The sequence below is a fragment of the Delphinus delphis genome, chromosome 3, assembly GCF_949987515.2.
Source record: "Delphinus delphis chromosome 3, mDelDel1.2, whole genome shotgun sequence".
NCBI classification, from domain to species: domain Eukaryota; kingdom Metazoa; phylum Chordata; class Mammalia; order Artiodactyla; family Delphinidae; genus Delphinus; species Delphinus delphis.
The window spans coordinates 147651420-147795598 of record NC_082685.1 but is presented as its reverse complement, the minus strand read 5'-3'; the positions used below and the strand labels follow the sequence as shown (position 1 = coordinate 147795598).

Sequence of the window (144179 nt, the reverse complement as noted above, 5' to 3'; positions counted from 1 at the left end):
TCCAAGCCCTGGACTTGGTCCTTACCCTCCAAAAATAAAGGGTAATGATGAGATCACTCAGATGGCTCTCATCAGCTCTACACTAGCAGGGTGCCTGGAAATGCTAAGAGTACTCCTTGCTGGATCCTTTGCTCTGGAGAACTCCAAATAGCTAAAGCAATTGCCAGTACGCAGAGTCCACAATGAAGTCAATTCGAACACGATCCAATGTAGTCAGATGTCCTACATGTCAGGCTACAGTGGATGAGACACTACCCTGGTCAGTCCAAGAACTGTCCCAGGGTTGGATCTTCCTGGGAGCATTACAGACAGGAGCTCATTTCTAGGTCTGCCTTGGAATGCTATCATTCCTCAAGGAACATCTTAGGAGTAAAATCCCTCAGGAATGGTTTGAGGATGTTCCTTTGCCCACTTTTTAGCTAATGAAGACCCAAACTGTTCACTGATATCCATAATATGGCAGTGATTTGCTTTTTCTGAGGAAAGCTTAGTATAGTGAGAAGAGAGAAGACTGTATAGTACTCAGTAATTATTGGGATTTGAAAGCAGAATAATCACCATCTGACCACATTTATGTGTATCAGCTCATTTATCCTTGCAACAAACTCATAATCAGGCATTCTCAGGTCCATGGTTCATACACACAAATGTGCCCATATTCACATACACAAATGTGCATATACACAGAAGAATCTTAGGGAGAATAAATACCCCAAAGTTTAGACATTACATGGAGAGCAAGTATTAAAATTTAAGTCTATCAAACTTTTGAGCTTTCTCTCCTGTGATTCTGTCCCATCTTTACTTACTAAATGTTAGAATTTAGTGGAAGGTAATTCAACTTCTTTAAAACTTAGTTCATTCATAAAAGCAAGAGATAGAATATATTTGCCTATGGAATTACTGTAAAGATTAAATGGGATAACATATACATAAGCCAGTTCTAATCAGTCCTAGGACAAGGTCCTAAATAAATATTAGCTCATTTCTCTTTGCCTGTGATTCCTAGTGCATGTCCATCAAGAGGCTCTTCCAATAATTCTAAAGGCCAAAAGGGTAAGTTATTCATAGAAATTGTCTATACATGTAAGACATATATTTAGGGATTTTATTTGTTTTTTCATTATTTCAAAGGCTCATTGTTTTCACTCAGGCAGTCAGTCTTTAGTCCCACAGACATTCATTGGCTCCAGACTCTTTATAAACGGCCCTGGAACTAAACAGATGAAAACACAGGCCCTCCATCTAAGACATTGCTGAGTCTGAGAAATAGACATTTGCAATACAATGTGAAATCCACTGTAATACAAGTGAGAACTCACAGAAGGAAAACCTACATTAACACTAATGCTGTCTGGAAAGGTTTGGGGAGAAAGAAATGCGTGATCTGAGAGTAGAAGACTGGGTAGGAGTTAGCCAGGCAACAGAGAGAAGAGGTACTGCTGGCACCAAAACACATAAGGCACGGTGGCATCCAGGAGCTCTAAGTACTCATCCCTGAGGGAATAGGCATTAAGTGAAAATCCAGCATCCAAAAGCCTATGTGGCCCCATGTTGATTTAGACTGGCATTCTTACCTAACCAAGTCTACAGCAAGAGTTCAGACAATGAAATGCCTCAAGTTGGGTGAAAAATATTGACACTTGGCTATCAACCCATCGGAAGGAATGTAGTCACTCATGTGAACTGGGTGCTTAGTCACATTAATACTGGGAAGAGATTCCAACCTTTATCTTGGCTGGCAAGGAGAAGTAAAAGAGAAAAAAGACTCAAGGGCGAAAGATCAAGTGCAAGATTACTCTCCTTCAGGGAACTGAAACACCAGAGGTATTTGCAGTAATACTGCAGTGTCTGCAGTAATCTGCAGTGTTACCAGATACTGCAATCAAAAGCCTAAGGACAAGGCTCACTTGCAGAAGAGCAGTGCAAGGCTCTGGTTCCACTAGACCGTGCCAGACTCACCCCAAGCATCCACCATACAGGGTAAACACGTAATTCCTGCCTCAGCTAGCTGGCTGCCCTTGGTCAGCTGTTATGCTGTCTTGAAAAGCAAGGAATACAGTATTTGAAGCAAAAACAAACCAAAAAGTCCTGGGCTTTAGATTCAGACACATATAAATCTCAGTTTAGCCATATTCTCTGTGTGCCCTTGAGCACATTAGTACTACCATCTTCGAGCCTCAGTTTCCTTATCTGTAAAGTAAGCTGCAGAGCCCGGATCACAGAGATGTTGGGATTAGCAAACATAGATAGAAAAGAACTTTTCACACTGAAAAGCACTGTATATTAATATAAAAATATTATTTAAATTTGAGTGCACTCGATATACAGGTATTACAGTTTGCATTATCTTAAATATACAGAATATTTATGGTTTAATTGATTTCTGAATATGGCTGTCTATTCTGAAACAATAGAACCAAAGTAATTCCCATTGTAGTACCTCACTCTAAAGTTAATTCTTCTATTTTCTAAATTTAGTTATTTCTACTGATTCAGATTTCAGCAGTTGTAGTGCTTTTTATTTGCTAACTTTCCTTTTATAATATAACTGGAATCTCTAAGATCAAATCGATATATTCATAACAATGTCTCCACACTGTTTTATAATATCATAAAGGACAAGATAAACTCACAGTTGTTCTTTTTTAATTGATTTTTAAGAGTTAGATTTAGACCTTCAAATTTTCCTACTATTGATTTGATGCTTCTGAATGGAAACAGCAATGTTGATATTTAAAAATTATTCCAACTTTACATATTTCCTCAACACAGGTCAGCTTTGGGCAAATCTAGCCATGTCAGATGCCTGCTTAAATGACTTCAATGGCTCCTTATTGCCTTCAGGGGCAAATCCAAGCTCCTTACCTTGGCAATCAAGGTCCTTCTCGTAATCAGTCCCTTATATACTTTCGGCTCATCCCTGCCACTAAACAACCAGCACCCTGAAACCTCAGCTACTACAAACATTTAAAGTCCCAGATGTGCCTTGCTCCATTTTTCCTCCCTGATTCTTTTCTGGCTGTTCTTTGTCCAATAAAGTCATACATTCCATCACTATATGTATATATTTATACACACACACACACACACACACACACACACACACACACACATATATAGTATCTTCCACGTGTAAAGTTCCAGGAATGTAGTCAATGGCATCAGCTCTCTCAGTGTCCTTTCTTGCTCTCATCCAATGCCACCGGCCTCTGTTTAGCTTTGCTTTTAGCTAGAATCTTTTCCTAGGGCAGCAAGGTAACCACTGCTGGTCCCTATCCTACATGTTGTATGTTTCCTGAGAGCTCCAGCACAAATTGCAAGAAAAACTCTGATCAACTCAACTTAGATCAGACCAGAATCAATGTGGTCATGGGAAGGGAGAACTTTCATTCTTGCTAGTTTGAATGATACACAATCCCAAATTTACAAAATACTATGAAAAAAATAAAGAGTAATTCTGGTCTTCCAAAAGAAGGTATACTGAAATGACGGAACTCATATATAAGATATATATATAGAGAGAGAGAGACGGAACTCATATATAAGATTATATATATATATATATATATAATCACTTCTTTCACAAGCATTATATGCATCAAACCTAAGGAATTAAGTACCTCTTACTAACTGTTACAAATATCTCTCAGGTTCCAGTTGTGTATTAATTCTTTCCACTGAATCAGCTTATTGGACAAAGGAGCCAACGTTTAAAAAAATAATGTAATATCTAAAAATTAGAAATCCAATTATCATGGTAGTGCTTAGTTAAAATTTGAAAGAACTTTAAAATAAAGCATTTTTAATTAATAATTGCACAGTGTGAAAATGAGTAATCCTAATATAAGAGCTACCAAAATCAAAGTTACCACACAGCAAGCACTGGTCCTAAATATTTCTAAAAGAGAAATACAATGCTGGAGAAGGAAAGGCAGAAGGAGAAAGGAAGAGGAGGAAAAGACAAGAGAGAGGAAAGTAGGAGGAAGGGAGAAGGAGGAGAGAAACAATAGGGCTACTATAGTAAAAGAAAAGGAACTCTTTGAGGACTAGATGTTTTTCTCTCCTCACACCACATACCAAACCTAAAACCTCATGGTGCAATAATCATGGATGTTTTAAATATCTAAGACACTAAGGCTGTCTGAATCTGTTCCTGAGAACTGGAAGTAAGAAAAATAAATCCTTCCTCATGTACAAAGATTAATTACATAGTTTAGCAAGGGTTTCTAAGGCAGCAGGTTTTCATTGACATGCAAATGGAAATCTTTCTTTTGCATGAATCACCCTGAAAGTACTAATTAGAACTTAAAATTCTTGTTTGTAAATCATATGAATCTTATGAAATATGCTTCTGCCTTAGAGAACTGTTTCCTAAGGGCTACCATATGACCAGAGTGTGGAGCAGATGTTATCAAACAGACAAAGACAACCTTTTAAAACTCAGAGCAGCTCGGGATAGCTGGGGTAGCAAAGCCCTATTGGATTTCTATAAGTAGGCATGAAGAGGGGAAAAAGCTTTCTGCTAAGTGGTCCACTAGGCTTTTAGTTAGGTGAGCATTTGTACTCCTAGGTCATAGTCTGTGAAAGTAAAGTTAAAATCCCTGATTCAGTTAGGAAGATGCAAAAGTGATCTGCTTATAATTTAGAGGAAACCATTAGAAGCCAGGACTCAGATTCAATTGGAACTCAATCTTTATTGATCTATATGTAAACTATATGCTGAATATGGTCAGCCAAACAGTGTCTGTAAGGATCTCTTCAAATAGAGCTTGTTTTGCTTTACTCTGGGAAGCCATGTGGCAAGATTATAACAATGAAATGGTACCGGGAGAGGCCTTGACTCTGAATATATTTAAGATATTTGCTGAAAACAAAATAAAACAAAAAACTGAATCATTATGCTGTATACCTGAAACTAACCCAATATTGTAAATATTCAATAAAAAGAAAAGAAAAACAAAAGACAAAATGCCTCTAAGAGGAGCTCCGCAGCCTTGTCAAAGATGTCCTTAGCTGATGCTGTCCATTGTCCTGATCTGTAGGTACCATCTTGATATTTTTCATTTGCAGCTGTTATAATCTGGAGCACATCTTGGAATCTGGACCATGAGGGCATTTTTGTTCATGAGGTAAATTATTCATTTTAAATCAAATTAAAAGAGTACTGGAACATAAATGACAAAAGAATATCTTCCAACTTCCATCTACTTTCTCTTTGACCCTGATAAGTCTTCTATACCCCAATATCTTCTTTTTCTTGGTTTTTTCACTCATAACACTGAAATAGATCTGAACCTGAGCCCTGTCCCATGTTCTCTTCCAAGATACAAAAATCATGTGACATCCACTTTGCCTCCAACCAGTGAGCTTCTTAATTTAATACATACTTTGAATAGTAAAGGCCGGAGACATAACCAGGAAGTCACTTTAATAGCATCAATCCTGCCTTCTCTTTTGCTGCTTTCCTAGCACAGCTAAGTTTTAGCTTAGGTGACTGCAGTCCTTCCCTTTCTCACTCACTCCCTTCCCCTTCAGGTGCTCAATGCATATTTCCTGTGGTCCTATCTTAGTATTACTTATTCTCAGCAGAGCAAACTTTGGTTGAAAGGGATTTTAGATATCCAAAAGGTGGTTTGTAAATAATGTAGAAAATTAGGATTGATCTTCACAGGTCTTTAAAAATCATATCACCTGTCCTGCTGTTCAAGGTTCAGAAACCAAAGAAAAAAATCTGAAAATATGCAACTTAATCCTAGCACAGCTTATATTTTCCTATTTGGTTCCCAGATCTATGCAAGACTGTACTTAACTCACCAGCCAAAGCACTGCGTATGTGCTCAGAGTTTCCAATGATACTATCAGTACTCTGTGAAACAATGCACTTCTATTGTCAGAAACACACAGCTGCCAAATTTGTAATTACTTTATTATGTAAGCAGAATTCGTTCTTCATCTCTCAAGGTTACAGGAAAAGAAAAGGAAACACTAGGTTATCTTGTTAGGAAGTATATGTCCCACCATGGCAAAGTGGAAAATGCTATTACCTTAATAATTGTCCATTTGCCCTTTAGAGAGAGAATAGGTCTTTCTTTGGGGAAGAACCTTGATAAGGCACTTGGTATGGTAAGATCCTGAGAATATGGGTCTTGGAAGGAGAAGCCACAACAAAGCTAAAGGATGAACAAGCCTGCCTGAGACAAGGAGATGAGTTTTAATCTCTCTTTGGAAGGAGGAGAGCACAGAGGGACATGCAGAGAGAAGGAAGCAGATGGGTGGGCAAGAAAGAAGCTGAGATGCAGAGGTCCTTAGATTGGGAGGATCAGTGGAAATTTTCTGGAAATGGAGAGACTAATATTTTAAAGTGCCAGGGTTCAATTTGAAGTTATTTCCACTATAAATGACCTTTTACCTTCTCACACTTCTCCGATTCTACAACTCTTGAAGATACTTTGTATGAGGGATGCACATTTGGGGGAAGTTAGGGTAGAGTCTGCTTCATGTCTGCATAAACACCATTACAATGACTATATGTCAGAAAAGAAGGAAATGAGAGGTAGAAGGGACCTGGAAAACACAGGCACCACCCTCCCCTCAAAGTGCAGAAGCTTGAGGACTTCTTTGGCTTCCATTAGGCATGAACAGATGTCCAGGTGAGTCTCAAGGGGTCAGGAAATCCCAGTTGATATCTAGGTTATCTCATTTCCTAATGGGGAACTTTCATCCATCTGTCAGAGTTTCAGGAATACAAAACACTAAGGTGTCTTGCCTGGCTGGGAAGGGCATCCTCTTGCTTCTGCTGCCAGTCTTAATGACATTGATAGCAGAGGCTAGATAAGCAGTGCCCTGAAAGAAACTCACAATGGCTTTATGAACCCTATGAATCAATCCCAACAATATGTGCATAAGCAGTCAGGTCTTTTTTTAAGCAATTGAGAATAGAATAAGAAAACAATCCATTATTAAATGGGTCATTCTTGTCACCATTGTCTATGTCACACTCAGTCTAGATATGCACCACAGAACATTTTATCAAGTAGAGAATTAAACTTAAGGTCAAAGAAAAACTAAGGAAGGTGGTGTTTATTTATTTATTTTTTTTGGTCAAAAATACGAAAGTTTAGTTAATATTCTTTGAATTAATTAAAAAATTAACCACTGGATGATGTATGCAAAAGTTTAGTTAATATTCTTTGAATTAATTAAAAAATTAACCACTGGATGATGTATGATCTCCAGCAACCATGGCATAGTTACTGCAGGCAGAGAAAAGCTACCTGTTAGTAGCTGTATAAAATCCAAAGGATAGAGCTGCAAAGCATTGATTCCCTGGTAAAGGATCCCAGATACAGAAGAGGGAGAAAAAATACCCATCCCGCTGTCACACTTATTCCATTCTTTATAACACAGAGGAGTTATAAGGTTTCTTTGACAAGGGCTGTAAAATACTGAGAGCTCCCCAGAGGAAGGAGTAGCCGAGGAACAAGGTTTTATTAATTGCAGGGTTTATTAAGCATGAATCAATTCCCTATGCCTCCTCATATAACTTGGGCCTACTATTCATTTATAGGAATTTTTAGGTCCAGAATAATTTTTACAAGCCTTTATCGTTCAAGGCAGATGGAGGCTGGGATGCAAAGTAGTTCTTACTATATTTTTTTCTACGAGTGACTATTTTATACTTCATAATATCTTTTCTTTATAGTGAATGTTTTCTTATTTTTGTTTTCCTTAGTCCCTTTTTAATCTGTATGTTTCAGAAAGAGGGAAAACAACCCAGGTTGTTTTTCTACTTGTGAGAATTATGGCCTGTTCATATTTTTAGCCCCAGTGCCTAGCACAATACATAGTATGTAACAGATGTTCAATAAACATTTTCTGAGTGAATGCCTAAATTATCCTTCTGAGCCCATAAGCTGGCTGTGTCCTGTTTCTCTCCCATACCTAATTTCAGTCCTTATTCCTTGAGCTCTGTGTCTTGCAGGTAAAGCTAACTAGTACAAAATGCATCAACAGGGTCCCATGCACTGAGGCTTACTTATGACTTTAGTCAATGGGAAGCACCACAGGGTAGAAAGGAGAATGAAGTTTGGGTATTTATTCTCCATGCTTCCTCCCTGACAGGTTACTACCAAAGACCACAGCCACAGCTCCTGTCAGATGACCCTCTCCATTTCTCTCTATTCTAGGAACCACTCTGTCCTGGTGTCCTTTCAAGTCTTGGGATAAACATGACTTCAAACAGTTGTTAGCCCCAGGGAACTTCACAGTACCTTACTGGTATCTCTAAATCCTGTCCATGACTTTGGAAGTAGTCCCTTTATTAAACTCTCTTCAATTACTCAATTGATTGTGTCATCTGTTTCCTGCTGGGACCCTGACTAATACGGCCTTATGATTTATAAAATACTATCAAAGTTCAAAAGGTAATTAAATGAAAATTTCAGTATCTGAACATTTTTTTAAATGACAGCTGAGTCTGTTGATCATCTGCATACCTCAGGCTGTCCTTTTTTTAACTGAAGGCAGAATTGTTTTTTATTTATTTCCTGAGTAAATGTTTAACCAGTTTTATTGAGCTAGTTATGATCTGGGAGCTCTTTTCTGATGAAGGTGCTCAGAGGTGTTTTGTAGCTAGTAGCTACAATAGTTATGAAAATACCTTTTTATTTAAAATGTGCACTAAATTACACTTCTGTGAAATTTTAGATTTAAGTAAGAAGAGTAATAAAAAAACTACATGAAATATATTGTTAAGAAAAGTTATTTCGATGATTGTACAGTAAAATTTTACTAAATGTTCATTTATACTGCAAATAAGGATACTGAATTAAAACACGGAGCTCAAAATTTCTTTGAATCACTCTATGTTATTATACATGATTGAATCAATGGGGTTGTATTTTTATTTTATGCATCTATAATATAATAAATTATACATGTAATTAATTAAGAGTATAAAATTATTTCCAAAAATATCTAGTGTCCTGAATTTTAAGTAAATCATTATTTGAGTGGAATTTATTTCAATATATAATAAAAACTAAATTAAAATCCATACTGCTTCAATATTAAAGAAAAATTAGTCATTTTAACCTTTTCCAAGATATTTAATTTTTTAAAATATCTTTATTGGAGTATAATTGCTTTACAATGTTGTGTTAGTTTCTGCTGTACAACAAAGTGAATCAGCTATATGTATACATATATCCCCATATCCCCACCCTCTTAAGCCTCCCTCCCACCCTCCCTATCATACCCCTCTAGGTGGTTTCAGAGCATGGAGCTGATCTCCCTGTGTTATGCAGCAGCTTCCCACTAGCTATCTATTTTACGTTTGGTAGTGTATATATGTCCATGCTACTCTCTCACTTCGTCCCAGCTTCCCCTTCCCCTCTGTGTCCTCAAGTCCGTTCTCTACGTCTGCATCTTTATTCCTGCCCTGCCACTAGGTTCATCAGTACCGTTTTTTTTTTATGATATATCAGAACAACAACAAAAAAGGCATGACAGCATTTTTTTCATTCATCTTCATACTAATTTCCCCAACTCAAATATAAAGATAAAGAAAAAGTCACAAGGGAAAAGGTATAAGAAAGAAAACACTAGGGGAAAAAAGCTGTCAAAATATTATTTCCCTTCTTTCCTCCTTGGATATCAACATTGGGGCTCTTTATGCCAAGTGGAAGCTTATAAAATGTAAGATTATAGCTGGATTGGATTAAATTCAAAATGCCCTTTAGCATCACACTCAGTTTTTTTCTTATATGGATGAAAGAATGGATTTATCTTCCTGGATTATCATTTTTTCCCACTTGCCAGTGTGTTTTGGCAGACTGAGAAGTGGAGGTGGTAAGCACAGTGGTACTCATATCTTCATCAATTATAAAATCACTCCCTCAGTCATTTTTTGCTACTGAGCTCCTCTCTTTTTTCACTTTTCTTTGTACACTGGTATATGAACTTCTTGCTCTCATTAAATCACTTAGCCCAGATAGAAATATTTATTAGGGATAACTTGAGAACACCACTCTAGAAGCAATAACCAGAACATTGGTTTCTTATGCTGGTGCATACTATCGTTTAATTACCCACTTGCCTGACTCTGACATTTTTTGTACCAAGCATTTATCACCTCATAAATGTGCATTCTCCAAGTTCTGTCTCTCCTCCTTGAAATGCTGTCTATACATTTGCCCAATTGAGTTTCCTAAGAACCCAATGTTATAATTTCAGAAAACAAAGTTGTTGCTCACTGTTCATTGCTTCCAGTCTAAACTTCTCTGTGTAAATTTTCCCAAAGCTGCTTGAGTTGGTTGCTCTCGTCACGCTCAATCACATGCCCTATTTCTTCCTACCCAGTTCTCTTATGCTAGTCATACCAGACCCAAGAATACTATCTAACTCTTTCTGTCAACCAAAGCTATGCTTATCCCTGCTTACACTGGTCTACTGCCTTTTCTATTGGTTTATATCTGTTCTATTTTTCTTTTTTAATGTTTTTTAAGCAATCTTCCAGGCAGTAGATGTTGGGGATGTTTTGGAAAGATGAAAAAGCAAAGGGATGAAGCATCATCACGTACTGAGTTCTTAAAGTCATTGGCTTTTGACTTCAACGGCAGTGGCACAGGGTCCCAAAGAGCTACACAAAGCCAGAGATCCCTTGAGTTTTGGAAAAGAGAATCTGAAAGAGTCCAAATCTATTGCTTACTTTTAGTTTTATTAAATTTTGGCCAGAGAAGGTTGTCCATGTATTACCAATTCTTTGATATTTCCTAAGACTTCCTTTATGGGATAGGATGGAGTCAAACTCTGTAAATGTTCTACATATGTCTAAAAACTATGATTTTGCTTGGTTTATTGGGTGAAGCTACACACACACACACACACACACACACACACACACATACACACACATAAATGTAATGAAGATGATAGTTTCTTGTGTTGTTCAAATTCTCCAAATCTTCTCATTATTTTTTCCTGCTTAATTTATAGTTATTATAATTCTCAGTGAAGGCAGAATTTTTTCAATTCCTCCTTTTATATCTGTCAGATTTCTATTTAAGTATTTTGAGGGTGTATTTGAATTGGATTAGCCTCTGGATTTATTATCCAATTTGTCAGTGAATCCCATCTCACCAAATGAGAAGCTTGCTGTAGCACTATGACTACAGGACTGTGTCATAAACACCAGACATATTGGATTAGAAACATATTTAAGAACTATTAGTATGGCTGATAGTTCACATATTATTGGAGATGAACACGTGTTATTTGATGGTAGGATGTGTCCACCTACACAAATGTGTCCAGTTGTGTCCACATTGCCCAGTTCACAACCTGGAACTCAGGGTTGTCAATAAATGATTTCCAAGGGCAGCAGAGTTTTTTTCTCAAGTATGGTGATAGTAAAGCAAAGTCAGGACAATGGTTTATAACCATTGTTGAACCCCCTGTCAAAATTCTGATTTCCAATTAAACAGTTCAAAGGAAGGTCTCTTTTTCTCTTCTTTTGGCTGTGCCACATGGCATGCAGGATCTTAGTTCCCTGACCAGGGACAGAACCCGCGCCCCCTTCAGTGGAAGTGCAGAGTCCTAACCACTGGACGGCCACGGGAAATCCCGAAATGAAGGTTTCGTTTGTAGATTTAAAAAATCATATGAGCTACAAATCATAGATCAAACAACTGAGAAGATTATTATGATTGAATTTGGGGAAAATCAGAAAAGGAAGGAAAAGGAGAAAATACTATGAAATGAGAGAAATAGACTTTAGGAAGATGGCTGAAGAGTAAGACATAGAGATCACCTTCCTCCCCCCATAGATACATCAGAAATACATCTACACGTGGAACAACTCCTACAGAACACCTACTGAACGCTGGCAGAAGACCTCAGACCTCCCAAAAGGCAAAAACTCCCTACATACCTGGGTAGGGCAAAAGAAAAAAGAATAAACAGAGACAAAAGAATAAGGACGGGACCTGCACCAGTGGGAGGGAGCTGTGAAGGAGGAAAGGTTTCCACACACTAGAAAGCCCCTTCGCGGGCAGACTGTGGGTGGCAGAGGAGGGGGAGCTTCGGAGACAGAGCAGAGCGCAGCCACAGGGGTGCGGAAGGAAAAGCGGAGAGATTCCCGCACAGAGGATCGGTGCTGACCAGCACTCACCAGCCCGAGAGGCTTGTCTGCTCACCTGCCGGGGCGGGCAGGGGCTGGGAGCTGAGGCTCGGGCTTCGGTCGGAGCGCAGGAAGAGGACCGGGGTTGGCAGCGTGAACACAGCCTGAAGGGGTTAGTGCACCACGGCTAGCCGGGAGGGAGTCCGGGAAAAAGTCTGGACCTGCCGAAGAGGCAAGAGACTTCTTCTTCCCTCTTTGTTTCCTGGTGCGCGAGGAGAGGGGATTAAGAGAGCTGCTTAAAGGAGCTCCAGAGACGGGCTCGAGCCGCGGCTAACAGCGCAGACCACAGAGACGAGCATGAGACACTAAGGCTGCTGCTGCCGCCACCAAGAAGCCTGTGTGCGAGCACAGGTAACTCTCCACACCTCCCCTCCCACGAGCCTGTGCAGCCCGCCACTGCCAGGGACCCGGGATCCAGGGACAACTCCCCCGGGAGAATGCACGGCGCGCCTCAGGCTGGTGCAACGTCACGCTGGCCTCTGCCGCCGCAGGCTCGCCCCGCATCCACACCCCTCCCTCCCCGCGGCCTGAGTGAGCCAGAGCCACCGAATCAGCTGCTCCTTTAACCCCATCCTGTCTGAGCGAAGAACAGGCACCCTCCGGCGACCTACAGACAGAGGCAGGGCCAAATCCAAAGCTGAAGCCCAGGAGCTGTGCGAACAAAGAAGAGAAAGGGAAATCTCTCCCAGCAGCCTCAGGAGCAGTGGATTAAATCTCCACAATCAACTTGATGTACCCTGCATCTGTGGAATACATGAATAGACAGCGAATCATCCCAAATTGAGGTGGTGGACTTTGAGAGCAAGATTTATTATTTTTTCCCCTTTTCCTCTTTTTGTGAGTGTGTATGTGTATGTTTCTCTGTGAGATTTTGTCTGTAGAGCTTTGCTTTCACCATTTGTCCTAGGGTTCTATCCGTCCTTTTTTTTTTTAATTTTTTTCTTAATAATTATTTTTTTATTTCAATAACTTTATTTTATTTTACCTTACTTTATTTTATTTTCTTTTATCCTCTTTCTTTCTTTCTTTCTACTTTTTCTCCCTTTTACTCTGAGCCGTGTGGATGAAAGGCTCTTGGTGCTGCAGCCAGCAGTCAGTGCCGTGTCTCTAAGGTGGGAGAGCCAACTTCAGGACACTGGTCCACAAGAGACCTCCCAGCTCCACATAATATCAAATGGCAAAAATCTCCTAGAGATCTCCATCTCAACACCAACACCCAGCTTCACTTAACGACCAGCAAGCTACAGTGCCAAACAACTAGAAAGACAGGAACACAACCCCACCCATTAGCAGAGAGGCTGCCTAAAATCATAATAAGGCCACAGACACCCCAAAACACACCACCCGACATGGACCTGCCCACCAGAAAGACAAGATCCAGCCTCATCTACCAGAACACAGGCACTAGTCCCCTCCACCAGGAAGCCTACACAACCCAGTGAACCAACCTTAGCCTCTGGGAACAGACACCAAAAACAACGGGAACTATGAACCTACAGCCTGCAAAAAGGAGACCCCAAACATGGTAAGATAAGCAAAATGAGAGGACAGAAAAACACACAGAATATGAAGGAGCAAGATAAAAACCCACCAGACCTAACAAATGAAGAGGAAATAGGCAGTCTACCTGAAAAACAATTCAGAATAATGATAGTAAAGATGATCCAAAATCTTGGAAATAGAATAGACAAAATGCAGAAACATTTAACAAGGACCTAGAAGAACTAAAGATGAAACAAACAACGATGAACAACACAATAAATGAAATTAAAAATACTCTAGAAGGGATCAATAGCAGAATAACTGAGGCAGAAGAACGGATAAGTGACCTGGAAGATAAAATAGTGGAAATAACTACTGCAGAGCAGAATAAAGAAAAAAAAAATGAAAAGAACTGAGGACAGTCTCAGAGACCTCTGGGACAACATTAAACACACCAACATTCGAATTATAGGGGTTTCAGAAGAAGAAGAGAAAACGAAAGAGACGGAGAAAATATTTGAAGAGATTATAGTTGAAAACTTCCCTAATATGGGAAAGGAAATAGTTAATCAAGTCCAGGAAGTGCAGAGAGGCCCACACAGGATAAATCCAAGGAGAAACACGCCAAGACACATATTAATCAAACTATCAAAAATTAAATACAAAGAAAACATATTAAAAGCAGCAAGGGAAAAACAACAAATAACACACAAGGGAATCCCCATAAGGTTAACAGCTGATCTTTCAGCAGAAACTCTGCAAGCCAGAAGGGACTGGCAGGACATATTTAAAGTGATGAAGGAGAAAAACCTACAACCAAGATTACTCTACCCAGCAGAGATCTCATTCAGATTTGATGGAGAAATTAAAACCTTTACAGACAAGCAAAAGCTGAGAGAGTTCAGGACCACCAAACCAGCTTTACAACAAATGCTAAAGGATCTTCTCTAGGCAAGAAACACAAGAGAAGGAAAAGACCTATAATAACAAACCCAAAACAATTAAGAAAATGAGAATAGGAACATACATATCGATAATTACCTTAAATGTAAATGAATTAAATGCTCCCACCAAAAGACGCAGACTGGCTGAATGGATACAAAAACAAGACCCATATATATGCTGTCTACAAGAGACCCACTTCAGACCTAGAGACACATACAGACTGAAAGTGAGGGGATGGAACAAGATATTGCATGCAAATGGAAACCAAAAGAAAGCTGGAGTAGCAATTCTCATATCAGACAAAATAGACTTTAAAATAAAGACTATTAGAAGAGACAAAGAAGCACACTACATAGTGATCAAGGGATCGATCCAAGAAGAAGATATAACAGTTGTAAATATTTATGCACCCAACATAGGAGCACCTCAATGCATAAGGCAAATACTAACAGCCATAAAAGGGGAAATCGACAGTAACACATTCATAGTAGGGGACTTTAACACCCACTTTCACCAATGGACAGATCATCCAAAATGAAAATAAAGAAGGAAACACAAGCTTTAAATGATACATTAAACAAGACGGACTTAATTGATATTTATAGGCCACTCCAACCAAAAACAAGAGAATACACATTTTTCTCAAGTGCTCATGGAACATTCTCCAGGACAGATCATATCTTGGGTCACAAATCAAGCCTTGGTAAATTTAAGAAAATAGAAATTGTATCAAGTATCTTTTCCGGGCACAACGCTATGAGACTAGATATCAATTACAGGAAAAGATCTGTAAAAAATACAAACACATGCAGGCTAAACAATACACTACTTAATAATGAAGTGATCACTGAAGAAATCAAAGAGGAAATCAAAAAATACCTAGAAATAAATGACAATGGAGACACGACGACCCAAAACCTATGGGATGCAACAAAAGCAGTTCTGAGAGGGAAGTTTATAGCAATACAATCCTACCTTAAGAAACAGGAAATATCTCGAATAAACAACCTAACCTTGCACCTCAAGCAATTAGAGAAAGAAGAACAAAAGAACCCCAAAGTTAGAATAAGGAAAGTAATCATAAAGATCAGATCAGAAATAAATAAAAAAGAAATGAAGGAAACGACAGCAAAGATCAATAAAACTAAAAGCTGGTTCTTTGAGAAGATAAACAAAATTGATAAACCATTAGCCAGATTCATCAAGAAAAAAGGGAGAAGACTCAAATCAATAGAATTAGAAATGAAAAAGGAGAAGTAACAACCGACACTGCAGAAATACAAAAGATCGTGAGAGATTGCTGCAAGCAACTCTATGCCAATAAAATCGACAACCTGGAAGAAATGGACAAATTCTTAGAAATGCACAACCTGCCAAGACTGAATCAGGAAAAAATAGAAAATATCAACAGACCAATCACTAGCACTGAAATTGAAACTGTGATTAAAAGTCTCCAAAAACAAAAGCCCAGGACCAGATGGCTTCACAGGCAAATTCTATCAAACATTTAGAGAAGAGCTATCACCTATCCTTCTCAAACTCTTCCAAAATATAGCAGAGGGAGGAACACTCCCAAACTCATTCTATGAGGCCACCATCATCCTGATACCAAAACCAGACAAGGATGTCACAAAGAAAGAAAACTACAGGCCAATATCACTGATGAATATAGATGCAAAAATCCTCAACAAAACACTACCAAACAGAATCCAACAGCACATTAAAAGGATCATACACCATGATCAAGTGGGGTTTATTCCAGGAATGCAAAGATTCTTCAATATATGCAAATCAATCAATGTGATAAACCATATTAACAAATTGAAGGAGCAAAACCATATGATCATCTCAATAGATGCAGAGAAAGCTTCCGACAAAATTCCATACCCATTTATGATAAAAACCCTGCAGAAAGTAGGCATAGAGGGAACTTTCCGCAACATAATAAAGGCCATATATGACAAACCCACAGCCAACATCATCCTCAATGGTGAAAAACTGAAAGCATTTCCACTAAGATCAGGAACAAGACAAGGTTGCCCTCTCTCACCACTCTTATTCAACATAGTTTTGGAAGTTTTAGCCACAGCAATCAGAGAAGAAAAGGAAATGAAAGGAATCCAAATCAGAAAGGAAGTAAAGCTGTCACTGTTTGCAGATGATATGATACTATACGTAGAGAATGCTAAAGATTGTACCAGAAAACTACTAGAGCTAATCAATGAATTTTGTAAGGTAGCAGGATACAAAATTAATGAACAGAAATCTCTGGCATTCCTATACACTAAGGATGAAAAATCTGAAAGTGAAATCAAGAAAATACTCCCATTTACCACTGCAACAAAAATAATAAAATATCTAGGAATAAACCTACCTAAGGAGACAAAAGACCTGTATGCAGATAATTATAAGACACTGATGAACGAAATTAAAGATGATATAAATAGATGGAGAGATATACCATGTTCTTGGATTGGAAGAATCAACCTTGTGAGAATGACTCTTCTACCCAAAGCAATCTACAGATTCAATGCAATCCCTATCAATCTACCACTGACATTTTTCACAGAAATAGAACAAAAAATTTCACAATTTGTATGGAAACACAAAAGACCCCGAATAGCCAAAGCAATCTTGAGGACGAAAAACAGATCTGGAGGAATCAGGCTCCCTGACTTCAGACTATACTACAAAGCTGCAGTAATCAAGACAGTATGGTACTGGCACAAAAACAGAAATAGAGATCAATGGAACAGGATACAAAGCCCAGAGATAAACCCACGCACATATGGTCACCTTATCTTTGATAAGGGAGGCAGGAATGTACAGTGTACAAAGGACAGCCTCTTCAATAAGTGGTGCTGGGAAAACTGGACAGCTACCTGTAAAAGTATGAGATTAGATCACTCCCTAACACCATACACAAAAATAAGCTCAAAATGGATTAAAGACCTAAATATAAGGTCAGAAATTATCAAACTCTTAGAGGAAAACATAGGCAGAACACTCTATGACATAAATCACAGCAAGATCCTTTAAGACCCACCTCCTAGAGAAATGGAAATAAAACCAAAAATAAACAAATGGGACCTAATGAAACTTCAAAGCTTTTGCACAGCAAAGGAACCCATAAACAAGACGAAAAGACAACCCTCAGAATGGGAGAAAATATTTGCAAATGAAGCAACTGATGAAGGATTAATCTCCAAAATTTACAAGCAGCTCATGCAGCTCAATATCAAAGAAACAAACAACCCAATCCAAAAATGGGCAGAAGACCCAAATAAACATTTATCCAAAGAAGATATACAGATTGCCAACAAACACATGAAAGAATGCTCAACATCATTAATTATTAGAGAAATACAAATCAAAACTACAATGAGATATCATCTCACACCAGTCAGAATGGCCATCATCAAAAAATCTAGAAACAATAAATGCTGGAGAGGGTGTGGAGAAAAGGGAACACTCTTGCACTGCTGGTGGGAATGTGAATAGGTAAAGCCGCTATGGAGAACAGTATGGAGGTTCCTTAAAAAACTACAAATAGAACTACCATATGACCCAGCAATCCACTGGGCATATACCCTGAGAAAATCATAATTCAAAAAGAGTCATGTACCAAAATGTTCGTTGCAGCTCTATTTACAGTAGCCAGGAGATGGAAACAACCTAAGTGTCCATCATCGGATGAATGGATAAAGAAGATGTGGCACATACATACAATGGAATATTACTCAGCCATAAAAAGAAACGAAATTGAGCTATTTGTAATGAGGTGGATGGACCTAGAGTCTGTCATACAGAGTGAAGTAAGTCAGAAAGAGAAAGACAAAATGCCGTACGCTAACACATATATATGGAATTTAAGAAAAAAAAATGTCATGAAGAACCTAGGGGTAAGACAGGAATAAAGACACAGACCTACTAGAGAATGGACTTGAGGATATGGGGAGGGGGAAGGGTAAGCTGTGATAAAGTGAGAGAGTGGCATGGACATATATACACTACTAAACGTAAAATAGATAGCTAGTGGTAAGCAGCTGCATAGCACAGAGAGATCAGCTCGGTGCTTTGTGACCACCTAGAGGGGTGGGATAGGGAGGGTGGGAGGGAGGGAGACGCAAGAGGGAAGAGATATGGGAACATATGTATATGTATAACCGATTCACTTTGTTATAAAGCAGAAACTAACACACCACTGTAAAGCAATTATACTCCAATAAAGATGTTTTAAAAAAAAATGAGAGAAATAATAATACTAATTCCTGTGTTACCACACAATTAGGGTACTTTAAATTGCTTATCTCAACAAACACCTTAACAATTTTATGGTAAATATAAACATCTCCATTTTATAGAGAAAAAACAAAGACCAGAGTACCTAAATAATTTGCTCAATTTCAAATAACTAGTAACAAACTGAGACAAAGAGCAAAAATGTGTCAATGTCCTGCAGCCAAAGATCACCAGGAATACAATTCTAGTTGAGACAGGTTTGATTTAATACTTACTGTATTGGGAATCATGGGGTGTCTAAGAGATGGTTAAAAAGAACCTTTCATTGGATTTTGGTTTTGATTGGCTGATTTGGAGCAAGAGGATCTAAGGAAGCAGGGGTTCACACAAGATTGCATGCTGTCAGAAAACAGGGGAACTTCCATGATTGTGTATCTCAACAAACCTAATTGACAAGGAGTGGAGACAAGAATGAAGATAAAACTGTAATTGATAAAGAAGTAGCAGTCATGAATTCTGGATGAGTAAGGGGGTGTTTGATATTTTGTGGGTGGCATAGCGACTTTGTTTTTGTCTGTGCTTAGACAGAATTATGAAGTGGCCTTGCTTTATCTCCTTTTATCATGATCTCAGAGTAACCTTGTCTGAGGTTGGTATTCTGTGAGATAGTTTATGTCTACTTAGAGAATAACATGACCTGCTGTGAGTGCCAGGCGGGCTTCTGAATGTCAGGGGCTGCTCCTTATATCTTTCCCGGCCAGAACTCAGAAGAGATCATGTTCCTTCTAACCTCACCATTTTTCAAAAGTGGAAAGAAACCTGAAGAATGATTTTTGCATGTCCGTTTTCCACCTCTGTAGCATCTATTTAATAGCGACACATTGAGTTAATATCAGAGAACAAAATGTTCTACTCTCATTTCCCAAGAGGGAAAAAAATATTCTGAACCAAACTTAAGAGTTCTATAAGGAACATAGAAGTCTAAACCAAAAGGAGATATTTATAAATTACTCCTTCAGTGAAAGACACTGCCATTTACTACAGAACAAAAAGAACCTTGTAAAACAATGTGGGAGTAACATTTGACAAAGCTGTCTACTTAGGTGTTGAACTTTTCTGCCTTCTTTCCTTTTAAAATTCTAGAACACATGCTAAAAGAATAAAAGTTGACTCAGATGGCTGTAAAATTAAATACTTCAAAGGATGAGGGTGAAAAGCAATGATCTCTTCCTCTGTTGATGGAAAACAGCCTTTGTGCTTCATTAATGCACAGACAGCTGTCACTTATCCCTGATGGAAGCCAGAGGACACAATCCTTGAAACATATATCTAATCTACTTAAATAGAGAGATAAATTTTGAGGGTACAGTTTAGTGAAAAACAAGTTACTGCACAAATTATCACATGAAATACCTACCAAGTTATTTGGCAAAATTTGATGAAATCTTAAGGAATGTATCTTTCTAAAACAGTCAATCTATTAAGAGTATTTATAGACAATACCGTTGGCTGTTAGGGGAAAATGAATGTGATGGTATTTATAGAATGACTCTATGTTCTGTCAGATCCTGGTTCTGCTACCTATTAGTTGTGTGAAGTGATCAAATAACCTTTCTGTGACTCAGTTTCTTTTTAGGTAATAAAAATACCTGCTTAGGACAGAAATAAAGACACAGACATAGAAAATGGACTTGAGGACACGGGGAGGGGGAAGGGTAAGCTGGGACAAAGTGAGAGAGTAACATTGACATATATACACTACCAAATGTAAAATAGATAGCTAGTGGGAAGCAGCTGCATAGCACAGAGAGCTATCAGCTCGGTGCTTTGCACCACCTAGAGGGGTGGGATAAGGAGGGTGGGATGGAGATGAAAGAGGGAGGGGATATGGGGATATACGTATGCATATAGCTGATTCACTTTGTTATACAGCAGAAACTAACACAACATTGTAAAGCAATTATACTCCAATAAAGACGTTAAGGAAAAAAGAGAAAAAAAAAAACAACAAAAACCTGCCTAGCCCTTCCCACAGGGCTTACTGGAGAAGAAAAATGTTTATAGAAGTACTTTGTAAACTAAAAAGTACCATACATGTATAAATTATCATTATCTAAGATACAACATACCCAAAATGTTCTAAAAGTAATCTGTATTCGTTCACAAATAAGGACTCATTTTATACTTTTACTTTATTTCCTTAGTTTGATCTTATACCTTTATTAATTCAACATATTCAATATTGAATTGTACTGAATATGTGTTCACATGCCAAGTATATGAAGCATCATGTTACTGTGAAAATTTAAAAATTTAAATAATCATTTACTTTCTAGAACAAATGAGCATAATAAAAGTGGGCATCTTAAATTTAAAAATTAATAGGATTGATGAAAGATACAATTTATTTCATACTTTGAACTTCTATATATTTTGGATGGTTGAATTAGGTTTCTAAGGGCTGTTTACATCTTCAGAGAGAGAGTTTAAAATGATAAACTCATGGTACAGCTAACTTCCTAAGTAATTGTTACCTTTACAAAATTTTCCCTGGACCCTGAGGATCAGCTGCAGGTCAATTCCACTGTATTTAAATGCTAAGAAAGAAATATAATTGCATAATAAAAACTTGACTTTTCACATTTTATTATTTCTCATTAAAATGATAACACTATTGCAATTAGTTTAATTTGTAGCTATTCTGAAGACAAGAGAAGCACATCAGTAAAGAAAAATAGATTCTGAGATGCCTGCTGATAAATGTACACACACTTGGGAGTAGCAGGAGGTTTTGTCCATAGTGCATCTCTAGTTTCAGCACACTACTTTTGTACAAATTATAAACCATGGGTGATCTCTGTTATGGCAAAAAAAATTAACAATAATATATAAGACCAGTTGGGCACAGACTCATCTTTTCCTTTGACTAGTCAGTTCCTTTCATCAAGTCAGAGCCAAGTTCAGAAATCGAACAAGTAGTTAGAAAAAAATTTCTTACAGAAAGATATCTACAAACTTATTTGTGACATGTTCTCTATATCTACTTAATAAATATCATATTAGATCCCTGGCTTTAAATTTATAGCTACTGGTCCTGCTGATAGTGTTCTTTGCCCTCAAAGTGTTAAGTCACTTAATAACAGACTCCCTATGAGTTATTTTCTAATAGAAACCCTTTAGGGCCATGTCTCCATTTCTGAAATTAACGCTTTAATTTTGGATACAATTCCCTACTCTCTTGAGTTATCTAAATAATTGAAGTCAAGATTACTTAATTAATCTGAGTATTGTATTAGCTATCATTATACTACTCTACTATTTGAGCAGAGAAAATATAGCTGTTGAGTCGACCTACAGGTGTAACCTTGTCCTTTTCTCTCTGATTTATGCAACTGCTGTGCCCTTTAGTTCAACTCCACACAGTTCAAAGGCGACTGTTCTACAGAGTCCGCTCTTGCTGGAGGCCATTACCTAATTGGCTACCCTCTCATCCAGATCCATCAGTTCTCAGACAGCTTCTTCATAGGTGAAGCAAAGTATAGGCATGTCACTATTAACAGAGAGACCTGGGGAAATATTATTGAGGTTGTGATCAAAAGACAAAGAAATATGCACACTGTTTTTCTCTGATGTTATTCTCTGACAGACTAGAGAAGACAGGAACAGTACAAGTGATTTCAAATGATGTATAATGTTGGATTTTTGCTGCTGCTGTTACTGCTATTGGTGGTAATATCAGTGGCTGTAGCAATGCCATTAAGCATCTTAAGTCACATACTAGTAAATGATTTATTTAACCAAGATTAGTTGAATACATTTTATGAGCCAGAATTTGTGCTGGGATTACTACCTGCAATAGAACACAAGGAGTACCACTGGACCTCTCAAACCACAACTACCCTAAAACAATGACCAACTGATAGATTCGGAGTGTGAAACAAAGTCTGTTGTACAATCATGAAGCCCGGCTGTAGATAGAAAGATGACTAATGAGGTAAGGTAATATCTGAAGGCTGGTAAAGGATATTTCCCCATAATATCCTTATCCTGATTATATGAATTTACATGTGTGTGAAATTACTTATCACTGACTTAACTTGATAATTGTGATCTCAGATGGCACTTATAAATAGCATAAATAAAGTGATGGATGATGCAATTTCCTGACTATTAGACAGTCAGTAATTATTGGGTGCTAAAGTAATTGTGGGATTTGAAAATAAGTACACTCTACTTCTAGAGTCAAGGCATAAATTTTTCAAAATATGATCAACAATTCAAAACAGAATATGAGTCCTGAATAAGCGTTACTGAGAATGAAAGCTGTAAGAGTTGAGAGGAGGAAAGGTGAGTGAAGACAAAGGTGGTCAGAGTTTTCAGAGTGCAGAAGAAATACACATTTGACATTAAAGAAAAGTAGAGTTTTAACAGAGGAGGAAATTTACATCTATAACCTTTGCTTTCAGTTTTTTTTTTTAGTTAAAAAATTCCAAGCCAGTACTAGGAGGATTAACTTATTCTAAACAGATACCTAAAATTTAAAGTAAATGACACTAAGTAAAATGTGGTGTCCTATATTAAATCTGTGAAGCCCAGTAACTGTCAGCTGAGTCTTACCACTTATATACAACTAACCAATTATATCTTTTCTATGAAAACACATGTACTCATTTAATGATTCAAATACATTTTAATTAACCAATATCAAATGTCAAGCATTGTGGTTAAAACCAGCACGCTATCATTAGTAAAATATATGACCCTACCTTCATAGATATTTTTCAATACAATGGGAAAAGCACATAATAATAACAATAATCAACAAACAAATAATGCTATTATTTAAAACTTGTGTAAGTGCTAGAAAAGAAATGAGCAGGTTTTCATCATAAAAAGAAAATACTGGGTTGGAAGTGGGAGCCGTACTTCTAAGATACGATAGGAAGAACAATTTTAGAAAGCACTATTTAGTCAGGATATGATGGATGAAAAGGAGACAGCTTCGAAAAGGGAAGGGTAGATTGTGTATGCAAAAGCCCTAAATAGGGGATTGTGCAAAGGCCCTGAAGGAAGAATTGTTTTTGCAAAAGCGCTGAAGCCATGTAGAACTTGACAGGTTTGAAGGAGAGAAGTGAAGTCAGTGCAGTTGAAAGGGGGAAACAGAAGGAGGTGAGGATGTTGAAATTGTCAGGGGCCAACAGTTTCAGTAATCGTAGGACCAGGTGAAATTGGAGGGGCTTTTGAATAAAGGAAAGTGTCATTATCATATGTATGCTATAAAAATATTGCTCTGGTTGTAGAGGAGCAATAAAAGGAAGAATGCAAGTCAGAGGCTGCCACAGTCATATCTAAGCAAAAGGGGATGAGAGCTGGGATGATATCTTTCAAGGTGTGTATTAGAATTAAAATCAACAGAACTGGCACTGGATTGAATGTGGGGGATGAGGAAGAGAAAAGAAACGGGATTGAACAAACGAGAGAACAGTGGTGCCATTTGGTGAGATAAGACATATTTAACAAGGATTCAGTTTGGGATAAATCAAAAGTTAGCTTATACAATATATGTAAGTTGTCATTATGCTGTACACCTTAAACTTATGTTAATTACAAGTCAATAAAACTGAAAGAAGAAAAAAAGAGTTAACTTTTGGCCATATTAATCTTGGCATGCCTATAAGACACATGTGAAGATGTCAGGTAGACATGCCTAAACTCAGAAGAGGAATTTGAGCCAGGGACATATAATTGAAATTTTTTGTAACATAGATAGTACTGACATTTGGGGAACTAGATGACATGTGTAGAGTTTAGATAGAAAATAAAGGTCTTAAAATCAAGAAAGAGAAGTGTTTCAAGGTGAGGAAGTGGTCAACCAAATCAAGTGAAAGGCGATATTCTCCCAATTTTCATTCAGGTGCTTGAGTGCAGGTACTGAGAAGATAAATTATTGAATTCATCATGGTTGGTATTTTATAGAAATATTAAGAAAGAGGTGAGATTTTTAAGTTATGTTTAAGAGAGTGATAAAATAATAGACCATGGACTCAAGAATGGAAGTATAAACTTCCATGAATAGTGAAAAGATAGTGGAAAATGAGCAATTATAATGATGCATTTGAAACACAATCTCTGCCAAAGGAGAGGGAAGAATGAGATATGACTGTAGAATAATGAGCATCACTGGATTTGAGATCAAGATGCTATTGAGAAATTGCTGTAGTAAGATTATTGAGCAAGGACTATGGCAGAGAGAAGATTGGGGTCATTGAGTGTGATACTTGCATTTGAGGTTTTGGGGGTCAGAGTTGAAGATAATAGAGGCTGATGGCAAAAATGAAATTAAGAAAATGGTCATAAGAGAGAAAGAAGTCATGAATTTGGAGGCCAAGATTTATACTAGTGATACACAGGGATTTAGAGGCCAACAAAAATGATGACAGCTGCTGGGCTGAAGTAGAAAGATGTGATCCAGAGCCTAAGGTCTTCAAGAAATAATGGGAATTTCTAGAATGTTTGGAGATGAAAGTAGTGAATAAGGTACAGAACTACTGCAGAAGCCACAGTGATACAGAATTTTTGCAAGAAAGAGAAGACATGGGGAGCTAGGAAGAAATATCTTCCACTTCACAGCTGTGAGGAAAGTGAGATGTAAGAGTAAATACAACCTCCATTAGGGATGGATGCTGGAAACATGGGACTACCTAGTTTCTTTTAAGACTAGCATGTAAAGAGAAACTCCCGAAACAAGATTAAGATTATAGGAGACTGTTTATTAAAGAAAGAGAGACTCAATCAAATATTATAAATAATTTAACTAGAAATTACTAGTTATAAATACATTTAAGAAAAGATAAAATTGAGAGATTTATTTTAAAAAAATATTGGCACTTAGGAGAGAAGATCAAGATGGTGGAGTAGGAGGATGTGGAACTCACCTCCCCCAACGAACACATCAAAAATACATCTACAGGGCTTCCCTCGTGGCGCAGTGGTTGAGAGTCCGCCTGCCGATGCAGGGCACACGGGTTCGTGCACCGGTCCGGGAAGATCCCACATACCGCGGAGCGGCTGGGCCCGTGAGCCATGGCCGCTGAGCCTGCGTGTCCCGAGCCTGTGTTCCGCAACGGGAGAGGCCACAACAGTGAGAGGCCCACGTACCGCAAAACAAACAAACAAACAAAAAACACATCTACAGCGGAGTCCACTGGCCAATCAGGCGGCTCTCGTGCAGGCAGCTAGCGCCAGGCTGTGGAGTGCTGAGCCGCGTGTCGTGCCCTGCGCTGCCCAGACTAGCAAACAATACAGTCAAGATGGCTAAAGGTGATCCCAAGAAACCAAAGGGCAAGATGTCTGCTTATGCTTTCTTTGTGAAGACGTGCAGAGAGGAACATAAGAAGAAAAACCCCGAGGTCCCTGTCAATTTTGCAGAATTTTCCAAGAAATGCTCTGAGGGGTGGAAGACAACGTCTGGGAAAGAGAAGTCTAAATTTGATGAAATGGTAAAGGCAGATAAAGTGCACTATGATCGGGAAATGAAGGATTACGGACCAGCTAAGGGAGGCAAGAAGAAGGACCCAAATGCCCCCAAGAGGCCACCGTCTGGACTTTGCCTGTTCTGTTCTGAATTCCGCCCCAAGATCAAATCTACAAACCCTGGCATCTCTACTGGAGATGTGGCAAAGAAGCTGGGTGAGATGTGGAATAACTTAAGTGACAGCGAGAAGCAGCCATGCATCAACAAGGCAGCAAAGTTGAAGGAGAAATACGAGAAGGATGCCGCAGACTGTAAGTCTAAAGGGAACTTTGATGGCGCCAAGGGTCCTGCTGAAGTTGCCCGGAAAAAGGTGGAAGAGGAAGATGAAGAAGACGAGGACGAAGAAGAGGAGGAGGAAGAGGATGAATAAAAAAAATACTGTTGACCTGTCTCCTTGTGAATACCTTAGAGTAGGGAGCGCTGTGATTGACACACCTCTCGCCCGGGACGTGTCTCTTGCCCCCATTAGGTAGAATTACCCTGTTGGATCATGATCATATCGTAGTCTCTCAAAGTGCTCTAGCAATTGTCAGTGGTTTACATGAAGTGGCCATGGGTGTCTGGAGCACCCGGAAATTGTATCAAAGTCGTACATATTTCCAAACATTTTTAAAATGAAAAGGCTCTCGTGTTCTCACTCTGTGCACTTTGCTGTTGGTGTGACAAGGCATTTAAAGATGTTTCTGGCATATTCTTTTTTTTGGTTGTTTTTTATTTGTGAGGTGGTGTGTTAACTCTATGGTCATTGGCTAGGAATCCTGAGTTCTCAACTGTACATATCTATAGTTTGTAAAAAGAACAAAGCAACCGAGACACACTCTTGACGCTCCTTGCTTGGCGTGGAGGCTGTAGGAGCAATGCCTTCCGGAGGGGCCGTAGCTCAGGGTGTGCACTGTGGGGCTGGACCTGTGGACACTGCAGTGGGCATCGATTTAGCTTCAGGTTGTCTTGTTTCTGTATATAGAGACATAGCATCCCGCTGCCATTCTTAGCTGTGGAAAAGGTGGGGGTCAGCTGGCATGAGACGTGTTTTGGATCCTTTTAAGTTGAAGTGCGGTCGTTTTAAACTGTTTGTTTTTTAAACAAACCACAGAACTCTTCATTGTCAGCAAAGCCAAGAGCCACTGCATTGATGAAAGTTCAAGAACCTTCTGTACTAAACACTATCTGCAATGTTCTGGTTTTTGTGTGTGTGTGTTTAGAATGCTGAAATGTTTTTGAAGTGAAATAAATAGTATTACATTAAAAAAAAAAAACCTCTACATGTGGAACAATTCTGACTGAAAACTAACTGAAGATTAGCAGAAAGACTTCTCTACAACCAAGGCTATAAGAAAGACCCACGCTGAACTGAGTAGGAAGGGAAGAGAACCAATCAGGTTGGTTGTCCTGGAAGAGGACTCAGAAGAGGAGGGGGATTACACAGATAGAGATCCTCCCTGGGGAGTGATTGGTTTGAGCTACATATTGGGCACCCCAGACCTGGGGCCCAAAACCAGGAAGACGAGTTCCCTTGGCTGGAGGGCTGGCAGGACTAACATGAGGGCTGTAGGAAGCCTGAACCCCACTAGTGAGGAGTGCACACATACTTGGTTACTCCTGAGACAGGGAAGAGAGGGAGGATTGAAACTGCACAGGACGCTGCCTGATTTTTCTCAACCAGCCCAACACATACCACAGCCTGAACCAATAGCCCACTGTGGCTGCTTGCTTCTCAGTGCAGCTCTACACTGGGGCAAGGACTGCCGTGGCCGAGGGAAACCTCAGCTGTGAGGGACAAAGGTAGCTTAGACTAGGAGCAGCATCTGAGCAGGGTGGGGACAGCCATCACTGGTGCTCACACAGGTGGCACATCAGAATCAGCCCAGGTTCCTGACTGCAGCCAGCACAGCCACAGCCCCTGCCCAGATCCATGCTGAGCCACCTGCACTAGTCCCTCTTGCTCAACACTGCTCCCCTCTGGGGTAAGGGTGCTAGTGCAGAGAGAGGGGAGAGCACATGCTTAAAGAGAAAAGAACCAGCTTGAACCAAACCCTCAGGGCTTCTGACCAGCAACGTGGGACCTGCCCCCGTCCCCCATAGGGTGGTCTGACCAGTAAGCAGAAAAGAAGCCCCTGCTCACAGCTGGCTCTGGCTGTAGCCCCTCCATCTTCAGTCCCACCTACTACCGAGGTGATACTTGCCAGCATATCCTGGGGAAAGACATGACTTGTGTTCATATCAGATCCAGCTCTCCTACCAATGTCACTGGGCACAGAGACAGTATAGGGACACTCCCACACATGGACACCTCTTCAAGACCACAACAGGTAATGGTTTCACTTACTTTCATACAGACAGAGAAAGCTGAGCAAAAGTAGAAGACAGAGGAATATGTTTCAATCGAAAGAACAAGAGAAAAACCCTGGGGGGAAAAAGAAAAAAACTGCTAAGAAAAAGAAAGAAAGAATTTACCAGCTAAATAGGTAAAAGCATTAGTAATAAGAATGCTAACCAAGGATCCGAGCTTCAAGATGGCAGAATAGTAAGAAGTGGAGATCACCTTCCTCCCCACAGATACATCAGAAATACATCTACACGTGGAACAACTCATACAGAACACCTACTGAACGCTGGCAGAAGACCTCAGACCTCCCAAAAGGCAAGAAACTCCCCACGTACCTGGGTAGGGCAAAAGAAAAAACAGAGACAAAAGAATAGGGACGGGACCTGTACCAGCGCGAGGGAGCTGTGAAGGAGGAAAGGTTTCCACACGCTAGGAAGCCCCTTCGCAGGCGGAGACTGCGGGTGGCGGAGGGGGGAAGCTTCAGAGCCTCGGAGGAGAGCGCAGCCACAGGAGTGTGGAGGGCAAAGCGGAGAGATTCCCGCACAGAGGATGGATGCTGACCAGCACTCACCAGCCCGAGAGGCTTGTCTGCTCACCTGCCGGGGCGGGCGGGGGCTGGGAGCTGAGGCTCGGGCTTCGGTCGGAGCGCAGGAAGAGGACCGGGGTTGGCAGCGTGAACACAGCCTGAAGGGGTTAGTGCACCACGGCTAGCCGGGAGGGAGTCCGGGAAAAAGTCTGGACCTGCGAAGAGGCAAGAGACTTCTTCTTCCCTCTTTGTTTCCTGGTGCGCGAGGAGAGGGGATTAAGAGCGCTGCGTAAAGGAGCTCCAGAGATAGGCATGAGCCGCGGCTAAAAGCGCGGACCCCAGAGACGGGCATGAGACGCTAAGGCTGCTGCTGCCGCCACCAAGAAGCCCGTGTGCGAGCACAGGTCACTATCCACACCCCTCTTCCGGGGAGCCTGTGCAGCCCGACACTGCCAGGGTCCCGGGATCCAGGGACAAGTCTCCCGGGAGAACGCATGGCGCGCCTCATGCTGGTGCAACGTCACGCTGGCTTCTGCCACCACACGCTCACCCTGCATTCCATACCCCTCCCTTCCCCCGGCTTGAGTGAGCCAGAGCCCCCGAATCAGCTGCTGCTTTAACCCCATCCTAGCTGAGCGAAGAACAGATGCCCTCCAGCGACCTACAGGCAGAGGCAGGACCAAATCCAAAGCTGAACCCCAGGAGCTGTGCGAACAAAGAAGAGAAAGGGAAATCTCTCCCAGCAGCCTCAGGAGCAGTGCATTAGATCTCCACAATCAACTTGATAAACCCTGCATCTGTGGAATACCTGAATAGACAATGAATCATCCCAAATTGAGGTGGTGGACTTTGGGAGCAATGATATATATATATATATTTTTTTTTTTTTTCCTTTTTCTCTTTTTGTGAGTGTGTATGTGTACGCTTCTGTATGTGACATTGTCTGTATAGCTTTGCTTTTACTATTTCTCCTTGGGTTCTGTCTGTCCATTTTTTGTTTTGTTTTGTTTTGTGTTTTAGTATAGTTTTTAGCGCATGTTATCATTGGTGGATTTGTTTTCTGGTTTGGTTGCTCTCTTCTTTCATTCATTCTTTCTTTTTTTTATTATTTTAAAATTTTTTAATAATTATTTTTTATTTTAATAACTTTATTTTAATTTATTTTTTCTTTCTTTCTTTCTTTTTTCCTCCCTTTTTTTCTGAGCTGTGTGGATGACAGGGTCTTGGTGCTCCAGCTGGGCATCAGGCCTGTGCCTCTGAGGTGGGAGAGCTGAGTTCAGGACATTGGTCCACCAGAGACCTCCCAGCTCCACATAATATCAAATGGCGAAAATCTCACAGAGATCTCCATCTCAACGCCAAGACCCAGCTCCACTCAATGACCAGCAAGCTACAGTGTTGGACACCGCACGCCAAACAACTAGCAAGACAGGAACATATCCCAACCATTAGCAGAGAGGCTGCCTAAAATCATAATAAGGTCACAGACACCCCAAAGCACACCATCGGAGGCTGACCTGCCAATCAGAAAGAAAAGATCCAGCCTCAGCCACCAGAACACAGGCACTAGTCCCCTCCACCAGGAAGCCTACACAACCCACTGAACCAACCTTAGCCACTGGGGGCAGACACCAAAAACAACAGGAACTACGAACCTGTAGCCTGTGAAAAGGAGACCCCAAACACAGTAAGTTAAGCAAAATGAGAACACAGAGCAACACACTGCAGATTAAGGAGCAAAGTAAAAACCCACCAGACCAAACAAATGACAAGCAAATAGGCAGTCTACCTGAAAAAGAATTCAAAATAATGATAGTAAAGATGATCCAAAATCTTGGAAGTAGAACGGAGAAAATACAAGAAACGTTTAACAAGGACCTAGAAGAACTAAACAGCAAACAAACAATGATGAACAACAAAAAAAATGAAATTAAAAATTCTCTAGAAGGAATCAATAGCAGAATAGCTGAGGCAGAAGAATGGATAAGTGACCTGGAAGATAAATAGTGGAAATAACTACTGCAGAGCAGAATAAAGAAAAAACAATGAAAAGAATAGAGAACAGTCTCAGAGAACTCTGGGACAACATTATACACACCAATATTCGAATTATAGGGGTCCCAGAAGAAGAAGAGAGAAAGAAAGGGACTGAGAAAATATTTGACGAGATTATAGTTGAAAACTTCGTAATATGGGAAAGGAGATAGTCAATCAACTCCAGGAAGCACAGAGTCCCATACAGGAAAAATCCAAGGAGCAAAACACCAAGACACATATTAATCAAACTATCAAAAATTAAATACAAAGAAAAAATATTAAAAGCAGCAAGGGAAAAGCAACAAATAACATACAAAGGAATCCCCATAAGGTTAATAGCTGATCTTTCAGCAGAAGCTCTGCAAGCCAGAAGGGAGTGGCAGGACATATTTAAAGTGATGAAACGGAAAAAACTACAACCAAGATTACTCTACCCAGAAAGGATTTCATTCAGATTTGATGGAGAAATTAAAACATTTAGAGACAAACAAAGCTAACAGAATATATCACCACCAAACCAATTTTACAGCAAATGGTAAAGGTACTTCTCTAGGCAGGAAACACAAGAAAAGGAAAAGAGCTACAATAACAAACCCAAATTAATTAAGAAAATGGTAATAGGAACACACATATCAATAATTACCTTAAATGTAAATGGATTAAATGCTCCCACCAAAAGACACACACTGGCTGAATGGATACAAAAACAAGACCCATATATATGCTGTCTACAAGAGACCCACTTCAGGCCTAGAGACACATACAGACTGAAAGTGAGGGGATGAAAAAGGTATTCCATGCAAATGGAAATCAAAAGAAAGCTGGAGTAGCACTTCTCATAACAGACAAAAAAGACTTTAAAACAAAGACTATTACAAGAGACAAAGGGATCAATCCAAAAAGAAGATATAACAATTGTAAATATTTATGCACCCAACATAGGAGCACCTCAATGCATAAGGCAAATACTAACAGCCATGAAAGAGGAAATCGACAGTAACACAGTCATAGTAGGGGACTTTAACACCCCATGTTCACCAACGGACAGATAATCCAAAATGAAAATAAGTAACAAAACACAAGCTTTAAATGAAACATTAAACAAGATGGACTTAATTGATATTTATAGGGCAGTCCATCCAAAAACAAGAGAATACACTTTCTTCTCAGGTGCTCATGGAACATTCTACAGGATAGATCATACCTTGGGTCAAAAATCAAGCCTTGGTAAATTTAAGATAATTGAAATCATATCAAGTAACTTTTCCAACCACAACGCTACGAGACTAGATATCAATTACAGGAAAAAATCTGTAAAAATTACAAATACGTGGAGGCTAAACAAAACACTACTTAATAACCAGGAGATCACTGAAGAAATCAAAGAGGAAAACAAAAAATACCTAGAAACAAATGACAATGAAAACACGACGACCCAAAACCTATGGGATGCAACAAAAGCAGTTCAAAGAGGGAAGTTTATAACAATATAATCCTACCTTAAGAAACAAGAAACATCTGAAATATACAACCTAACCTTATTACACCTAAAGTAATTAGAGAAAGAACAAAAAAACCCTAAAGTTAGCAGAGGAAAGAAATCATAAAGATCAGATCAGAAATAAAAAAAGAAATGAAGGAGGGTTCCCCTGGTGGCGCAGTGGTTGAGAGTCCGCTTGCCGATGCAGGGGACATGGGTTCGTGCCCCAGTCCGGGAAGATCCCACATGCCACGGAGCGGCTGGGCCTGTCAGCCATGGCTGCTGAGCCTGCGCGTCCGGAGCCTGTGCTCCGCAATGGGAGAGGCCATAACAGTGAGAGGCCTGCGTACCACCAAAAAAACAAAAAAAAAAAGGAAATGAAGTAAACAATACAAAAGATCAATAAAACTAAAAGCTGGTTCTTTGAGAAGATAAACAAAATTGATAAACCATTAGCCAAACTCATCAAGAAAAAAAGGGAGAAGACTCAAATCAATAGAATTAGAAATGAAAAAGAAGTAACAACTGACATTGAAGAAATACAAAGTATCGTGAGAGATTACTACAAGCAATTCTATGTCAATAAAATGGACAACCTGGAAGAAATGGACAAATTCTTAGGAAAGCACAACCTTCCCAGACTGCACCAGGAAGAAATAGCAAACATAAACAGACCGATCACAAGCACTGAAATTGAAACTGTGATTAAAAATCTTTCAACAAACAAAAGCCCAGGACCAGATGGCTTCACAGGCAAATTCTATCAACATTTAGAGAAGAGCTAACACCTAACCTTCTCAAAGTCTTCCAAAATATAGTAGAGGGAGGAACACTCCCAAACTCATTCTACAATGCCACCATCATGCTAATATCAAAACCAGACAAAGATGTCACAAAGAAAGAAAACTACCGGCCAATATCACTGATGAACATAGATGCAAAAACCCTCAACAAAATACTAGCAAACAGAATCCAACAGCACATTAAAAGGATCATACACCATGATCAAGTGGGTTTTATCCCAGGATTGCAAGGATTCTTCAATATAAGCAAATCAATCAATGTGATACACCATATTAACCAATTGAAGGAGCAAAACCATATGATCATCTCAATCGATGCAGAGAAAGCTTTTGACAAAATTCAACCCCCATTTACGATAAAAAAAAAACCTCCAGAAAGTAGGCATAGAGGGAACTTACCTCAAGATAATAAAGGCCATATATTTGACAAACCCACAGCCAACATCATCCTCAATGGTGAAAAACTGAAACCATTCCCACTAAGATCAGGAACAAGACAAGGTTGCCCACTCTCACCACTCTTATTCAACATAGTTTTGGAAGTTGTAGCCACAGCAGTCAGACAAGAAAAAGAAATCAGAAAAGAAGAATGAAGGCTGTCACTGTTTGCAGATGACATGACAGTACACATAGAAAATCCTAAATATGGTACCAGAAACCTACTAGAGCTAATCAATGAATATGGTAAGGTAGCAGGACACAAAATTAATGCACAGAATTCTCTTGCATTCCTATATACTAATGATGAAAAATCTGAAAATGAAATTAAGGAAACACTCCCATTTACCACTGCAACAAAAAGAATAAAATACCTGGGAATAAAGCTACCTAAGGTGACAAAATACCTGTATGCAAAAATGTATAAGGCACTGATGAAAGAAATTAAAGATGATACAAACAGATGGAGAAATATAACATGTTCTTGGATCAGAAGAGTCAGTATTGTGAAAATGACCCAAAGCAATGTACAGACTCAATGCAATCCCTATCAAACTATGAATGGCATATTTCACAGAACTAGAACAAGAAATTTCACATTTGTATGGAAACACAAAAGACCCCGAATAGACAAAACAATCTTGAGAAAGAAAAATGGAGCTAGAGGAATCAGGCTCCCTAACTTCAGACTATACTACAAAGCTACAGTAATCAAGACAGTATGGTACTGGCACAAAAAGAGAAATATAGATCAGTGGAACAGGATAGAAAGCCCAGAGATAAACTCATGCACATATGTTCACCTTATCTTTGATAAAGGAGGCAAGAATATACAATGGAGAAAAGACAGCCTCTTCAATAAGTGCTGCTGGAAAAATTGAACAGCTACCTGTAAAAGAATGAAATTAGAACACTTCCTAACACCATAAACAAAAATAAACTCAAAATGGATTAAAGACCTAAATGTAAGGTCAGCCACTATAAAACTCTTACAGGAAAACATAGGCAGAACACTCTATGACATAAATCACAGCAAGATCCTTTATGACCCACCTCCTAGAGAAATGGAAATAAAAACAAAAATAAACAAATGGGACCTAATGAAACTTAAAAGCTTTTGCACAGCAAAGGAAACCATAAACAAGATGAAAAGACAACCCTCAGAATGGGAGAAAATATTTGCTAATGAAGCAACTGACAAAGGATTAATCTCCAAAATTTACAAGCAGCTCATGCAGCATGAGCATCAACAAACAAACAACCCAATCCAAAAATGGGCTAAAGACCCAAATAAACATTTCTCCAAAGAAGATATACAGATTGCCAACAAACACATGAAAGAATGCTCAACATCATTAATTATTAGAGAAATGCAAATCAAAACTACAATGAGATATCATCTCACACCATTCAGAATGGCCATCATCAAAATATCTACAAACAATAAACGCTGGAGAGGGTGTGGAAAAAGGGAACCCTCTTGCACTGTTGGTGGGAATGTAAATTGATACAGCCACTATGTAGAACAGTATGGAGGTGCCTTAAAAAACTAAAAATAGAACTACCATATGACCCAGCAATCCCACTACTGGGCCTATACCCTGAGAAAACCATAATTCAAAAAGAGTCATGTACCACAATGTTCACTGCAGCTCTATTTACAATAGCCAGGACATGGAAGCAACCTAAGTGTCCATCAGCAGACTAATGGATAAAGAAGATGTGGCACATATATACAATGGAATATTGTTCAGTCATAAAAAGAAACGAGATTGAGTTATTTGTAGTGAGGTGGATGGACCTAGAGTCTGTCATACAGAGTGAAGTAAGTCAGAAAGAGAAAAACAAATGCTGTATGCTAACACATATATATGGAATTTAAGGGAAAAAAATGGTCATGAAGAACCTAGGGGCAGGACGGGAATAAAGATGCAGACCTAGTAGAGAATGGATTTGAGAACACGGGGAGGGAGAAGGGTGAGCTGGGACAAAGTGAGAGAGTAGCATGGACATATATACACTACCAAATTTGAAAAAGATAGCTAGTGGGAAGCAGCTGCTTAGCACAGGGAGATCAGCTCGGTGCTTTGTGACCACCTAGAGGGGTGGGATGAGGAGGGTGGGAGGGAGGGAGACACAAGAGGGAAGAGATATGGGGATATATGTGTATGTATAGCTGATTCACTTTGTTTAAAGCAGAGACTAACACACCATTGTAAAGCAATTATACTCCAAAAAGATGTTAAAAAATAAAAATTAATAAAAAATTTTTAAAAAAGAATACTTAGGGAAAAGAATGGATGAACCCATTGAGAATTTTTACAAGGACCTAGAAAATATAAAATAGAACCAGTCACCACTGAAGAATACAATAAATGCAGGAATTTACACTAGAAGGAATTAACAGCAGACTATGTGCTACAGAAGTACATGTACGTGATCTGGTAGACAGAATAATGGACGTCACTCAGTCAGAAAAACAACAACAAAAATTTAACAAATGAGAACAGTTTAAGGGACCTTCAAGATAACATCAAGTATTCCGGCATTCACAGTATAGGGGTCCTAGAAGGGGAAGAGAGAGAAAAAGGGGATGAAAATATTTTCACTAAAACCAGGAACAAGACAGAGATGCCAACTTTTGCCACTTCTATTTAACATAGTGTTGGAAGTCCTAAACACAGCAATCATAGAAGAAAAAGAAATATAAGGAATCCAAATTTAAAGGGAAGTAAAACTCACTACTTGCTGATGACATGACACTATACATAGAAATCCCTAAAGTCTCCAATCAAAATCTATTAGAATTCATAAATAAATTCAGTTAAGTTGCAGAATACAAGATCAATATTCATGCTGGTGTGATGAATTGGGAGATTGGGATTGACATGTATACAGTGATGTGTATAAAATGGATGAGTAATAAGAACCTGCTGTATAAAAAAATAAATAAGATAAAATTCAAAAGAAAAGAGAAGAATAAGAGAAAATATTTGCAAATGATATATCTGGTTAGGGATTAATATTCAGAATGTGTAAAGAACTCCTACAACTCAACAACAAAGAACCAACTTTTACAGAAAGAACCAACTTGAACAGACATTTCTCCAAAGAAGATATACAGATGGCTAATAAGCACATGAAAAGATGTTCAACATCATTAATCATTAGGGAAATGCAAATCAAAACTACAATGATACTGCTTCACACCCATTAGGATGGCCATTATCAAAGAAAGCAGAAAATAACAAAGTGTTGGTGAGGATGTGGAGAAATTGGAACCCTTCTGCATTGCTGATGGGAATGTAAACAGGTACAGCTGCTGTGGAAAACAGTTTGATGGTTCATCAAAAAGTTAAACATAGAATATGATCCAAAATCCCACTTCTAGGGCTCTACCCAAAAGAATGGAAAGCAGGGACTCAAACAGACACTGCAACACCATTGTTCATAGCAACATTATTAACAATAGCCAAAAGGTGAAAACAGCCTAAATGTCCATTGGTGGATGAAGGATAAACAAAATGTGGTAAATCCATACAATGAAAGATTATTCACCCTTAAACAGGAATGAAATTCTAATACATGCTGCAACATGGATGAACATTGAAAACATTATGCTAAGTGAAAGAAGCCAGACACAAAAGGACTAGTATTGTGTGATTCCACTTAATATGAGGTGCCTAGACTAGGCAAATTCATAGACACAGGAGGTAGAATGGTGGCTGCCAGGGGCTGGAGGAAAGGCAGGGAATGAGGAGTTACTAATAGGTACAGACTTTCACTTTGGGGTGGTGCAAAGCTCTAGAGATGGATTGTGGTAGTGGTTGCATAACAATGTGAATATACCTAATTGTACAATTGAAAATGGTTAAAGTGGTAAAAAAAAAAAAAAAAGGAAAGAAAGAAAAAGAATAATATTCAGAAATCTGTTGCTTTTCTATGCATGAATAATGAACTATCAGAAAGAGAAAGCAAGAAAACAATCCCATTTACAATTGCATCAAAAAGAAAAAAAAATACCTAGGAATAAACTTAACTGGAGGTGAAAGATCTATACTGTAAAAACTATAAGACACTGATGAAGGAAATTGAGGATGCTAAAGAGAAATGGAAAAATACCCGGTGTTCATTGATGAGAAGAATTAATATTGTTAAAATGTCCATTGCAATCATAGCAATCTGCAGATTTAATGTAATCCCTATCAAATTACCCATGACGTTTTTCACAGAACTAGAACAAATAATTTTAAAATTTGTATAGAAACACAAAAGACCCTGAATAACCAAAACAACCTTGAGAAAGAAGAACAGAGCTGGAGGAATCACACTCCCTGACTTCAGACTATATTACAAAGCTACAGTCATCAAAACAGTACGGTACTGGCACAAAAACAGACATATAGATCAACAGAACAGGATAGAAAGCCCAGAAATAAACCCACGCACTTATGGTCAATTAATCTATGACAAAAGAGGAAAATATACACTGGAGAAAAGACAGTCTCTTCAATAAGTGGTGCTGGGAAAACTGCACAGTTACACATAAAAGAGTGAAATTAGAACACTCTCTAATACCATACACAAAAGTAAACTCAAAATGGATTAAACACCTACATGTAAGACTTGAAACCATAAAGCTCCTAGAGGAAAACAGAGGCAGAACATCCTTTGACATAAATTACAGCAATAGTTTTCTGGATCTGTCTCCTAAAGTAAAAGATTAAAAAAAGCAAAAATAAGCAAATGAGACCTAATTAAACTAAAAGCTTTTTCACATCAAAAGAAACCATCAACAAAATGAAAAGACAACCTACTGAATGGGAGAAAATATATGCAAATGATATGACTAATAAGGGATTAATATCCAACATATATAAACAGCTCATACAACTCAATATCAAAAAAGCAAACAATCTGATTCAATAACAGGCAGAAAAACTAAATAGATAGTTTTCCAAAGAGGAAATGCAGATGGCCAACAGGCACATGAAAAGATGCTGAACATCACTAATCATCACAGAAATGCAAATCAAAACCACACTGAGATATCACCTCACACCTGTCAGAAAGGTTACCATCAAAAAGACCACAAATAGCAAATGTTGGCAAGGATATGGAGAAAAGGGAACCCTCGTACGCTGTTAGTGGGAATGAAAATTGGTGCATCCGCTGTGGAAGACTGTATGGGGGTTTCTCAAAAAACTAAAAATAGAATGACCAAATGACCCAGCAATTCCACTCCTGGGTGTATATCCAAAAAAACTCCAAAACACTAATTTGAAAAGATACATGCACCCCGGTTTTCATAGAAGCATTACTTACAATTGCCAAGATGTAGAAACAACCTGTGTCCATCAACAGATGAATGAATAAAGAGGATGTGGTATACATACCACACACACACACACACACACACACACACACACACAGGAATACTACTCAGTCATTAAAAAGGACGAAATTTTGCCATTTGCAGCAACATGCGTGGACTTGGAGGGCATTAAGCTAAGTGAAATAAGTCAGAAAAAGATAAATACTGTATGATATCACTTATATGTGGAATCTAAAAGATATGTGGAATCTAAAAATACAACAAAGTAGTGAACATGATATTAAAGAACCAGAATCACAGATATAGAGAACAGACTAGTGCTTACCAGTGGGGAGAGGAAGGGGGCAATATAGGGGTGGCAGAGGGAGAGGTACAAACTATTGGGTATAAGATAGGCTCAAGGATGTATTGTACAACACAGGTAATATAGCCAATATTTTGTAATAACTGTAAATGAAAAGTAACCTTTAAAGTTGTATATAAAAAAACTAAAAATCGAGCTACCATATGATCCTGCAATCCCACTGCTGGGCATATATCCAGAGAAAAACATTGTCTGAAAGGATACATGCATCCCAGTGTTCATTGCAGCACTGTTTACAATAGGCAAGACATGGAAGCAACCTAAATATCCATCGACAGAGGAATGGCTAAAGAAGATGTGGTACATATATACAATGGAATATTATTCAGCCATTAAAAAGAATAATGAGGAACTTCCCTGATGGCGCAGTGGTTAAGACTCATTCTCCCAATGCAGAGGGCCCAGGTTCAATCCCTTGTTGGGGAACTGGATCCCACATGCAGGCTCCCACAGCTAGGGAGTCTGCGAGCCACACCTAAAGGAGTCCACCTGCCACAACTAAGGAGCCCACAAGCTGCAACTAAGACCTGGTGCAACCAAATAAATAAATAAATACATTTTTTTTAAAAAAAGAATAATGCCATTTGCAGCAACATGGATGGACCTAGAAATTGTCATACTGAGTGAAGTAAGTCGGACAGAGAAAGAGAAATGCCATATGATATCACTTATACACGGAATTGAAAAAGAAATGATATGAATGAACTTATTTACAAAACAGAAACAGACTCACAGACTTAGAGAACAAACTTATGGTTACCAGGGGGGAAGGGTGGAGGGAAGGGATAGTTAGGGAATTTGGGATTGACATGTACACACTGCTATATTTAAAACGGATAACCAACAAGGACATACTGTATAGCACAGGGAACTCTGCTCAGTATTATATAACAACCTAAATGGGAAAAGAATTTGAAAAAGAATATATACATGTGTATGTATAACTGAACCACTTTGCTGTACACCTGAAACTACCACAACATTGTTAATCAACTATACTCCAATATAAAATAAAAAGTTAAAAATGAAAAAAATAACGTTGTAGAAAAAAAAAAATCTAGTGCTGTACCAGGTCTTAGCACTCAATAAAAACTCTTTCCACTTCCATTTTTATTGGAATAAATAAATAGTAAAAAGGGGGGAAAGTGTCAGATTGGTTGGTTGGCTTGTCCTTTGTTCCTACAGCTAGCAAATGACAGAACTAAAATGAGAGCCTCTGAATCTCATCCAAGTGCTTTATCCACATCACCAAAATGGCCTGGTTTCCTCGTGTTGGAATGGAATTTTACAAGTATTAACCACGTGCTTGCCTAGAAAAACCGCTATGTTCATCTCAATCTGCCATTTCCTTATCAGGACATAAAGAGAAGAGACAATAGAAAGAGTAATGATTTCTTTTCCTCTCCAATACATAGTGCATCTGGAGGTGGATGTGCCATGAAGCTAACAGAGCTGACGCTTTCAGTTCTCTCACTTTCCAAGGCCCTGGCAGTGTTCACTTGGTCATATGTTTTATAAAATTTATAAAATTGAATACTTGTGCATATGTCTTCTTATATGTCTTCCAAAACTACATAAGCTCTGGGTTCCACAAAACCCTGATCTAGATACACAAAAGCCCCCATGTGTAGCCAATTCTATGAAAATTCTGTTCCAATTTCAAAGAAAACATGATCTTAGCCAAACAACAAAGTCACTCTTTGATCCTTTTTTATCAATTATTTTGTAAAGTTTAAAAAGATTGTGATCCCTAATAGATATCATGATCTCCTTAAGAACAGAGGATTCAACTTAGTTCAACAGTTACTTACTCTTCATCTGGAATGTCTTCCCCCAGGTACCCAAATATCTAACCATATTGCTCCATCATTTCATGCTATTCTCTGTCTAAATGTCATTTCATGGAAATTCCACCCTAAACACTGTATCTAAAGTAGCATACTCCCACCCTCTGCTCTCACACTGTTTTAGTTTTTGTCATAGCACTTGTGACCATGGACATATTTCATATTATTTGTTACATGTGTATTATTTTTGTCCCACCCCTCTCCTATGGAAACTTTGTGAGGAGAGTCATCATGTTTTATTTTATTGATGTCCCATCAATGTCTAAAATAGTGGCTTTTACACTGTAGGCAATCAATAGAAAATTGTGGAGTGAATAAATATTTACAGCACCCATGCCATGTCAGGACTGAGCAAAGCCCTGGGAATTCAGTAGTGAATGAGGCAGATAACTTATTATAGATGTTAATAAGTAATTACCCGTGCAATGAGTACTTCCAACTCAGAGTTACAGGTGCTAATGGAGTGTACTACAAGAGCACTGGCATAGCCTATCGGGTTAAGGAAGACCTCTCTGAGGCAGCAATGTTTATTTTATATGACTTCAGAGGCCTTTGTGCGGTCATTACATGCAAGGGAAAGAAGACAAGGATGTTTTACTCCTTTTTCAACTCATTATAAGCAGAAACCTTCCTAGTATTGGAAAATGTCACCACACCAAACGAAATGTGCTACTTCTGTATAAACTGATTTTTCATATGACAAGAAATAGTCAGACAAGCTGTCAGATCAGTTAATACAACAAATAAAGGGTTAGATTAGTTGAACTTGAATTTATCTACTAACTCAAGGAGACTATAATTAATTACTTTATTCTTTCATTACATAAATATTTATTAAGTACCTACTTAATGTCAGGCATTGAAAAGCTGAAACTCAGAGTGTTGTCTCTGAGAATTTAGAGTATCCTAATTGGGCTCATCTCTTGCTTTCCTGCTATATTTCAGTTCACAGACAACTGTCAGCTAATCTTCACAAATGTCAGTGCTCAAAATATTCACTAATTCTCCAGTCCAAAAAGCAATCCAAACTCCATACCTGCCATTAAAGGCCTGCTATTCCTGGCCCTAAACTTACTTCCTAGTGCTAGTCAACTCTAGCTTATGCTGTGATTCTCTGTTTATTGCTCAGAAGTACATGGACAGGAATATGCCCCCTCATTTTTGCTTGTAAACCCTCAGCCTCTGCTTCTCCCAGGCCTTTTCAGCTGTACGGAAAAGTGTCTCCATCTGGGAGCTCACCCCTTCCTAATGCCTGAACTAAAGATGGATAATCACCTTATATGATGCAGATGTTGGAAGTGGACTGGAAATAAAATTCCTCCTTGTAAAATGAGAATCTACTGCTGGCTCCTAACGTGCAACCGTCCTGGGCCATTTGTCATGATGACCCAGAGCTACCACTTCAATTTTTTATTTGAATTTAACGGCCTTGTTAATCCTGGAGTTCTGCTCTGAGCTCTGGCTGTCTTGGCTGGGGCTCTGATCCCCTGCCTGGCTCTTGTCAGGTTCCATCCAAAATAGGTGGGGCTCCTGGGTCCAGATTCTCCTGCCCACAGTGGCTGCATCTGGACTCAGTCCAAAGGGTGGCCTGTGTGGTGGAGACGTAAAGGCCAGAGCTCAGCTGGGCAGAGTTGTCACCTAGAATGAGTAAACGTAAGTCATGCCCAGTAGAGTGGTAAGGACAGAGAGGGAAGCCAGGAAGGTGGTAATAAATGGAGCCAAAAACTGCGAGCAAAATGGAGGCCTCCAGGAGCTACTTAGGTACCAGGAAATGAGCTGAGAGATAAAGTCTTGGGGGAAAAGAGCAAGAGGGAACAGCACCTTTGCCATAATAGGGGCTGGCATGCCCAGTTTGTCTGTTGGTGGGTGCCAGCTTCACGGCTCATTGGTAATGCAGGAGAGGGTGTGCAGCAAACAGCTGCTAGAGGTCTTGTTCCAAGATGGATTGATCATCCGGAAACAAAAAACTGACATCTGCAATCAGCGAACATCACAACTGCCTGGAAAACCCAATTACCTTTCCCTTTAGATATCAAAACACTAAATATGCCCCTGTTCACCATGTCACGCCCTTTAGCCATTTGAGTTGAATGGCGGTTATTCCACTCAAAACACTAATCTCGTTGCTGGGCCAGTTTGTGCAGTTTCAATCCCATCATCCTCACTTTCCTTATATGTTTGTTGCTGAAAACTCATTTGCCTTGGGACCAAGCCTGAACCTGCAGGACAACATGTTTCACCCTATCCACCTGAAAAGTCCTCTTCTCTCTTTTTGCTACTCTTCTGCCTTGGAGATCTAACTCAAGTTTTGTCTCCTTTGTATATCATATATCACTGGAACCATCTCCACGTGGTCTCTGCAGCTACTGAAAACTATAATCCTATTTAAAGATACTTGTTAAGCATTTTATTCATTTAACATTTATATAGTACTTACTCTGTGCTGGCATTAAGTGTATTACAAATATTAACTCGTTTAATCTTCTTAGCAGCACTATGAAGTAAGCATTATTACAGTCTTCATTTTACAGATAAAGGAACTGAGTCATAGAAAGCTTAAATAATTTGCCCAAAGACCCTCAGCTGGTAAGAGCCTGAGCTGAGATTAGAACTGAAGCAATCTAGCTCCAGAGTCTGTGCCCTGAACTACTTACCTTTCTAGGCTGCTTCTCAGATTATGCTGAACTTGCTTTGTAGGCTATACTATAAGTAAATACATAAAAAAGCTAATCCTAGATCCACGGCTTCTTGAAGGTAGAGATTGTGCATGTAGTTTTTCAGTGCCAAGGTTTTGTATATATTATACATATGTCTATCTGTACACACATATGCTCTTTATATACATATACACATGTTTTGCATATATAAGACATCAAGAAATGTTTATTGACTATGATACTGAAAATATCAATAAAATTAAAGATCGTTTAGCTATTACCAATGAATTAGCTCTTATCACTGTATGCAATCAAAAGTAGGATGTACATGAATAATTCAGCTAACCTATTTATTTTTTCCTTGAAACATACAAATGATTTGCACAAATCACGTATTTGTATAGGATCTTATAATTCAATTTACTAAAACTTTGAGGTGACTTATCCTTGAAAAGCACTATAGAGAATAAAATTCAATATCGTTCCCACTTGACAGGTAAACTTATAAATAAACCATGATTCTTTCTAAAGGACAAAAGGTCTATCTTTTGTCACCCCATGAATTACGGGATATGTATTTTACTTCCTCTGTCAGCTGCCACTCTTGTGATTTCCAGAAGCTCTTCCATTCCTCTGGATAGCAAGGTTATTCTAAAGCAAATGGTGAAAAAGTCAAAAATGTAAAATAACTTGACACTAAAGGGTAAAATCTCTCCTAGCAAAGTGCCAAAGAATAGATTAGCAGCTTTTCTTCTCGAAAATTTTAAGATGAAATTATAAGCAATAGGCAATTTTCAGGTTGTCAAATATCTATAATCACTATGATTTCTGAATTTAATACACTGTAGCTATGATTATTGTACATTTTGCTAAAATATACATTTTACATTTATGAAAACCCACTAAAAATGATGCAGTCAAATTTCAAAATTAAGGGGTTTTTCTTAACTTCTAATATGTGATTTCCATTCCATTCAACAAAGCTACTATAAAGCTATTAAAAGGATTTTTTTCCTATTACCAATGCTGAAATATTTAAACATCTGAAAGAAATACCCAAGTGTTTCTATGTAAAAAGAAACAGCGTTCTTTCGAAAACATGAATTATATAAACTATAATTAGAGCTTCAAATTGAAAGTGTTTAAACTAAGATTACAAATTTCTGTGTTAAAAAGATACTGAGACATTCAGGGGAAAAAAGTAAATGCCGACTAACTAAATTAATTCTCCCACATTCCAAGCTGTTCTATCTCCTTCTTGACTTTCCCTCTACCATTATTTGATGATACATGAACATTAGTTCTGCTACAATGAATTCAGGTGAATTTTGCTTCTCTTACCATGAGAGTTGGCAGTTTCTTTACTTGAAAGTATAAATTTTTATTAATCTTCAACTAAACATGGTCTGTTGAATAAAGTAAACTGATATAGGTAAAAATACAAATTAAATGCTACATTTTCGAACTAAACTGGAAATAATTTGTTAATTTTTTAAATAAAATGAGTTTTGTGCAGTTTTTAGGAACACACAGTAGAGATCTAGAAATTAAATGAATAACAGATCAAGGCACCACAAGGTAAAATGTGGGAGAACTGGACAGGAACCAGTGAGTGTTGAACTGACTGAGAATAAGAAGCACTAGAGTAAAAGAAGTTGTTTTAATAAGCTGTTTATGAAATTTAGAAAGATGACTCCAAATCACACATGCTAAAATTTTTAATGTCACTATTTTTGTAATCAGGGTAGCTCTTTATCCATCACAATTCTAAGTTCATAAAGGAGAGGACGCATATGCTTCTTTACACTCTCCTGAGCATCTACTATAGTTCAGCTATAGCACATAATCAATTAGAAATGCTCTCTCTCTGGTATTATTTGCCAAAGGGGAATGGTAGGGTTCTTCCATTTCTAAATCATTTTGTTGTGTTTCCTATGAACATAAAACTGGGTATTGTAAAATACTAACAACAGGATAATAGGAAGAGAGTAGATTGATACCCATATTAATAAAATTTGGCTTGTTTCTGAAGACATAAAATAAGAAAAACTCATTAAAGCAAAAAAATTCTTGCAAATAATACCTTTATTAAAGTAAAACATATATACCCTAGCACATTAAATACCCTGATGATTTGTAATACTAATATTTGTTTAAAGGGTACTCTTCCTTCAGCATTGCAGCAAAGATTTACAAGATTTTTCTGTGAAGTATTACTATCTCAAACCAATCAAAGTTAAATAGCACCAGTCAGGAATCAATTTTCCAGGCTTAACAAATGTCCAAAATGTTTACTGTCATTGAATTTATATTCACTGTTTGGAAGTGTTAGCAAAAGAATCTAATACTTTGAGCACTGCACCAAAATATAACAGGGTGGTCAGATGACAATTTTATGAAATTCCATTTACTAAATCAGATTTATTAAAAGTGCACATGCAGAAAAAAGGTTATAATGATTAAAGAAAAATCTTAATCCATTTGTGTTAATAATTAGTTTTAGATAGCATTTCAGCAATCTGGTGAGGTGAACTATTTTAATAAAATATTTTGAAAGTCTACATTTAAAGATAACTGAGAATATTCTATAGTAAATGTAATTTGTTTCAAGATAGAGAGGGGAAAGTATGTGGAGACATGCCTCTTGCTTCATTTCATCATCAATTGATCTTTGACATTCATTTTTTCACTTAAATCTCTCTGGGCTAAAAGATAATCTGAGTTCTTTTCCCACTTTCCCTCCAAGGTGTGCAGAAACTCACAGCCTTCATAGCACATTATCGAATTTGCTTTCCCCTTCACCTAAATAGTCCTTGTGCCTATTTTTGTGAACATCCAGAGAATTGCTACCATCTAGTGTGCATGATCTGGTTAGATCTAGCTTTCAAGATACTTTTTTTTTCTTTTTAATGTCTATATTCTTGAGGGAATGACTTTTAAAATTTATTTTCTAGCCTTTCTTCCAAGTCTTAATCTTATCATATCAAAGAAAAGGGATGAGAATGTCTTTTTTTTTTCCCCACTGGAGGCTTTCTTAATAGATGCCCAGAAGTGTATGATTCCTTAATCAATTAATCAGGCTCAACTGCATAGTGCCAACAGCTAATAAAATAATGGTACCTAAATTTATATAGTGTTTGATAATTTGCGAAGTATCTTCACAAACTTTATTTGATCATCACAAAAAACTTTGAGGTGGGCAGGTCAGATATAATCACCATTTTATAAATGAGTAGAGTAAAATCACTGTGTTAGCACAGCTGATGCAATAGCAGAGTTGGAACTAGAAGCCAGTTCTCTAATCCTGTCTCCAGTCCGCTCTTCCCTAACACACATAGTTCCTGTGATATGTGAAGAACTCTGTAAATATCTCTCATCTTACTTTTATATGTTTATATATTCTAGTACCAAGATAGAAAGATTCTGTTACTCAAATAAATTGGTAAATAAAGATTTTATGTCCTCTGAAGTTAAGTGATATATAAGGAATGAAAACTAATTTATCTTTCCCCAATATAATTAATGTTTCAAACAGCAAAACTAATGAGAATATTTATTTTCAAACTATAAATATTTAGTGTAAGGTCTTGTTCTCTAAGTCCCAGTTTTGCATTTACTTTCAATACAATAAATCATTGTTATAAAAGCTTCACATTATTGAAGAAATATATTCAGTGAGTAATTTCAGTGAAGGAAGATTTCCACACAACTTTTTAGTTTTTGACACTTTAAATATTTAAACATTATACACAAGTATATTACATATGTTACTCATCCCTGATACCTTATCATGAAAGTTGGGTATTAATATTATAGGAAAAAATGATGCTTGACTATAAATATTGTTGGAAAATTGAAGACTGAGCACAAATGGGCAATCACTACTGCAACACCGTACAAGTTTTTCAAATAAGGAGCAGTCAGAAATCATGCATAATGCAGTGGTGCACCAGCTAACAACAGACCAATGAAGATCATTTCAACCAGAGTTGGACAAGACTCAGAAAAATCCACCTGGTGAACAAAACCCAATAGTTTCCAGTCATCCTTTAAGTCCAGACAGGTGTTAGTCGAAGTCAAGGATTCATATTTAAATCTGAGACCAAGGAACAAACAGCCACCAGAAAAAAGAAAAAAAAAAAAACAAAACAGCAACAACGTGTAATTTGGCCCTTCCTCTCCTAACTCAATGGGAGTTTATCAGGCCAAAAGGATGGAGAAGTGAACAGTTATCCAGCGAATTGGTCTTCATCAAGAGAGTCAATCTGGATAACTGAGGCTCTGTGATCCACTTCTACTTGAATTGTCCTGAGCTCATTCAGTATAATATGTAATTATGCAACTCACTGCTTTAATTCTTAGTCATGAATTCATTGCTAAACGTGCATTAGGGATGCAGGATTATAGTAATATAAGATGATTATAGAGATCCTGAAAGCTAACTTCTTTTGTGATCTTTTTTCTTTCCCAGTTTATGGTTTCACACTGTGGCTTGTCTGTCTCTATATTAAGGAAGAAACTCATATGTTAACCAAGGACTTAAAATTGAATTAAACCAGTTTTCTCCCTACCAAATATATCCAGATTGATTTTACATTGCTTTGAAGCATCTAATTAGCCATATTTTAAATATGGAAATGAAAAGATATTTTAGTCCAATAGACATCACAGACCCCGCAAATATTGAGTTCAGAAATGACTTATTGATCTTGTATATATCTGGCCTTTATCACATTCACTTGGTATGTTCTTAAAAATAATCCCCAAAATAGCTTAGCATTTTTCCTCAGGAAAAGAAGAAGCAGAGCAAAGGAGGAATAAAAGTCTACTCTATTCATTTTGGGTGAGTCACAAGTCAGCATTCCACTACAAAGACTACTTTACGTTATTTCTCACGGCATAGAAAGAAGTGTTCAGAAGCTATCCCAATGAGAATCTGTCTTTGTAGGTTTCATGACAATGCTCTGTAAATTTTATTATTTCTTCAGGCTTTCTTCTATACATAAGTATTAAATATCTCAAAACTTGGACTTGAACCATTTAATTATTAAGGTCAGAAAATGTTAGTTTTTATTATTACCGAAATAGATTCTTCAAGGCTGCAATAAATTTTTTGGAGCAGAATTTTAATTAATTTAATTGAATAAATTACTTGTTTATAATTCATTTTCTTGTTCTGGTTCAATAAACATTGAGTACATGACATGTATTAGGCCCAGTAAAAGGTATTCTAGATGTGAAAATGAGAAAGATGTGGTCCCTAACCTTAAGGAATGAGAACACAAGACAACACAGACACACACACACACACACACACACCTTTTCAGTACAATACAACAGTGGTGTTTTTGCAAAAGATGCAGGTAGGAGACACATGAGGGACAATAACCCAGTTTGAAGTAGGCATAGGGAGAGGCTACAAAGTTTAGGAAGCATCCTTAGAATAGATAAAGCCTGAGATTTGTCTTGAATCAGAAGTCAATATTTTTCAACAAATGTAAGTGTGCCGTCTGCACCTGCATGAAGAGAGCGAGTGCCTTAAATTTTGCACCCTGGCCACCTCCCTTGCCTCACCCTACTTTGGAGGCTCAAAAACAAGATAACACTTTACATCACCACCTCAGGTATTCTGCTTAAAAGAGATTTCATAGGAATTACAGAAATTGGCTAATTCCTGACTGTACATTCCTAAATAATTTGGATTGTTTTATATGTGATATGGTAGTCAAATTCAGAAAATACAGACATGTAATGCTGGATATATTTTTGCTCCATTTTATGGTCTTAAATAAATATGCATGCCAGAGGGTCTCTTCTCAGTTAGGTTTTGTAGGAACCCAATCATTCATATGAGTGTTAAAAAAGGGACTTGAATATATTGGTTGCTGTTCTCACAAATGGAATTTCTAAAATCTCAAAATTGGTGATTCCTAGAGAGACCATATAATTTACCATGTAAACCAGAGCACTGTTTAGAATGAAAGAAAGCACTATTTATAATTTGGCTGCAACAGCGGGCATACACCAACACTGTCACAGGCAAAGATAGGACACTCAACTACCCTAATTATTCCCATAATTCTCATAAATTTGAGAATCATGAGAAACACAGCAGCACCTTTAAAAATGAAGGAAGCTTCCTCCTCAGATCACCACTCTAGGAGACCTAGAACCAAGCAGAGATTTTCTTTTGCCTTGGCCTCAAACAGCATGGATGCTCTGCAGTGTCTGTCTACGCACTGTTTTCCCTGATAAGGGAGGCATGACCACAAACTTAGATGTGTTTTGACTGTCCGTCCTCAGCCACTCACGCAAATCACAAAAGGTAGTCAGAAGGAGTTAACCTCACCGCACAGACATATCTGAGTAGGTCATGTAAGACCATGCTGTGGAGGGCTGCTTTCACTCAGCCTATTGGAGAGTATTGACTCTGAGCTACTCACTCCTTCACGAAAAGTTTTCTTTTATTTGTCACTCTGACCCATCTCAGCTGGGTCATTTTTTAAAAAGATGTCCAAGTTAAAAAGAAAGTCCTGTTGCTTATATAAGAAAGAAAACAAAGTGGGGAAAAAAGAAAAACAAACTCAAAACTAAAAATGGATTATTTGAAGTATCTCTTCCTTCTTTTCCTTCAGTATCTTGAGATATTTAAAGGGCAAAGTGGGGTCAAAGATGAGGACAGTATAAAGAAAAGAAGCAATTTAAATTGTACTTTGAGACTACTTCTTGCTACTTCTCTCTTCTTTTCCCATTGACTACCTCTTTGATATTTGTCTTCAACCTTCAGCCAATAACTCTCTTTTGATAACAAGGCAGTAACTCCATCTGATACAGAGAGCTCTAATATTGACTATGAGGCATTTTCTTCCTTTATTTCGAGAAGAACATGGAAGTAATATACCTAAAGGTCCTCATAAGTCATTAGGATTTTTCTAGGTCTCACTGTGCTGGCTTTACCCTGTGGTTGAATTACTGCCTGCAGGATACCACATTTCACTACAGTTCTTCAGCCTAAATTCAGAACCTCAGATTTTTCACATACTGGGGAAATAAGAATGAATTAGGTATACTTTATGCCATCAAAGAAACTTAATATAATCACTTCAGGGAATAAAATATCAAGATCAGGGGTTTCTATTTTCTGGACTTTCACTGCTACAAAGCAGGAAAATCCCATCCCATATAGTCTTATCTAGATATGAAAGTAGGAGTCTAATAGTTCTCAGTATTGCCCTAGGGAGATAAGCCACCAAATGCCAGACTGTGGAAGCACAGTCACCGTTCGCTGTGCCAAATTTCATCAGCTACCATAACTTCACTCTGTGAAGATCATCTCTGCTTACGTGTTGTTATGCGAGGTGTCTTACAGCTAAAATATCTATGGTATTTATTATAATAGTACATCATTAGCTGATTGTTTTGCAGCGCCCCTAGTAAAAAGCATTTTCTCCTCCTCAAAATCTGTTAACATAAGTAACCCTGGAACTCAAGTTTACAAATTCAGTTTTGCTTAACTTATAATTGTTCCTTTATTTCCCTTTAGTTTATATATTTTTAAATAAGTGGTATGTTAACACAGTTCAAAAATGAAAATAATATAAAAGTATGTACAAGAGGAAGATCCTCTTACCTTGTCCTTTCGCCCAATCCCCATCCCTTCAAATACACATGTAACCACTGTCATTAGTTTTGTATCTATCCTTCAAGCATTGCTTTATGCTTATTCACACAATTCAAATATATACACTTAATTACCCATTCTTTTTTAACGTAAAAGGTAGCAGATATTCAACTTTCCTTGCTTTAGGAGTTTACTAATTCTACAATTTTTCTCTTTTCAAATTCATTGATCCTTGATTTTCTTCTTTCTCTATTCTTTTCATTTTTATTAGATTGTTTTGCTCTCCCCTTTCTTACTTTTTGAGTGGAAGGCTGTGGCAGAGACTATAAAATGTTCACCAATTTCTTCTTCCTCTTCTGCTGAGCACCTAACTCAACTCTACACTTCCCAGCCTCCCTTGAAGTTGGATGTGCCCAAAGGAGTGATTCCAAAGCCAATGGAATGTGAAGGAAAGTAATGTGATCTTTCCCTGGGTCAGGTTTTCAAGAAGAATTTGCATCTCCTCTGCAATCTCCTGGCTGGTGGCAAGTGGTGATGAAGCCCTAGAAGATGACAGAACCATAAGATCAAAGGATCCTGGGTGCCTGAATTACTGCATTTAGGTGAGCCCTTGATGACGAGTAACATCTAACTTAGTGTATTGCATGAGTACGAAATAAACTTATTTGATTCACTTTATGTTTGTATTACATGTTATAGTATGTTTACCTCTTCTGATATTTAGAGAGTATAGTATTTTTAATGAATTTTTTATCATTATAATTACTTTATAATCTGTGCATACCCATAGTGCTCTATATTTTGTCATGTCTGTTTGCTCTCTATTATGAGCAGTGATAAAATTAGCATTTTTCTTCTACTTCCTCTTCTATCACATAATACTTTTCAATAGTATTACATATTTTTCTTTGGCTATAACATATGCTTTAGACTTCTCTTACCACGTTTTACTGAATGGAAGAATCCCACTTTTTCACATATAAGTATCTCTAAAATTGAAATGTGTCTTACAATCAAAGGTAAGTTACAATTGTAATTGGAGGTGTGTTTTTTTGGCAGAGCTCGAAATAGAGCATTTCACAGTTGAGAGTGCCTTAGACATGATTTGAACTCTATGAGATTTCTAATATTCAACTGTTTGGGGATTATAAAATGGCAATTCCATATAGTTCAACCTAATACATTTTCCAGCTTTAAATAAAAATTTGAGACTTGGTTATTACAAATGAAGCCATTATCAAACATAGTTCTTCCCACCTTCTTTTACCCTTCCTCTCCCAATGCTTCTAAGTAAAATCATTCTTCCTGTTACAAGAAATGAGATTTACATTTTAAACCATCATTCTAATTCCCACACTTATTTTGATCTTTGTTCTAGAGTTAGATATATTCAGTGCTCACTTCCAGTCTTTTTGCTGAAGTTTCCCCAGTGACTCTTGGTTGACCTACCAGACAGCTCTGTAGCTGTTCCCTCCTCTATTATCACAAACACAGACACACTGCTTCCTGCAAGCATTGTGCCTCTCTGTGTAGGCCCACCGCCTCTCCTCAGGGAAAAAAACCGAGTCCAGAAAGGCTTCTGCCTCTAGCCCTGCTCACCTTAAGTTCAGGAATACTGTTAAAGGATAAAGCTGTTGCCACTTCAGGAAGTGTTTATTTGCTTCCATTTTCTGAAATCTCCTTTTCCTGCGCCCTCTCATCCTGTTTTGTGTTTCTTCCCTTTTATTCCTCCCTTTAACTAGTCTCCTTCCCTTTAATTCTTCCTTCATGGTTTCCACCAGAACTCAGATGCTCATGGCAGTTCCTACCTTATTTTGGAGTATGTGTGATTTCTGTCTCCCAGTTTAATTGCAAATGAAATTTGCAGGCTTTTGCTTGTTTGTTTGTTTTCCATCCTTCTTATTGCTCTTTTTATGATTTGCAGGAGAAGGGTGAGAATGCTGACTTCTACAGCCACGTTCACACTGGTAGTCAACTTTATTTCAGAGCAGTTCTCCATATACAGATGTGATGAACCAAATGTAAAAGAAAGCTTTATGATTTAGAAGTAAACTGAATTTGCTTGATCGTAATTAATGTAGTTTGGAAAAGCGATTCACTTCTAATCAATCAAATCTTCATGTGTTAAAAGATAATTCTGTGTGATACGCACATGTATAACTTAATACAACATTTGTAAATAAAAATTGTTGGTTATTTTCCTTAGAATTATTTAATGCTTAAGTAAGCAAATCCATGATACTGTTACTTTAAAGAAAAAACAGTAGTATTAAAAAAAGGCACATGTATCTTCTCAAATGCTCAATATGCCTCTAAATTGAAATGCCATCTTAGCTTTTTTAACTGATTTCTTTCTTCAATCCATCATTTAACATCTGAAACAATACACCTGCAGTTGATGTAAAGAATGTTATTTGTATATTTGTTTTTTGAATTGCTAATACACAACTTCAGATATTCTGAGAAAGAATATACCCACTTCTCTATTAAATATGGATCAATATTATTCAAGGTTAAGAACATATCAGCCAATGCAGAAAAAAAGAACCCTTAGAAACTCCTCACAACATTAATCTTTCCATCACTTAATATATTCCTGGGAAATGAGCCATGAACAGCAAAATCAAAATAAAACACACAAATTTGAGAGATCCTGATTGCAAAAATTAGTTTTACACCATTCTATACTCACAGGATGATTTTGCCCAGTAGAATGTAGAAATATTGGCTCATTCTTCAAATCCACAGCCTAAACTATTAAAATGTTCGGTGTTGTTATTTTCATAATTTACTGCCGTTACTTAAATATGTGCTATTTACATTGGTAATACACTGTAGATTCTAAGAGAAATTCCCGACACTCTTGAAAACAGATTAAAATAAATATATCAGTGTGGGGGCATTTCTTCTCAGAAACTAATTTTTGTTGCTTTTGGCAGAATAATGCAGCTACTTGACCAAAGAAGAGTTATTTTAAGAGAGCATACATCTTCAGGAGGAGGACATAAAGATTAGTAGGGAAGGAAGGCCCACCTGAGCAGCAAGCAGGATTTGTAAAATTAATTCACGGACGATAAAAGTCACATCCAAACTGACTGCATATTCTGTTACTGCTTCTAGCCCAGAAATGACAAAGAAGTGGTTTGCATGATACCAATTCCCCATTCCATAGCTGTGGCAGACATTGCTAATTGATGACAGCAGTCCCTCTGTCTTTGAATGCAGCCTCAGCACCTTTTTCAACATGGCATTACAAGTAGCCACCTCCAAGCAATCACACTTGACCTCACTTGGAACCTGTTCCCCAATCCCATCTGGTGCAGCGCTATCCACAGTTTTCTTAAACTAACCAAGTCACACCCTGCTATTTTCTGCCAAGCATACTTTAGAGCCGCATAAGACTTATTTAGGTCTAAGAGCTTTAAAATGGATAATGAGCCTTTGGATACACTCGTCCTTGAGCTCTAAAGTCTGAGTTGACTTCAGGTTATCAAAACCACAGTCAGGTGCAAGACAGACTGTAGGACACTGCTGCCTTAGAGTTTTGCCAAGTGTTTGGGTTTGGGACCTTAAAGGGGAGTAAGCAGAAAAGGAAGCACCTCCTTTTAAATCACATCTATCAGTTTTATCCCTGAGTTGTCTTTGGATTATCACAGCCTAGGGCTATCCTGCTGGCATAGCTCTGTGACTGGAAGAACACTTCTGGAGAGACCTGACATTACAAGACTGGAGCCACAAAGAGTGGAAAGTGTGCTTGGGAAATGAAGTGGAAAGAACTTTGCTCAGCATATTTGGGTTCAAACCTTTCTGCTACTATGTGTGAATATTAATTACTTGAAACTCTTCTCACTTTGGGTCTTCTCAGTTCTAAATGACAAAATCTCCCTCAGAGCCTTAATATGAGGATTAATTGAAATAACACGTGTCAAAATATCTGATGAATAGCAAGCCCTCAACATACCTTCATTTTGGTTCATTTGGTGAAAAGGGGTCACAATTTCCCATTATGTTTCTATCCAGGAATTTCCAAACTAGCCCTCTTCAAAATGTCTGAACTATGATCCAATGACATGATATAACAACGGCAAATAATAATAGTTGGCACCAATTGAGCACTTACTATGTGCCAGGAAAAAATGTATTTAATCCTCACAATAACCCTAGAAGTTTATTTGGTGGAATTATTATCCTCATTTTACAGACGAGGTCAATACAGAGACAGAAAAGAGAAATTCATTTCCCACGATCTTATGGCTTTTATAAGTTGCAAAGTCATTATTTGAATCCAGAAAATCTGTTTCTTCAACTTTAATCACTATAATTATTAATAAGTACACATATCCAGTTTTACTCCTTACTTCCCAAACTAATTTTTTTTTTCATTTTATTGTTTCTACGGATAGACTTTTCTTGGAGGAACAAATACTGTGAAAATTTGTAGTCTCTGCAAAGGAAAGGAATCCCCCAGTGACTATGACTATGACAGTTAATATTATTCTTGCTATTACTCCTACTAGTGGAATGTAACCAAGACCAATAGAAAGATCTGGACTAGAATGTATCACCAGAGACCAGGGTCATTTCTGCCTCCAGAACCAAGGCAGGTGTTATAGAGGCCAAGAAGTTTGAGCTGAACCTCAGAATAATTTACTTCACTTTATCTCTGATGACTAATAATATTCATTTGAAAATGGAAAAAGTGGGAAATAGATGATTCTAAAAATCTGCTTTTCTGTATTTGGGTCAAGTATCGGTAAATCTCATGCTTACCAAAAAATGAACTCTTTGTCATAGTTCAGTAGCTTGTACGTTACTTATTTCTGCTTTTGCTCCAATTATAGCTAGTAAAAACCAAAGACAAAACTCCCCCTAAGAATCATTGAAAATAAAACATCACAATCACATGAGCATTTTTTCTATCCTTCTTTCTCTACAATAGTAATGAGGATATGGTCCTCAATGCCCAAACAGTTGGATTCTCTCCTTTTTTATTCTTAGTGAAAAGAAAAGTAAAAACTTATAAACTCCATGAATATTTTAAGAGCTCTTCCATAAAACTACCCCTGTGGTAGATTACCATATGGAATTCTACAAAAGCTTCTCTACCCTCCGTACCTTAAATTATTGTAAAAATTGTTCACAATTCTATTTTTCCATTTCCTAAGATAGAGGGCTTGTATTTTGTTTGTTTGCTTATGGATTTTGTTTTAAAGCTAGAGTTACAGCTTGCTTATAGTACCGCACCAGAAAAAAAAGAGACATGTTTCTCCGTTACTATACAGATAATATGGCACAGCTGAGTTCATCTCTGTGAACAGGTTCTACATTTAATAGTCTTATTGTGAATGTGAGCCTTATGATAGCTACATATTATCACTCCCATTTCATGCAGGATTTGTACCCTACCCAGCCTATCCAGCATGAAAGATCTCCTGGTCCACTGTACATGAACCTATTGTTCATTTGTTTTTAGTTTTTCTTGAAAGGCAAAAAATGTTGAACATCACAGTGCATTCAGATGTTGAGACACCTGTTGTATTCTGATGTTTTGACATGAACAATCTGTAGAAATCTATTTTTTTCCATTGCACAGGGAATAAATCAGCCTTGTCAGAAAATTATTGTTCTAGTTGTTCTAGCCCCTTCATATCAGACATCTACTCACTTTATACAGTAGTTAAATTCTTTTAATAATTCTACTCAGGCTTTCACTGCTGCTTTTGATATTGCTACCACGGCTGCCCCAGCACTATAAGTATAATCAGTAGCTGAATGGACCAAAAATTAAATCATTTAATGGATTTCTGGTTGAGTTCATTTAGGTCACTAGGTTTCCACTCCTGCTGGCAGCCAGCATGATTTTATATCCCTCTATTGTTGTAACGATACACGTTTCCACTTGGCTGCTACCCTATGGCATGTTGTGCCAAGATGCAGCTTAGCTCTGTTTTCTAGAACTATACAGAGAAATGTGAATTAGCTATGGTCAAAGACATCAGGAGAAATGCTGGTGAAGAGCACACTGTTTTCTTCCTCCAAACAGAGCTATTCTAAGAAACCACCCTTAACCTATAAGCATATACTTTGTCTCCTTCAATGTAAGACTTACAGTAAGAATGCATACATAAAGCAGATTGCAGCCTCAACTGAGTACTGTATAACCAACCCTTAATTTTGTACAGCAGATATCTGCTGATCTATTCAGCATATAGGACTAGCAAGAATAGAAATATGTCAGATGATATTACTAGTCACATATATAAGTAAATTCAAACTGAAGGTTTGTTAAGTACTTCTTTTTTGGTCATTAAATTTTATGTTTTCAAAGGAAACTTCATGTTCGTGAAATGGCAGTTTCACTCCCTTATTTTTCAGACTGTTCTTTGTAAGTAATCTGACCTAAAAAGAAAGGAGTCAATTAAATCGTAACTTTTAACCTCTAGAGCTGATCTCTGACCTATCTGCTAAGATATTGCACAAGGGTTCCACTGTCATCTGGTGAAAACCTTCTTTCATAAAGCCTAGAAGACATAAAATAGGCACGCCTGTGTGCTCTGGATGAACCCTGGCTGCCTAAGAGACAATTCACAGCTTCGAGTCCTGTCTCGCTACCCCTCACTACATGAGCCGTCAGCACCTGACTTGACCTGTGACCCATGCCTCTGACCACAGGGTGACCCAGATGCTCTCCCTTTCATACTGTCCAGAGACTAAGACACTTCCACCCTCCGGGACATAGGTGGGGAGGACAAAAAGGACACAGAATAGCCAATATCTTTCAGAAAGGAAATGTTTGCTCATTCAATAAATCAGTGGTTCTCAAATGAAAACTGTCCCCTCCAAACCACATCACCTCCCAGACATTTGGCAATATCTGTAGATATTTTTGTTGTCATAACTAGGGTAGGGGTGCCACTGGCTTCTAGTGGGATGTTAGTTAGCAATGCGCAGGACACCACATAAGAAAGAATTTTCCAGCCAAAATGTCAATAGTGCCAAGGTTCAGCAAACTGCAGTAATTACCCAATGGGTAGAATACTTTGTGCCAGGCACTGGATGGTACAGGATTAACTTGAGGCAAAACTGTGAAGTAGTATCATGTTTATTTTTTTAGCAGCTGCAGAGTCATTGTGGTAACTTCATCCTACAGATGCCTGGCCATCAGTGCTCTAAACTTCTTCTTCTATGATTACCCCCGCAAAATAGCACATTTTATCCTATAGCCCATTGTCCCAGGACTCTTTTCCCTAGTTCTGGGGACAGCTAGAAAGTCTAATCTGGTAAATATTTCAGTATCATTGCATTAAACAATATTTATAAAATTGTGAGATTTTGATGGAGAAAGGCTAAAGACAAAGTAGTGTAGATAAATACATTCAAGTATTTAATACCCAGCTTAATTCACATACGCATACACATCTTCCTACAGAAATAATCCATACTTAACCATAATCACTTGAGGGTGTCAAACTGTGGTGTGGTTTTAAGAAAGGTAGAAAACATTTCTTTTTCATAATAGTTTGGATAAAATATACTCTCAAAGTTGCCATTTCTTCATTTCTCAATGGAAAGTCTAAGAACTCTGCTTAGGCCTTCTAGCCCACTAAACAATCTTGATAAATTATCAGTGACCAGGACAACTACCATACTATATATTTTCTCTCAAGTGAAAGTATATTTAATTAGCTGATTTCAAACAGAGCCAGTCTGAATCAGGAAAAATAAAGACCATTCTCTTAATACATATCCTGCAGGGCCTTCCTTGCCAGTCTCTTCCACGCCTAGCCTTAGATGTCATCTAAGTTCCTCTGACTTTCAAATGTACAGCTTCCGACCAGACTATTTCCCTGTATTCAGAACAATCTACATATTGTCAACTCAGTTTCACTGTGTAGATGCCTTAAAATCGGTTCAAACTCAACAAATCCAAAACTAAATGCATGATCACTGTACGTTGTCCATCCAAAAGGAAAAAAAAAAAAAAAGAAAGAAACTTGTCCATTTTTCATGCCTTACAGTTATTCCTATCTCAGTTGTTTAATCCAAAACGTAGAAATAGTTCTTGAGACCTCCCTTCTCTTCTTCCCATAAAGCAAATCTTTATCACTGAATCCTATAAGTTCTCCCCTCAGCAACTCCTTTCATATCCCACCACTTCTCATTGTCTCTCCTGATCTGACCCAAAGCCAAGCACCATCTTGACTGTGCTGGCCTCCCCAGTCCACTGTGGCTTCCCAATGCTCTTGAAGAAATGCCTCAATCCTGTCTGCCTCTCTAACCTTGCTGGACACTGCACCTCCCTTGCATTATTACATGCACCAACAGTTCAGACTGGCTCTTTCCTTCTCAAATTGACCATGCTTTTGCCTACCTTGTGGACATAGTATCTGATGCTGCTTCTTTCTGAAATATTCTCTACCCACCCACCCTCTCTAGTAATTCATATTTAGGATTCAGACTGCAACTAAAAGTTCCTTTCTTCAGCAAGACCTCCCTGATTCTTGGCCACCACCACCACCAAAAACAACCCCTAATATCCACAATTTAGTTTAGGTTACGCAAAACATGCTTTTAGAACAACTTCTGCTTTTTTCATATCATTTTATTGCAAAAGATAAGTTACTGTTTGATTTAACTTTGGTTTCTCACACTAGCCACCAAACTCAGCATCTTTTCCTTTGTTTTAGTTGTACAGTACATAATAAATATCAACTTGTTGAAAAAAATGAATGTAAGTAATTTAGGTATGACACACACCACAAATTTAAATGTTTTGTGAAAAAATACAAATACAAGCTCAAAAATTGTTCACTGCCTCCATTCTTTTCTCCCTAAAGATTACATTTTAATTCTCATGTTATATAGTCAAGTAGCATCATTTATTCATGGGATATTATAAATCAGGGGTTCATAAATCAGAACACATAGGCTGTAAGATGTTCACTAACAACGTTAAAATTGTATTCAAAACTTCTTATGTAACGTGCACTTTCCTATGAATAGATTTCAAAGCTTCCATCGGATTGTCACTTTGATACAAGAAAGGTTAAAAAAAACCATGTTATTAGTGTTTAACATTTTAACATTTACTATTAAAATATCAGTTACTGCGGTACTAATCGTGGCTGACAATATTAATGATAGATATTGTCTCTTTAAAATACATTTCTGACATTATTTGAACTATATAAATACTTGGTTTGAGGAAAAGAAACACCATAGTTCACTGGAATAAGAATGGTCTTTTCAAGAAATGGTGTCAAATAAATAAGATATACACATATCATAAAAAGTAAATCTTATACCATATCTAAAAATTAATTCCATATGAATTAGGTATCTAAATCTAAAATATTATAAAATTCTGTGATAACATGAAAGAACATCTTCATGACTTTGAGACAGTTATTTTAAATTAAAAAAATTTTAAATAGGACATAAGTGTTAAGCAAAAATGGAAAGACTGATGAATCAGAGTACACTGAAAGAACTTCTTTTCATCAAGAGAACATTAAGAGTCAAAAAACAGAGAGTAAAAAATGTGTTTATAAGACACAGCTCACAAAGGATTTGTATGCAGAATATATAAAGAACTTCTAAAACATCAACAAAAAAGACAGAAATCCCATTGGAAAAATGAACAAAAGACTTGAGGAAGCACTTCACAAAAGAGGATATACAAATGGTCAATGAATATATGAAAAGAACTCAACCTTATTATTCATTAGGGAAATACTCATTAAAATCACAATAAGATTTCAATACACTCCTACTTGAATGGATAAAATTGCAGTGCCTGTGATATTCTATTTATTAATCTGGATGATAGTTTCATGGATGTATTCACTTTGTGAAACTTTACTAAGAGGTATATTTAATATTTGTAAACCTTACTCTGCGTATATTTATACTTACATAAGTTTTTTTTTAAAGGGAGCATATTTAACTGAAGTGAAAATACCTGTATTAATAGAATAAATATATGGTCTTATAAGGGGTTGGCTACCATTTTTTATTTGAATCAGAGAAAACAACAGTCAATTATCAGCCACTGCAGAAAGTGACTGAATTAGAAAACCCTTTCTCTTGTCCTAGGCACTTAGATCTAAAACTAGAGTATCTGTTAAAAACAAAACAAAACAAAAACAAAAAACAAACAAAAAAACACACAGGGAAACCTTCAGGAAATGGACTTTCTTCACTTGATTTATTTTAAGTGCTCCATATACAACTCTTCTCATTGGATAATCAGCAAGTAAAAAAAAATATGATTTAATTATACTTATTTAATTTAAAAGGGAATAATTATCTCCAATGAAAGTAAGAGCTAATTATATAATGAAAATATATACTCACATACAGGAGAATTATAAAGCTACATGAAAGTTATATAAATTTATGTATGTATGTACATACATACATAAATAAATGAAGAAGTAGGTAAACTTCTTCATTCTATTGATATGGCACTAAGGTATATCCATTTCTAGATAGAAATCAAAAGGGTTCTTGAGTCACAGGTTCTATCAATTTGAAATGCTTAGAGAACTTTTCCCTCTTTTCTCATCTCTACCCTGATGTTGGATCTGTCACCAATAAAAGGTGACAAATATATATGAGTGACTACCATTATTCTGGGAAGTGTATATGAATTCTCAGCTGCTAGAATGTCATTCACTGATTCATTCAAAAAGTACTTACAAAGCACCTACCATGTGCAGGCACTGAGTCAGGTGCAGGATCCTTGTCTTCTAGGAGCTTGCATTCTAGCAACCAAAAGGAAAAAAAAAGAGAAAGAGACACAGAGTCAGAGAAGAAAGAAACTAAGTAAATAAACTATTTACACATTGTGCTAAGTCTTGTAATGGACATGAATGAGGAAATACAGAAAATTACAAGGAGGGCTAGTTTCAGCCAAGGTGTTCAAGAAAGGCCCTTTTTAGGCAGATGATGTTTAAAAGTGAGAGCTGAAGGATAAGAAGCAGGTGGAAGTGAGTGCTGGGCAATGCTACAGTAACTGGGAGTACTAAGAGCTATCTCTTATTGAGCACTTAGGATTTACTGCACACTGTTTGAAACATTTCACATTTAGTCCTCAGAGAAACTCTGTGACATTGAAACCATTATTTTCAGCATTTCCCATACAGATGAAGAAAATGAATTTAGGCACAGAGAGCTTAAGTGATTCTTTTTCATGGCTGAGTAATATTCCCTTGTGTGTGTGGATATATATATAAATACATATATATGTCATCTTCTTTATCCATTCATCTATTGATGGGCACTTAGGCTGTTTCCATATCCTGGCTATTGCAAATAATGCTTCAGTGAATGTTGGGGTGCATGTATCTCTTTGAATCATTGTTTCCTTTTTCTTCTGATATATACCCAGGAGTGGAATTGCTGGATCATATGGTAGTTCTATTTTTAGTTTTTTGAGAAACCTCCATACTGTTTTTCATAGTGGCTGTACCAATTTATTTCCTACCAACAGTGTATAAGAGTTCCCTTTTCTCCACATCCTTGTCAACATTTGCTATTTGTGGTCTTTTAGATGGCAGCCATTCTGACAGGTGTGAGGTGTTATCTCATTGTGGTTTTGATTTGCATTTCTCTGATGATTAGCAATGTTCAGCATCTTTTTATGTGCCTGTTGTCCATCTGTCTGAATTCTTTGGGAAAATGTCTATTCAGGTCTTGTGCCCATTTTTTTGATTGGTTTGTTTGTTTTTTGATACTGAGCTGTATGAGCTGTTTATATATTTTGGATATTAACCCCTATTGGTCATATCATTTGCAAATATTTTCTCCCATTCAGTAGGCTGTCTTTTCCTTTTGTTGTTGCTGATAGTTTCCTTTGCTGTGCAAAAGCTTTTAAGTTTAATTAGGTCCCATTTGTTTATGTTCGCTTTTGTTTCCTTTGCCTTAGGAGACAGATCCAAAAAATATCACTGATTTTAGGAGGAACAGAAGTCCAATTGCTGTAGTCCAGGAGACAGATGATGGTAGCCCCAACAAGGCAGAAACAGACGAAAAATGGAAAGAAGCAGATGATTTCAAGGTATATTTTGAGAGTAGAATTGACAGAATTTGCTGACAAATTGGAAAATTGATATGAAATAAGAGTCCCTAATGCCTCGCAGGAGGTTTCTAGCTTGAACAAGAGGGTAGATAGAGTTTCCATTTACTGGAGTAGACTGGTAAGAACACTTTGGTTAACAAGAATCAAGACTTCTCTTTTTCAATCTTTGTTTAGCTCGAGATGTCTGTGAGACATCTAAAAACAGACGTCAAGTTGCAATTGCGTATGAAAGTACAGAGCTCAGGAGAGCTCTGGACTGGAGCTGCAAAGTGAGACGTCATCTGTCTATGTAAGGAATGTAAAGCCATGGAGGTTGCTGCAGGCTTCTAAGGACAGAGGAGAGAAAGAAGACCAGGTGGGTTGCAGGAAGATATTGATGTGGACTGAGAAGGAGGGATCAAAAAGAAGACGGAAAATGTCCTACAGGTACGCAGAAAACCAGGCTAGTGCCAGGAAAGGAGAATGTTTAAGGAAGGAGGACCTGAATAGTTGTGTCAATATTATGCCAGTTTGAGGAAAATGCGAAGAGATGAGTGTCTATTGGATTCGGCAACATTTTGTGGATTGTTATAGTCAGAAGCAGATTAGAGGGTTGGAGAATGAGTGGGTGTAGAGACAAGAGGTATAGACAATCCTTCCAGCTGAGGAAAATCATCAGTGCCCCTGCTGTAGATTTTTCCACAGCCTCTAGGTTCTAGGAACCATTTTTCCTAGTAATAAATGTAGAAAGTTGTTTCACACTGGAAAATGAAAAGCATTAGCCAAATAGCAAATGACATCAATGATGTCAAATGATGTCAATGATGTCAAATGACATCTGGTTTCTATATAGTAAGAACTGAATCGGGAAAATTATTTAAGATAAATTACCAAAAATCAAGAAAAATGTGTTCTTTTGATCATTTTGACTGGGATGGTATCTGATGTAGTACAAAACAGGACACATATCAATCAAGCCTAGTCATGGTATACATAGACATTCAATCATACCAGCAAAGCTTATTTCCTACTGTGTTCTAGGCATTGGGGTGGACAATAGGATTCAAAGATACAGAGGTGAACAAAAAATAAACCCTCCTCACAATGAGCTACCTGATTGGAGGGGGAAAGGAAAATAATCATCCATTGTAGGAAATTTAATTTCATATCAGAATCATAATGTAAAATCAGATGCAGCAAAATAACAAGCTAAAAAATATGTTATGACATGCCTTTAATTTGATATTTGGGCCCATCCCTTGAGACTTTCAAGCAGTTGTCATCATCTGAATTAGGACCATCTCAATAGCTATTTTGAACAATGAGGTAAGTTATGCTAACAGTATGCCCACTATATTCTAAATAATTACAGTCTTTGGACAGAGGTGTTGCTCTATACATCATTATGGCATTTTAGAACATGCATTTTCTTGATAGCTAAAAATATATGTGCACAAATCTGTATCTTTGCATACCCTGATTTACTTAAACTTCTAGAACAAAGAGAAATTAAAGCACATCAATATATGAAAAAATTTTAATGCTATTAAGCAGAATAGAGTAGGTATTTAAAAAATATTATCCAAATACCTATCACCTGTATAAACTACAACATCTTAAGCATTATCTTTATAATTTTTCAAATATGCATGTATTTATGATCTAGATAAGAATTCTAATGAATTATGTTTCTTTTTAGAAAAGCACAACTATCCCAAAGTATTAGCAGCCACAGTTAAATTCTTCAACAATTACAAACATGTTTTTTCCATCATTCATTTAAAATTATCCACACTCTTCAGCAAAACGAAGAAACAGCTTTAGCTGCCCAGATGGGAGGAAAACAGGGTAAAGAGTTCATGCACTTCTATGAAGTGAAATTTCAGAGAGCAATTTCTGAAAGTGTAAGACAACTGGAAACAACACAAATGTCCATCAACACAAAAACAGAAAAACAAATTATGTTATATCCACACAACGGAATAATAAGCAATAAAAAGCAATAAAAAGAAGCAGGCTACTGATACAAACCATATTTCTACTGCTACATGGAAGAATCTCAAGAACACTATGTGAATACATATTGTATGATTCCATCTGCATAAAGTTCTAGATCAGCTACAACTAATCCACCGAGAAAGAAGAGGTTGCACCTGGTGGTAGTGAGCGACCCAATAGAAAGGATCATGAGGAAATTTCCTGGGATGATGAAATGCTATCTTTTATAACAGTATGTGCAATTGTCATAACTCATCAAATTGGAAAACTTAAGATCTGTATACTTTATTGTATATAAATTATTCATTGATTTTTTTTAAATAATAAAAAGTTACCTTTTTAGCAATCTAAAAAAAGTGTTTGGGTTAGATTGACAAAAGGTAAAGTAACCCATACTTATAAAAATTCCTCTTTAGAATCTGTACATAATTATATCTTCTGAAATTCTCTTCTTGAATTTATTACTATTAGTCTTATAAAATAAAAAAGAGCAAAAATTACTGAGGACTTAATAAATATCACATCAAGTTTTAGTCTTTCTGTTGATGGAGGTATTTAATATTCTTTTTCAGAGAGATCAACTGACACTTCGATATTTCTTTTAGGGATACAAAATTCCCTTACTTGAAAAAAAATCCTCATTAACAATTTTGGAAATAATGAAGAACCCTGTTTCTAATTTTTACTTTTTCAATTCTTTTCATGGAACACTTAACTCAGTTAAAGTTGCTGACATGCCACAGTCCCATTTTTAATGTCAGGATGCAGTGATTGACCTCTTTTACTCCAGGGTGTTCTTTTATTAATCATGTTTATATGGTGCACGTTGGTGCAAGACTGAATGACAGGGCCCTTGTGATGGACTGTTAATTAATTGATTTCACCAGAAACATCCCCTCAATACAGCAGGACACTGAATGTTGAAACAAACACCAGGATTTAATGTTTTGAAATTCAGATGTGCTCTTCTCATTACAAATTAATAGTGGGCAGTTCTTATTAAATTATCACCTATTGGACATGGGATTAATAAATGAAAGAGATGGAGGAAGATGGACGCCTCTGTCTGACCAGCATCCTGTCTGAAGGGAGAGTTCTAGGACAACATTCTTTCCCATGAAAATACCTCTTAAATTGGAGGCAGAAGCCCATTAGTAAGTAGTACCATGATAAAATAGCCAGTTCAATTTCATGTAAAGTATCTTCAAAGAATTTATACATGTGTTCTACTTTTTTTAAAAAAAAAAGACATGCATACAGTATGGTATATCCAGGAGGGTTATTATAATTTTTTTCATCTACAAAGACATTAACACACCATGAATGCAGCTTGACCTTTTGCCCCATACCAATTTGCTCATCTTCTCACCAGGACAGCAAGTCAATTGCACAAGTCCCCTGATGGGAAGAGCAGACTTTAGCATGCCTGATATATGCTGCTTAAGTTATAGGTTGTAGAGCTCTGAGAAAGAGCTGGAAAATGGAGTTTGAGCCCTATAAGAGATAAAAAGAAGGATCACTGTCATAGCCCAATTGACTTTGTAAATAATGCTGAACTCCCTGGGGGGGTATTTCTTATTATCATTGAATTTACATTTTAAAAATCTCTAGAATCTGGTTGCTTGTGAAGGTTTAACCTGAATCATAAATCCTATCCAATTATAACATGTAAAAAAGTGGTTGTTAGCTAAACAGTAGATCTTGTTACACAGAACATGATACTTTATCTTTGTATTACTATCATTGTTTTTCCCAACTTTGTTCTATTTAAAAATTGCTTTATTTCTTTGAGGAGGAGGCAAAGACCTAGTCTCCATGATATAGGCATTCATTAGTTCTACATAATATTGACAATGTGTATGAAAACAAAAAGAAATCCACACTAGACAAGCAAAGGAAAGTAAACCTGTAAACTAACATCCTTTTTTTCCAAATAGTATGTTTCTATCACCTTACCGAGCTGGATTAAAAAACAAAAGCAGCTCAACCTATCCTATATTTCAGGTCTAGTTTATTAGATCAGTGTCATATCAATACAATATATTATGTTACAGATTATCATTTGTGCATGGAACAGCAGTCTTACTAGTTGCAGAGCAATATCTCATTTCTGTGGACTGGGTCAATCAACGACATGATGCAGAAAAAATAATTTTTCTAAATATTTGAAGGACTTTCTAAAAATACTACAAGAATACTGCAAGAAAAGAAACTTAAAGACGCACTATCTTCCTGGGATGAATTTAAATATGAGGAGAAAATAAATTTATTTCACAAAAGAAGAAAATCTTAGTGGATGCCACCCACAAAGAGAACCTCTTCTCTTCTGAGGACCATAGATGAATTACATATTATACATAGAGAGAGAAGTTTTGGCTTTACCTTTGATAAACTCTGAAGCTACTTGGAAAGATAAAATATGCAGCTCTAAAAATTAGGAAAACTTGGGGGAGATATTTAGAGTGGGAGAAATAGTATGGTAAAAAGCAAGGCTATGTGTCTTTATCAGAAAAATATAAGTGGAGTAAAAGATTGCTGTCTTTTCTTGTAGTAGATATCACAGAAGTGATAATGGTGACTTGAACCTTCAAGAAAATAAGAATTTCAATTAGGACACAGGAAGCAAAATACTCAGGCAGGAAGGAGAGCAAAATTAGTTGATGAGGGAATAAGCATGCATCGTGAAAGTCTTTTGTAAATGTTAAAAAGCTTATGTAAAATTGAAAGTATGATTATTGACCTACAAGTGATGATGGCAAAGGAGAGCAGTGTGAGTTGAGAAGAGATCTGAGTTGAGGAGAAGCCGTTGATGTATCTGGATGGACCAGACACACAAGGAAAGACAGATACATTTGATTATAAATCTTCATAAAGCATTAGGAAGTTTTTGTAGATCCTAAGTGGGAAGAAAAATCATAAAAACAATGCTTTATTTATATTCACCTATCAGCTGTGTACAAGACAGATGGTACTGAGAGTGCCTTGGAGGCAGGGAAGTCAGTTATGAAGCTATTGCAGCATTTGTTTGTAATCAAAAGCACCTGGAATATTCTGGCTCAGTTCAAATTTGTTGAGCACTAAGTGTGGTCTAGGCACTGCACTGGGCACTGGGAGTGGAAGGATGGAAGGAATAGTGCAATGGAGGACCTCATAGAATGAACACAATTCTCCTGCAACTTCACAAGTGCAGTGAGAACGTTGTAAATTTGTTGCTATGGAGTTAAGAGAAGAGGCACTTAGCTCAACCTAAGTGGGAAAAGGACGGTCTCTAGAGTAGGTTATGCTTGAACTTAGTCATGAGGGTTGAGTGAGAGTTACTAATGGCTGGAGGGAGGGGTCAATTTGGAGGAGGAAGACTGCAATATAATAAGAGAACCAAGGCAAGCTTCTGAGTCATATTATGGGGCTTGGTATCGATTTTATCAATGAAAGAATACCATTCTAATTCTAAGAATGATACGGTCAGCTTTGTGTTTTAGAAATATCCATCTAAGGCATAAATTAGGCAAGGTGAGACTGGAAAGAAGGAATCTAGGATGCTGTTAGAATAATTCCAATGAGAAAAGAGCTTTGACCTGTGCAGTAACAGCAGTGATGAAAAGATAAGGAAGACTCTAGAAATATCTGAGAGATGAAATGGAAAGGATTGTGGGGTTGACTGGACAGGAAAGGGGAAGAAGGAAATATCTAGAATGATTACTAACTCTCTGTTTCTATCAGCTGGCTCAACGGGTGGTGTGTCAGTAATTGTCATTCAGAATTCGAAAGGATGATTCGAGAAGGGGAAGCACAGTGAATTCAGCTTTGAACACGGTTCATCTGAGGTGCCTGTGAAATTCAAATGGATAAACAACAGACTGTATAAATCTGAACATCAGCAAAGTGATCAAGACAAGATATATAAGTGTGGGAATCATAAGCACTTAAGCGATTACAAAATGATGAACGAGAATGAAATTTCTAAGGAAAAGAACATAACCTGAGGAGAGCAGTGGGAAGAAGGCAACGTCAGCAGTTAACAGATAAGAGGAAGAAGAGGAAAAGAGGAAGAAGACAGAGGAGAAACTGGCAAAGCTGCAGGAAGAAGATTGGTAGGAAGGGATTAGATAGAAGCCAAAGAAGTAGAGAACATCCAGGAGACTAGCAGAGAGAAAACTTGCAGACACGTGATATAAGAAAGTGGTGACTAACAAATAACTCAATTTCGTTTCTTTTTGTGGCTGAGTAATATTCCATTGCATATATGTGCCACATCTTCTTTATCCATTCATTTGTCGATGGACACTTAGGTTGCTTCCATGTCCTGGCTATTGCAAATAGAGCTGCAATGAACATTGTGGTACATGACTCCTTTTGAATTATGGTTTTCTCAGGGTATATGCCCAGTAGTGGGATTGCTGGGTCGTATGAGTTATTTGTAGTGAGGTGGATGGACCTAGAGTCTGTCATACAGAGTGAAGTAAGTCAGAAAGAGAAAAACAAATACCATATGCTAACACATATATATGGAATCTAAAAAAAAAAAGAAAATGGTCACGAAGAACCTAGGGGCAGCAGGACAGGAATAAAGACGCAGACCTACTAGAGAATGGACTTGAGGACACAGGGAGGGGGAAGGGTAAGCTGGGACAAAGTGAGAGTGGCATGGACATATATACACTACCAAATGTAAAACTGATAGCTAGTGGGAAGCAGCCGCATAGCAGAGGGAGATCAGCTCGGTGCTTTGTGACCGAGGGGTGGGATAGGGAGGGTGGGAGGGAGGGAGACACAAGAGGGAAGAGATATGGGGATATATGTATATGTATAGCTGATTCACTTTGTTATAAAGCAGAACTAACATATCATTGTAAAGCAATTACACCCCAATAAAGATGTTAAAAAAATTTTTTTTAAATAAAAACCTGGCAACTAAAAAAAAAAAAAGAAAGTGGTGACTGATGTGATTCAGAGGTGATCTTGAAAAATTCAGTTATAATTCCTCAGATGGACTTGAGTCCAGGGAGCTGGGACAAATATGCCAACATTGGTAGAAAAAGCATTTGAGGTACATGAGCCTAAGAGACATTTTATCGGTGTAAGTTTTTTGCCAGTCCTCATTTGCCAGCCTGCCAATCGATGTGGGTCTACAAAATACTGTATAGTTTTCGACTCAGTTGCGTTAAAACTCAACTCCATCCCTATGTTCAAGGGCTGTTAGCCTCAATCAAGGAACTCTTAACAGTTGGTAGGCTTCACAAATCAGAATGAACAAGACAATTTCCACGAAGGACTGTGATTCTTATAGTTGTTTCCTTTCCTCACTCTATAATGGTACCATTAGTTAGACTTCCACACACTTCGTAAAGGGAAACCATTCACTCAGGCTGACATTTATAAGGCTAACCAAATGGCTGTGAGGTATAGCAAATAACTAACTGTAGTACCTAAAACAAGTTGAAAAAAATCATAAAATACACCTACAGTGTATCCTAAAAAGCCAACAAGGAAGGTTTTCCTCAACAATGAAACAGATTTGGAGAAAGGTAATTATGCAGACAATTCAATGCCTACTGAAGTGTGAGTTCTGATACCTCTCCTCCCTCCCTGACATGTGTAGTAAGACATTCTAAAGCGAAAGGGAGCTTCAATCAGTGACAGTTTCAACACCTTCCTTCCACTCTGCTGTGTGAGAGCCACTCGGCCACACTTTCTCACATTTTGCGAAGCTGAGAGGATGAGGATATCTTTGAAAGAGTCCTATTGAAGGGGAACACGGGAGGCAGGGGAGTGCTGTACCACTGAAGATGTTGCCCTCAGCATCACCTTTCTCTTCATGTTTCAAAGGTAAGGGAAAGAAATTGGCATGTGTGCATGATTCATTTGGGAACCTCCTGGTGGCCTCATGTGGGTCATAAATTATTCTGAGGATATCTCTAGGGTATTTTTTTTTCCTTTAAATCACAGCTAGACCTCAAGATCCATAAAACTAAACAGATTCATGGAAAGTGAAGAAACACTGAATAATACAAAACAGAATACCCTCAAAATCGGTATGAAATTTGCTACGTGTCATGATGTTCTTAAAACAAAAGAATAAAACAACTTTATTTGGATCTTCTCTATTTCTTTCATGAGTAGCAATCAGGAAAACCAAACACAAGAAGCGTTAAGTAAACTACAAAAACCACTTTATTCTGCAGAGTTCAGGGGTGCAAGATGTTCAGTCACTTGAAAATAATACTTTGTACCTCAATAGCATCTTTAGGTCAAGGGTCTTGGAGTATTTAAAAACATGAAATACCTCTACAAAACTCTGTGAATCTGCCCACGCTGTAGACCAGCAATCTTCAGAGAGATTTAGCTGTAGCATGCCCCACTGCATTGCAAGTCACTTGTGGAGGCAGAAATAAATCCCGAAACCTTCTGCTGCCTGCTCTCCGCTCAAAACATGATTTGACATTTCTGCCCTCATTTTGAGTCACTGGTTCTTCAAATATTAGGAGAAGATATAACCTCAAAGATAAGAAATTTATGAAAGTAATATGTTGAAGCTGAAGACAAAAAAAAAAAATACTCGAACTATTTAAGGTTGCCCAAACTCTTCACATTCAAAATATTACTTCAGGGTTAGTGTGGTCTCATATCCAACGTGTGAGCCTTTTTTCCTAATTGATGCAAGAAACCCACTTTCTATTTTCCTCTCTATTTCGTTGTCACCCTGTCTCTCTGTCTCTCTTACATTTCAAGTTAAAAAAACAATCAAATTAATGATCCCCTGAATAGTAGTTTTCCAGAAACACAGGAAACTTCCAGGAAATAAAATGGCACCTACATGCCAAAATAAATGTCAAGAAATCCATGTACCCAACTGTGTGCCCTCCTTCTTCCCAAAGAGTTCTTTAGACCCTCACAACTCACAGCTTACTTAATTCTAATGCTAAAGAGTCTAGCTATGGATGTCTGTTTTACAGCAGATTGGAAGCAACAAATTAGAAGGAAAGGAGGTAGGTGACTAGTGTCAAGTAAAAAATTATGAGCAAATATTTTTTGCAAAATATAAGACAATACATACAAAAAAAGTCAAGCTCTTACCCAGATGTTCTCATTTTGCTAGAAAATGTTTGTTTAAACTGTATTGGTTATTTATTATTACATAACAAATTATCCCAAAACTTAGCATCTTAAAAGAGCATGCATTTATTTTCTTACAGTTTCTGTGGATGAAAAATCCAGGCACAGGTCAAGGGGCTCTCAGAAGGCTGCAGTCAAGATTCAGTGGGGCAAGATCTGCTTCCAAGCTCACACAGTGGCTTTGGGGAGGATTCAGTACCTCTCAGTCTGATGAACTGAGGGATTCACTTTCTCAGTGGTTGTTGGACTTAGGCTCTCCTCAGGGCCTTGCCATGTGGACCTATCTGTATCAGTAAGGGTTCCCCAGAGAAACAGAACACATATGATTTATATATAGAGAGAGAGACAGTTTTACTTAAAGGAATTGGCTCTTGTCATTGTGAGGGCTGGCAAGTCCAAAACCTGCAGGGCAGGCTGGCAGGCAGGAGACCCAGAGAACAGTTAATGTTTCAGCTCCAGTCCAAACGCTGTCTGCTGGTAGAATTCCCTTTTCCTCTGGGGACCTCAGTGTTTTCTCTTAAGGCCTTCAACCAATTGGACAGGGCCCACTCACATTAAAGAGGGCAATCTGCTTTATTCAAATGCTACTGATTTTAGGTGTTAATCACCTCTATAAATACTTTCACAGCAACATCTAGACTGGTGTTTGACCAAAGAGCTGGGCACCATAGCCTAGCCAAGTTGACACATAAAATTAACCATCACACTTTCCAACATGACAGCTTGCTTCACCAAAGCCTGGAAACCATGAAGTCAACAGAGAATCTGTTGGAAAATTGGGAGTCAGGGTCTTAATAATCTAACCATAGGAATTCTGCCATATTCTGTTGGTTAGAAGCAAGTCACTAGGTCTATTCAAGGGTAAGGGATTATACGAAGGCATGAATACCAGGAGACAGGGATTCTAGGAGGCCACCTTAGAAGTCTGCCTACCAACTAACCCAATTTTAAAATTCTTATTTATAAACTTTGCGTTAATAGCTTTTATCTTATTTTACAAGTATGCATTTATTTAAAACAGAAAACACAGAAAGCTACCAACATTCCACAGTTTACAGAAAGCACTTTTAATATTCCTTCTTCATTATTTTTTCTTGGAATTGGGATTATACTTGTAAATATAATATTAATCATAGACATTATCATCAGTGAGCAGTAGTTCTTGATCTTTAAATATAATCTGATACAGGCAAAAACCTTTGGCATATCATTAAACAGAGGCAGGTGAATAATGAAATACTAGAAGGACATAAAAACTGAGAAGCCATATGGCTCAGTAGTTTTCAGCTTCTCTTACATATATCTTGTACATAAGGTAAAATATACATAAGATTGTATTTGTCATTTTAACCATTTGTAAGAGAACAATTCAGTGGTGTTAAATAAATTCACAATACTGTGCAACTTTCACTACTATTTATACCTACAACTTTTCATGATCCCCAACAAAAACTCCGTACCCATTAAACAATAACTGCCCCTCCCCCCTCCCCCTAGCCCCAGGTAACCCCTATTCTACTTTCTGTCTCTCTGAATTTGACTACTCTAGGTACCTCATACAAGTCAAATCATACAATATTTGCCCCTCTGGGTCTGACTTATTTCACCTAAGTAGTCCATCCATACCATAGTATATATCAATTTTATTCCTTTTTATGGCTGAATAACATTCCATTGTATCTGTTCACCACATTTTGTTTATCCACTCATTTGCTGATGGATACTTAGGTTGTTTTCAACTTTTTGCTATTGTGAATAACGCTACTATGAAATGGGTGTACAAATATCTGTTTGTGTCCCTGCTTTCAATTCTTTTGTGTGTGTGTGTGTGTGTGTGTGTATATATATATATATATATATATATATATATATATATATATATATATTTATATATATATATATATATATATATATATATATATATATCTAGGATTGCAATTGCTAGGTCATATGATAGTTCTATGTTTAACCTTCTGAAAAACTGCCAAATTATTTTCCACAGAGTTCCCAGACTTTTGAATTCAGTAAATCAGGACATACACACACACACACACACACACACACACACACACACACACACGCACATTAGGATCAACGTAGGGTTGTTTTTAATTTTGCCAAAAGTAAAGACCTTAAAAGAAAATCTATAAATAAAACTTTTCTCTCTTAACTGGTCTTGTATATATATTTCTAAATTTTATTATTTTCTGTATTTTGGGTTTGTTTTAGATCACTGAATATTTTGTTAGGGCCTGGCATTAGGCTATGGGGTGACATTTCTAAACCACTGATCTAATTGAACACAACTCATGTTTTAGATCAGGAAGCAAGGACCAGGAGAGATTGAAACTGGGACTATAACTTGTTGCAGGCTAAATTTGGTATAGTTCCCCCCATTTCAACCAAACAGCCAGAGACATACAGTAAAAATAACCAAAATAATAATATTAACAATAGGACCTGGATACCCAGTGGCTCCTAAAAGTGATTAAATTAGTTGAGAATTAGAATTTAGAATTGTCCTCTATTTAATCCTCTAAAACCTGGCATGCATTTTCAAAAACTTTGCCAAAACACTAAAATTCTGTCCAGTCTTCCTCTTGTTTCTTTTGCACAGTTAGTGCCTTCCATCCACACCCTCAGCATGACCTCCAGCCACCCTGGCCAGAGAGGTGCTGTAATGGGGCCTGCTCCCTCTGTCACTGTGCTTGTACCACTGTCCTCTCCACTCCCACAGCCGCACTCTGATGAAACTGTGGGCAGTCCAGCCTTAGAAATTCACCAGCTCTTTCACAACCTTTTGATTTGTTCTAACAATTCTTGGACCAGAAGCTTTTGCTCCAAGTATCAAAGGTGCTCAAAGTGTAAAATAATTTATTCCCAAACCTTTTTCAGAAGAGGTGTTGTTTTCCCAGTTAAAATTACACAGATGTTGTACAGCGGAAAGTAGTACAACATTGTAAATCAACTATACTCCAATAAAAAGTTTTTAAAAAGAAATGCACAGGCCATCTAAAAACATTACACAGATGTGATTAGAATATTCCTCTGTTCCTTACGTTTTCGATTTTAAATGTTATCCTCTTAAGTCATAAACAGCAAAAAAAAATTAATAACTGTGAAATCATAGTTAAAATCTGCAAGTGCTTACCCTAAACGGCTCCTCAAAATCATCCAGGAAGTTTTCTAAATTAAGTATTCCAAGAATACACACCAGACCTCCTGAGTAAGAATCTCTGAAGGAGTGGCTGGGGAACTTGAATATTGTAAAAGGTCTCTAAGGGACTTGATGTACAAGAAGATTCGGGAATTCACAGTCTAACAAAGTGACCAAAAAAAGGTAAATACAGAAATCGGCATGAAATGACAGATGTAATTTATTATTAAATTGCTTCTCTTAGCTGGAAATACAATAAAGCATCCCCCTGCAATTCCTAGCATAGACATAAATAGATTAAATTGGTTAATGAATTTATTTGATATGCCACCTTTGCAAAGTTTCCCATTGAGTGATTGATGGCTGAGCAGAACTGAATTCCTAAGGGGTTAATAGTGACTTACATAGGCTTCAGAAAATGAGACCTTTGGTTAACTGTTTAAAGTCATTTATTAAAACAATTATGTCAGGTGACGTACTTTACTAAAATACAGATACATATAAAAGTATAACTAGTGGAGAGGTGTTGCCCCCGGGAAAGGGTGTAATATTGATAACTGAAGATGTTAGAGAGCTAGCTCAACACCTCATGCAACTTTTGGGAGGCAACTCTGCACAGGTCTTTCACATATTTGCATGTCTTCTGAGCAGAGGCATCAATGGCTTTTGCTCTGGACTATATTTTCAAGGATGTTTGTACAGTGAGCAGCCTTGGGAGATTGAGAAAAGATCTCCATCTGGGGCATAGGACAGGTTTGTTTCCTGAACAAAATAATAAAGATAATATTCTCCCTGAGGCAAGAGTTGGGCAGCTTTGCTTGCCCCACTTCATAATACTAAGGTTTTGTTAAACTCAGGGTTCCTCTGCTGTGACACACACCCACTGTGTTCAGAGCATTCCCAGGCCTCACCCCTGTGGGACTGATGTACAAGGAAGCCAATGAAAAGATGAAGCTCAGGCCACCTGCTGCTCTGTTCTGTGAGTAGTAAAGACCTGTGTCTCTAATCCAGGAGTCCGTATCTTCTGCCAGCATCCATGAAGCTGTGGCAGGCTAACTTTTTAACTTGCAATTAGAGTAAAATCCCTGACTCTTCACAGTTCTTGACAGATTCTTGCATATCCAAGTTTTGCTTTATAACATATCATATTTCTATGCCCTTCCTGCCATTTCTGGTTTCTGTTGCTACCTTCCGGTAAAGAATTCTTATCCTACCTCCACTTTAAAACCAGCATTTTTCTATACAACGTGAGAGCAAAAACTTCAAACAAAATGACTGAGTCAGTTTTTGATTGAATACAGGCATGTCCTATGGCGGTGGACTCTGCATCAGTAACTCTAAGAAAAACCCTAGTGTTGTCCTTTACCGCATAAGAGTGAGATGCTTGGCTTTTCTGGCTTCTTGTATGACATTTATGGTTCTCTGCTGAAGGTAGAGAGCCAAAGCTGCTTCATATAGGTTACAGAATTCTCTGTTCCCAGATACAGAGTGGTCATTTTAAATATAAAAGCTTTGACCAGTGCTTTACACTGGCAGTAGAACCAGGGTGGCTTTTTAAAGCGTAAAGGGCATTAGGTAGCTAAGGGTTGGGTCAAAGTATTTCAAGCTTAAAATAGCTCCACATGGGAGCTAAATCACCCCGGCAGCTTTGCTTCGCAGAGATGAAATCCTCAACCAGTGTTCCCCCCTTATTCACCACATCACCTCTATGAAAAGCAAGGAAGCAAATATTATTGTCATGCTATAGAAACTGATTGACAAAGTGGTAATCTACTTGTTGTTTTATCATTGGCTAAGCTGAAGTTTCCTTCAATTGTTTGAAACTATTGTTCCAATAGTTTGAAAGCTACTGATTGTAATGCTAAAGGAAAAAAAATATATATATATATATAGATTCCAAATCTTTAGTCTAGAGATCAGACTTGCAAAAACTGACAGGTGGGAGCTCTACCTGCCATAGAGAAATAAAGATTGTCTTCTCTTTACATATCTATGGGGAATATTTTTTTCAGAGCTAGAAGTGGAAAATCCATAAAGAATAGATTGATCAAAAGTTAATTTTGATCTCTTGGGGAATTGTTTAATTAACAGAAAAATTCACCATTCAATCTACAAGTATTTGCAAAGTGTCTGCACTGAGCCCAGCACTGTTAGATGCTGGGGAATCAGTGTACAATCGGGGCTGCCTGGTAGAGAGGTGATGAAGTTTACTAAAGAAGTTAGCCAGGCACATGATGGATATGCAGTGCATCTTCCATAGGAGGAAATAGCAGTTTTCAAAAGTTATAAGCCTGAGAATCTAAATAGATGATAATGTTTGTTTTGAAAATGATGGAGAAATTTGACTTCAGGATTTACTTTATCAAGCGGAAGTCTTATATACGTAAAGTCTTACATATTTAGCTTATCAAGTTAGAGACCTGACTATGCATAATGCATATCCAAAGACTGATTCTGATGCAATCACAATGCCAGTGATGGGAGTATTAACAAACATGTCTTATTGTTTTTAAAAAAGACAGGTCATCCTGTGCTGATAAGCAGAAAATGTCAAAGATACTAACTGTATCTTATACTATACACATTCATTAGGTCCTACATGGATAAAAATGTGTTTTTAACAGACTCTTAGCATGTTTTATATATAGGATTTTATAAAAATTGTGTCTGTGATTCTTCAGTAAATCAATCAATCCCACAGCTCCAGGAAGGTAACACACCAACACATCAAATTATTGTTATTAAGTATACACATCAGGAATTTAATTGGATATAATTTATTTATACAGATTATTTTGTGAAGAAAAATAGTCCTAAAATGACTTTTCTTCCGTTCTAAAATATTTTGCTTGAACTAGAGAAGAACACCATGGACTGTCCAATTGACTTATTCTGTGGGTGATAAATCTCTATTCAGAGCTATATAAAGCCTTAATTCAGAGAGAATCTCTGACTATAGCTCATGTCTGGGAATAATTGTGAAGAAGGTTAAGATTTGAAAGCTGACTTCCAACTTTCCTTCTCTTTGTCCATCTGCTTCTTTGTACGCTTGTCAACTCAGGAACTAAAAATTCAAAGACAGGCCCTCCCCATGATACCATCACACACTGTGCCCAGGGACCTAGGCATGCCATCCAGCCAGTACCCTTCATTCTGAACATACCTATCCTCAGCCTCACTCACATAACATTGGTTATTCCTATGAAATGTAAATCATGCCTCATGGCTTTGTCCTGGCATAAGACCTCGGGAGGTAAGACTTCAAACTCTGGCACAACTCAGTCATTGGTTAAAGGCTACCCCAAGGGATATGAACTCTGAGGCACTTCTACCTCCACGCTGGTTAAGGGCAGAAATGTGTGTTCCGCTCCCCCCACCCAAATTCATATTCTTATTGAAGCCCTAACCCCCAATGTGAAGGTATTTGGTGATGGGGCATTTGGGACATAATTAGGTTTGGATGAAGCCATATCGGATCTTCATTTCAGGATAAATACCCTTATAAAAAGAGACCAGAGAACTTGCTCTCCCCCAGCCCCACCTGGTGCCATGTGAGGATACAGCAAGAAGACACATCTACAAGCCAGGAAGAAAGTTCTCACCAGAAAAAAACCATGCTAAGCCTTGCTTTTGAACTTCTAGCCTCCAGAAATGTGAGAAAATAAATTTCTGTTGTTTCAGCCAACCAGTCTACAGTATTCTGTTACGGCAAGATGAGTTGAGTAAAAGAGTACTGCACATGGCAAAGTGGTGTCAGTACCTAAAGACAGTCATGCAAATGGAATTACAGATACAGATCATGAGAAGCAAAAGACATGGAATCCAAGGGGTGCACAAGAAGAATCAGGAAGAGGAATCCGAGGGGATCTGAGCAGAACTCTGATAGAGTCCTCCTACAAGAGTTAAGAAGCAAGAGGAACTGAGTGGGAAGCAATGATTCTGACTGATTACCCAGGACACCTTGTTTACTGTTTGCTTTCCAATGCAGGAGGGAGACAGAGTAGCCACTACACACACACATACGTACATACATTTATTTATTTATTATTTGTTTATTTATTTATTTATTTATTGTGGTACGGCGGGCCTCTCACTGTTGTGGCCTCTCCCGTTGCGGAGCACAGGCTCCAGATGTGCAGGCTCAGCGGCCATGGCTCACAGGCCCAGCCGCTCCGAGGCATGTGGGATCCTCCCGGACCAGGGCACGAACCTGCGTCCCCTGCATCGGCAGGCGGACTCTCAACCACTGCGCCACCAGGGAAGCCCCACTACCTTTATTTTTAAGAATAAAATAAAAGTCTCCACACGGTGGGGTGGAGACCCCACTGTACAGTGGTAAAAAAAAAAATCTAAAATAAAATGTAGTATAATGATTTCATAGTTAACACAAAGTTGTAGGAGACTCTTTGTGGCATGGGTCTTAACCTAAATATCGTGATAATCAAAGCTCAATCATGTTAATACTTACTGCAGTTGGGCTGGTTTTATTGAAGGCTGAGAACACTCTTGCTTAATAAAGGATGGAAATAGATAAAATGATTCTCACCTTTCTATCATGGAGAACATAAAAATGATCTTGTGCTAAATATAGTCTATTTTCCTCTCCAAAATCAATTTATTCAATTTAATCAGTATCACTTTCTTCACCTCTTCCTGACCTCAAAGGGGGGCCTATATGAAAGTCATCAATAGACCCCTTTGCTCTTTTTCTTCTAGTTCTTTTTAGGCATTAGGAGGCACAGGTAGGCAATTTGAGGGCAGGAGAAGTATAAGCCAGGCTATTTATCCTTCCAATTCTTTCTGCCAGGTGTTTACGAGTTGGGAGATGCCCTGTGGTGAAGGGCACCGATCATCTAATGCAGCTCTCTCCATAAAGCTACCCACTCGGGTTTAGGACTAGGGATGGTAAGAACCCTCTTCTTGCTCTAGTCAGGGTATTTCAATCTCCTGTTGATTCCTTTAAACTCTTCTGACACCTCTGCAAATTATCTTGAAATATCAAGTATATACGTGTGTACCAACTGACGAATAAAGACTTTCTATACTTGACATTGCCAAGAATCAAAAGAAAAGAATTTCATGGACTGGGCTTATTTGTAACATATCACTAATACACAGTATCCTTATAATAGTCCTAGAGTAGCCAAAGCAAAAACAAAACTTTTTTCCCATTTTTATGAGATTAGCATTGTATACATTAAAATCCCTAACAACCTGAACCACACACTATTCCAAAATCATTTCCACTAGGAAATCATTTCTGAGGATCACTGGACAATGATAGCCATCACCAAAGAGTGATGATCTCCAAATTTTCCATAACTATTATTTTCATTCACAAAATACAGTGGTTCTTCTGATGCTGCCAAACCTCATGATATTTATGTACCTTTATCTTTTTGATATCATTCAAATTCATTGCGTAGTAAAGCACTTACTAAATTGGGATCAGAGTCCAAGGTAAAAAATATTTTTGAAATCTAAGATTAAGCAGATTTATATATATATTTTTTATTCCTGTCAGACTTCTCAGAGCCTATGCTGCACTGTGATGTGCATGGTGAATTTCCAAGAGGAGCTACATTGCTGTGCAGAGCTCTCTAGATATATACAACCACAGAACTTTTCATTGTTTTCATAAAATACCTATTAACATCTCTCTTGCAAAATAAGGATTTGGCAGAATGCTATTTGAGAAATAGCACACTAGTGAGTAATGGCTCTCAGTGAACACATCTCAGCCACCCCAGGGCCATCAGCAATTTGAGGGCAGAGACTGCTACTCCGCTATCATCCTACACCCTGCAGTTCCTTCTATGTAAAAGAAGTCCCCCTGTGATTCTCTATTACAGCCTCCACTTATTCATTCTTAGCACTCGTCATGCTCCACAATATTGTTTGTATGTATCTATTTCTCTTGTCCTATGTCCCCCTGCTAGGCATATGAAAACACCAAGTAGGAAGAGACTTCATCTGTCTTGTACTCTGCTATACAGTGCCCTGGCATTCAGTAAATATTCAGAAGAATGAATGACTCATGCAGAAGACACGGTAAATGTTTTGTCAGTTGGGTACAATTCAACACATGTGTGTATGTAAGCTGACTCACTCAAACCACTAGACAGCCTACTAGAACCAGGATGAAAATGCTCTGCTTAATGGAGGGAAGGCTGCAGGTTGCACAATCATATTGATGAAGTTTTGCTTTTTGGCTTTGACTATATTTACAAACATAAATATTTCAATTATGTAAAATAACCACGGTATCACATATGATCTTTTTAAAGAAAGCAGAGTAATGAATACTTCTATAAGCTGAATGCAATCACTGTTACTGTTTCCTCTGTAACATGGATCATGATAGGTTGTTCGTGCATGCCTCACGTATATTGGTGACAGGGTTGATTAAAAGATGTTACATCCAAAGATATGAGGATTAGGAACAGAGAAGTGTATATTAATATTAGTTTTTCTTTTTAATAGGCCTCTACTGGATAATTCTTTGTAAAGACATTCACAGTAACAACTGATTATGTTGGATGATGTAGCAGAAATAAGGGATGTTAGGGATATCACGTATAATACAGCATGCACACTGCAATATTTCACAACAAATGGCAGTCCTAGAGGCAAGTAAGTACGGATTCAACTGAGCAATATAGTGGCTCTCACACGTTAGCTACCAACCATCTAACAAAGCCGTACCTGCCAAGAAACCTGGATTAAAAACATGGTCCTATTACTAAACCAATTACTCTAATCGAGGTTTCGATTTAGTGTGCTCAAAACAGAGAAGGTTGGCCAGTGCAATTCCCATTCAAAGGGAAATGCAGATCGGTGTTAATCTGATGTTTATCTGTAAAGATAGGTTTATACATTGGACTTACAATGACACCATAAAATCTATTCTACCCTAAGGGACATCAATATATGAATGAAGTTTCTGAGAGATTTTTTAAAATTCTACTGAATCAGGATGTATCTTTTCTCTCTTGCCTCAGGTTCTCACATCTTGAAAATGGGATATTTAATGTTTAATTCTATGAAAACAACGGCAGGAAACTATACTTGTAAACCCTAAAATGTTGTTTCTATGTAAGTACTTCAGTGAAAATTATCAATATTACCATGTCAAGCATTTCACATAGGTATTGAAACTCTAAAAGATCAAATATCTCCATTGACCAAGTTAGTATTTTTAATTTTACTGGTTGAATGGTAATTCTCAGAACTTCTTAGAACTACTCTTTGACAGCAGCAGGCAAACTCTGAGGAGTAATGAGTCGCTTCTCATGGAATGCCAGCCAAACCAGGGGGGCAATCTAGGAGCTCATGGCATCAATTACCTCTTTATGGGCAGCTGCTCTGGAGTAGCTGGCCTTGGGCATGCTGGCTATGGGCATGGCCTTCCTCTTTGGTCTCATCAAGGTCACCAGGGACAGTCCTTGAGCACCTTAATGCTGTGTGTCCATTTGAAACTGATGGGGACCACTATTAGCCAGGATTCCCAGCAGGTCTCCCCTGCAATCAATGCTTTTACAGAAAGGTAAGACCAGGAAACTGGTCCTGGGGAAGGGAACACCTCATTCTGCTGGGCACAGAATGAATCAACCATTAGAGGAGAAGGAAAACATACAAAAGAGGACTGTAATAGTTTCTTTCCTGTTGGCTTCCACTTCTTTGACTTCTGCCACATTGAAAACACAAGCCAGGCTTAATGTATTCCTCTGCCCAGACCGACTTGGTCATGGTTGAGACCCTCTGGACGTTTTCCTCTCTAAATTTGCTGATCAGAGATAGGTCCACTTGGTGCTAAAACTATGCCCCCCAAAGCCATATCTCTCCTACAACACTGAAGTTGACCTCCAACATAATTATGCGTTTCTTAAACTTAAAAATCAAGATTATCAATCAATTTGTACTATTAAAAAGGTGTAACTTATGAAAAATAAGATTCATTATTAATTTTCAAAAACAATATCACTAAAATATAATTGTATACCTTATAAACTAAACTACAGATGAATAAGCCCTTGGAAAAATGTGGTATAAAGAAACTTTTTCACATCCTAATCAATGGCTCAACAGCCCATTTCAGTTTCACCTTGGCTGACGCAGATTTTACGAATTCTGTTTGAATGAGAAATTCTGTATGTCAGATGCTATCATGTGTCCCCATCCATTTAAAATCCAATTTAATGAGGCTGTCATCCATATGTATAGTTACTACTCGAATTACCTGTACAGGGTTAAATATTCCTAATAAATTTTGACATCTAAAAATGGATTTCTTGATTACTTTAAGACTTTTCAAAATAAAATAAAATATTGTAGTCCTCTTCCTTTTCATATCACTGAAACAATGTGAATTATTTTACACAGAGAGAAAAAAAAAGTGGGTCAAGTAGGAATAGGCATCTCTGGTACTTAGATAAGGATTCCAGATGCCCTGATTTCTGACAGATTGTACTTGTTGTCTAGGATTTAGTTATTCTTGACCCCAAATATTTTCTTCACAGGCACTTAAAGGCAATGGATTTGAAAGTACATTGTCCCAAGTGAAAATTCTCTTCTAAGAGCTATATTTCAAAGATTCGTGTATAGCTTTGCAAATGGCCAGATTAATGGTTTTGCTTATAAGGAATACAGTAATTTACAAGCCACTGGCATCATCTCACCATTTTTCTAAAACTAAATATGATCCAAACCCTTATAGAATCCAATAATGATTTGCTGCTTCACTGAAAAAAAGGTTGTAGTACAATCATCTGCTGGAATCAATACACTTTGAGAAATTATGACTAATTTTTTACAGAATCTGTTTGAAAATATTTCAGCCTTGTAATAATATAAATACTAAATACAGACATGACAGACATGATTTGGACCTACAATTTCACAACCCTGTACCAGGCTACTATTATTTGTTAATATACGTATGCCCTGAAAACTTACAGTGGCTCTTACTAGCCACTCCAGAGTGACAGCCTATGCTTATTTAGGTATTCACGGAATAGATTTTACTTTTTTTCCAAAACTAGGGGGCTTATCTGTAAAGTAAATGAGTTAAAATTTAGTTAAATTTAGTTAAAACTTGTGGTTCACTGGAAGCTTCCAAAGAACTGCAGAAAACCAAGTTGCCAACACTTAGTGTTAATACAGCGTTATTCCTGCTCAACATTAAGAGAGGAGAGAGGGATAGGGAAAACATGGCACACACAGTGCCCCATACATTTGAAACTTTCATATTGCCCTTCTCTCTCCAACCTTCCAACACACAGACGCTTGTTCTTACCTTCCTTTGTATCATCTTTACACATTTTTGCTGCAGTAAGTGCACAATCTATCCCTTTGTCCTTTTTTGCCTGTCAATTGTTTCTAAGGGCCCCATAAACATTTTTTGGCTCTAAGGATAACCTCTAAGATGAAAGAACTTACTGAACACAATCAGAAGGACCCTCACTATTCAGAAATACTGTCTGTAAAGCAAAGGGACACTCAGATTTGCTTTTAGCAATAATAATAATTAACATTCGCTTAGAGCTTCTTATGGGTCCAGTGTGCTAAGATTCTCTTTGAAACCTCACAATAATATGAGATATTCATTCATTCATTCATTCAAATAAATGAAGTCAAATACCCCTGACTTAACAGTATCATGCTAGATGCGGGGGATACTATGATCACCAAAAGATATATGACCACTGCCTTCACGGAGCTCAGAGAGCAAAAACAGTTTCACACGTGAGGCAGCAGAGGTGTGATTTAACCCTATATCCTCTCAACTACTAGGATGTATGGACTTAACCATGTATCCCATTACAACATATACAAAGCTTTTTTACCTAAATAATTGATCAGATGTTGAGGCTTCAAGCCAAAGACCCTCATTCAAAGCCCTCCACTGGGCAGGTATGAATTTGCTCCTCTGGGTAACCTTGGTGAAAGCATTTATTCTTGCAGAGATCCAATTTCCCAATTCTAAAATGACCTAGTATGATTAGGTGATCTTTGAGTCCCTTCCAGCTGTAGAATTTTAGATTTCTTACTGGAAATTGGTTCTACATAGCAGATGGACCCAGCAAGATTTTTAGCTTAAGCAACATATGAAATATGGCCTGTCCACTTATAGCTCAGGATATGGATAAAGCAAAGTAGTTTACAGGGTAATGGGGTCACTGAAAAAAGGAACTCATTCCGTGACACGATTTTCTTTTATAATACAATTCTGCCCTTAACGCTGGGCATGCACTTTGATAACCATTGCCTGATACCACCTCAGGTGGTCAGAATCCTCTGATATTTTAAAGGTAGGGAAAGATGGAGGGAGAATTAGGAGAGTGGTAAAGGATGTGATGAAAATAGAGGTGGGCCAAGGGATCCATTTACTGAACTATAAAGTAAACAGAGAAATGGATAAAGGGAAAAGTAGGAACTGAAGAAAGTGTCACCAACATAAAAAACTTCTTCCTTAATCCCTTATACTTTTGTATGATTTCTGGGCTTAAGGGTATGTGGAAGATTAGTAAGTGTTATGGAAAATGCATAGACTGAATTCAGATAGACCTAGGTTTAGGACCAAGCTATTTGAACTTGTAATTGTGTCTTAACAGAGCCTCCATTTTTTATCTAGAAAATGGGAACGATAATATACATTTGAAGTTTAAATATTCAACATATAAAAAGATAATGACATTGAGGCATTCACAAATTAGGTTCCTAGCTAACTTTAGCTTAGAGAAAATGAATTAGTGAGATTAAGTCATCTTCTCCAAATCCCCGGCTAGTTAGTGATAGAGTCAACCCACTGGAAGAAAAAGAATTTCTTCCCCACTCCACACTGACCCACTTCTTCCTTTCTGTTTCCTCTCATATTGAAAACCTAACCCCATTGCAGAATACCCAGAATGTTAAAGGTACTAATCTAAACCATGTACTGATACAGATTTTCTAAATATTAGGATTATTCAGAACTTTATGCACTGCTATTGCCATCTCACATACTTGCATTTCTGTCTCTTGCATCTGTTTTGTGTTCTTCATGAAGGCTGAAAAAAGACATGTAAGATCAAACACCATACAATCCAACTTACTTTGTGTTGGCACTGACATTTTTTTGGAGATGTTTTAGGACATTACTAGGGGTCAAGTGCTTTAATCAAACACCTTTATGAACTTGTTTACATCCACGAGTGCCAAGTTCTCTCACATAATAACTCAATTATTCAGATAGTAATTTCCTGTAACACAGTGCTTAGAAACCTCAGCCAAATACAATAGACTATGGGATTGAGCAGACTCATGGATATGTGCAAAGGCTAACCCCTGATAAAAAGATTTTTCTACATTTAAATTTATTACTGGAGCCCCTCTGCACCACAGCGCTGCCCCCTCCAACAAACATGGAGCCACTAGAAATAAATACCATTAACTCCCAACCTCCAAACTGATGAACATGCTTACATCCACCTTTTCCTGCTTACCATGAAATTAATATTACATCTTGACATAATGTGGATCCTTCCACCCATGATCTATATATCATAACCCTTCGTTGCCTTAGGCCCATGGCTTGGCCATTTATAGCTTCTCTCTCCAGTAGAGTCAACTTCTTCCCCTCCACCGTCTCCCTCCTGTCAGTCTCTCAACATGCACGGCCTTTTCCCATCTTAAAAAAATCTTTCCCCATCCCCCCACCCAGCTATCTCCAGGTACTGCCTTGTCTCTTTCCTCTTTCCTCTGTTGGAGGCTTTTTAGCCTTGATCTCATATGACTTAATTGCAGAAGTTGTCACTAATGGTTACTTCCACTATCTTGAAATATTCTCCTTTCTACTACTTTTAGGCCATCACAGTCTATAATTGCTACTGCTGTTATTTGTAACAATAACAGTAGAAATAGCAGTGGCATTTGATGACTTCCAAACCGCTCTTTCCAGCCCAAATTTTTCTCTTGAGCACAAGCTCGGAATTTGGTGTCCACATCGATCTTAAATGAATCCAGTCTGGAAGTTTACACATCTTCTCCTCTTCCACACTTCCATTTTACTCTTCTTATGCCTCTTAGCTCAATGAGTGGTATAACAGTCCATCGCTTTGCACAAGGTATAAATTTTGGATCACCCTATGTTTTTCCTTCACTTTCCACATCCAGTTAACAAAATTCTGTTGATTGCATTTCCTATTTGCATTTGGAATTTATTTATTTCTCTCCATGCCCACCATCACCCTTCTAGGTCAATGCACTACCATCTATTGCTGTGACATATTTAACAGTCCTTTAACTGGACCCTGCCTTCAGCCTTATCCTTTCTAAACCATAAATCTGACTATGTCACTCTCCTACTTGAAATTATCAGTGTTCATAGGCTCAAGTCCAAACTTCACAACATGTCCATCTCCCCATAACTTCTTAGCCTGCTGTCCCCTTTTCATTCTTTTGATCTTAGTTTAGATGTCACTTTCCAAAGTCTGAATCAGGTTCTATCCTATATCCATCCATAGCATCCCAGGTACAATGTTTGTTATGTGTCATGGCACATGACACTGCAATTGTCAATTTACCTGTCTATAATGGTTATGAGAAAACAAAATCCAGAAGGTTGGGGCTCCTGCTATACTGCCCCTTATCTCAGGGAATCACCTTTGTATTTGTTAAAAATGCCCAAGCTTATCACCCAAACCATACTTGCCCCGATCCACTGCTTGCTTGCTTTGCTGACACTGAATCCCTTTACCCATGTCTGGGGTTCTTTGCAGCTATGAACTCACTCTTTTGGACACAAATATCAGGACACAGATATAGAAATGAGGTATGAGAGAAACACACAGGCACTCACTCTTTACTGTGTTCTTTTCCTTTAGCTTTCAACTCTCCTTTTTCTTTCTCCCTCTAATTTTACCATGTTTTCAGTCCTTAGAAAAGCTATCCTATTTTATCCAGATGTACTTACAATGGACTCTTTCTCTAGACTTAAATGACCACATCTTCATGCATGACCCCATATCCAGATATCAAGCTTGAACTCATTTCTATGTTCCAGATCTGCATCTCCATCTGCCTTTTGAATATGTTCACTCAGATTCCACTACCACCTCAAACTCAAAATATCTCGAATAAACTCAAATTTCTCTATCCAAACCAGTACTCTGCATCACGGCCTTCTGACACTCTACCTTCTATATGCAACAAGCCAAGATGTTCTTTCTCAGCTTTCTTCAGTATTTCCTACTTTCTATTTGTTTTCCCACCTGGTCAATTCCTCTTTTTATAAACACAGTTTACATTTCTCACATGTCATTATTTTTGGCTATATTAGTGTCCAGTACCTGTGAATACTTGTATTAGTTTGCTAGGCTGCCATAACAAAGTACCAAAACCCGGGTGGCTGAAACCACAGAAATTTATTTTTTCATAATTATGGAGGCTAGAAGTCCTAGATCAAGGTGGTAGCACTGTTCGTTTCTTTTGAGGCCTCTCTCTTTGGCTTGTAGATGGTTGTCTTCTCCTTGTGTCTTCACATGGTCTCTCCTCTGTGCATGTCTATGTCCCAATCTCCTCTCCTTATAAGGACACTAGTCATGTTGGACTACAACCCATTCCCAATGACTTCCTCTCACCTTAATAGTCTTTTAAAGACTCCTATCACAGTCACATTCTGAGGTATTGGGCATCAGGACTTCACTGTATGAATTTTAAGGGCACACAATTCAACCCATGACAACACTCTTTGTTTTTAGATTTGGGGAATCTCCTACATTATGAATCTTTTCCTACCACCATTGAAGCCAGATTCCCAGATTTCCCTGCATGTAACTTAAGCTCACAACCTAGTAACGCATAGAATGAGGCATCTGAGCAAGGCACTCTGAGAAAGACAAGGTAGATACATCTTGTTTCCAGGGGCAGCAGTACCAAGATTCTAGCTTTATACCTGGTGCCCAGCCATGGTATCTGTGCTTTCTCTCCTGGAAAGGGTCTATGGTACAATCTGGGGCATTGTTTCTGGAGAGGAAGCCTCCACTGCTGGTTTTCTAAACCTCTCAGAGAATATGTGAGCTATGGTATATCATTTTTAAAATTTTTCACCTAAATTAAGAATCTGTTTCTATTATTTGCAATTAAGAACTCAGTTGATACCCTGAATTTCAGAGTGACTTATATAAGCCTCATCCTGGTTGAGGTATTATTACAAAAGAGATTGATCAGAACCTATCAATTACTAACATTAACTTCTCAAAACTATCTTCTTTTTTTTTTTTTTTTAGAAATGGCTTTTATTTATTTATTTATTTTTGGCTGCATTGGGTCTTTGTTTCTGTGTGAGGGCTTTCTCTAGTTGCAGCAAGCAGGGGCCACTCTTCATCGCGGTGCGCGGGCCTCTCACTATCACGGCCTCTCTTGTTGCGGAGCACAGGCTCCAGATGCGCAGGCTCAGTAGTTGTGGCTCACGGGCCCAGTTGTTCTGCGGCATGTGGGATCTTCCCAGACCAGGGCTCGAACCCGTGTCCCCTGCATTGGCAGGCAGATTCTCAACCACTGTGCCACCAGGGAAGCCCTCAAAACTCTCTTCTTTATTCCTGCTTTCAGTAATTCGAAAAAAAGGCAACTATAAGCATCCTAATTTGGACCTTATCAAATGAGTCTTTCTGATTCATTCGCACTCACTGGTAACAAATCTATCCATTGCCTACAGGATTACATTCAAATGCCTCTTGCGTGTCATTTAAGTCTTCCAAAACAACTTAAATGTATTCCATCTTTCATTATAAATCCTCGCCTTTTTCTAGAAAAATAAAATGGAGCAATCAAAATTCATTGAGCACACGGCATTTTGAAAAACCTGTTAATAAATCCTGTTTCTGACCACACGTACAACTCTTTGGGCTTACTACCCCCACTTCATGCATATGAGAAATCTGAAACTAAGAAAATTAATTAGGTTGCCTAAGGTCACACAAGTAATCAATAATAGGACTGGGTTTTGATATCAAGTCTCCGTAGCCTCTTCTCTCCCCATGTGATTCTCTCCATTGCTTCCCATACACTTTCCAGCCTCTCAGATTTTGCTTATGTGGTGCTGTGGCCTGGAGTATCCAACCAATCTCTCCTTTGTCTGCCCAAATCTTACTAATTCAGAGTCCAGCTCCAAACCTTCAGTCTCAGTGAAGTTTCTTTGATGTCTCCAGCTGATTTTTCTCCTCGGAACTAGTGTAGTATTCATTATCTATACCACTCTTTCTGATGTTTTAATACATTATCTCATATTAACCACTTTATATGCATTTGCTTTTCTTCCTGTTTGTGAAAATCTAAACTTTAAAGTATGAGACTGTCATATTCTACATGTCCCTAAGTATTCTGCATGGTTTTATGCACAGAGGAAGTGCTATTACACAAATCAAATAGTCCCCATTCTTGAGCCATGGAAAAGGATATTAAAATCATGTTTCAGATTAATGTTGATCTTCAGGTGAGAGTATGCCCCAATTGCTTGAGTGACTGAGCATCTCCTTGATATTAATTTCTTTGGAAAAGGAAAACAATTCTCATACACTTTTATCACTTATTTTTAATTTGTAGGGGCAATTATATTTTCAAAAGTATTTTCAGTAATTCCAATTGAATAGATAACAAACCCTAATTTCACTGGTAAGCTCAGAGATTTTGGTTTGACTGAAAAAAGCAGCCTGTGATCAAACGGTGGAAGGTAATGTACCACAGTTTACAGCAGATCATTTTTAAATTTTTTGGAAAGTAAATCTTATTGCCTTTGCATCATAACTTGCTGAAAGCAATGGACTTACACAAAAATTTGAGGTGGATTTTTCAAATGGCTTTTAAGGCCAAACAAATAAAAGTATAGGCTCACTAGAAATATTTTGTTTCATGCTAATCTGTACAATACAACCCTATGCAACAAGGCACACAAGTTCTGTAATCAGACAGTACACATCAGAAGACATCAGAAATAAGATGTACAGAGATGCATTAGTTCATGACCACATCAAATTTACTTTTTTAAATTTAAATGACCATATTAAATAGTCCAATTACTATCCTCATTTGTGTATAATTCCAAGCTCCATTGTATCCTCTGTGTGTGAATAAAGTAAACAAGAATGACTATGGCAACTATAATTGTGTGTTTTTATCTTCAGTAATCTGAGCATCCTTCCCATCGTTGAAATAAAATTCTAAGTTTTAGTTTCGTAAATATCAGCAAAAATTAAAAATTATTTTATATCTCCATATAAGGCTGTTGAAACTAAATATCTTAATTGCACTAAAGTTTAATTTATATTTTAACTGTACATCACAGAGCCCCTTAAAAAGACAGTCAATAATATTCACTCTGACTGCCCCGTGATTGTAGGATTGTTGCCTAGAAATAGAGGCTGGGAAATTTCAACACATCTTCTCCTTTATTTATAATGTGGCCCATGTCCACTTAAATATTTGTCTGGTGTCTTTCTGTGTCTAATTGATGTGAGTAGATTGTCTGTGAGAGAGTCAAGTCATACATTCTGCAGAGTCTTTGTAAATAATTTGGCCCACAACTAACCATAGTATGATAGGACATGACGATGAAAAAACTGAAATGGCTAAATTAATTATGACCCAATTAGATTATACTACTATATAGATCTAGCCATTATTAGAAGCCTAGGGTTTCAGAAGAAATCATATAGTAATCTAAATAAGTACTCTTAGAATAATGATCATTCAAGTTGTATTTTTATTGCTTATGTTCTATCACAGCACTAGACTAATATAAGTTGGTAAAGCTGTAAATATGTACAAATGACAGGGTTAAGTAATTAGGAAATGCTCCTCAAAGGACCCTAGCATATTCTCCATCATTCCTTTCCTTCAACCTGGACATGCAAAATCCAGGGTCCAAACTACAGAAGCAAAAGAAGAGAAAGAATGAAGGAGATAAGTTTTGATGACATGTATAGGCTGTTTAAGTCTTCCCTCACCTGGTGTATCTTTGAAGGTTACATGTAGTAATTTCACATATTAGAAAGACTGAGTCTTGTAACTACTCATTTTGCAACAAAAATCAGTTGAGGGCCTCTATGTGCCAGACTGTTCTAAGCGCTTAGAATTCAGTGCTTTGCCTGTAAACGGCTGATGAGAGGTTACAGCCCAGTAGAGAAAGCATTCAATAAGCAAATCTTTTCACAGATGCCAATTAATAATACTTGTGTTAAGTGCTGCAAAGGATAAGTACAGTTTTACATAGCCATACACCAACAGTCAGAAAAAAAATTTTTTTTGACAATATTTAAGATGAGGTCTGACAAATATTTAAGATGAGGTCTGACAAATAACTAAAATTTAGCTTGTCAAGGTATATATATTTATGTATTTGAGTCACAATAAAATACTTCATTGTTTTATTTTAAACATGAGAGTACAGGGAGATCAGCTCAGTGCTTTGCGACCACCTAGACGGGTGGGATAAGGAGAGTGGGAGGGAGACGCAAGAGGGAGGGGATATGGGGATATACGTATGCATATAGCTGATTCACTTTGTTATACAGCAGAAACTAACACAACACTGTAAAGCAATTATACTCCAATAAAGACATTAAAAAATAAAATTTAAAAAAAACATGAGAGAGCCTCGAGTATATCTAAAAGCTGTTTGGAAGGACCTCGTAAACAATGAAGGTTAAAGATAAGAGAAAGAGAAGGGCTAATGGATGGTGTAAGTTTTCTGTGAAGTTTGGAGGGAGGTGAAGGGACTGACCTTAGCTTGGAGAAGAGGCAGCTCCTCTTACAGTTTGTGCCCAATAATTTAGAATTTGAACTTAACTATTGTGTTTTATTCATATGTTAATTACTTGATACGATTTTAAAATGATGTTAAGGCATCATTTCTCATGTTTCACATGTGAGAACCATACATATATGAATCCATCTATGAACATCTCTGGATATCTATTCTGTTGCAAAAGGCTGAATACACTCTTCTTGATACTATTCTTTTACATCAAATCCATCTGCTTTCATATCAAATCCATCTGTAAAGTTTATAAAATTATTCTTTATGTGTAATAAGTATTCCACTGAGTTGTTTCTGCTAATATGTACAAACTTTTGCCCTGACTGTGGCCCTCTATCATCTGCATGAGCTGAAACTTCGCTATTTTCCACATATTAAGATTATTTTTTGTTTTAGCTCTATTGGGATATAACTGATATACTAAAAATTGCACACATTTAATGTATAAATCTTAATGAGTTGGACATATGCATACACGCATGATACTATCATTACAATCAAGGTCCTAAACATGTCTATCACCTCCAAAAATGTCCTTCTGCTCTTTTGGGGGGTTTTGTTTTGTTTTACTTTATGTTTTTTTGTGCGTTTCACTGTTGTGGCCTCTCCCGTTGCGGAGCACATGCTCCGGACGCGCAGGCTCAGCGGCCATGGCTCACGGGCCCAGCCGCTCTGCGGCATGTGGGATCTTCCCGGACTGGGGCACGAACCCCTGTACCCTGCATCAGCAGGCGGATTCTCAACCACTGCACCACCAGGGAAGCCCTTTTTGCATGTTTTTTAAAGAACACTTAACATGAGAATTATCTGCTTAACATATTTTAAAGTGCACAATACTGTATCCACTTTTTTAGGAGTGTCCGTGTGTAGTGTAATGTTTTGGGGTTCTCTTTGCTGACGTTTAAACAGCTAGCTTTCATTCATATTACACATGTAGCTAATCCAACCAAGATAAATCAAAATTTCTCTCCTTAATACCATTCCAATAAAGCATCTTTTTAATGCATAGCCCAAGACCGACTTTATTCATAAAGCTCAGGTACTGCAATTCACACCAGAGTCCCTTCTTGTGAATTTCTCTCTCTTTACATTTTGTTCAGAAAATTTTAAATTTGACTGTGAATTGTCTTATATGGTTCACTACTTCTTCATGCATGCAAATGTTAACTCTAAAAAACTTAACTTGTTCTCTTTTTAATGGCTTTGATTTTTCCCATAATGCCTAGCACAATTTGGGGCACAAAATAGATGCTACATAGATATATTTTGTTTTAACTTCATGACATTCTACTAATGCTGATGGACTGGTCAAAATCCTGTATGTTATTGCTGCTATCTAGATATTAAATGAGATTTATAAGTGAAGTTAATAAAACCTCTCAAGGAAATAAGGGCAACTTTTGTTGTGGAGCCAGTTTCCGAGTTTCACAATCATATTGAGGTTGACCATCACTGAGAAGGTCTTTAGGTTGTCTTTATGTGATTTGAAGTCACATATAATGCCACTGTGGATGTGTCCCCTGCAAGCATATACTGCATTTATAGATTTGTTTTCATCTTTTATCAGAGCATTGTTTTGTATCATACTGCTGAAATGGCAGAATGGTAATAGTTTTCTCTTCTGTATAGTTAATGGAAATTTTTTACTGCTTTTAGATTCCTTATATAACTACATTTTCTTTAGGCCTAAATCCATTTGACTGTCCCTAGTCTGTAAATGATCTGTAATCTCTTGTGAACCTTTGTGTGGGAGAATTTCTTGCTTACTGACTCCGGATCTTTTCAATGATACCAATAGCATATTGAGTCATAAGAGTTTTGCCAAGGCTTTGAAGTGTAGCAGAACAAGAGTTGCTCTTGTCCACTGCTGCATTCTTATCTAAGCTAAGGAATATGTATATAATCAATCTAAACTTACTATACAATTTATTTCACTTGATTTTAATAAAAAATGGATCAGTAGAAAACAATCAAATCTAACACAGTGTGCTACAAATTAAGGAAGTTTCCTTAGAAACTCAGTGATATTCTTAAGACAACCAAATCTACCTCTCAATAATAATTCCAGGTGAAGTGTTTTTATGAAGCTGATTAAACCACATCATTATCATTGAGAAACATATACTGAGAACCCATAACATTAGATTATACTCAAAATTTTGAAATCGGTCTGCTTCTCATAGTAATTACAGACTACTTGTAGAATAAAGTCCTTGAAACCTTATTTCTCATTACTATTTCTGTTAAAGAAAACATTATCCAAATGAGAAAAAGGCTTAATGTAGAGACTGCACAGCTAATAGCATCATCTACTAGGATCTTTGATTAACAGAGCAATGGAATCTAGACAGAGCACCACAATTTGAGTCGCTGTCTTTCTTTCCAAAAATGATAGTGTATGCTCCTTGGTATTTACCAAAAAAAGTTTAAAACTCACGTTCAGACAAAAATCTGCACACAGATGTTTATAGCAGCTTTATCCACAATTTCTAAAGCGTAAAGCAACCAAGATGTCCTTCAGTACGCAAATGGATAAATAAACTGTGGTGCATCCAGACAATGGAATATTATTCAGTGCTATACAGAAGCAAACTGTCAACTCATGAAAATACATGGAGAAACTTAAATGCACATTACTAAGTGAAAAAAGCCAATCTGAATGGCTACATACTGTATAAATCTAGCTATATAACATTCTAGAAAAGACAGAAAGACCAGAGACAGTCAAAAGATCAGGTTTCCAGGGGTAACGGGGAGAAGGTGGAGCACAGAGAATTTTTAGGACAGTAAAAATATTCTGTATGATGCTCGAATGGTGGATACACGTCATTAAACATTTGTCTAAATCCATAGAATGTACAACACCAAGAATAAACTCTAAGATAAACTATGGACTTTGGGTAATTATGATGGGTCAGTATAGGTTCATCAATTGTAACAAGTGTGCCATTCTAGTGGGGAATGTTGATAATGGGGAGGTTATGCATATGTGGGGATAGGGTGTATATGAGAAATCTCTGGACCTTCTTCTCAGTTTTGTTGTGAACTTAAAACTGTTCAACAATTTTAAAATTTAATTTCATTTAAAAATAAAATAATAGTGATCCTGAAATGCTAAGCCTTTTCATTGTACGTGTTGAGAACAAGCTTTCACAGGCATGGCATCAATCTCTACCTTGCCTTCTTAAAAGTCTCAGCAAGAAAGTTTTATGTTATTCTTCCACAGCCCCTCAAAAAGAAGTAAAACAGAGCTTAATAAAAAGAAACAACAGTAGTAATCTTCAGAAGGATCAACATATCATTTTCAAAGAGATTTTACTGGAGCTCTGAACACCAATAGCAAAAAGGATGCTCTCTATAAGGTGAGTTCTACTGTATCAAAACTTAAATTCATTGTTTTCTTGTAAAGTATGAAGACAAGATAAAATCAACTTCTAAACCAATTATGAAATGCAATTATTAAAATCAACAATAGGAATATAGACTCAATATTCTTTGATGCTCTTGAAGCTCATGTTATGTCAATAGTAGAAAATTCAGTGAAGAAAAAGGGTATTCATTCTTAGCTAACAAAAGAACTATTTTAGCAAGTATAACTAGAACATGTCCTATCCTAGTCAGCAGTAAACAAGTGTTTACCTAGAACTATTATGCTTTTGTTATTTGCAGGTAACCGTTCTAAGATAATACCAGTACTTCAGAGAAAAATTTGTTTACCAGAGTCTAGACAGATCAAAACAATGGTATTACAAAATATTTTCTCAAACAACTACCCAATAAAGGTCTTCTGCTTAAAGAAGAAAAATGTTAAAGAATGTCCTATGTGGCATTTGGGTTTCCTCAATTAGGGAGGACCAGCATTATCTCCAAAAACATTTTTGTAGTCAGTTTTTTTACAGTGGTGGAGTTGTCTATACCTGTATGTGTATGTGGCTATTGATGTTTAGTCTGTGGTATGAATAGGAACATTGAAACGGCAGTCCTTGACATTCTGTTTCATTAACCTTGCAGAGTGCTGTGCCATGCCATGCTCAGATGGACTCTTTAAAAACCGCTGCTTGATGCTGTTGATGATGATGATAATGATGATGATGATGACAATGACCACTGGTAGGTTAGTTGGGGATTTTCCACTGTCCCCTAAATACAATTTCCTCCAGTTGGTCCATAATTTGCCTTGCTCTACTAATGGTAAAGGACAATTAAAGTGTATACTGAAGATTTTAATACCTTTTAAAAATATTAGCCTTTGCAAAGCTGATAAAGTTAAATTATTACTACAGTTAGAGAAGCTCCCATAGGCTACTATTTACAAAATAAAAAAGCATTGTATTCAGGAAAATATTTTTTAAAAAAACAGGAATAGCATTTTTGTTGTAGAAGAACATTTAAAAAATATAAAATATATAAAGCAAAAATTCATTTTTATTCATGCTCAATTCCTCCTCCCCTCTCCAGATGCTTTTTTCCATAAACAGAGTAATTAATAGTATAAGTACCCCTGCAAACATCTTCCTGTACACTTAAAACTGTGTGTGGATGCTTGTGTTAACTCTAGTTGGTTGTCACATACTTAGTTCCATCTGGAGCTGGTAAGTATTTCTTGAGCTATCATGTCCTTCTTGTTTTGAAATGCTGTGAGTTAGCTCTAAGGGTAAAATGACACACCAGAGAACAGCCTCTCACATCTTCCTTTGAATTCCTCATCCAATAAAAGACACTATGTAACTCAAAGCACCCGTCCTGTTGCTTAGACCTGAAATTAGGGAATGAGCCTTCCTGGTTATCAAATCCCTTCTCTTGTCAGTTTACAAGGTTTTTAACCAATAAAAGTCTTACTGCCAGAGCGTTCAGTCAAGGTGGCCTGACTCTCAACAAGACAGAATGGCAGCCTATGGGGAGCAATTGAGCCATTCATAAGATGCCCAGGCTGCAGCTGAAGGGCCACCTGGTGTTTGACAGCCTCAGGGAGGCTCAATCCACTGCTCGTTCTTGAAATAACATAGAGCAAGGGCACATTAGCACTTGGCACTTTAGCCAATGGAAATAATTTAAATAAGACTAGCAAAGTATTGAGAAAGATTTTTTCCGCCTTGTAAAATTGTGGGTGGCTGTAAACCATGTGTCCATAAAACTGTCCTTTTGTCTCTCTCTTTATTAAATCCTCCATTTCTTTTAGAAGCACAAATCTGAATGATGAGCGTTTTGTTCTTCGCATCATGTAACCACGGTCTTTGATATTTCATTATCCTTATTTAAAAGGAAATGTTTGCTGAATTTTTCCAGTTCATCACCAGATAAATATCAGGTGTTGAACACTGAATAAATGGCAATAAGAGGTGACATGACTAAAAACGCTCAACTCTGAGCAGCTATACCTGAGACAGACTGGTTTGCACTCCATGATCCACTGGATGGCCAGGAGAGCTCAGGGGTTTGGCACTGAGTTCTCATAAATCAGTAAAAGAAGAAACATACTGATGTTATAACATGATGTTATACAGAATTTCTTCTCATTATAATCAGAAGCAAAAATGTTTGGTTTTTATTTCCAATATCTTGGAAAATAGAAACAGAATTTATGATTACTCCAAAAACTAAAATGGATGTTCTGTTGCAAGGAGCTAAGGATTAATCATGCATTTTTATCATAGGAAAAAATCAGTAAATAATGAAGACCCACCCATTAATAAATATGGAAGATAAAGATTTAAAGTGATAATGAATATGAAACTGAACAAAGGGTTGAAAAACAATTCTCTGATTTTAAAACCTTACAATAAGCTGATATATTCAGAATTATGACCACCAAAATCTAAGGAATGCTATTTCTGCATAGATGATTCACTCTAGCTTGAATAAATTAATTTTAAGAAAAATGCAAAAAATAAAAACGTAAATGTTCAGAGGAAACAAAATAACTTATAATAAAATTATCAAAAAATATTGATTTGTAGATATTAGCTTTATAAAGACAAGTCTATAAAATGATTCATTATTAATAAACTTTATAATATTAGAACGAAATTGGGATGCTAGAGCCCAATTTCTCTCATTCACACCTGAAGCACTGGAAAACCTGGGCTAAGCCTTCAACATAGTAATTTAGGACTCACCTTCATTCATTCATTCCACATTCAAGAACTGCCTAACACGTGCCAGGCACTGTGCTAGGGACCCAGCGACCCACATGATAAGAATGCAACCCCTGTTCTTCAGGATTAGCAATGTTAAGGGAAAAACTGTCCTGTTTCTGTGATCAGGTAATCCGATAAATGATTATAGAAATCTCTTAAGTGCTGTAACAGAGGCATGCATATAATAAAGTTCTCTGGTCTTTCTGGAAAGATAAAAAAAAAAAAGACTAAATATTCAAAATTCCAGCCAAATCTTGAAGTTTGAGTTGGAATTTGCCTAGTGAACAAAAGCTAAAAAGGGGGAATGGGGAGAACAGCTTTCTAGAAAGCAGATACTGTAGGTGCAAAGGCATGCCAACAAATGAAAAAAAAAATTTTAAAACACCATGAACTTTTGGGAACTGTAGATAGGTCTCAAATGTCAAGTGCAGGACTCTTGTCTTAGCTGTAGCCTGAAAGAATAGGCAGATCATGAGGGCTTTGCATATCATTCCAAAGTCTTTGGATTTTATGTTATATACAGTGAAGAGCCAGGTCAGGGTTTCAGTAAAAAATGTGTGGGATCATATTTATGTTTTAGCCATTAATCCCCTGGTATGAATGGCTGACTGAAAGTCTAAAACTCAGTGTGTGTTTTTAAGAAACTCTCTTGCAATTCCTGACTGTGTGCATAAAGCATGGTTTTAAGATAAAATCTCCTTCAAGACTGTCTTTGAATGGAAATGAAACAATGAATTTATCCCAGTAGCATAGACTGCTCCAGATGGATAAAATCTTGTAGGTCATTTATCCTACCCCAACTCTTATTACTAATTTATTTATTTATCTATTAGTTTCTCAAATATTTACTGAGCATCTACATTGTACTAGACAAACTCTCTGCTTTAATGAAGTATATAACCTACACTACCTAGACAATAAAGAAACAATAATTAAACTAAATTTACATTTAAAAATAGTAATACATGCAGGCAGTAATGAAATAATTCTATGACAATGCTATACAGGAGCTCCATATAGATGGTGGGCTTGGAAAAGCCCTGTTTGAGAAACTGATTATTAATTGATATCTAAGAATGATTAGGAGATGATTAAATAAAATGTGAAGAAGGGAAATAATGTGCAAAGGCAATGATGCAGGAAAGGTCTTGGTACATTCCAGGAATGAAAGAAGCTGGGCATGTTTAGGGATAGTGAGCAAGCGACATGTTGGCAAGGGAGATGCTAGGGAGTTTGGTGGCAGCGATCAGGGAACTGTAGCAGGTTAAGAAATGCAGTCAAGAAAAATCTGTATAAGTTCAGGTCTCACGATTCCTAGTCAATGTTCTTTACTTTAGAGCCTGGAAACAAAAAGTTGTGGGGAAAAAATATATATATATAATATATATATATAATTTTCCTGTATAATTCAGTATCTTCTCATGTCATCTACATTGGGGGAAAAAATCTTGCTTCTAGCATGCTGCATTACATTTTTAGTACTTTTTTTTCCTTAAGAGATATATTAGGGACTTCCCTGGTTGCACAGTGGTTAAGAATCGCCTGCCAATGCAGGGGACACAGGTTAGAGCCCTGGTCCTGGAAGATCCCACATGCCGCAGAGCAACTAAGCCCATGCGCCACAACTACTAAGCCCACATGCCACAACTACTGAAACCCACGCGCCTAGAGCCCGTGCTCCACAGCAAGAGAAGCCACCTCATTGAGAAGCCTGGGCACCACAACGAAGAGTAGCCCCTGCTCATGGAAACTAGAGAAAGCTCGTGTGCACAGCAACGGAGACCCAACACAGCCAAAAATAGATAGGTAGATAGATTAGATAGATAGATAGATAGATAGATAGATAGATAGATAGATAGATAGATAATACAATCTCATGGTCAGCTGCAACAAAAACTGGATCTACTCTGGCTGGCCATATCATTTCCCAGACCACCCTAGTAAGACTTTAAATAAAGAAGCATTGAAGGCTATGATCTAAATATCAGACACTCACCAGGATTATGAACAAGAAACAAACAAACAAAAAAAAAAACAGAATATGAGCGACTAATAAGTCATTCATGAATTCAGACTAGAATTATGATAGTTTGTTAATCCACATTTATCTAGAATAATTAAAATTCCCACTTTCAGCAAATAAGCCATTAAATGCAATTTAATGCAATGATCTGATTGACACAGTTGTGGGAAGTTTCACTTAATATATGTATATGATTATGTAGATCAATGTTTACATTTTTGCATTCTTATAGACATGTGCTGAAAATACAGTACATCAATAACTTATTCCCTGGTTACCATAAAATGTTTATATATGCATTGTAATAGCATAGATGAAGGCTTGGCAGAGGAGGTACATAGGCCAAAGGATCCTTATTCCCAATGTTCTTCTTCGTTATTTGTGGTTGTGGTAGAACTAATACCCCAAATATGCTTCCCTTTAGAATGAATTTTCCAAGCTTCTTCTCAAATAGTACAATGTTGTAAAAAGTGTTAAGTTTCCATTATGTGAAGAGAAAAATGTGATTTTTTTTTCAGAGAGCTTTTTACTCAAGCAACTCAGAGAAGGAATTTATTTTTCACCACTGCAATCTTGTCATTTATTTAGTCGTCAGTGGGGAATAGCGTCTTTGCTTTGGTGGAACTGAGCAATTTGTAGAGGAAAGGATAAAGTCCCTGTAGTAAGTTCTGAGGCCAATCTTTTATAGATCTCTGGCACATGTGATTATTAATTACCTCCAAAGATAAATATACTCAGTTTGTAATTCTTATTCTCAGTTAACTCAATTTTTATATCTGTCATTACCCTTTTTTCTAAAACGATAACGTTAACTCTATTCTTGAAGAATATGAATTCTGATGGTAAGCACTGTAGACTATTTTGATAGCATGTACAAATTTGTACATGTCTTCGAGCTTTAGATTTGGGGCATTTAATGGAAAAAGGAAGTTAGATTTAGGTGGGTTTTTTAGCTTTTTTTTTGTTTTTTTTTGCAGTACGTGGGCCTCTCACTATTGTGGCCTCTCCCATTGCGGAGCACAGGCTCCAGACGTGCAGGCTCAGTGGCCATGGCTCACGGGCCCAGCCACTTCGCGGCACATGGGATCCTCCCGGACCGGGGCACGAACCCATGTACCCTGCGTTGGCAGGCAGACTCTCAACCACTATGCCACCAGGGAAGCCCAGATTTAGGTGTTTTGATCGTGTCTCATATCTGTGGCCATGAATACTGCATGCTGTACTACACCTAAAAACAAAATAGAATAGAAATATGCTAATGGTAAGCTTTTGAGATATGTTTTCTATTTAACAAACATTTGAAGTCCAAATATTTGCCTGAAATCATCCTGCTTTTCTTTGGGGTGGGGGACAGGGTCCTGGAAATAAAGAAATGTGAAATATATTTCTTAGTGCCACCATAGACATGTACAGATAAATGGATAGGTGATATCTATATCATGCATAGAGATTATATAGAGAGATAAATAATATTCCAATTACAGAATATTTCTAACACATGAATTCAAAACTGGCTCTATCATTTATCAGTTGTCCTAAGGCTATTATTTACATACTCAGGGCCTCAGTTTACCTATTTTGTAGGGGATGTGGATTAATGAACTATCATAATTATAAATGCCAACATCAGTGAAAATTCTTTCCCTTTTCTCCTTGCTTTCCCCACGGCATGCAGAAAGAAGACAAAAGGGGAATGTTACAAAACATAAGGAAAATATAAGGTCTTAGAATCAGGAAGAAGGAAAAGAAAAGCAAAGGAAGAAGTAGGAATGTAAAAAGGAAGAGAAGCAAAAACATTGAACTGTGTGGTAAATACTTTAACACTACCACAAATTTCTTAGGAAGAATTTCTCCAAAATCTGTGGCATTAATTGCTTACCCCAGACACATCAAGGGTAGTTAAGCCTAGGTGAATCCACAGTACAGTAGCAACTCGAGCTATTGCAATCAGAACTTGGAGTCTGTTCACATGAACCCTTCATCAGAGAAACTGTTGTGCCTGGTTTCTAGTAACAGATTTATTACATTGACTAATGGGCTTTACTGAAGGTGACAACCACTAGAATCTACAGAGCCTTTAGCTTTTTTTTTTTTTCAGGAATTCAAATGATATCCTAAACTCAGGAGGATAGATTAAGCTCAATGGTGTATATCTATTTAAGGAGAAAGGAAAACATATTTCTTGGATCTATATAGCTTGAGACTCTTAAATCAATATCTCAGAATCTTCTAAACCTAGTCTGTATATAAGCAATCAATCCACAAACTCCAAAACAGAAAAAGTAAGCTACTATGTGATTCTGTGACGAAAAACCACTACAAACAATTTTCATCTCTTGCATTAGGGGAATGCATTTTATTTTTCACTACTGGGAATCAGAGCCATTTGATATTTTTTCTATGAGGGACAAGTTAATGGACAAAAATGATCTTTAATCCAAATTCAGGGAATAACTGATATAAGGAACTTGATTTTAATCTGACCATCCCATCCAACTGGCAGGATTTTAAACATCCATTTGCCTCAAATCAGTAGTCATCCAGATAATAATTACCCAGGTACAATCTGTTTCCATTACCCTTTGCTAGAAATCAATTCTTTCATCTCTTTTTGCACCTTAAATATTTAAGAAACCTGATTTGTAGAGTGAGATGATAGTGTCTGGCCTTTTTTTTTTTTTTAAAGGATCGCATTATTAATAAGCCAGTGACCATTAAAGTAATTGATGCTAAAAAGAACCAAAACACGAATTCAGGCTTTAAATTAGAAGAGAGTCCTGAGTGGGGGTGGGGTGGGATGAACTGGGAGATTGGGATTGACATATATACACTAATATGTACAAAATAGATAACTAATAAGAAAAAAAAACAGAGGAAAGACAAAAAGAAGAGTACTGATTTACAATGTAGTCATTCAAGTGATCCAGAATATGCATATATTATTACTGCATTATTAAAATTGAATTATTTTAGAGAATCCCCAAACATTGAAATTATATCTGCAGCTATTTAATGATATCCATTTGATAAACACTGGCCTAATGCATTAAATATCCCAGGTACATCTGCATTCTAAGAAGAAATTTTTAAAACAGAAAAGATTTTAAGACTCTAAGAAATTTGTCTCAAAGGTTAAATACCAGACAGATGGTGAGAAAAGTATTTGAGGCATATATGGCTTTCCTAAGGCTTTCTGAATCTCATCCAGGAGGCAGCCACTGATGGTGTTTTCTTGCTATAAAACATGTTCTGAGAATAGGCCCTCCATATTAAGAGTTCTTAACATAGTAAATAAAATCTGTAATGCAAAATATAAATATAGAGCCCCATTATTAAGAGCTCACTAAATCTTAATTGGATAATGTTCCCAAGAATGTCATCTTTCACATACCTCTGTTCAAAAGTGTAAATTTCATTTTCTTTTGAAAAGTCATCTGGTATCTTTGGCTTTGAGATGTACAGAGGGATTTCCTCCATTCAACCTAAAATTCATTTCCAGATAAGAGAAATAAGATTGCCATCTGAAAGTTTAACTAAACATCAACATCAAATGGATTGAAACACATATTGTAAAGTCACGTTAAGTTCTAGAAGTTCTCCCTGGAATCAACAAGATTTGAGTAATGAGTCAATCAGAAGGTGAATTGCTAGAAACCTAACCACATACTAGAAAAGGTAAAAATAAATAAACATATAAAGAGTAACAGCACTGACTGACAGTGCCCACCCAGATTCTTTAATGCCCAAGGACTTGACTCAATCTATCAGTGTATTATGTATTTCGGATATGGATGCTCTATGCTAATTTACCAGATGCCATCAAACCTCATTGAATTCCTAATTCCTTCTGTTCCAGTGACTTAGTAATCACAGCAATTTTGTAATTATAATGTGGCTTCTTAGGACATGGCTACAGAGAATGAAAGTATTGACCACAGGATATGAGTGTTCAGGACCTTAGCCAGTTTGCTTCTTATTGTGAATGAAATCAATTGATGTTCTCATTTTATGTATCAACATGTATGAATTTTGTTAACATAAGCCCAGCATGAGAAACATAGTCACTCTCATTACTCCTGAAATTCAGGTTTCTGAACCTGTAAGAGTGAGAGTAAGATTAAGCAGTGCAGTGAATGCATCCTGGCAGAGGCACCCTGGCGTCTCCTCTAGACAACCAACAGACCTGACTTGATCAGTGACACTCTGATCCTGGCACTCTTCCTTGAAAACCTGGCTTGTAGAGGATCAAAGTGAGAGAATGGGCAGAAAAAGAGAGTACAGTCCAAGTAGTCTGAGACTACAAGTAATGTCATCCATCAGCAGGAGGGATGCAGAAGGCAGATCCTAAGACAAGGTCTGGCATAGGGGAAAGAAAGCAGACTCTGAGTGGCCTTATCATTACTCAGTTGCTCTAAGCCTGCTCTATCCCTTACCTACAAAATAAGAATAATAACACCTAATTCACAGGGTTCGTTTCTTTTGGGGAGGAAGAAGGGAATTAAATGAATCTCAGAGCCTGACATAGGTGCTTGATATATAGTTTACTTTTTCCCCTTATCGTAATTTTATTCACGTATATTGATAATAGAGCAGCCCGCCCCAGTCTTATAGAGAATTTGAAAACAGGCAGCTCTAGTTTCCATATAGTCCTTTTCTGACAAAGTGCCTGTTTTCTCATAATGTTCTCCTTCCACCATGAATGGTGGAAAGCAAAACAGATATAGTAATTTGTTCTAAGGTATTGGATCTTCTTTTGTTGTTAATTAGCATTTCATAGAATTGAAGGCCCTGTGAAATCTTTTTGTCCAACCTATTACTCAGCTTGATACTCAGACTTAATCCATTGATAGTATAGTTGATTCACTATTTTACAGTCACTTTAAAATTGTCAGCTGGAAGAGAGCAATGTTTAACCCCAGACAATGAATGACTGCTTTGGAAATCCAAGCATTTAGGAAAGGACACATCAACCTAGAGGTGCCACTCTTTTTTTTTTTGTTTTGTTTTGTTTTGTTTTTGTTTTTGTTTTCTTGTGGTACATGGGCCTCTCACTACTGTGGCCTCTCCCGTTGTGGAGCACAGGCTCCGGACGCACAGGCTCAGCGGCCATGGCTCATGGGCCCAGCCGCTCTGCGGCACGTGGGATCTTCCCAGACCAGGGCACGAACCCGCGTCCCCTGCATTGGCAGGTGGACTCTCAACCACTGCGCCACCAGGGAAGCCCCTAGAGGTGCCACTCTTAAAGCAAACTTCCACACAGCACTTATCCAGTTTTCCCATAGATTCTCAGGAATACAAACACTGCTAGAGGTAGCAAACGGCTTCTGTTCTTGTGCTAGTCTTTGGTTTTATCAGCCTTTTCCTAAGGAAAAAGAAAAGTGTACTTTAATTCTATATCACTTAATTTTGGACATGTGTTTCCCAGTTTTAGCTGTGTTTATGATAGATCATTTTATTGATATTATATCTTGTTTCTAGTACACTGTATCAACTTCACATATAAGGGAAGTGGCATAACAGGTCATAATTTATCGAGAAAAATAGTAAGAGAAAATGTCAAATAAGAGCAGTAAGTATGTGATGACTCTCCTGTATACAGCACAAGTAACTGGAGGAAATCAGTTTTAAAGTTATAATTTAATTTAAGTAACAGTCTAGTGACTCTAGCCAGAGGAAATTTAAAAAACAGGTTGTAGCAATAGTGAATACAAATTCAAAAAAGGACTAGCTCCTAAAATTTCTACAAAGAACTATGAGTCAAGCCTTAAGGAACTTCTATATTAAGGTACCAGTTACGAAACCATGCCATGTCTCCATATAGCAGGGTGAACTCTCTCTAACATGGCTTAGCTGGGGAAAGAGATGCTTTATTTCATAACAATAATTAGCATTAGTGGAATGCGTACTGTGTGCCTGGCACTTGCCTAAGCTCTTTATTGCATCAACTCATGTACTACACAATAGTCCAATGAGGACGATACTATTATTTCTCCTTTTTACCACTGTGAATACAAAGGCACAGAATATTAAGTGCCATGCCCAAGTATAGTCATCTTGGAAATGGCAAAGCTAAAACTTTAATCCAAGCAGTTTGACTTACAGCTGAATTCCTAACCAAGTAACTATACTGCTTTTCTTTTATAATTTTTTAAAATAAATCTATTTATTTATTTATTTGACTGTGTTGCATCTTCATTGCTGCACGTGGGCTTTCTCTAGTTACAGCGAGCAGGGGCTACGCTTCGTTGCGGTGGCTTCTCTTGTTGCAGAGCACAGGCTCTAGGTGCGCGGGCTTCGGTAGCTGTGGCTCAGTAGTTGTGGCTCGCAGGCTACAGAGCACAGGGTCAATAGCTGTGGCACATGGGCCCAGCTGCTCTGTGGCATGTGGGATCTTCCCAGACCGGGGCTTGAACCCGCGTCCCCGGCATTGGCAGGTGGATTCTCAATCACTGCGCCACCAGGGAAGTCCCTACTGATTTTCTTTTAAATGCAAGTATTCTTGCTATCATGCCACATATGTGTTTCGGGGTGGGGAGAACATGCTTTCTGTAAAATCACATGGTGAAAATAACATTGGCTCTGGAAAAAAAGAGTTGGAGCAGATCCCTGAAAGCCTACTATATCCAGAGAACTAACAAAAACAATATCAATCCTAATAAAAACGTAAGTGCATCTAAAATATGTTTGGCATTGGCTTCCAGCATCACAGTTAATTCTTTCCAACTTGAATTCTGGCAGTTGTACATTTTCCTTTGCTATGTACTTCTCGGAGGGCATTTGCTTCCAGTACAGAAATGTTCATCAACATCAATAATCTCCAGACCATAGCCTCTTTTGTTAATCATTGTTTAATAAGGGAGGAAATGTCAGCACCATCCCCTTCACATGCACTTGCATTTCACTGTAGCTTAACACGGTGGAGTACAAGCACGGCTTGCACTAAAAGAAGACACTTTTGTAGAGTTTTAGGTCTTTTCATAAAGGATTTATACATTGATAAGGCATTTAATTATGACAGTCCACCTCAATCACTTAAAAAAAATTAACTCCCTGAGAAAAATCATGTGTGAATCAACACCCTTCACATTATACCAACATCACTCCCCTATTTGCCAATCACCTAAGAAGTAATCAGTGTTAAAGAAACTCAGATCATAGAATAGACACGATTGTTAACTAGTTGTGATTAATCGATTATTCTACATATAAAAATGGTTGAAGTATAGTCACATTTACTCACAATTAAAACTATCCTGATTATAATGTCCTTCATTTTTTTTTTCAACAAATATCTTTGAACATCTACCCTGTATGACACACTTTACAGAAGGCTAAAGATGTAATAGGGCACAAGATGGCCCTGAACTCTCTCATCATGGAGACCAGAATATCTCTTCGGTTTTTCAGAAGATGTGTACGAATCCTGCTGTGACTTTAAGCTATCATGATTTTATCAGGGAATTGTCAGTTGTGGACTGTTGTACTAATGGATGAACTAACTTTTCATATTCTGGATTTTGCTCTCAGTCAATGACAAACCTCCCACAGCATACATCTACATACAACTAAAAACACAGAAAGCAGATGAGCTCAATCCAAATATGCATTCTTCAACCCAATGATTGTGTTGTTTTAATATTATAGTGAACTGCCTCATCCACCTGACATAATCTGCAAACATGGTATTCTGAGTAATTTAATTGTCCCAGAAACTGAAACACATTCCAATTTTGGAAAGCCTATTTTTAAAGGAAAGAGTCCTTTATGTGATAAAGGACTGCTTGATGTGATAATATACTGCTTGATTTCTTAAATAAAATGCAATGCCCAAAATGTAACCCTGCTTAGATCAAATTGAAGCATCTAAGTCTATGAATGCCATTCCCAATCTCCTCACTACCCCAGCCTCTTCAAGCTGACTTCAGACACTGGGCATGCTCATTATAATAGTGTATAGCACAACTGTCACTTGCAATGGTGATCTCACCCCTGGGCCTGTTCAGATCCTTCAACACATTGACACCAAGATGGCATTAGACAGGCTCAAGAGATTTAGTGGGTCAAGTCATGTACAAACGGCAAAGGAGGAGGGATCAGAAATAGGTGGGAAGAGCTTTCAGGTAGCCATGAACATCTGATACTTTGTGAAAGGAGATACAGAAGAAAGGATTGAGTAGGAAGAGCCTCATACCACAGCACAGTACTGAGGAAGTCTCAGCCAGGCTGAAGGGGAGTCCCTACCTATTAGAAGAGTCCAAAATTGGAGAAGAATAGCCCCTACTCTAGTACCTCTGCCAGGCTCAGCCACTGGCTGGTAGCAGCCTAGGGGAACAATGGCCTCAGCATGCTGACTGTCAGTCAACTATGCTCCCCATAGCAGGCCCTCGTGAGCAGTGCACATCTATCACCACCACATCAACTAAATGTTCGCAAGAACTGACTATTCCTTCCTTGGGCTTAATAAGAACAAACAGCAGGACAGATGGGACACCCATCACTTAGAAAAGGTATGTCTAATTCCGCTTTTGGGGAAGTAGGAGGAGCTGGCATTTGGCTAAGGTTTCAGTAACTCTGTCCATTGACAGAGACAGTGTAGCCAGCCCCGCTGTGGGGGAAAGCATCCGTGAGGCAGCCAGGAGACACCACTACTAATTTCTACCTGCCCTTATTGGAAGGTGTCATTGCTCAGAAAGTCAACCACGACATATACATGCATTCATCAGTCAGATAAAGTCATTTACTGGCACCAATTACATTCTTATATTATTGCCATGAAAAAAAAATGAAGAGAGCTGCTGAAATCAACTTTGAATAACACTGATATTTAAAAGATGGACAGCAGTTATCTCACCTTATGTCCCTTCCTCATGGTAACTCCCAATACTATCCTCCCACCTCCACATCGTCCCTCCCGACATCATCGTATATGCTGTCAGATTTTATGTGTAAAACAGAACTTGTCATCTCCTATCTGCCCATAGGCAAACTTATTGCCATCATATCATTTCAAATAATTATTTTATAAATAACCTGGTCCCTCAAACTAGAAAATTTTCAATGGACTTCTCTTCTATCAGCCCTCATAATTGTTTAGTCACCAGAATCCTCTGAGCATTCTGTAAGTTAGCACCTGGAAAAATGCCTAACACAATGCCTGGCACATAGACAAATAGTACATCTCAGTTGATCCTAAGTAAGAGAGATATAAGTTAATATTAAGTAAGTGTATTAATAATTATTTTTGTAATAGAACATTTTTCTAATTTAATCAATTGAGAGCTTACAAGTTACAGAGTTAGTGCCAGATCACTAGAGAACTTTCCCTGACTTTTTAGATTAGACCTTAAGCCAAGATGAACTATAAAATAACTTGTGACCTTTGTGCCACTGAAGCACATTGACTCTATGGTGCAAAGCCTTGTAAAACTCCCTCTATCAGCAATTGCTATACAAAACCCCCTAATTCTTTGGCAATATTTAGAACTTCTGAGTGTATTATATCTTCAAAGAAATTGTCAGGGAAGGAAAAGCAGAGAGTTACAGCAATGTTTTGGATAATCAAATTACTGAAATATGTTGGAATCTAAGGTCCAAGTGCCCCTTGAGAACCAAATAATATAATTCAGACCTCTATCCACACCCTGTGAAGGGCTGTCTCAAATTTTCTTCATATTTTCAGGAAATATATGTTTTCATGGATAACTCCATGTTGCATCACCCTAAATATGGAACTTAGTCCTTTCCTTGATTTACACACACACACACAAAACCAACACATCAACAGACATACTGTGGTAGGTGACTTCTAAGTTGGCCCACAATGACCTCTTGTATAATCCCCTTCCCTTGAGTGTAAGCTGAACCTAGTGACTTGCTATCGACTGAACAGAAAACTGAAAACATAATGGGATGTGACTTCTATGTGTAAGTAACAAAAACTGTGGTTTTCATCTTTTTGGTAGACTCACTCTATTGTCTTCTGGACTGCAGACTTCGATGAAGCAAGCTGCCATACTGGAGAGAACCAGCTGGCAAGGAATGGATGTCCTAAGTCCAACAGCTTGAAAGAAGCCTTCAGATGAGACCTTAGTCCTGGCCAATACTTTAATTGCAACCTTGTGATAGATCCTGAACTAAAGGACCCATTTAAACGATGCTCAGATTTCTGAACCACAGAAACTATGAGATAATCAATGTATATTTTTTAAGATGCTAATGTTTATGGTGATTTTTTATACAAAAATAGATAACTAGTACCCATAAAACATAAACTCAAATACACATTTGCCATTTGAATTCAGAGTACTTTTCTGGAGACTGAGGAAGGCTAAGCATGAGTTTACATCCAGGGCATGTAAAAAAATTGCAAATTGAGTGTTAGAAATTGTAATCACTCCTTCAGCAGCCCACAATGAGGGTTTTATTTTTCTGTTGCTATTGATATTTTGTTTTTATTCATCTATCCGGCAGCTATTCCTTCACTCTTTTCCATTTCTCTTTCTTACTCTTCACTCTCAGATTTAATTTCAGCTCTTTTCACCTCCTACTATCAGTTTACCACTGGGCTCTTTTTTTTTTTTTTTTTAATATACAAGCAAATCAGGAGCTCTGCTACAAAAGGGCATTTCAGAAACAGGATCTACCTTTTTTATTGTTCATTTATTTATTCAATAATCATCTATTAAATTCCTACTAACTGCCAGACAGTATTCTCTGCACCAGGTAAACGGTAGTAAGTTAACAAGACCTGGTTCATGTTCACAAGGAGCTTATGGTCAAGTTGATACGACAAACATTAAACAGACAAATGAATATATAAACGAATAATTACGAATTATAAAAGTGCTTGGAAGGTAATAAGCATGTTGTTTGTCAAAGCATGAAGGGGAGAGATCTGCTGAGTTTTTTTTAAATATATATCATTTAAAATCTCTACCTTTTAATGTAACATTTAAGTTGAGATTTGACAAGTGATAAGGAGTGAGGGAGGGACATCTTGTACAGAAGCTCTGCAGGGGAAAGACTGTGTATAGATGCTCTGAGGTAGGACAGAGCTTGAGGTATTCTAGCAACTAAAAGGTGGACAATTAGCTGGAGCAACAGTGAGAAAAAGAAAATGGTTCAAAATGAGGCTAGAGAAGTAAGCAGAAGTCAACATAGCCAGGCTCCTGTAACTCATGGTATGGAGACTGCATACAATCCTATGTACAATGGGAAGCCATTGAAGAACGTAAGGGGAGTAAGGCAAGATTAGATTTACCTTTTCAAAGAATCACTCTGGATGCTGCGTATAGAATGGTTTGGAAAGAGATGTAAAAGGGAGGCATATGGACCAGTTGTTAAGGAACAACTTAAAAAAACAACAGAGAGAAGCTGGTGTAATAAATATAAAAGTGGAATTGGGAAGAGACAGACAAATTCAAAGATTCTGTAGAATCAACTGGTTTGGTGAAGAAAGCAAAAGTATCAAAGATAACTCAGATTTCTAAACAACCCTGAAGGCAGTTGCGATTGTACAGAGCATGTTCTTTTTTCTTTGATAGACAGGGACATGGAGTTCTTTGAAAGAAAAGGTAAAGTTCCCAGTGGCACCCCCATATTGCTATGTGGTGTTGTCCCAAACCCTTCCATTAAAATACTGGGTTTCAAATTGCATCAAATACTATGGTGACACATCACTGCTGTTCTTTGTTCCTATTTTACATAGATGGTAAAAATTTTGGCTTTAATCATTTACATTGTATCTTGTTGTTCCCTCATGTCCAGTGAGGCAACATGACATAATTTGTCAAGAAAAGAGAATCACAAAAAGGGTCAGGTACCACATATGCTCCTAAGAGAGCTTTTGCCCAGCGCATCGCACAGCTGTCATGTGGTACTTTTTATGTGCTAAACAGTTGACTAACGTCACTGCTGAATATCCAGAAACCTTTTTTCAGGGCAGGTAAATCTGACATTCCCTACTTATAGAAGAAGAGAGATAAAGAGGTTAAATGACATACTTCCAAAGAGAAGAAAGAAGCAAGCTCATATCTAGGGAAAGCCCTCAGAGCATCTTCATCTTAATTATACGTTCAGTATTTTCAGAGGAAATTAAATATCATTAATGGATGCCTGTGAAGTGGCTGAAATTCAGGGAGGGATTTTGAAAGAGTGGGACAGAAAGATGCTGAGGGGGATCTCTCCCTATTCAGCAGTAACTGTTCACCAGGCCTTGTGCCGTGCTGCCTTGGTTCTTATTAGCCAACTGTAAGATCTTTCAGGTAAAAGTAGAATAGAATTGTACCAGCTTCATGGAAATAGATGATGCTCTACTTATTAATCAAGAGGAAAGAGAAAAATCATTTTACTGACAAAGCACTATTAACTCCATGGATGCTTTGAAAGTAGAGCTATAAAGAAATTTCATTGCTGCAATGAGAAAGCTGGAGTATAAAGGAACATGTAAAAGCGTGTGTAGGAAATCTGACATCAGAGTTCATCCATGCTGAAATACAGAGAAAAGCCTGCTTTTTACTCCTGTATCTGAGTGAACTCTTATTCTAACTTCAGTGTGTATTAGAATTACCTGGAGTGCTTATTAAATATGCTTATTCCACCGTGTTATGCCCAGAGATTCTGTGCTGGTAGGTCAGGTCTGGGTCAAGATTCAAGAATCTGGGTTTAACAGAAACTCCCTGGGGGATTTCAGTATAGGCAGAAATGCTAGGATGCTGTCCACCATAAGCTCAAGCATGCAGCCCAAAGACTGCAGCTGCCTGCCTAGGTGATGCCAGCCGTCCTTCCTTCCATCAGCCGTGTCCTCCTTGAGTGCATCTGGGTGGATGAGTTCCAAGCCTCACGTGTAATATTGATATTTTAAATCGTCGTCCATGTTACCTCCCTTGTAAAGCATTTCCTGAGTTCCCCCAAGCTAAATGAGCTCCTTCGTACTTCCAAAGCTCCTTTTTAAAGACTTTTATTATAGCATTTATTAAATAATATTATAATTATCTTCTTTGTGAGTCATTCCCCTATCAAAATGGGAGCAACTTGAATATGGCTTGTTTATTTTTTATCTCTGGGACTGGATGCACTTCTTGGCACACAGCACGTACTGAATGAAATTTTTTTGAGTGAAAGAATGAAAGTATAAAAAGAATGAAAGAATGAAATTATAGCACATGAGGTTTGGTTACTGCTTCAAGTCACATAGGCACCTAGCCAGTTAACAGCTAGCTGAAAGGTTGTCTTAGGCTGCTAGGGCTTCCATAACAAAATACCATAGACTGGCTGCTTAAACAACAGACATTTATTTCTCATTGTTCTGGAGGCTGAGATGTCGGAGATCGAGGTGCCTGAAAGGTAAGTGTTATTCTGAGGTCTCTGCTCTTGGCGTCTAGGCTGCTGCCATCTCACTGTGTGCTCACATGATCTCTTCTTTGTTTCGTGCAGAGAAAGTGAGAAAGCAAATCCTCTGGTGTCTCTCCTCATAAAGGAACTAATCCCATCATGAAGGCCCAACCTTCATGACCTCATGTAAGCCTAATTACTCCCTTATCACCCCATCTCCAAATACCATTATATTGGGGGTTAGAGCTTTAACATATGAATTTTAGGAGGACACAAACATGCAGTCTACAACAAAGGGCAATAAACTCATCATCTGAAGCTCACCATCTAGCTCGAGCTCTTCCCTTAGTGTGAAACCACTTGGACTCCCAGATTCTGCATCATAAAACAAGGAGTTACTTTCCCCATTACAGTTATTATTGACAAAGTATACTGAAAGGGCTCTGAAAATGGTAAAGTATTATACACAGTGTGGTTAATATAAGGTGCTTTTAATTCGGAGGTTGCTGCAGTCTGTAAAGAATATCTAAATTGCTACCAGCACCGCACAGAAACTCAGCAGGACTGGTGATCAGTAAAGCTTGCATTTTCTCTCTTTGGCTGCTTAGAAATTTTTGCCACAGTGTAATTTTTATTAATTTATTTGATTAATTTGATAAACATAATTTAATCTGTACAAATAATTGTCATTAGTTTTGTTTGTAGGCAAACTCTTTAATGAGAATGCTGAGGGAAATTTCGTGCGTTGCATTAATTTTATTTGTATTTTTTGGCAGTCACAACACATGGCTCGTTCCTTATGGTGGGGCTTATACTGGACTAAAACCCCATCCATCACTCCAGTGTATGCCAAGAGCCAATCACTCTATTTGCTCTCTGGAAAGAAATTTATGCCGCAGTATCATCCATAGCCTTCTGCAGGATGGGGGATGACAAAGAGGATATATATTACTGGAACGTGGTAAGAGGGAGGAACAGAGGGAAGGACTAGCTCCTCAGCACCTGCCTGTAAGTCAGGTAAGCAGCCTGTCACCTTGGAAAACACATAGGAAAAAAGGGGGAGAGATCAAATCATTAAGTTGTAATGAGGTCAACTATGGCAGCCACCATATTTGGATGTCTTGGTGGAGTGGAGGGGGCAAGGAAGAAAATTAGGTGGACTTGAGGTGCTCACAGAAATGGCACCATAAGAAAATCTCAGTTACTCAGAACTCGTAAGGTATGACTGGCCTCTGCCTTGAAATGTCAGGGACTTTTTCTCTTGCTTTCTCATGACTTCTGTCATGTATTGCTTGCTTTCTTGGAAGCTTGCATTCTTTTCCTTTGACCACTCTCTGTTATAATTTGTGTATAAAGAAAGAGAAATAATGCTTTGGGAGAATTTACACAAAAGTATTTCCAATTTTATCATCTCAGCAGTTAACCCAGTTATATCCAGTTAACCCAGCTCTGAAAAAGTTCATGATATAGCATTCTGAACTCAAAGTGACACAGGGAAAGCCAGTACAATGAGTACTCCTGTGTCTAAAGAATAAAGACAATTAAGACCACCGACCCACAGGCCCAGCCCCCTAAAGGTGCCACATGCACAGACGGAAACAAATGCTTCCTGAAGACTTTTTGCTGGCTGCTTAATGTGCTATTTTTAATCCAATGTTATCCCATCATCTATATTTCTGCTTTCTCTCAAACAAACAAAATGGCAGTGACAGGAATGGGGAAGAAACGGAACAGAAGCTTTTTCAAGGCAAGACCTCGGTTAAAATGTTAAGGCAAAAGGCATAATTATAGGTTCAGGATTTTGAACTATTTCCATAACTTTCACATCTGCGTGAAGCACTGGAAAATCAAGGTACCCTAATTTGGGAAAATCTGTTCTAAATTTAACCTGCCCTTGCTTGTTATTCTGCACCTGAGTTTTTTAGGAATGATTAAAAACTAGAAAACAGACAGCACTATTATCATTACTATTAGAACTACTGCTTTTTAAAAATAATTTCAGAGCTTGTGAGATTATTTCCAAGTCTATCTCCATCCTTTACTTCTCCCTCTAAAATGTGCTCTCATGTCTGCATCTCTTTCAGAGGACTTATCTTCCAGAATGACTGAGAACCACAGTTAAGCCCTGGAGCACTCTAGCAGTCCCTCTGTGCGTCACTCCTCAGTGGCCTCATCCTGACCTCTTCTTCTAGGCTCCGAGGCTCTTGATCTTAGAGACAAATACTCTTCTCTTCAGTTGTTATCTTGCTGAATTCTGTGTCTTTGCAATATTGAAATGTAGAACACTGTATACTTCAGCTTTGTTAAAGAAACAATTATTTGGGGGCTTCCCTGGTGGTGCAGTGGTTGAGAGTCTGCCTGCTAATGCAGGGGACACGGGTTCGAGCCCTGGTCTGGGAGGATCCCACATGCCGCGGAGCAACTACGCCCGTGAGCCACAACTACTGAGCCTGCGCGTCTGGAGCCTGTGCTCCGCAACAAGAGAGGCCGCCATAGTGAGAGGCCCGCGCACCGCGATGAAGAGTGGCCCCCGCTCGCCACAACTAGAGAAAGCCCTCGTACAGAAACGAAGACGCAACACAGCAAAAATAAATAAATTAATAATTTAAAAACAGAAACAATTATTTGGACACGTATTGAAATTGCAGGTTTTATTCAGGGAGCCTATCATGATAGGTAAAGGGGAGGTGTGCAGTAGGGGGGAGAAATTGGGTTCAGCTCCAAGTATAAGGAGGAAAAATGGGAATCTATAGCCAAAGAATAGAGTGGAGGGGGTCAGTGGATAGAAAATTAAGAGGGTAGGGCAATTTTTTGCTAAACTGACCTAACAGGATTCTTGCTGAAGGCAGCCTATGTGATCAGATACAACCTGGGATTTGGTGGAGGATGAAACCCAATCAGGTACAAGGTTGATCAGACATTGTAGGTGAAAAGATTCTGGCTAAACCAACTTGACAGGATTATTCCTAAAACTAGACTCTATAAAGATGGAAACAGAAGCCAAAGGTCCAGTCTAAGTGAGCAGAGGGCTCAAAGAAGCTTAACTAAGGCTTAATCAAGGAGAGCATCTTTATTAGCTTCCAGAACTGAGTAGTTACTTAGTAAAAATGCAGGCAGAGAGGCAAAGAGAACAGATTTTCCATTCTCATGCAGGAGTTTGACTAGTAAGAGGTTTCTCACACCACCATGATGCATCACGATAATGGTATTGGAAGCATCCGGAAAAGTCTCCATGTGCCTTTGCTGACCAGCTGCCACTTAGCTGGGTGATCTATTAGACTCCTGTGAGCTGGTAATATCCTGACCACCACTGCACTGTAAACTAAAGTAAGGGAAGTCATGTTTTTAGTATACTATTTATTTTCTATGAGTTTCTTTATTCTTTAAATCACTCGTTTAACAAAAACTATCTAAAACATCTACTATGTGTCACACATATTTTTACATTCTAGAAAAATAAATATTAATGGCCTACACTTTCAGGAAACGCATAGTGTAATGGGAAAGTAAGACATAAACTGACCTATCCAGTTCAGAGAAAGGTATATACACAGAGGTTATTACAAAGATGTCATGAAAGTACATTTAGAAACTCAGCACAGTGCCTTTTAATAACTACAGATATGAATAGTTTTAACTGGGAAAAATGAAAATGAACTCTGTAGTCTACCTATTACTAACATAGAAGCAAGTTCATCTGTCTTTTAGAATCATATGACGAGTATTCAATAAATACCTTCATTTATTAAAACCCTACTCTTGAACCAGGCATTAAGTTTCTATAAAATTTAACTTTAGGCTATTTGGAAATACCACCCACTTTCTCTAACACAAATGCTTCTGCATCTTTAAATTAGTTTCCTAATACTTCTCTAAGCTGACCATCTACGTTCATTCTATGATCCATTTAATATGTATTGCTCAAGTACTCATGATGTGCCATATTCTGTGTGGAAAAACAGAATGAAAGTGTGAGCAGGAGTTACCCAGAAGGAAGAGTGAGGGGTGAGATGGGTATACCATACACAGTGAAGAGTATACACAAAATCCCAGGAGTAAAATATGCACACTGCTCATCTGAAGAATTGCAAGGATCTCAGTAAAGGGAGCAGAGACTGCCAAAGAGTAAGAGACGAGTCATAAACGGAACCAAGGGCCAGATGATAAAGCATGCATGTTGTAGGTCATGCTAACGACAAAGACAGCAGAAGGTAAGGCCAGAGAATACAGGAATTGCTACCATAAGTAGCCAAGGGGGAAAAATGAACTAGACAAGAAACTGTGGTGATGAAGAGAAGTGAAAGAATTTGAGCGATATTAAGGACATAGAAAAGATATATTGTGGGAATGACTTGATTGGGGGTTGGGGGGGTTGGAAAGCAAGAAGGGAAAATAAAGAAAGAAGCCCTGGTTTCAGGCCTAGATAACAAAATAGATGATAATGGTGCCGTTTTCTGATACAAACCAAAAGAGAAGCCATTTAGGGGAAGGGCAAGGGAAGATTAGGAATTCAGTCAGAGCCATGCTGTGTTTGAAGGCATCATGTGGACATGGTCACCAGAAAACATGAATATTGAGCTCAAGAGTGCACATAAACCTGAATAAAAGAAATCTCCCAATAGGAGTTTTAGGGTAGAAAGAGAATATAGAGCAGAGTTCTTCAAATACTATCTGAAAGTTATACTGCTCAATTATTCAAAATTATACTTTCCAGGAATTTGTAAACCGTGATCCGTATGTAATAACTTCAGTTTTAGTTGCTCATATCCTTTCATTCAAATTTAGATGCTAGACTTGAAACACTGAACAAGATACAATCCTATTAAGTCTGTGTTCTCAAACTCAAGATGAACAGAAATGCTGTAAGAAATGCCTCTTTTGTCATAGAAACTGGAAAGGCCTTCTTCTGTCACTCTCAGATGCAATGCATTAGAGTTTATAGAAACACCCCAGATCCAGATTGGTTGGTGCTATAGACTGAATGTCATTGTCCTCCCAAAATTCGTATGTTGAAATTCAACCCCCAATGTGATAGTATTTGAGGTGAGACTTCAGGGAGGTGATTAAGTCATGAGGGCTTATCCTCATGAATGAGATTAGCACCCTTGTAAGAGACCCCAGAGAAGATCCTCCACCCTTTCTCCATGAGAGGACAGAGCAAGATGGCTGTCTAGGAACCAGGAATTGGGCTCTCACCAGAAACCAAACTGCTGGCACCTTGATCCTAGACTTTCCAGCATCAGAACTGTGAATAATACTCAGTTGTTTATAAGTCATCCCATCTGTGGTATCTTGTTATTGTAGCTGGAACAGATTAAGATGGTTAGGTTAAAACTGCAGCTTCACTACTTACCAGCTAGGTAAGGTGGAAAGTTTCTTAAACTTTCTGTATCACTTTTTCTTTCCTCATAGGGTCTGTTTGGTTTTTTGTTTATTGTTTTTTTTCAAGGGATTGTTATGGAGATTACAAAAGACAACTTGTAATAGTCTCTGGCACACAGTAAATGCAATAAAAGCATCAGTCATTATTGGTGCTACCCGAGTACATTCAGGGGCACACAAGCCAGAAATTAGAACCTTGGTATTGTTTTTCATCTGTTTTTGATTTAAATGGGGGCACTGAGAAAGACTGTGGTTACCTTAGTAAAAGTCAAAGAGAAGCAGTAATCAGACAACATTGTTGATACCTCTGTGTTTACAACTCCCAACATCTTACATCGTTAACATGGTTAACATACAAAGGGTTAACATGTAACCCTTTATATACAACTGTGGGTCCAATGAGAGTTAGTAATAATATAATAGTTCATAATAATAATACTCAAAAAATCTGTTAAATAAATGTAAGAATGAATGGCAGCCTTATAGAACCAGGTATGAAGCCCAGAACAGGCACAGCATCTTCAGCTGATCCAGAATACAAGACTAAGTTCAGAATTGTGGAAATGGGGACTATAAATTCCAGAGACAAGTTCACTAAAAGGAATAAGGTTCAGGCAAAATAGCAGATGAGTAGAGAACAAAATTGTGAAGTCTATACACTGGAGAAAAATATTTGTTTATGGCCCAAGAAGACAACTTAACCTCAATGAATGTCCCACCTGTGACTTAGGAGGCCAAGGCAAAGGGCAAGGAGAAATATACCTTACAAGCAAAAGTACATGAAGGAAAAACTTACTGTATATCCTTCGCTGACTCTGTATAACTGTTTGCCAGCGGGTGCCAGGCTGGTAGACCATGAATCATAATTGAAACTGAAAAAAATAATTATAAGATTTTGAGCAATTTAAGATTAATTTCACTAATAGTATACCATAAAACATGAAGCATGACAAATGACTCCTGACAAGGGAATAAAGAGAAGAATAAATGCTGCCTTAATCCCTTGATTCAAGCTGGAGTCACGTTCTGTCCATTAAACATGGACACACCACAGTTATCTGTGAAAATCAATGTGACTGCACAACATGAATTTCTAATCATGAGGGCCATGGACACACCTACTCTGTAAAGAGAGCTGCTTTAAACCATGCTGATTCAAAGACAGATGAACTGTATCATTTCAAGCCCTCTTGATTTACTGACTTCTTTCAACACACACTTCTTTTCAACACACAACACACTTCTTTGAGCACTTCCCATTGGTTTGGATGGTGCAAATCTTCTATCCTTGGTTTCTTCTTTGCTCTCTTCTGTAAATAGTGGTGCAGTGTGATTAATTCTGTTCTGAAAGGACCCCTTTAGTCACAGCATAGGTCCAGAATGCGAATATGGCATTGGCTCTGGAAAAGGAACATGCCGTGGTCTGGCATGAGCTACCTATATCATTCAAAATGACTGGCTCATAGTCATGGATGTGGTGGCTCCAATTAACCTGTTCCATAAACACGTTTTAGTGAAGTCAGATCAAAGAGATTAATGGATTTCAATTTGGAAATATTATTTGAAATTGACTGGCCCTGGGATAGATTAGAAATACTGCAATTGACCACAAGCACAGAGTCATGAACTAATTATTAAACTGGCAATGTAATAAAAGAGAAACTATTCCTACATTACATTCCATCATGTATTGAAAGCCGCAGCAGAGGCATAATAGGCTGTGTGTGTACTGAAAAAAAAGGAGGGGGCAACGATATCTTGGTACACATATTTTATAAGAGATTAATGTGCATTATAATCCCACAGTAGTCCCAAGGTGGAATTGACCTGGAAACCATATTTAGATTCTTCTTAGTTATCATGTTTGAAAATGCAATGAATAGCTACATTGGATATTTGTCTCATAAAGGACACTGAATATTCAGGAAGTATGAACGTTAAAATTCAGTTTACTACTGTTCTATCCATGTAAGCATGGAATGGTTACATAGGATTGAATCATCTTGTATCTGCAAAAATCAATATTTATGGGACCTAACAACTGTCATGGTGCATATGAGACTGTCTTAGTGAGCTAGAGTAAATTAAATTGAACAAATATTTCAAAAGACTTAGTCACAGAATCCAAAATCAAGAAAAACCATACTTTAGAGCCCACTGTTAACCTAGAAGAATGACTGTTTCTAATCCTTTCATGCTATGCATGCATTTGTCTAACATTTCTGTTCATCTCTTCACAATGAGCCTTATCCTTACCAGATTTCTATTAGATGTCTGTGTGCTACCCTCAAAGAGAATTCCCTCTGTGATATTCACTTGGCAGCAATAGTCATAAATGAGAGAATTATTCTTATTCGATTTTTATTTGATTTCATAAACTCAATTTTTCCCTTCCCAGTCTTGAAATAATTGCATTATTGAACTCTATCTAACTGAGAATTGTTGGGAGGGTCATGGATGTCTGAGTTTGTGAGCCAACTCATGCTACTTCCAAGTAATTCACTTTGCTGTTTAGTAACTCAGAACTGAAAAAAAACTATATAAAGTCCTGAACCCATACACTATGGAGGGTATTAAAGTGTAAAAGTGCTTTACTGTGCCCTCAATAAATTGGAAACTTCAAGTTAGAAGACTGAAGATACCTAAAATGAAGAAATGTCTAAAAAATTAAATAAGTCGGTATTGTGCATTCCACTAAATTTATGCCATTTCTGATGTGATGTGGCTATAAATATAAGAAACTGAAAACACTTTGATAAAATCAAATCACTTCTGCTTTATAAAGCAGAACAAAAAAATAACAATGAAAAGTCAAAGAATAAAAGTGCTACTACATGCTACAGCTAATTGTAATTTAAATAAATTGTTTATAACACTGACCGTTTCTAGTTTTCAAGTTTGTCTAAAGCTGTCATTCTTTTTTTTTTTTTATTATTTATTTATTTGGTTGCATCGGGTCTTAGTTGCGGTGCACAGGCTCTTTGTTGCAGCATGAGGGCTTCTCTCTAGTTGTGGCATACAGGGTACAGAGTGTGCAGGCTCAGTAGTTGAGGCACGCAGGCTCTCTAGTTGTGGCACGTGGGTTCTAGAGCGCGCAGGCTTAGTTGCCCCACGGCACGTGGGATCTTAGTTCCCCGACCAGGGATCAAACCCACATCCCCTGCATTAGAAGGCAGATTCTTAACTACTGGACCACAGGGAAGTCCCTAAAGCTGTCGTTCTTAACATATCTTTTCTGACATACATGTTAGATTCACAGTATGGGGCACTTTCAAGTAAAATCACTTCGTATCTACACTGTACTATAATACTGCTATCATTGTCTCCAAGTCATTATCAAAGAAAAAAATTATATCTTGCCTTTAGAAATATAGAGTTAGTCAAGTTAAAATGAGATCATTAGGGTGGACCAAAATCCAACAAGACTCATGGGCTTACAAAAAAGAGAAATTTGGGCACAGAGGCAAACATGCACAAATAGAAGACTATGGGCAGGGACATAGAACATCATGTGAAGATGAAGAATTAGAAAGACTCATTGCCAAGCCAAAGAATACCAAAAATTGCCAGTAAACTACAAGAAACCAGGAAGAGACAAGGAAGGATTCTCCTAAAGGTTTCAGAGGGAGCATAGCTCTCTTGACACCTTAATTTCAGACATCTAGTCTTCAAGTCTATTAGATAATAAATATCTATTGTTCTAAGCTCCCAGCTTATGGTACTTTGTTAAAGCAACCCTAGGAAATTTATACACTTTCCATTATAAAGCTACTGTAGTGTCCCTGATGTCATCAATTTCCTGCAAAGAAGTTTCGTTCTTTCAGAGAATTACACCATTTCCCTATAGCAAAATGGTGAGGTGGGAGCAAGGAAAAAAGAGGCAGAAATGTCACAACACCTAAAAATCATATAAAAATGATTAATTAATTTTATATTTAAGTATAATAATAGGATGCTTAAGATACATGAGTTTTGAAAAATCTTGAAAGCTATTATACTTAAAAATTCAAACTTTTAAATATAACAAAAGTTTGAACTTTTATAGGAGGGATGGAGTGGGAGATTGGGGTTAGCAGATGTATGATATTATATAGAGAATGGATAAACAACAAGTTCCTACTGTATAGCACAGAGAACTATATTCAATAGCTTATGATAAACCATAATGGAAAAGAATATTAAAAGAAGAATGTATATATATATGTATAACTGAATCACTTTTCTGTACATCAGAAATTAACACAACATTGTAAATCAACTATACTTCAATTTAAAAAAACGTTCAAACAGTTCAAATTGTAGAATATTATCACCAAGATATGGTAAGAATTTTAAACCTCAAAGCTTTCACAAGTTTAAGTTGCCAAGACAGAATAAAACTTAGATCACCCATAAGTGAGAGACTATTTTTTTCTCTTTTAGAATCATATCATAAATGTATTAAACAGTAGGAAATTCTAATGAATAGACATGTATACAAAATGTCCTGCAGAAGCCTAACAAAATTGCCTGCATGAACGTTACCACTTTTAACAGACCTCTACCAGTAATTTCATAGAAGAGGAGAATTGACCATTATTATTATTATATTTTAATATTTATTTATTTTTATTTATTTTCTTGGCTGCATCAGGTCTGAGTTGTGGCACGCGGGATCTTTGTTGCGGTGCTCGGGTTTCTCTCTAGTTGTGGCACACGAACTCAGTAGTTGTGGTGCAAGGGCTTAGGTGCCCTGCAGCATGTGGGATCTTAATTCCCCAACCAGGGATCGAACCTGTGTCCCCTGCATTGGAAGGCGGATTCTTTACCACTGGACCACCAGGGAAGTCCCGGACCATTATTTTTATCCAAATAAATTTTAGATGTTAGCATAACCTTCCTCCAACTTCCTTACAATTTTCATGTTTGTAATAACTATTAGGCTCTTCAAGGAGTCTGCTTGCATGCCAAATGCTAAAAACAAAGCTGGTGTGGGAACTATCATACCAGGATTTAATTCAGGCTATCACAAGTCAAGGTCATGCTTGATCCGGGCTCCCAGAGGTGCTAACAGGCAACTTTCAATGGATTCAAATTATGGGCCAGATCATTAAACGAGCTGACTGACTCACTCATTCTTGCTATTAATAAAGAATTCATCTTGGAGATTTTCCGCACGGCTGTATGGATAACCTGAATTTATGTGGACCTCAGCAGTTCAAAGCCTGAATTCATTTTCTTGAAACAAGCAGAATCTGAAGTTTATTAGCATGAAAAAAAGTTCTCTTTTCATTAGATTATTCTGAAGTGCTGTCCATTACATAATATGCCACGCATGTGGAACCTTTAGAATAAAAATTGTGATTGCCGCTCAATGGAGGAGTATTTCTAAGATGTGACAGATTTTATAACTGTGAAGAAGGAAATACCTGCCTATCTGGGTCTCTTAGTCTTTCATACATGCTCTTTAAATTTAAATTATAGCACATAGAAAACTTCATTACCTGTTTCACTTGCAGATAATTGTTTCTCCTCTTTGAATATGTGTCCTTTTCAGGGTAAGTGCTGTGGACTATACAGAGCTGAGCAAGTGGTAAATGGGATTCCTTTGCTTTCCTGTTGGATGGCCCAAGGCAATTTACCTAGGTTATTACAAATAAGGTAAAACGAATGTTGACTTACATTTTAACTAAGTTTTAAGTAATTTTTTTACTTGTTTTTAATAAATACAAAGGAGGTTAAGTGATTTAAAGTTTCTGTCAATTTTTATTTAAAAGACACTGCGGTAATCAATGGTAATGAAATGGAATCAAATAAAAAAGTTTAAAATAAATAATAATAGATCGGTTCATGGTCCTTAAAAGTACTGAAAAATGACTCAGGCATTCATGGTTCTTTTTAATACTCTCATTTACTCATTTTTAATTCATGTATTAAGCAATTATTCATCTGAATATTAGTCATATCTCAGTTAATGTGGGTACAAAGATAATCAGCCTCCATCCTCAAATAATTCATTCTTTAATGGCACAAACAAACATAGAGAAATCATTTAATACCCTGTAGTAAAATGTTAGAAAGTACATTAAAAAATGTATGTTGATGGCGCCAAAGAGCAGGTCTCAGCATCTCCGTGAGAAGATGTCAAGAGGAAAGCATTAACAGAACAAGCATTAACAGAACAAGACGGTTGGCATCTCGAATGGTAAGTAAGGCTTTAACAAAGTAGGCAAAAGTACAGAGGGACACTTCCTTCAAAATGAAACATCATGGCATACAAAATGGAACTTCAAAGAGTTTGACATACTTGGAGCATAGATTGCAGGTACTATGATGGAGGAAGAGAGATTAGCAAGAGAGACATAGGAAACAGGTGAAGTCATGGAAAAATGCATGCAGAAGACAGTGGACCACCTTTCGTTAGCAATATGATGTCATCAAAGAGTTTTTTTCAGGCCCTGTCTAATATAATTTCATTATTAAAAGACAGCTCTGTAAGTTTACATAGTTAGTGGATTGAGAGTTTCTGCATGTCCCCTCTTGCCTAAAATCCCATAAAATGACAAAAAAAGTTATTTTAGCTAAATAAATTTATAAGGCAAAAGGAAAACAAAACAAAAAGTGACACTAGGTTTCCAGAAACAATGTAAGGACAGAGATAGAAAGAAAAATATCAAGAGACCATTCTTTAAAAGTAGGATATTAGTTTGTTAGGACTACCATAACGTAAAACAACAAAAATTTAGTTTCTTATAATTCTGGAGGCTGGAAACCAAGATCAAGGTGTCAGCAGGTTTGGTTCTCCTGAGACCTCTCTCCTTGGCTTACAGATGGTCACCTTCCCTCTGTGTCCTCACAAGGCCTCTTCTCTGAGTGCACATCCCTGGTTTCTCTCCCTCTTCTTATAAGGACACCGGTTATACTAGATTACGGCCTACCCTAATGACCTCATTTAACCTTAATTACCTCTCTGAAAGGACCTATCTTCAAATACAGTCACATTCTAAGGTATTGGGGGTTAGATCTTCAACATATGAACTTGGAGGGGAACAATTCAGTCCATAACAGTAGGGTAGTGCAGGGACCACTAAGCCCAGAGCCAGTGGGTATAACAAATAGGGTTAGAGTTTGTCTGGAGGTATATCATCCCTTTCCCTTCCGCAATCAGTTTGCACAGTGCTCTACTAAGCAGCTACAAACAAGTTAAAGAAAGAGAATAGGTGCTAAAATCAAAGAGGCCATGATAGAAGGGCTAGTCTCTCCAAGAGGTATAGGGAAGCACCATTCCCAGAAAGCAAGCTTTTAATGATCAGGCAAATACGAGAATACACATAGCTAAAGACTGAATTAATGCACAAAGATACGAGGCCAATAAGTTCTTCCAGGTATCATTGCAAACAGACAGACATGGAATGAATGAAAGGATAATTATGTGTCATGGTTCAACACCTGTCTAACAGGAGTTCTCGAAAGAACAGGGAAAAGTATAGGGAAGAAACGGGCAGAGCAAGAATTTTTTTTCTATCCCAGAAATGAAGACTAATAGAAGACTTAAGTTTACAAGCCTACTGAGTTCTGAAGAGAATGCAGATAAACATATCCACAACCAGACTCACTGTGGTGACATTTCAGAATCCCAAGAATGAACACACATTTCTTAAAATTTTTATAGATATACGTTTCTTAAAATCTTCTAGAGAAACAGAAAAAGAATAATCAGATTACATTAGACTTAGAGATGCTTGATAAAATGCAGGATGCTCAGTTAATTTATAAATTTCAGATAAACAATGGATAGCTTTTTTAGTATAAGTATATCCCAAAATGCATATTGCATGGGACATACTTATACTTTAAAAAGTATTTGCTGTTTACCTGAAATTCACATTTCACTGCGTGTTCAATATATTTATTTACTAAATCTGGTAACCTTAATTAGATTCTGCATCCACAAGATACCACTGAATTCATATTGTCAATGTTCTAAATATGGATTTTCATGTCCAGCCAAATTACTATTCAGAAAAGCAAATCCTATAAAAATCCCCAAAAAGAACTGCTAAAGAATTTTTGTAGCACAATAGTTAAATATAAATGTTAGTAATTTTAAAATAATAATTTGGAGATAAAATCACATAGCTATTAATTTGGGAGGTAGATGAAGAGCTTGGGCAGGAAATAAAGGACAAAAGAACATGGTAAGTGCCTATCTTATTGATGGGGGAGCATAAGAGACTAAACTGGCACATGGTAAGCACTCAATAAATATTTGTTTGAGTCGGTGGGATAAATCAATAGAATTTAATGAACCATTAAACTGGAATATGGTGCTTCAAGGGTTGGAGGTGACAAAAGGAGGAGTCAAAACTAACCACTACATAACTAGATATTTTGAGGAGAACCAAGTACTGGAGGAATAATAATAAATTCAGTCTTCAGGTAAAGATTTCTAACATACAGATGGACATGTAAGTGTACAGCTAATGAAAATGTGCTCTGCTAGGAATTTAGATTTGGGTGTCAAATATAGGTGACAAATAAAAACACAGTTGTGATAAGATTGCCAATAAGTGCTTGTAGACTGAAAAGAGGGCCAAGAAAAGAATCCCTGGCATCAACAGTCTTTATCACTTATGGTAGAGATAATCAAGGATTATGAACAGTGATCAGAATCAGAAGGACAATTAAAGACAGTGGTGTTGTGGTAGACATGAGGGTGTAGTTTCTAGACGGAAGGAATATTCCTTTGTGTCAAGGCTGCTACAAAATCAGGGAAAATGAAGGGTGTAACCAGAGTTGATTTTGAATATTAGACCATTAGCAATTTTAATACAACTGGGAAGTTGCTTGCAAAAATGGTTCTGATCCTCTGCCCCTTACTGTATCAGCACCCTTTGCAACATAACTTTCACCTCCTCCCATCAAGACAGGAAGTCTATTTTCTTACCTCTTGAATTTGGCTGGCCTTGTGACTTGTGCTAGAGGCAGCACTGTGCCAGTTCCAACCCGAGGCCTGAAGAAGATCCTGCATACCAGACACACAACTGACTGATATATTCATGAGCCCAGATGAATAATTATCTAGATGTTCCATACATTTGTGAATAATAATAAACACATGTCAAGCCACTGAATTCTGGGGTGGCTTGTTACACAGCAATAACTAACTTATATAAACAGTTAAGACTAGTTGCTGAAAAATAACTAATGGAATATAGATTTGAGGAAGTAGACATAGCAATTGTATAATATTCTTGGAAAACTTCTGTATGAAGGAAAGAGGAAAGCTGAACTTGAAGGAAGGAATTTATATTTAATTAGTGAGTCTTGAACTGATGGAGAATGAAAGGTTTGGGATAAAAGAGAAGGATAAAGAGATGAGTGATGAAATACCCGGGAGGAGATGGGGCGGGATGAAATCTAGAATACAGATGAACCAATTAGCTTGGAAAGCAGAGGAAGCTGCTTTTTTTCAGGGCTAGGAGAATTGAGGGTGAGGGCTTAAACGGAAGGACTTTATGCGCAAATTTGTGAATGGATAGGTGTTGTTAAGAGAGGCATGGTTGACAGCCTTTATGTATTCTGTGAAATAAGGGCCAAGTGGTAAGATCATCTTCTTCAAGAAAGAGCAGTGGTGGGATTGGGCAGAGAGGGGTCTTGCAAATAGGGCTGAAAGCAGGGTTTCTCAACCTTGGCACTATTGACATTTTGGACTAGATAGTTCTTTATTGCAAGAGACTGCCCTAAACATTGTAGAATATTTAGCAGCATCCCTGGTCTTTCAGACCCCATACCAGTAGCACTTTCCCTGTCCGGCTGTGACAACTAAAAATGTCTCCAGACATTGCCAAATGTGTGCTGGGGGTAAAATCACCCCCAGTTGAGAACTGGGTTGAGAATGGCTCAAGGGAATGAGAGAGTGAGCAAATCAAGAAAAAAACTTGCAGATGTCTGAGAGTCATAGTCAGTTCTTAATTGATCAACTTAAAAAGATTATGAATATATTCTGCAACATTTTCAAAAATGCCCACCTGATGTCACTTGAAAACTCTCAAGGTTCAGTACTGTTTCCATGGTCAACAAAGATGTTCTTACTAAATTTTCTCCTCTGTGCTTAAGAGCTGGACCATGGGTGTTCTAAATAGAGAACCCTATAGCAAAGACTTAGAATAAAATGCAATCTTCTCCAAAAATTAAAAAGTAAGTTTTTTTTCTGTTTAACCTTCTCCCTTCATTCTACCTGTCAGTCACCAAACTCTTTGTTCTTTATATGCAATAATGAGTCAAGCTTTTTTTGTATGTCAGCCTTCTTATTAAGGCTCTTTTTTGCTCAACCCCAACTGAAAGTCCTCCAGAGCAGTACAATCTGGTGTGATTTGTTAGAGGTATAACTGAGGCTCTGGAGCCTCCTTTTCCAACAGTTTGTGTGCAAGGTGACAGGTCTGAATATTAAACAAGAGACAGGGAGGTGATACCCCCACACATTGCTGTAAATTGTGCCTTCATTCATAAAACTACTTTACTTAGCTGTAATTACTCTGCTACCCATTCATGCAAGTGAGGCATCCAGGAAGCAAACTTGATTGGTGAATAAATGCAAATTAAATGACAGGGACAGAGGTAGTCATATGAAAACTGAGAGGAGGCATTCAGTATGCAAATTCCCAAGTCTGTATATACAACCATTTACAACTCCTGCCCTGGAATAAATTGAATAGCAATAAAAGCTACTGACTTTCTCCTCCATTCTGATTTTGAAAGCCTGGGTGGCAGAAGGATGAGCGTTGGTTCCCAGCAGAATTACAGAGCTCAATAGTATAACTGTCAAAATCTCTTTTAAAGGAAGGGGAGCTATCAACATTATCTGTGTTAAGGAAAGTCTTTTCTTTATTGTTAGTGTCTATTCAAAGAATTGGCACTTAACAAATATGTTAATTAAAGCTCTAGACTACATGCTGTAATGTTTGCCATGCATTTTGTGACAAGTTCCATTGTGTTTTTATGTTAATATTATTCTTCTGCAGATTACATCGCTCCTCATTCAGTTAAATCAAAATGTTGAATCTGGGCACAGCATCTAAGCGAAAGAAAACCAGGGCTTTTTTCTGCTTAACTTTTGTTGGATTCTGATGGGGACAGCTACCAAAAAAGTAAAAGTATTTATTTTATCTAAATAAGCATGATCTCTGGTTGGGTATATTTTACTGAGAGAAAAGAAATTAAAAAGGAAAGAGAGAAGAGAAGAAAAATGAAAAGCAAAGAATAGAAAAAGAAAAGAGGGAGAAATGTGTACTCCTTTCATTATTCTGGGGAGAAAAATGGAACTCTTAGCTACCTTCACTTTTTGCAATAACTTCCTAAATTGAAATTCTAGTCAAGGAGCAATTTCCGTTTGTTATGTATATATATATGCATTTTTCATCTAGCATAATACAGGCTCATACAACACAAGATAAAGATAAATTGAGGTCTTTCTTTTTCTTTCTTAATCTACTTCCTTATTCCATATACAAAGAATGTGCTTGAAAATGAGAGATTCGACCTAAATTCCATTTTATCAAGAAGGTTGCGTGAAATTTACAATGTGAAAATAAAGGGGGTGCTTTTGATTTCCCAAAGTTCAAATCTGGGAAATATTAGCATAAGCACTTTGATGATCATGACAGTAAGTCTAGAGAGTTAATCTCTAAAGCAATCAGAATTCAGATCTTCTACAGCTTTATAGATCAGAATGACCTATTTTAATTAATTATTCCAGATACAAAGAGACAGCTGCTTTACACAGACGATTGGAGCTGTTATCTGCTTTCAGGATTAGGTTACCTTGAGTAAATTGCCCTCAAAACCTGGCTTCATATGTGATTTTTTGAGTGATCTTTAAATTGGAGAAAAGCTACGTGGCCCTGCTGGGAGATAGCATAGCAACGTGGATAAGAGTCACACTGCTTGGGTTTCAATTCTGGCTCCTTTGCTTATTTGTTATTTGAGATTGAACAAGTTAAATTCCTTGTGTCTCAGTTTTTCATATAAAATGTGGACAATCATACAGTATTCATAAATAATCCATATAAACTTTTAATTGTATAGCTATTATTATTATTGTATATCTATTATTATTTGTAATAGAGCGGAAGAACTTACAGATACATTTCACAAATTAAAACAAAAAGATATACTGTGGAATCTCAGCATTTTAATTCCTAAAGAAGAAATTATAATTCATCTCATTTCATATTGCTTACCTGTTTCATTCTAAGTGTTTCACTGGTATGCTCATGTATATAAATATTAAATTAAATAATTAAAACAATAAGTAATAATTGTTAATACTGACCCCTTACCTTTAGACATACACTGTTCAAAATGCTTTTTCAGACATTATCTTATTTAATTTCTACAATAAAACTACGGAATGGATGCACTTATTGTATTTCCATTTTACAGATAAGAGAACTGAAGAATAAAGAACTTGCCTAGGGTCAATCAGCAGGTGGCAGTGAGGATTCTAGCTCAGGATGCAGGGACTTGCTGTCTCACGTTTAATCAGTACCCTAGAGTCCAAGGTTCCCAGCTTAAGAAATGTTATCTATTTTTGCTGTTCTTGTTATTTATTAGCCTTATATTTTTAATCAACTGGTTTGGCATGTGGTAGAGACATTTTTGTTGAGAACTGGATGAATAAATGGATGAGTGAATGATATATAAAAATAAAATAACGAAGTACTTTTTGCTTCTATGAATCTGAAGAAGGCTGGATAAAGAATCATTTTCATAAATATTCTAGAAATTGCCATAGGTATTCAAATCATTAGTTTTTGTTTGCCCAAAACCAAATCTTTAGGTACAGTTAATAATGGTGTATTCTTCTTTTATAGTGGCACTATTTTGCACGTTAATTGGTTTCAATTGTTCTAAAAGTCACCACTGGGAAAGTATTTTTTCCCAAGTTTCTAGCAATAGAAATTGTTTAACTAAACCAATGGACTAATATTTCTATGTGAGTTGCATTTAATAACTTCCTTGGATCGTTTTTTAAAGATGTATTAGAAACTAAAATCATTATCAAGTCACAAAACATGGTAAAAAAAATGAATGAATGTCTAAGAATGTTATTTTATCCAGCATTTTCAGCCATCATTAGCCAAACTGTCCTCATACTTTCTGAAGCTAAACCATGTCTAATGGTATCCTCACTAATAGCAGAAAGACATTTGAGTAAATTCATTTTTTAAAGGATCATTGAGTGCCTTAGCTAGTTAAACCGGAAGCTGGAAGTAATCAGGGAGAGGCATTGCTTGCGTCCTCCTATGGTTCCTTCATTAGCAGTGGTAATAATGACAATAGTTAGTTCATAACTAGTACATTGTTAAGGCGATCCCTGGGGCGCTGTTATACACTCATTTAATTTTGGCTTCTGGTTTGGTCAGTTTATTTTGCAAGCCAGTTGCCTCCCTGCCATTCCCAGCTCTCCAGAGTTTGCCTAACTTATAGAAAGCAAGCTGTTTTCTTTCTGCTTCATGCATCAGTACTAACAACAACCAAACAGCTGAACACAGAATTCAGTCTCCAGAGCTTAGGCTACGTGAGCATGTGAAAATTTACAACTTTATTTTTAAAATCAGAATTCAGTATCTTGGTTTAAAAAGTTAACAGAACAATCATACCCACTTCTATACCATACTAATGTATTTGCATTTTAATACGTACATTTGACTTTGTTGTTTTGTTATTAAGTAATAGTTCTCATGTCTTTTTGGAACCTTTTGGTGAATCATAAATACCTTCAGTACCTCACAATCTGTCTTATATGTCCTTTACAGCCCATACCATCACATGTAGCACCTAGATAGTTATCTAGCAGTGCTTCATACATACACAGTAGGCATCTAATAAATGCTCAAAAATTAGCAGCAGCTAAACAATATGTGTCTCATACTGCTTAGCAAACATGTGGATACTGAGAAACCTGCCTATAGCTGTATTGTTTTTAATGTTCACATTTACCACTCCCAAAGATGACACCAGATAGTCCTGTTCTTACAGTTCTTGGGCAGGGCACATTAGTTCAGATTTCCACTGATTTAGTTTCCAGACTACACACAACAGATTACAGTACTGCAATTTCTCCAGTCATTCCTTCCCTATGACACTTTTTCTTATCTCCCTAAATCTATGTAATTTCTAGGTATATCCTTCTAAGTAGGGTTGCTATGAAAAATGAACCAGAAAGAAGAGGTAAATCTTTTGAATAATTACAGAATAAAATGGAGTATTGTTTTTATGCTTGAATGGTCCAAATTAGTTGCATACATTGATTTATTGTATTGATAATCAATACAAACTCTATTTTATTTCTGCCCAGGGAACAAATACTGGGAAATAAAACAGTCTAATCCCTGCACTACTGCAATTGATGTCAAATTTTTGGAATAAGTTCTCTGCTTAAAACTTTTGAATGATTATAGAAATTATTCTATAAAATTGGAAGGAAATCAAAATCCATATCCAGAGAGTTCAGTGATTTTCCAATATGCTGCTTTTCATTAAAATGAAAAGAACTAAATGTTATTTTGGCATTTATTTTCACACACAAAAAAAGTTTTATAATGCTACTTTCCCCACTTAGAACATGAAATGATTTCAAACTTTACATAGGAGACTATGGAAGCCACAGACTCTTCTGTATTTTTTAAGCAATTTAATTTCCTCCTGTCCCGATTCAATTACAGTAACATAAATTATAACAAAAATTTAATAAAGTGGACAGTTAAGTGAATTTAATCTATTCTCTTCAGAATAAATAAGATTATCCAGATAAGATGCAGATTTGAAAAGTATTTTAACTGATAAGGTAAATCAGAAATCAAAAACATCCCTCAAACTACACAGTCAGATAATTAAGGGAAATAATTTTAAGAAGAAAATAAAGGGTAACAAGCAATATAGTACTGATTTCTTTCTTTGTAAAATAATTAAACTTTGGAAAGGCTTTCTGTCAATGCAGTCTTTGTTAAAAGAGTCAGACACAGTCCTGAAAAGCAAATAATAGGCAATAAACCTTGGCTGCATTCAGTCTCTAGGGAAGTAAGACTTAACAAATTTTTCTTCCCATTTTTGAAATCTGCAATTTCTCTTTCTTGGTTATTAGTTCTCATTGTTCTGCAGATTAATGAAACATATTAAAATCATCAAAATAAACATATAGTACCCCAGACAATTTACAACCATGCTAACAAGTGGTAACAGTAAACTTCTCCTTTATACAGCTGTCTGGAAGTAGATTTTAAGTATGGAGAATATAGCGGGGAAAAACCTTATGGTTCTTCAGAGGCTTTTTAAAATCCTCCTTGGACCTAGTCTAACAGAAATTGAAACTGTTAAATCAGTATATTAAATCAGTACATTAGCACTCTTTTGGAAAAGAAGTAAATATCCAATAGGTAATAAAATTGTAGAACAGAATAGAATAGAATAAAGTAAAATACAGTTAAAATTCACCTCTCTGGAACAAACGTGGCATGAATTAATTATTCCAAAGCATCCAACTTTTCTTCTTAAGATAAAAATTCCTTTTCATTAACTGATGCACTAATAATTTTGGTTACTGTGGTTAAGATTAACCTGGGAGTCAAATTAAAATATCATCACTTTTCAGGAATAACCCTGAGCCAATTTTGAACATTATTATCTATAGTAAGCCAGTATTATCAACCATGATTGTGTATGTCTTTCATGGAAAGGAAAGTGATGAGCCAACTATTGCTAAAGTGTTTGGCCTCAGAATCTCAAATATACTTACTGCTTCAGGTGTTAAAGGAGAATAGAGAAGACGTGAGGACTACAGCAACAATAGTTTCATGAGGAGGGGCTTTCAGAGTCAGCGATTACAAATAATTTTTCAAAATCAAGACAACACCAAAAGTTCATGATAGCCAATGAACCGGCTTTTTAAGAGGTCACAACTTGGAGGACAAGGACATTGAAAACTTTGGGTGGTTCACTGAGTAATGATTCTGAGTCTGGTTAACCCTTAAAATGAGTAAACTTCAGTATCATGAAACAATAGGGAAAATACAGATAAATGATTCAATATCAAATGAGCTGAACCTAGAGATTTCTCTAGTGTTACACACTTAAAATTCCATGAAGGATATTTACTCAACTTGAATTAAAAAATAATGAAAACAGTTACTACAAAATGCGAGTCATTGAGTATGTCATTCTAGTTCTAAAGAAATTTAGGAAATTAATAAACTCATTAATTTATCTAAAACCAAACTGCATATATGTGTAATTATTCTTTTATTGGTGGGTCATATGCAAAGTGAAATAATCCCATTTATCCGTGGTGAAATTCTTTTCTCTTTTCATTTATTTCATAATGACTGAAATAAACTTGATAAACAGGAATGCTCCTATACCATCTATATGTTTTCTAAAAAATTCTCACAACTTAAAATTTTTAATTAGTATTTGAATTTCCTAAAATATGACATATAGTGAACCAAATTTCAGGAATATAAAAAATATTTAGTAATTGACTGCCTAGAATTTAGTGCCTTCCAAAGAATACAATTTTTGAAATATGAATTTTCCTTCATGAGAACATCTCTAAATTAAACAGGAAGTATCCCTGTCTTCATTTCCGATTTACAGAGAAGGAAAAGCACCAAGCCTAAAAAAAAATTCCCCCCAAGAAGGGATCATTATTGGCTTAAGACTCCTGTCATTATATAATACTAATTTATTTTTCATACAGTGCTGTTGGATATGTCAAAACTGACTGTGAACCCTGGTAAGCAGATGTCCAGGACAATTGTTATTCTAACTTCTCCCACCCTGGTTGTTATATAAAGATCAGTATGTGGAATCTCTCCGAAGACTTAAAAATATTGAAAGCCTCCTCTATATCGTTTTCAACACAAACACACAGAAGAATGCTCCAAAGCACTGCCCCTCCCCCTTCCTCCCCACTCCGCACACACCAAATCCCATAGTCACAGAAGGATATGGTAGCCTTGGCAGAGTAAGCAATAGGTTGTCTTTGACACTGAAGAGATCTTTTCTCCAACTGCTTTTAGTCAGTATCTCTCTAGAGGTTTAAAAAAGATAGATAGATAGATAGATAGATAATAGATTATACACACATATATTTATATATATGTATGTATGTAAATATATATAAGTGGAGATTCATGTGTATATCGATCATGCAGAAAAGCAGAACACAAGGTATTATTTTTGAGTGGTCCTTGAAAATGGTCTTGTCAGTAGGATAAGACAGACATTTCGGCAGGAGGACAATGCACACTTGGGATTTGTTCCAGTCTTTCCCTGACACTGGGCAGACAGAAGGGTTAAAGAGCATGCAATCTGCTTTACCATTATACTGATGTAGGAAAGCAGTGGGTGCTGAGACCCAGATATTTTCCTTTTTGATGGACATCGGTGCTCCTGCTTCTTCCTGAGGCACACTAGGATGACACAGTGTTTTATGCACACGATTCCATAGAAATTCTGCCTAGGGTATGAATCTGTTAGGTGACAATGGCTCTCAGATTCACAACGAAAGCATAGGCTTCAAAGACTCCTCAGAAGCTGTTTCTTCCAAAAGAAAACCATTTGCATTTTTTGGTTTTTTTTTGTATACAGATATTTAATAACATGCTGCTGAAGTTTTGAAGGAATTTCAGTTTATGCAAAATGAAGAAAGGGAGGAAAAAATAATACTGATAATGATACTAATATAGACCCACTCTCCAAAAGGCCTGTGGTGGCATTTTATCTATTGTAATGCTAGACACTTTATCAGTTATTCTTCTAAAGGGGTTTAAAAAGGGGCTTGGGAGGTTTGAACTAAGCTCTGTTAACAGTTAATCAGTCACAGTTTAAAATACATTGGCATATTTTTCTAGAGAGAAAGAAAAGAATAAATCGAAAGTGAAGATGTTTTTCATGGTATCAGTTTTACTGACCCTGTGGAAAGAGATTTATTTTTAGAGAAATGTAGGGTCCGACCTTTCATGTTTCAAGACACCCTGGCATAGTGTGGGCCTTCCTGTTATCTTTTGCTTCTGCTTGTCTTCTAGAGGCAAGTCCCTCCTATCAAGAGCCAGATTTCGGAGAATTTTGGAACGAAGAGACAGGCAGGAATCAACCGGAACTAAAGCCTTTAACATCCATGAAGTGATTAAAATGCATCCATGCCCAACAAGACCACACTGCTGTCATCAAACAGACATTGACAACTTCTTTGAACTCAACCCAATGATGTATGGGAGAACAAAAAAACTTTTAAGTTTGGGGTGTCTCCAGGAAGTAGACTCAGATTTCTCAACACACACGGGCAGCGTTCACATATTACCCGGAGCTAACAGTGATCCCACACTTCGCTTGTCCTCTGCCAAATCAAGTAGAGGGCAGCATCCAGGAAAGCAGCATGCTGCCCAGGTGTATAGGATGACTGGTCAGCTTATCGATTTGTGATGGTTCAAAACTTGGCAAATCAGAAAACACACGGTACCGCAGAGTACACACATTTTAACCCACTGCTGTTACTGATCAAAACACTGTTTCACAAACTCGTTTGTTTCTTGAACCTAGTTTTCAAAGAAACTAGTAGAGAGGAAATTTTCTCCCATTTTACCTTTTGCCATTACACTGAAGAAATACCTAGCCTAATTGTTTTTCTGGTTTGGGGGGAGTTTTTTGGTTTTGTATTTTTCTGGCAGGGGTGGTGAGGAGGTCAGGAGAGGGACATCCAAGCAAAATTAAAATAGCACCTCACTGTCATGTTCACTTTAAAAGAAAAAGGAAAGGGAAAAAAGAAGAAGAAAAGAGGGGAGGAAAGAGGAGGAGAGGGGAGGCGAGATAGCGGAGGGGAGGGAAAAAGAGAAAGAGCTTCATATTCTACTTGGTTTACTCTTTGCTAAATTGCTAAAGAAACAACCAGCACTACCAGGCTCAAAACAGAACTAATAATTGCAACCAAATATAAAAATATTTATATTTTTAAAGATTTACATTTGAGCTCCACATCTGTGTTAGCCAAGATTCCTTTCACATGCTCCTGTGCAGACCTACCTCCCGAAACCAACAATAGTCTTAGTGGTTTATTCGGCTGCTAAAGCATCAGCAAAATGCTTCACAGGGCATCCTAGGGCCGTGGAGAAGCAGGGGTGGGTGACACCACAAAGGATGATGTGCGATGCCCTTGGAACATCTAGCTCAGTGTGAGTGTGCTGTCACTTGCACAAAACCAAAAGGTGGCGCAGTGGTTAAGAGTCCATCTGCCGATGCAGGGGACACGGGTTCGTGCCACGGTCCGGGAAGATCCCACATGCTGCGGAGCGGCTGGGCCCGTGAGCCATGGCCGCTGGGGCTGCATGCCCGGAGCCTGTGCTCCGCAACGGGAGAGGCCACAACAGTGAGAGGCCCGCGTACTGCAAAAAAAAAAAAAAAGGTGCAAGCATATGTCACTTATTATTGTAATTTGGTGTTAAGAAAAATATGTAAAAGCCTGTCTATGAGAAAGTTTATTTGCTATCCCAAATGGCATTAGCTTTGCATCCTAAATAGTCTTTGGCACAAAGTTTACTGGCAGAGTCTGTCATACATGAAACTAGAGAATAGAGAAGCAATTGGTGCCCCTCATATTATGTTCATCATCACCAGTGCACTGGTGGGTGGTCCTTCTGACCCCCACATTTCTAGCATCCATAATTTCTAAGTGTCAGTATAACACCTCAGAATCCAATCTTAGAAGATTCTTCCTCATGTGAGAACTACTTAAAAGGTGGACAAGTTATTCAAAGGATTGAACTAAAATGTTCTCATTTTTCATTATTATGTCAGGTATAAAATGAAATGACTCAATTAATGTTTACATTATTTATATTATATCTGTTTTAAAACCAAGAAATATAATTCCCACAGGTCAATAGTTCAATTGCCACCACTCTTCCAAATACCCAGTGGGGGGATTGGTTAAGGACACTTGTTTTATACAATTCTAGAACTGAATTCAGAAAGATAATAGGCTGATAAATGGTTTATGTATAATTAATAACTGAATCTGCAAGGTCTTTCAGATATAACATATCATAGTTTCTGATTATAAAGTATTCTACTCAATAAAAAGAATTATCTGTATAACTCACATTTCTGTCTTCTATTATTCCTATTTTTCAAAAAGGAACCCGAGAATCTAAGCTAAAAACATTCCTTCTTACTCAAAAACCATTTAGACTATTGGCAAAATATATGCAAAGGGGTCAACAAAATGCTTTTATCTTTCATAATCAGAACAGTCATAAAATGGGGTAAATTTTCCACTGTGTTCATTATTTATATCATCTCCATTTCAAAACACATCTCGCTCTTTGTTTCCTTTCTAGTTTCTACTTCGCTATTTCCAGTCTGCTGAAGTCTGAGAAATAAGAAAACCCATCTTACTCATAAATAGGGTTAAAGGGCCCCTCAATAAAATCATGAAGGTCTTGTTAGGAGCACAGCCAGTCCACAGATTTTTCCGGGAAATACATAATAAGCAACTGCTACAACTCAGAGTTCTTTTCCAGCATTTACTGAAACTTCAAATGGTTAAAATTGTCAGATAAGTGACTCCACAATGATTAAGCAGCTGCGTGTGTGCTTCTTTCTTAACGTGTATATTTCTCCATTTAAATGAGCACTTGGCATAAGTGCTTCTTAGGCTATGCAGCTTTCTTAAAGAAGAGAAAAGGTCAGCGCTAACCCAACGTGATTAAAAAGAAATATTCCATAATGAGAGGTTCTATTGCTACTTTACAAAGCATTAGAAAACTGCATTTGGGGTATTAAAACAGTCCCGGCATCTCCCAGTTGAAAAAGGATGGAAAAGTACAGCGAAGCGCTTCTAAAAATAAAGCAGGGTCTTGGCAATGTGAACTCTGAAGAGGGATTAAGTGAACAGATAACGTTTAGCTCCTCAAAACTTACTTGTGTAGGTAGAGAAGAGCAACTTGATAGAAAATAAATAATCTGTCTGAAGGGGAATCACCAAAGAGGGAAAATAACTGGAGATGCTCCCAGTTAGAAACGAAACAAAAATAACAAACTTAACATCTTTAACAATAAATGTCAGATGAAGCAGTATTTCTTAGGGAGTAAATGCAAGGAAGTAACACAACAGTATATCTAATAAGGTCACTTTTTCTTCCTTCTCCAGGAATGATCTTGGAAGGAGTTTATCTTGTCCTCCTCCCTCAGGATCAGTTAAATATCCATTTATAGGTTCAGAGGATGGCCCTAGGAACCAAGGTATCTGGTATATCTTCAACTCACAATAGTTACAAATTGTCCACTCTTCTAAATCAAAATAATCCACATGTATTTTTGAAATGTTCCCCAACTGTTTTGAGAGTAAAAGAAGTGACAGATTAAAGAGAGGAAAAGGAAAAAGTAAAATAGACCTGTGAACCTGGCCATCAACTGAGTGTATTTACTAAATGCTTAGCATGCCTCCTTTCTGAAGACAGAATCCGTTAAACATTATTTCAAAAATTCTGACCCTCCTATGAGTCTGTGATTACACAAAGGCCCAAATTTCAGGACTAGAGAAAGTTTAGTTATTTATATCCGGAAGCTACCTGAATGATAACAGAAACATCTGCAATGCTTTCAGTGAGACTTCAACAAAGAAAAGAATATATAAAAATTGTAATTCAATCTGAACATTCCCCACTAGGCATGTTACCTATGAATGCCCACATGGGAAGAGCCACTTAGAGTCTTTCCAAATAGGACGGTTATTGGTGACTACTTGAGCTAAGCAACACAAATAAATCACAGCTCGTGGTGGAATCTGGTCCAAGTGCCTTTTCCTGCCTCCCAGAACCATCACTGCAAATCTTCAGTCTCCTTAATATTAGTAAGAGAAATCACCAGTGTGTGTCTAGATGATACACAGCCCCACGTTTAGTAATTCGTTAGATACCTAAAACTATAAAATATTTTTCCCATTCTCAAGAAGGCTCCAGTGTATAGGTGAAAGAGAGTAAAAAGTTATGAGAGTTGGGGAGAAAATAAACAATGCTTTTTAAATATTCAATACAGTAAGAAATTGGCATCCTAATTAATAAATATTTAGTTAAAACTTCTACTTATCCTTCAGAAATTAGCTCAAATGTTACGTCTTCCAGGAAGCCTTCCCTCAATTCTCCTCTCCCTTGTCTTAACAGAAATTGAGTTAGGGACATTTAATATGTGTTCTCACCACATCCTCTGCTTATTTCTAGCAAAGGACTTGTACTTAACATGCGTTATTTTAAATTTCTTGTCCACACTGTTTGTTCCTTGAAATAATGGATTGTGTCATTTTTATAGATAAATTCCTGACAAGAAAAATACAGCTTTATGTCTGGCAAGTAGGAAGCAACCAATAACTATTCATTGAATTAATAAGTGACTCATAGTAACCACTTAATATGTGTTCCTTAATTTTGTTGAATTGCCAACTGCAAAGATAACAGTATTACGATTTCCAAAAAACACAATAATTTAAAAGGAATGTTAGAAGAAATCACCTGAACTTTGTAGCCATATCACTTAACTTTTTTATTGTTTATTTTGAATACCATGCTAGTAAACAGACTTTACTCCAATTGATATGTGGGTCTCTCCAAACTCAAATCCATATATAGGAAGTCTGAGACTTTTCACCATTTCAATAGTACTTTGACTTATGAATTCAAAAATCAGACATTTACAGGTTCCAACTTTATTAAGAGAAAAGTCATCTTTGCATTTAGAAGTTCTCTGACAAAGACACATGAGGACTTTTTCCAGGGAATTAATAATAAAAGCAAACATTTCTAATCAATTTTCTAATGCGGAGTACCCAAAATGACCTATTTTGAAGTACTACCTATAGCCACATCAACTACTTAAACCTAGCCATTAAAATATTTGAGTGATGCAGAAAACACAATAAATACTATTTACTCATTCACTTACTGATACAACCAGTCAACACATACAGCTTAAGCACTTACTATGTGCTGAGTGTCACGTTAAGCATTTTGAACACAAATATGAATTTTAAAAGTAGACAGATATAGTCCAGTCCCCACGAAGCTCACCATCTATGCAGCCGAGAGAGATGGATATTAATCACACAATTAGAAAAATGATTGTAAAATTACCGTGTGGTCTAAATGATACAAAGGAAATGTGCTAAAAGGGCAGAGTCCATCAGGGTCAGAGAAGTTTTTCCTGAGAAACTCACAGCATAGGGCAAAACTAAAGAACAAAGAGTAGCCTGTTGGAACAGAGTAAGATGGGAGGTGCAAAGGAAATTGCAGGTAGAAGGAGCAGTGTGTATAAATGATCCCTGAGAGGAAGGAA

At 37.4% G+C, this 144179-nt stretch overlaps 1 pseudogene; it reads left to right on the top strand.

Annotated features, from left to right (window-relative positions):
* Nucleotides 1-26145: 26145 nt before the first annotated feature.
* On the top strand, nt 26146-26754 carry LOC132422298 (high mobility group protein B3 pseudogene; annotated as a pseudogene).
* Nucleotides 26755-144179: the final 117425 nt, after the last annotated feature.